Source organism: Silurus aristotelis (assembly GCF_946808225.1).
Source record: "Silurus aristotelis genome assembly, chromosome: 4".
Lineage (NCBI taxonomy): Eukaryota > Metazoa > Chordata > Actinopteri > Siluriformes > Siluridae > Silurus > Silurus aristotelis.
In genome coordinates this window covers 3,646,266-3,790,444 of record NC_139577.1, presented here as the reverse complement: position 1 = coordinate 3,790,444, position 144,179 = coordinate 3,646,266, and the positions used below count along the sequence as shown (strand labels likewise).

General features: G+C 38.5%; 4 protein-coding genes, 2 long non-coding RNA genes and 1 pseudogene across 31 annotated transcripts; 5 read left to right on the top strand and 2 right to left on the bottom strand.

Moving 5' to 3' along the window:
• The first annotated feature begins 597 nt into the window (after nucleotides 1-597).
• dact2 (dishevelled-binding antagonist of beta-catenin 2) lies at nucleotides 598-5,892 on the top strand. The gene is made up of 4 exons (XM_083539360.1): nucleotides 598-1,005; nucleotides 2,829-2,961; nucleotides 3,090-3,386; nucleotides 3,569-5,892. Exons 1-4 carry the CDS (start codon nucleotides 724-726, stop codon nucleotides 5,422-5,424), a joined length of 2,568 nt encoding a protein of 855 aa, XP_083395486.1. The 5' UTR covers nucleotides 598-723; the 3' UTR covers nucleotides 5,425-5,892.
• Nucleotides 5,893-33,196: 27,304 nt separating this feature from the next.
• On the bottom strand, nucleotides 33,197-66,080 carry ablim1a (actin binding LIM protein 1a). 24 transcript variants are annotated; one of them, XM_083540435.1, is made up of 24 exons: nucleotides 65,693-66,061; nucleotides 55,271-55,405; nucleotides 49,306-49,489; nucleotides 49,027-49,139; nucleotides 48,056-48,182; nucleotides 47,641-47,734; nucleotides 46,237-46,324; nucleotides 45,997-46,055; nucleotides 43,506-43,583; nucleotides 43,149-43,304; nucleotides 42,737-42,781; nucleotides 42,233-42,268; nucleotides 42,001-42,130; nucleotides 40,807-40,893; nucleotides 40,486-40,533; nucleotides 40,098-40,244; nucleotides 38,079-38,167; nucleotides 37,328-37,436; nucleotides 36,807-36,868; nucleotides 36,641-36,701; nucleotides 36,519-36,526; nucleotides 35,767-35,841; nucleotides 35,126-35,206; nucleotides 33,197-34,313 (listed from the first exon to the last, which is right to left on the bottom strand). In XM_083540435.1, exons 1-24 carry the CDS (start codon nucleotides 65,778-65,780, stop codon nucleotides 34,200-34,202), a joined length of 2,214 nt encoding a protein of 737 aa, XP_083396561.1. In that variant the 5' UTR covers nucleotides 65,781-66,061; the 3' UTR covers nucleotides 33,197-34,199. The 24 variants fall into 24 exon arrangements, 22 of the variants coding, with proteins under 22 accessions (XP_083396561.1, XP_083396547.1, XP_083396557.1 ...); XR_014533368.1 differs by lacking the exon at nucleotides 36,519-36,526; XM_083540421.1 differs by lacking the exon at nucleotides 36,519-36,526 and having other exon boundaries at nucleotides 36,637-36,701; nucleotides 65,693-66,080.
• A 1,806-nt stretch (nucleotides 66,081-67,886) lies between these two features.
• LOC310725557 lies at nucleotides 67,887-72,844 on the top strand. Its single transcript, XR_014533420.1, has 2 exons — nucleotides 67,887-68,835; nucleotides 69,294-72,844. It is a non-coding gene; the product is annotated as an uncharacterized lncRNA (long non-coding RNA).
• On the bottom strand, nucleotides 69,916-79,391 carry fhip2a (FHF complex subunit HOOK interacting protein 2). Its single transcript, XM_083540417.1, has 17 exons — nucleotides 79,022-79,391; nucleotides 78,123-78,201; nucleotides 77,803-77,972; nucleotides 77,178-77,282; nucleotides 76,871-76,993; nucleotides 76,148-76,351; nucleotides 75,865-76,061; nucleotides 75,656-75,770; nucleotides 75,487-75,563; nucleotides 74,808-75,000; nucleotides 74,468-74,640; nucleotides 74,017-74,160; nucleotides 73,830-73,920; nucleotides 73,536-73,679; nucleotides 73,172-73,312; nucleotides 72,957-73,060; nucleotides 69,916-72,830 (listed from the first exon to the last, which is right to left on the bottom strand). Exons 1-17 carry the CDS (start codon nucleotides 79,064-79,066, stop codon nucleotides 72,719-72,721), a joined length of 2,217 nt encoding a protein of 738 aa, XP_083396543.1. The 5' UTR covers nucleotides 79,067-79,391; the 3' UTR covers nucleotides 69,916-72,718.
• Nucleotides 79,392-81,250: 1,859 nt separating this feature from the next.
• On the top strand, nucleotides 81,251-91,163 carry zfyve21 (zinc finger, FYVE domain containing 21). 2 transcript variants are annotated; one of them, XM_083540533.1, is made up of 8 exons: nucleotides 81,251-81,441; nucleotides 83,400-83,450; nucleotides 84,050-84,218; nucleotides 85,033-85,108; nucleotides 85,219-85,316; nucleotides 87,203-87,256; nucleotides 89,047-89,177; nucleotides 90,306-91,163. In XM_083540533.1, the coding sequence occupies exons 1-8, from the start codon at nucleotides 81,316-81,318 to the stop codon at nucleotides 90,339-90,341; spliced, it is 741 nt and encodes a 246-aa protein (XP_083396659.1). In that variant the 5' UTR covers nucleotides 81,251-81,315; the 3' UTR covers nucleotides 90,342-91,163. The 2 variants fall into 2 exon arrangements, with proteins under 2 accessions (XP_083396659.1, XP_083396660.1); XM_083540534.1 differs by lacking the exon at nucleotides 87,203-87,256 and having other exon boundaries at nucleotides 81,252-81,441.
• A 49-nt stretch (nucleotides 91,164-91,212) lies between these two features.
• On the top strand, nucleotides 91,213-93,428 carry LOC310724757 (immunoglobulin lambda-1 light chain-like; annotated as a pseudogene). The gene is made up of 5 exons (XR_014538296.1): nucleotides 91,213-91,370; nucleotides 91,605-91,767; nucleotides 91,883-92,227; nucleotides 92,438-92,491; nucleotides 92,927-93,428. The product of XR_014538296.1 is annotated as an immunoglobulin lambda-1 light chain-like (transcript).
• A 7,132-nt stretch (nucleotides 93,429-100,560) lies between these two features.
• LOC310725571 lies at nucleotides 100,561-103,532 on the top strand. The gene is made up of 2 exons (XR_014533434.1): nucleotides 100,561-101,316; nucleotides 101,511-103,532. It is a non-coding gene; the product is annotated as an uncharacterized lncRNA (long non-coding RNA).
• Nucleotides 103,533-144,179: the final 40,647 nt, after the last annotated feature.

Below are 144,179 nucleotides of genomic sequence, written 5' to 3'. Positions count from 1 at the left end.
CTTAAATCAACAGCAATATGGATCTTCAACATATACAGCACTTTTAACAATCATTATTGTCAGAAAGCAGCTTTAAGGAAATCTACATACAGATTTGGGTCAGTTTTGGCTTGTGTTTTCAATTTTGTGGCAATGGTTTCAGGAAGAACCTTGTATGGAAAGAGAGGGACGTGCATTTTTGGCTATAGAATGGATGTAATGGAAAAAAAAAAAAATATATATATATATATATATAAGTTAATGTGGATTATAATAATACATAAAACATAATAATAATAATAATAACAACAATTATTATTATTATTGTTATTATTATTATTATTATAACAATGATAACAATTATCATCATTATTATTATAATTATTATTATTAGTAGTAGTAGTAGTAGTGGTATAATAATGATAACAATTATCATTATTATTATCATTATTAAGAAGAAAAAGAAAAAGATGAAAAATGTTGTCTTGATGTTACGTATATATACATATTAATTTATAATGCAGATGTTTAGCCATATCGAGGTAAAAAAAAAAAAAAAGGCCACGCCCCTTATCGTGGGCGTGGTTTCGAGGCACACGTTGTATCCAGTCCCCTGCCCTGACCTGCAGTACAGACTAGAGCGCTTGGACCTGTGGCAGTTTCACGCGCAAGGAGCATCAGGTTATCGCGCCTCCGGATATGCCTTAACGACCTCTGGGTGGAGAACAAGAAAAACAAGAAGCAATGTTGAGCAGAAAGTCGGAAATGTCTGGAAATGCGCTGGTGTCTGCTGCCGGGGACCGCGGCAGGGTGGCGGAGAGGCTGCGGGCGGCGTTTGCGGGGCTGCAGGAGCTGCAGCATCTGCGGGAGAAGCAGGGCGACATGGTGCAGCGCGCGCTCCGTATGGACACGGAGAGCGAGCACGCGCGCAGTGATGAGTGTCCACACGAACGTGACGAGGACACGAACAGAGCCGAGGAGCAGGAGCGACTGGAGACAACGCTTATAGCCCTCAAACAACAACTGGTAACAATAAATAAATACATACACACATTTTTTTTTTAATGGAGCATAAATTAGAATTTGGATAAATGTAGAAAGTTCACTAGTATAGACTGATAACCGAATTAATGCATGACATATTTATACTAACTAAAAAAAACAAGTTCCAGAATAGAAATAACCTATATTGTACACATCTTATTATAGACCCTTACCCATAGTGCTTGTTGGTGTGCCTGCTCAGCTGGGGGTGGTCATAAATCAAGGTTCATTCCAAGGGACAGGGCTTGAGGGTGAGGGGTTGGCCGGGCAGGTGGGGGGTGGATGGGTGGAGGGGTGTTGTTTCCGCCTCTGATCATTAACCCGCTTTAATTAGAACAGCCACAGAGGACCAAATGACCTCAGTTCGGTGACACGGGTTTGACCCCTGTGCTGTAATCTTACTGCGGATTATCAGATCCAGCTCCTCACACCTAGCCAGGTGCGTGTATGGGCCAGTGGGAAGCGAAATATATAATCCCCATCGAACATGCACATAACCATAAAAGAGAGAGATAAAAATAGAGACGGAGTAGAGGAGCTTGTCTCTGGAGAACCGTTTGCACTTTAGGTGAACTCATGACTGGAAGAAGAACAGTAGCTCCCCAAGGTGGAATTCCTCTGGAGAATGTGGTTCTGCTCAGTGAACGGTGAACTTTTTTTTAAACGCAACAGTGGCCCCAATTAAAGGGATTGAACCACATGGAAAAAACAGTCAAGTGGAAAAAAAAACAGAAAGATGGTTGGTCATGCATGTGGTGGGTTGACAAACAGGCGGTTCTTGATAGACAATAGAAGTAGTATAGTACTCAACAGATTTTTGGCAGAGCATAGTGGTGCAAAAACATCACAATGCGTTGCTTAAATTTGTTAATAAGTAGTAGTGTTTCATTTATTTTTTTAAAGCCTCATGCCTATTCAGACAAAAATAGACGGTTAAAGAATTTCTTAAGTCGGTATTTGGCATACAGTTATGTGGTTCAGTCCTTGTCTCAGTCTTGTATGGCTTTGTGTTTAAATGTACACAATGGGCTGTGTTTCTCCACAGGAGAGATGATTGAACCTTCAGCATCACACCCCCAGGCCATTACTTGTCCTTGCATGGTTAATGGTCAACTACAGTCCTTCATTCTTCCTTTTACCCCCTCCTTTCTTACCCCCAAATGTCTTATAACCGCAGGAGGTCTGTGTCATTCATTAAAGATCTTTATGAATCAGCCTCCATTGTTTTCTCTTTATTTTCCCTTCCATAGTCAACAGAGCAGTTAAATGTACAGGACTTTGTATAGTCACATGCATGATTGAACATTACTGTCTTACGCAGACCTGGCTAACTTTGATCTCTGTATATGTATATGGCAAATTTTTGCTTGGGGATTAAAAAAGTATCTGCTAATGACTCCATAGAAAGCATGTGTAATTATATTTTGACCATCACTTGTTACACCAGCAGCATTTGAAACTAATATATGAACTAAATGCATTAATAAAAATGTTTGCAAAATAATGTTGGAGCCACAATGTTCCCATGAACATTGAATCCTAAATTTGCGGTACTGCTTGCACAGTTTTTTGATGTCCTTGTGTGTCCTGGGTTTTGCCCGAGATTGCTAGTTTCCCCGTACCTTTCAAAAGCATGCTGTAAATAGTGTGTATGTGGTGAATTTGCAAAATTAGCAAAATTTATTTTGCACCCAACTCTGTGTTCCAGCTTAGAATAAGCATGACACAGTCTAAAATGATAGTGTTCACCATGAATTTGAGTACAAATTTGTCAATATTCTGACTAGCATACACTTTGTTTGTAGACCCGGTTGCGCAGGCAAGACGTTGGACTGAAAACACACTTGCAGCAGCTGGACCAGCAGATCAGTGAGCTTAAACTGGATGCTTGTAAAACTTCTGCTGAACACCTGGAGAGTGACAGTCGTCCCAGTTCAGGTGAGCAGACAGACTGGTTCATGACCTTTCAAATGAATGGGTTCAAATAGTCATTGCAACACCTAACGAGTAAAACGTAAGGAAATCATTTATCCAGCATATCTAATAACGGACATTTCTTCATTTAGGATTCTTCGATCTCAGTGATGGTGGTTTGGGCTCTCTTTCGAACTCCTGCACGTCTGTCTACAGTGAATGCCTTTCAACTTCATCTCAAGCGAGCCTCCTTCCACTGTCCTCGGGCTTCTCGGCTGCCCACAGCCATAATGCCCAATTGCAGACTGATGTGTGCCGTAGACGCTCTGCGGATGAGACTACAGCTCAGCCAGACATCCCGCGAGGCCTGGGTGTACGTCTGGGTAGTAGCGGAATACGCACAGGTTCAATCAGTTTAGAGAGAGCAAGAAAAAGACCGGTCTCAACAGGTGGGCAGAAACATTAATCATTACAGATTTATAAAATCGTTCTTTTTTTCTGACATTTTTCTAAAATTTCTTTAAGGTTTCATCAGAAATATAAACTAGAATCATTAGTTTGCTAAATTGCTTTTAGTTTTTCTTGGCTGTTTTTTATTTATTGTAATTCTGCCTTTTTTTTTTTTTTACAGGTGATCTTGATACAGTGATCCACCCTGGTTTTGGCTACTATAAACCTGCCGACATGAAAAACTCCACCCTATCCAGCAAGTTCTACGACCACACCATGGATCTCAAATTTCATTGCAACCTTGTATCCCGCAGTGGTACTGAAGTGTACTGCTACCCAAGCCCCCTGCATGCCGTAGCCCTGCAAAGCCCCATTTTCTCTCTTAGTGGAGATAAGGGAGGGCATTTGGCCACAGATGCTTCTGAGAAACACACCAACATCGGACTTTCTAAGGACTTACTTCCCAAGCAAGAGCCAAATGGACCCAAATCTGAAGGTTATATTGTCAAACTGCTTCAGCGCAGCTCAAGTAAGATGAGCCTCCAGAGTGAGTTGGGTGTGGAAAAAGGCTCGAGTACGAGTAACATTGTTCAGGATCATGGGCTTTTTGGATTCCGAATGAAGCAAGTGAATGATGACAAAGTGCAGGGATCACTTGAACGGAAAGTAGAGTCCCCCAGAATTCTAGTGAAGGATGGAAAGAATTCACCACCAAGACCTGCTGACAAACAGCAATTGTCTATAAATCCCATTAGTGCAGAAGAATACAGGCAAATGTGTCTTATCCAGCATTCAGCAAGTACAAGAAATCAAAAACCAACTGCACTGATGTGTCAAGACAAAGTCAATGAAAATGAGCCTAGGGATCAGTTTGAACAGGGGAATGGCTTTGAGGATGCAGCAACAGCATCAAAGGCTCATGAGAGGAGACCTAGCTTTACCTTCCCTAATGAGGAGAATAAACTCCGAGATGGAGGTTGTACTCATACCGTGAGATCTGAATTTGTTTGTGCCCAATTTGTTCCAGCAGGGTCTCAGAGAGTGAGAGTGCGTCAGGCAGACAAGAAGACAAAGGCCATGAAACTGCGGAAGAGGGCTCTTGAGAAACCAACAGGCAAGAAGCACCACCTGAAGCACTCATCTCGAGATTATGAAAAGGATAAAGGATATAGCACTAAAACACGTGGAGACAGAAATCCAAAGCAATACATTGCAGAGAGGGAGTGCATCGAAGCTCCCCTTATGGAGCCCAGACTACGTTCTTGCTCAGAGTCCAGTCTTTTGGGGCCTGGAAATTCATGTGTTACTCACCTCCAGTCATATCGGCAGCAGAAACATCCCTCTAAATCCAACAAACTCCCTAAGGTTCAGTCACCAAATTTCGAGAACCATTCCAGAAAGAAGCAGAGCTCTCAAAAATTGCCACATGCTTCAGAGATACAGCTACCACTTGCTCCCCCAACTCACTACCAGAGGCCCAGGGAGGTGCCGTTTCACAGAGTCTCACTGAAGCCCGGAATGCCGCGAAGTTTGAGCATGAGGCCTCGCTCGGGTCAGTGTAGTGGTCTTTCTCGTCCACTCCAACCTTCGTTGTCCTCTTCGTCTTACTTTAGCAATATGAATTTGAAATATCCCCCTGCACCTTTATGCACTCGCTACCCACCAAGGTGTGAATCAGAATACTCGGCCGAGTGTGCCTCTCTTTTCCACTCAACTATCGTCGAGAGCAGCGAGGGAGAGCTGAGTGACTATACCACCAACCGCTTCGGAGACAGCGAATCCAGCCAGGAATCTCAAACCGGTTCTGACTCAGACAGCAGCCTGTCAATGGATGAAGATTACCTGTATGAGGAAGATGAGGATGAAGGAGGTCTAGTGTGGGCAGAGGCTACTGTTGGGCCCACAGCCAACGGGCTCTCCACCCAACAGCACCTTCGCACTGAACCAGCTTCATGTCGCATAAAAGCATCCAGAGCACTGAAGAAGAAGATTCGCCGCTTTGAACCAGCCTCACTTAAAGTCATGACTCTGGTATAGTCTTTTATATTTCGTCCACTTGTCAAAGGTTTACAGACTTTTCACTATTTTCTTGTATAATGTATATCGTCTGTGCCAGATTTTAGGACTGATAAAATCTATTTTTATGCAAGGCACTCTATTATTAAGACAAATTCCCATTTACCTTTTATTTAGTCAGTGTGGAAATGTTGCTTATGCCTGACCTGATATAACCACTCCAAAACTACTCTTATTGCCCACTGAAGACAGAAAAATTAAGCACCAAACACATTTTCTTGTTAAACTTATCACAGTCTGGATATTGTAAATATGTTGTTGAAGAATACGCTTGTTTTTACATATTCAAAAACCAAAAAAAAAGGTAACCTAGAAAGAAGATGCCTTGTATTCTGTTTCTTGAAAGCCATTATGTGTAATTATTTTTCACATTTGATTTTTGCTATGCATCTTAATCTTCTTGCAAATAAACACTATTTAATGTTCAAACGATTCTTGACTATAGGCCTTCTTGTTTATTTGGAGGGATATCTAGACTAAGGTATTAAGAAACACTATTTCTATACTTTCATCCATTGCTTTTTGTACCTTTACATAGTAAATGCAAGTATTTATAAAAATGTTTACACTTTTTTTTTACATTGACCTAAATTTTCACCCTAGGACAAAAGCAACCAATTAACCTAAATAGGACGTGCCCCTGATGATCTTTATCTGTAGTATATGAGAAGGCTAATGAAGCACCTGTGTAAGAAACAAGGTGCATCTATACCAAAGTACATCTCAAAAATTTACCTTGGCAAAATGACAGAAGATTATTTGCAGGGTGGACATATTGATTCACTAGCTAGCACACCGAGCAAGTGGAAGCTCTAATGAACTACCCAGTTTAGTACATTGCTATCGAATGCTATGTAACATAAACCCAGCTAGTGTGCTGGTGGTGTTAAAGGAAAAGAACACATGCCCGTTCTTAGATTTATGGCATTCAGCAGATGCCCCTATCCAGAAGGACTTATACATTTATATCTGAGGCTACAATTTTATTAAAAATTACATAATTTATGTTGTCAAATATCAACAGTAAGTCGCCATTCACTGGCAAACATTTCAGCTACAAGATAGATTTGAATCTGACCAGTGGAGACTGTAGAGACTGGTCAGATTCAAATCCATCTTGTAGCTGAAATGTTTGCCAGTGAATGGCGACTTACTGTTGATATTTGACAACATAAATTATACCAAATTGTATATTGTAACCAGAGGTGGGAAGTAACGAAGTACAAATACTTCCTTACTGTACTTAAGTAGATTTTTCTGGTATCAGTACTTTACTCCACTATTTATTTTTCAGACAACTTTTTACTTTTACTCATTACATTTTTACACCAATATCTGTACTTTTTACTTCTTACATTTTCAAAACAGACTCGTTACTTTAGTTTTAATCCATTGATTTGGTGAAATATTATTTTTTTATTTTCACTGCACGCCGATTTCAGCCGAACAACCGATTTCCTGTCATTGTGCGTTCAATCCACTGGTGTATAAAGTACGGACTCTCACTCACCACAGAAGGCAGTAAGAAGTTTGGGGTTAATGTGGATGAGACAGAGGGAGTCAGTGATTTAAACATGACTGAGAACAGACACATTCCTGATCATCATCATCATTTCTCTGCTTGTGTTCTATATGTGGATCTTCAGCCTGGACACATTCATTAGGTAACAACATTTTTAATTAGTTTTGTATTAATATATACAGTGGGTACGGAAAGTATTCAGACCCCCTTAAATGTTTCACTCTTTGTTATATTGCAGCCATTTGCTAAAATCATTTAGGTTCATTCTTCTTCCTCATTAATGTATACATAGCACCCCATACTGACAGAAAAACACAGAATTGTTGACATTGTTGCAGATTTATTAAAAAAGAAAAACTGAAATATCACATGGTCCTAAGTATTCAGACCCTTTGCTCAGTATTTAGTAGAAGCCCCCTTTTGATCTGATACAGCCAGGAGTCTTTTTGGGAAAGATGCAACAAGTCTTGCACACCTGGATTTGGGGATCCTCTGCCATTCCTCCTTGCAGGTCCTCTCCAGTTCTGTCAGGTTGGATGGTAAACGTTGGTGGACAGCCATTTTTAGGTCTCTCCAGAGATGCTCAATTGGGTTTAAGTCAGGGCTCTGGCTGGGCCATTCAAGAACAGTCACGGAGTTGTTGTGAAGCCACTCCTTCGTTATTTTAGCTGTGTGCTTAGGGTCATTGTCTTGTTGGAAGGTAAACCTTCGGCCCAGTCTGAGGTCCAGAGCACTCTGGAGAAGGTTTTTGTCCAGGATATCCCTGTACTTGGCCACGTTCATCTTTCCCTCGATTGCAACCAGTCGTCCTGTCCCTGCAGCTGAAAAACACCCCCACAGCATGATGCTGCCACCACCATGCTTCACTGTTGGGACTGTATTGGACAGGTGATGAGCAGTGCCTGGTTTTCTCCACACATACCGCTTAGAATTAATTCCAAAAAGTTCTATTTTGGTCTCATCAGACCAGAGAATCTTATTTCTCACCATCTTGGAGTCCTTCAGGTGTTTTTTAGCAAACTCCATGCGGGCTTTCATGTGTCTTACACTGAGGAGAGGCTTCCGTCGGGCCACTCTGCCATAGAGCCCCGACTGGTGGAGGGCTGCAGTGATGGTTGACTTTCTACAACTTTCTCCCATCTCCTGACTGCATCTCTGGAGCTTAGCCACAGTGATCTTTGGGTTCTTCTTTACCTCTCTCACCAAGGCTCTTCTCCCCCGATAGCTCAGTTTGGCCGGACGGCCAGCTCTAGGAAGGGTTCTGGTCGTCCCAAACGTTTTCCATTTGAGGATTATGGAGGCCACTGTGCTCTGTGCCTTGCCACAATTCTGTCTCTGAGCTCTTCGGCAGTTCCTTTGACCTCATGATTCTCATTTGCTCTGACATGCATTGTGATCTGGAAGGTCTTATATAGACAGGTGTGTGGCTTTCCTAATCAAGTCCAATCAGTATAATCAAACACAGCTGGACTCAAATGAAGGTGTAGAACCATCTCAAGGATGATCAGAAGAAATGGAAAGCACCTAAGTTAAATATATGAGTGTCACAGCAAAGGGTCTGAATACTTAGGACCATGTGATATTTCAGTTTTTTTTTTTTTAATAAATCTGCAACAATGTCAACAATTCTGTGTTTTTCTGTCAATATGGGGAGCTGTGTGTCTATTCATGAGGAAGAAGAATGAACTTAAATGATTTTAGCAAATGGCTGCAATATAACAAAGAGTGAAAAATTTAAGGGGGTCTGAATACTTTCCGTACCCACTGTATATATATATATATATATATATATATATATATATATATATATATATATATATATATATATATATTTGGCTGTCAAAATTTTAATTATTTTAAACGGCACAAATTTTTTTCTTTCTTTATTCGATATAAAATAAAGAAATTAACTCCAGATGAAAGTATTTTTAATCAGTAAACTTTTGTTTTATTTTTGAGTCTGAAATCAAACACCAAATATTGATTGTACACATAAAAAACAATACATCATTTAAATCTGTAAAATGTCTATAATTTTATATATATAAAAGCTTCCTGACATGACTTGAAGAGGTGCATTTTCTCCGGTGTCACCTCATTAACTGTCCGTGTGGAAACATAGCAAAGGCTCTAAATGATGTCCACACGTCTCTGCACTGATATAGCCTTTATATTTAATCACTGTACATATGCATACATATATATCACATGCTGTACATATGATACATGTTTAACACCTTCAAGCTGGCAGTTTTGGGCACCTGAGCAAGCCCTTAACTCACTACTGCTCATTTAGTAAAGGAGATCATTAAGAGTCGCTCGGGATAAATACAGGAAGTGGCTATATCTCGCTATCTTTGTCTCTCTATTTTCTCTATCTAATAGTCTCTGTGTCTCTTTTAGTAAATGTCTCTGTCTCACTGTTTATGTCTCTCTATTGCTGTCTCTCTATTTGTTTCTCACTCTTTCTAAAGCTGTGTCTGTGTCTTTTTGTCTTTGTCTCTGTCTTTCCTGCTTATTTACATGTCTAACAAAGTTTTGAGTTTTGAAGTAATGCCATTAGTGATCTATGATGAAAGACTTCCCTGGTTCGATCTTACCTCTAGTTTCATATGGAACATTATAAGAAGTTTTTAAAAACAGAACAATGAAAGATCATTAAAATTGGTTGCTGGCAAATCATGGTATATGCATGCAGGTGTTGGAGATGTGGTTCTTGTACCTGAGTCACTTCTCATAGACTTCGAGTTACTGAGAGAATGTACAGGAAGGAGAAGTTTTGACCCTCTACCATCATGATCTAAGGGAAAACACTGGTCCCCTAACTATAGAAAAGCCAAGAGTCTAATAAGCAAACACTTGTTTGCCACTCCTGTGTTGGTGTAATGGTCAGTGAAGTGGTCGCTGCTATCTGACTCACCCGGTTCGATTCCTACCCCTTAGCTTGTCTTTAAATTGTTTAAAAAGGTTTTAAAAAGAACCAGAAAAGGTCCTAAAAATCAGGTTCTTGCAGGAAATCCTGTGGCTCAATTGGAAGAGCTTTGCCTCTGGGTTGAGAGGTTGCTGGTTCAAACCCCGGCCAGGGCTCAGAGTTAAGAGTGTGGAAGGTTCCGGTGGCCGTAGTAAAGAAGGTGTCAGAAATGGCTGCGGGGAAGGTTGGATGTGGTTTCGGAGGGCGTATCCTGAAGCAGGGGGCAATATCCGGGCATCTGCCCCCCCGGTGTCTGAGAAGCTGAAAAGAGGGGGTTATGAAGCAAAAACGTTCAAAAAAGTATCGACTTAGTTTTGCATATATAGGGAAAAATTCTGCCAAAAACCTATCACCCTCACTTTTTCTGAGGCTGTGAAGCAGCAGGTCTTCACAGCCTTTGTTTACAGTCAACTACCTCATTGCTCACCAGACACTACTTTCCACACAGCTTATCCAGTGTGGGTACAAGCTAGATTTGAACCAGCAACCTCTAAACTCAGAGGCAAGGCTTTTATCACAAAGCCATCAAGTCCCACAACACACCTTATTTTTGGGGGGGGTTTATCGTTTGTTTCATGCTTTAAAGCAAGAAATTCAGACCAGACAGAAACACAGAAAGCAGGATTCAAACCCTGAACCCCACCAACAGCGAAATACCAGTCTTAACCAACTGAACCTTTGGGAAGGACCGGCTGCAACGATTGTTTAGAGCAGGTCTATCTTTTCTTTCAAACCATCAACGCAAGAATATAATGCTAAAGACAGACATAGGAAGCAAACCCATAATGTGACTAGCAGGGACAAAGCAGGATTCGAACACTGATTCACACCATTAGCAGGGTACCAGCATTAACCTACTGAACTGTCAGGAAGGACAAGCTCGGAAGCTTGTTTAGAGCAGGTCTAGCTTTCTTTTTAACCCATCAAAACAAGAATATGAAGATGTAGGAATCAGGAATTTAACCTACCTCATGACTAGCAGACAGAAAGCCAGGTTTGAACCCTGACCACCAACATTAGCAAAGTACCAGCCTTAACCCATCAGAAAAAAACAGGATGGGAAGCTTGATTAGAGCACGTCTATCATTCTTTTCAAACCATCAACACAAGAATTTAACGGTAAAGAAAGATGTTGAACCCACATTGTAAATAGCAGGAAGAAAGCAGGATTCAAACCATGATCCCCTCCACCAGTGAGATACCAACCTTAACCCATTGAACAATTGCTGAGGACAAGCTAGGAAGCTTATTTAGAGCAGGTCTATCTTTCTTTTCAACCCATTAAAAACAAAAATATATCGTTAAAGAAAGATGTAGGAAGTGAATCCTGATTGTGACTGGCAGACAGAAAGCAGGATTCGAACCCTAAACCCCACCAAAAGAAAGAAACCTGATTTTAACCCACTGAACCATCAGGGAAGACAGGCCAGAAGGTTGTTTAGAGCAGGTCTATCTACCTTTAAACCATCAACACAAGAATATAAAGCTAAAGAAAAATTTAGGAAGCAGGAACATAACCTACATTGCAACTAGCAGGCAGAAAGCAGGATTCAAACCCTGATCCTCACCATCAGCGAGGCACCAGCCTTAACCCACTGAACCATGGAAGAGATCAGACTGGGAAGCATGTTTAGATGAGGCACAAGCCTTAAACCACTGAGCGACCACTGCTGAAAAGCATGTGTGCTTTTTGGAGGGTTCATACTTTGTTTCATGCCAGCGCAGTAAGAAAGAAGGCATGTAGGACTGGCTTTGAAACCTTATCACCAGCATGGACTATATTAAGGACCATGTTCAGGCGCAAGCCTTAACCCACTGAGCTACCAAAGGAGTTATCTTTCATTAAAGACCAATCAAGAAATTAATCCAAAACAGAAAGGACAGAATTGAAATGTTTTCAGAGGGGACAAGGTCCAGAAGTTTTATTGACCAACCAGCTATCAAACTCTCAAACTCATCCTCATGGGGATACTGACATTAACCCACTAGGCTTTCACATCTATCTATCTATCTATCTATCTATCTATCTATCTATCTATCTATCTATCTATCTATCTATCTATCTATCTATCTATCTATCTATCTATCTATCTATCTATCTATCTATCTATCTATCTATCTATCTATCTATCTATCTATCTATCTATCTATCTATCTATCTATCTATCTATCTATCTATCTATCTATCTATCTATCTATGTGGGGTCCAGTTAACAGCTAAAACAGGAAGCAGTAATAACTACTTTTTACTTAAGTACATGTCAGAGCCAAAACTTCTTTACTTTCACTTAAGTAAAAAAGTTTAATCAGTACTTTATCTTTTACCCGAGTATTTTAAAACATGAGTATCTGTGCTTCTACTTAAGTAAAGGATGTGTGTACTTTTGCCACCTCTGATTGTAACGAGTTACAATATGAGCTAAACTTTAAAGGCTAGTCATCTGTGCATGCTAATTTGTCTATACTGTAAGAAACAATCTACTCTCACTCAGACCACAGCCCCAGACAATATCAAGTGTGTAGTACAGCAGGTGGTAGGATATGTTAGCGCACTATGTAGAGCTTGCAATTCTACCAAATAACAAAAGCAAACCTTTAGGGTTTTTGTGAATATAAGTAAGAAGTCAGGTTTATTTTTCTTTCTCTTGAATAGCCACCCAGCCACAAAATCTGTTTAACCTGCATGCACAGGCTAGTGATTTTTTCCAGGTAGACCGCATTTGCCTGCAAGATGTGCGAGATTTATGTTTCAACAACGCTGAAACAGCATTGCAATTGCTAAGACATCTGTGTTCATCAGTGCTATAAGTGCTTCACGCACTATCACAGTAATACTCAAATTCAAATTCATGCAGCTGCAGTCATTACTTTCTGGAAGGTGGGACTTAGAGTTCAACATACAACGGACTTGAACCAGCAACTGGATACAGATTACAACTTGTTGTACACTATTACGCTAAGATGTTGACTAGATGGTGTGTGCTTACCTAAGGTGAAGAGGAAAAAAGCATAAGAAGGATTGGGATCATTAATATGTACACAATTACAGCGTGTTTACTAAGCGCAGGAGGATTTAAGTACTGTACTTGAATCAGCCCTTTCAATAAACATGTGCACACAGATGGAGCCCACATGATCTCCTGGGCCCCTTTTCATCTCCGTCAGACAGGGTTTTAAGAGGATTAAGAAGTCTGTGACACACTGTCTCACAATTTCATCAACTTTTACTTACCATCTACAGGTCTGCATGATCTGATCCTCTCTTCGTGGCTACAGGCAGTGCAATAAATCCACTCTCTACCCATAAAGGATCATTGTAAATGCTAACATTACTAAAATTATATTATTAAATAATAGCCATAGGAAGGCGCATGATATAAAAAACTCGGTATGCTTATTTTAGAATTATAAATCAGGCCGCAGGTGGAAGGAAATATTTTTTCGCCAAAATAATTAGCTGGAGAAACAGGAACGATTTATTATATACAACTAATGAGGCCTCATAATTTCACAAAACCAGATGCTGGGAAAGACATGAGTCAAATTCCTTTTAAGTGAAATTTTGGCCAATTCAATTCTCCTAATCTGTCTGGTACAATAAAAAAAGAACAATTCAGCCACTTTTAGAGCAGAAGCAAATACAAACTCAAGACTTCAAACACATTTTTTATTCACCACGCAGTCACATGCTTGTTTTTATTGTCATATGAAGTGACCCAGCCTGTCTAGCTACACCGACCCTTGACCCTGTTGAGAAAAAGGTATTCGAAATGGGCTAAATCTGAGGAACAACAACAAATGGGCTAGAAGGGGAAAGAGGGGAAATAAGGCACAGAGGAAAGAAGGATCCAGCTGTTTTTCTTTGAAGCTTTTAAGGCCAGTAGATTTGACCTTGCCTATTGCTGGATCATCTCACATACCTCACCATAACATGTGTCTTGTTTTATCACAGTGCTGCTGAATACTGTTCTAATGTTGATCCCAAAAAAGGTTGATACGAAAAATTGTAAACGGACAAGCATTCGGGAGACATTTAGCATATATGGAAGGAGTCTTCAGTGCTTGTGATTTGTAACAGTCACAAAGATTTCCAGCTGCTAGAGTGTAAGTGATAACAGGGAATAACTTGATTCAAATGACATTACACAGCACGAATAATATACAGTATCATCGCAGACCACTTTATTTTCCATGCATGCCATTTTAATATTCACGTTTACATTTCCACTGCACTCTAAATGCCCATTCAGTTTTCCACTATACTTTGGGAGAAATGTACAACTGCAAGAGGAGAATTGCAATGTATATAAATGTGTTGAGGCACTTTTGATCTCAATAAACCTAAAACGGATCTAACAATGGACACACATTTTGAAGTCATGCTATTGTAAATAAAGCATTGCAATTTTTTGCATGATGTTAACAAGCCAAATTAATATAGTTGCTAATAATTAAATAATATTATTAATTGAAAATAATAAAAAAAAATAATTCAAGTAACTGTTAAACTGCTTCACGTAAACCTATGGTTTAATATAATTCTTGAATTTGTTTTTTCTTCTTTTTTTTATTAAGCATTTATTAAGCATGGGTTTGAGGGAATTCCTCGCATGAGTAATTCAATTTGACAATTCCATCATTCCTTGAGATGATCTAATTGAGTGCTGAGATGAAAATATGGGTTTAAAATAAATCCCATCAAGCAATTTAGCTCTATAGAAATAAACCAGAACACCAAGGTTTAATGAATAGAAAGATACAGTAGGAATGTGCTGGATTATTTTCCCATGAATTATTACAACCCATCACTACGTTGACAGACTCGATCTGCACTAATGGCACATGAATGGACTTTAAAACTCATTCTAATAAGCAAATACATGCCACACACAATGTCAATCTGATTTCAAAATATCTTGGAGCATTCATACACACGAGCTACTAAATACAGGTTTAGCGCTGCCTTTTAATGCTGTCAAGTTGTCAGAAAAACACAAAACAGTTGCAACACCCATATTAATACTTGAGATACTTTAGGCAGTGAATACGTTGAATAGTGAATGCACTGAAATGGGCTTGAGAGGACATGTGGGAATGTCAACTGACAGTGGACTCCTACTGGTACACGCACCGACATGCAAACAACAAACCAGAAATGTCTTTCTGAGCCATACAGGTGTCAAGCCCAAATGAGTGAAAGTAGAAAGCTAAAAAATAATAATAAAGTGTACACATCTGTTTATTGATACATCATACCATTAAATAAAAGGTATTGTTAATAATAGAAGAATAATATAAAAATGTGGATATCAAGTAGTCACGGTTAAAAACAGCAAAGATCAATGTACCAAAATGGAGGAGAACAGATGAGAAGAGAAGAGAAGAGAAGAGAAGAGAAAAGAAGAGAAGAGAAGAGAAGAGAAGAGAAGAGTCTCCAGTATCAGTTCATTCGGCACAATTTGCACATTTTCCATCGAGGAAAATTTTTATTTTACAATAACAAAACAACCAGCATTTTTGTCTTATTAACCTTAAATTAGAGGAAAAAACTAAAGCCAGGTGAAACAAAAAGACAGATTATATCTGTTATATTGTGAACTATAATGTAGGCAGTGGTGGTCCAGTGGTTAAGGCTCTGAGTTATTGACAGTAGGGTCGAGAACTAAAGCCCCAGCATTTCAAAGGTGTCAGTGTTGGGCCCTTAAGCTAACAATTCAACCCTATCTGCTCCAGGGGTGCCGTACCATGGCTGACCCTGTGCTGTGACCCCAGCTTCCTGACAAGCTGGGATATGCAAAAATGTAAATTTTCCTATTGGGTTTAAAAAAGTACTCTAAAAATAAGAAGAAACTTATATCATGCATATTTTCACAACATAAAATGCATAAAGTTTAAGAAGTTTTATAAAACATACAACCTTTCTATATAACAAATCTCTTTTAAGGGGAATAAAACCTTTCAAAATGCGTCGTCCTGATGGTGACATTATGCTGTAGGTGCTAAACCAATTATCTGCATTGTGTACGCAAATAGTCCATGCAGACAATATGGTGGATCAATCCCACAATGCAGCATTGATTTCCAAGACCCATGGCTTAGCTCTGGTCCTGAGGAGCGGCTTTCACAAATTGTATGCACGTTCATTATGCATAATTACATCATGCTTTAGGGTTAAACGGCTCTTGGAGGACGAAGGTCAACAAAATGAAAGGTCAGGAGTGCATGCGCAACACGTCTTTCCTATAAGTCAAATTCGTGTTAGATAGGATATAGTCTGAGAGGAGAAAAGGAAAGAGAAATTTCCACAGTGGCAGCTACCCAGCAGTTGTGCTAATCGAAGCACAGTCGGTTTTAGGTGTAAAAGAAGAGAGGGATCGGGGGAGGTCTGGAAAGCTCTAGGGTTTCCATTTAAGATAAGGTAATCCCCAGCCAAATGGCAACCTTTTAGGGTGTGTCACAAATCACTGAGTTATTGCACAGACAGGGATGTCCCCTAAACCAACACTTTCTGTTACATTCAGTATGGCATTTCCTTATAGCTTGTTTATTTCTATGATTTATTTATGTTTTGTGACAATGCAAGCGGTGTGTTTGTGTATGTGTGAAGAGCGAGGGGCACATTTTTATACCTCAATGGGAACCAAATTCCCCCATAAGAACAGAAATGATGTGAGTGCCTAGGAACGAGAGTTTTGACATTGTGGCGACATTCGTTAATATATTTCTGTTAACCAAAACTAAAAAATCTTAAGAGAGCCAAAAGGCCACGAAAGACAAATGTGGAGTGTGCAGGGGAAAGAGGAAGAGTAAAGGCTGAGGAACGTCCTTGTCACCCTGATGAGAAAAGCTTTTGACACAGACCTGCTATAAAAAAACAGGACTTCCTCAACACTGATGAACCAACACAAACACACATGCACTGATCTTTAGGAAGTTCAGATGTAACCAGGGGTGAAGTGCTCAAGTGTTTTTGTTAATATGAAATATGGCTATTTTAAGCCTGCATTTAGGTTTTTATTTAAAATGTCCGAAAAGGGGTGGAAACATGCGCCATTATCCAGCTGTCAGAGATAGTACAATAAAACCGGATTACAGGACAGGTGTGAAAGATTTCGGGGCCTCTTCTTTGATTAACTCAGCTCGGTGTGCACTTGTGTTAGAGAATGAACTGCCATTGTTAATGGAGGTGTTGCAGACCTCCGGTGTCTGTCACTTCAGTGAAAGGCTTTGTGTTCTGTTCTGTTGTTTTTTATTACTTTTTGTGTTGTTGCAGAGAGCACATTGTGCAACAGCCTTTTGTGATGTGGAATGAGGTGCATCGTTGTGTACATCTGAGAATGAACGAGTTAAGACGAGCCACTCCAGGTGGACGTGACACGTTTCCTCGTTAGCTGTTTTCATATTTTTGGATAAATTGCATTTGTCATGTGTTTTCTCTAAAACTGTAGAAAAGGTTTTTGGTTTTTTTTTTTTTTTTTGGAAGGAGGGGGAAATGCAATTAGGGAGTGGATGATAGCTGCATCAAATGATGATTAAAAAGGTGAATACCACAAATGCCCAGATGTGTTGAGCATTGTTCTTATGCAAAGAAGGTAAATGCATTTACCTTTTCCAGTTCATGGCTAGTTTTTGTGCTAGTTTCATGTCTTTTTTTAGAAGTTCTGGAGACTGGCCAATACTACAGAGCACTAAAGTGAGATTTTCTGTCTGTGCTTCTACAAGGATTAGACAGCTTGTGAATGGGAGGGAAGCAACTCTTCCTCCTGTACATATGAAAAGAAACAGGAAAACCCCTATGTTCATGAATATGAATAAAGCTTGGTCCCTTGAGTAATCTTTACTAGATTTAAGAAGAAAAGAAAAACAAGACCCAAAAGGAAATTTATGATATATTTGGTTCTATGTGAACTCTTGATCTCTTGAAAGTATGTGTGCAGGACAGTCACGGCTGAAGCCCTAAGGCCCATCACCCGTCTCAGTACACATACAGCTTACTGGTGCTTAATCCTCTCTTTCACCCTTTATTTACACCACATTGTCCACAGAACCACTCCATGCTGGGGTCGGCTTGTCTAAATATGCAGACAGCTCACACACACAGACGCCCTTGCATACGCAAACACATTAACCGAAGCCTTGCGTGTCACGTAGACCGCGATGTGAGCAAAACAAGACAGCTATGAAATCAGATGCATGAAAAACATTGGATGAATTCACATCACATCACATCCATTTATTTATAATTATATTCATGAATATAAAAATATTGGTTCCTATTTTTCTTTATGTTAGAATAGCTATAAATGTTTTATTTTACCAGCCATTTTGTTCTCTCTGTCTTGAAGTTAATATCCCGTCCTTGTTGCTTTGTTATTGCTATACCTCTGGTTCATAAAGCGTTGACTCTGTTGACTCCTCCTAATAGTGCGAATTCACAACATCTACAGTTGCACATGCATTATATTAACATCATATTATAGTTATAGATGTTTATGTCACACTTATATAATGTTAATATCTTGGGCAATTTATGTGCAACAATTTTAGTGCAATAACTGTTACATGTGCAACAGCTGGTATGCACTCTCAAACCTCATCTCTATCAGAAGCATCAATATTAACTTCAATATTAACATTAACAATATTAACTGAGTTTTCTGTGCATTTTTGAGGGTTTTTCTAGTGCATTACTGTTTTCTGGGAATTTGAAATAAATTGTTTTTAATTGCTAATATTATTAGAATCCGTTACATCCTAACTACATATTCTACTTATGTTCTCTGTAAGCTGGGATATGGAAATTAATGCACTAACAATGTAAAATGGCTTTTTCTGCTAAACCCACACATACCCATTCACTTTGCTGTATGTCCATAAAGAACTTATGTTTCCTTAAAGTCAACATCTGGTATGTTGGGCTCTAGCCAGGTCTGAAGTTCAGGAAGTGTTTCCTAAATCTCTTCGAGCTGGACAGGAAGCAGCAAATAGCCAGCAGATGTTCAAGCTGCTTTCATTCCTATTACGAACCCCACAGGAAATGGCTTAAGCAACCTGCCCAATTCTTATGCCAATGATAATCTCGAAGGATTAAAGATTAGGACCCAGGATAATCTTTTAAATCTGTGGCTTGCCTGCGAGATCCTGTCCTATAATAGTTAGTGATATGACCCGTACTTTCTTGGTAGAAATGTGTTCGATTTTAGTAACGCTAAAAAAAAGATTATCACGATCATGTGACAAAAAATATGAAAAGTATGAACAATTAAACAATATCTCAGTAATATGGTTTAAAGGATATAAAAGCTCAGGGATCTCTGAGCACACATTGGTTTGGTGGTTGAATAAAAAGAAGAGGAAAATGTCAACAACGGATTTATCGACAAAACAACAGGAGGGAAAATCAACAGTTTTCCAGACTTGACTTGTAAAAGCTTTTTAGAGCTATAATCTAAAAATACAATTTGCACGCAGTCCCTAAAAGCTACTCCCTTCCTTATTGCATTATAAAGCAAATGTCTACTGTCTTTAGCTATATATGTGTCAAAATCATCAGCCTCATCATCATAATCAGCCTCATCACATAAGGTTTATAGAGCGCTCCCAATAAAACTTCACCCCTCATTGGAAGTAAAAGATAAGTACCAGTTCTACTGTCTGAAAAGATTGAAGAGGGGCTCTAAGGTTTGTCAGATGAAAGGCTGAGTTGAGAAACAGATGGTCCTTCCTCTTCATCAAAAACCAAGAAAAGGTTGCAAGATAACAGCTGAGCAGACGACCAGAACGCCGCAATCCGTCAGAGCTGCTGGGGAGCAGAAAGTTCACGAGATGTTCCTTGGGCTTGAGAAGAATCATCAGGATATCCTGGGGATTTATACCAGGATATCCATCCAGGACAAATGTTAATGGCTGACGATTAAGGTTTCTGGAAAACATGGGAGAGGGGAGCTTGATGATTAATTTAACCAGGAGATCACCTGCAAATGTTTGAGCAGGATATCCAATTGGTGGATTTTGAAGTCTCAAAGCTGTAATTCACATGCCACCATTATGCATTCCAGAATAATGACTGAAACCATCTTCTTTAGAAATGGCTGCATTTCTGTACACACTGTTCTGCTTAGACAAACACCCCCCACCCCCACCACCACCACCACCACCACACACATATGGGCTCACAGATGCTGATACACTGCTTCTCGATCTCTTCTAGCTGAAGCTTTTAAAACTTTGAAGTCAGTCACTTCCTAGAGCAACCGTGGTTTTATTGACGTTTCAGCACTTTAAGGCTGCACAAACAACATGGCCTTGTGTCTCAGCAGGAGATACCTTTTTATCTTTCCCAAACAGCGACTCCAATCAGACACCTCATTCTTCTGCCTTTCTTCATCACACAGTTTACATGTCAGCACATTTGCTCTAACTATGAGGTCATAAAGGGAACCGAATTGCAGTTAGAGTGCCATAAATAGGTCTGCAATTGGCCTGAAATGGAGCTTGAAGCCAGTGAGTTGTGAAAATGGTCAATTAAGTCATGGTGACTCAAAATACAGTACCAGAACTGGTGTCCAGTCTCAAACAATCTGGTGTCACCCAGAAATGGATGTATTTCATTTTGAGTCAAGGTTTTTTTCTGACATTGCTGCCCCTGGCTTGCTCTTCAGGGATCTAAATGTACATCTAGAAGTCTGTGAAGTCGCTTTGTGACAATATATTTATTGCTAAAAGTGCTACAACCACTTTGCAAACATTAACATGAGGTTGCTCAAGGTTCAAAACAAATACCGTATTTTCAGGACTATAAGCAGCTACTTTTTTCCCCACTCTTTGAACCCCGCGGCTTAAACAAAGAAGCGGCTAATTTATGGATTTTTCCTGGGTTTTTCCCGGTTTCACAAACTTCAAGCCAAAAAACTGACCATTTAAATTGCCGAACGGGTTCAGGTGAACCAATGAAACTCTTTATATTAAATTGCGTGCGCTCCCACTGAATCGGGCCGCACCACATCATAAATATGGATGATGTTCCTCTGACGTTTGACCTGCCGCTCACTCGGACCGTCTACAGGAAATGCGAATCATTCGTCACGCTGAAAACAACCGGGCATGAAAAAACGCACTTCACCTGTGTTCTGAGCTGCACGGCATCGGGAGAAAAGTCACAGATGGTGATTTTTAAACGCACGATGATGCCAAAAGGAAAACTGCTGAGAGAAATTGTTGTGAAAGGAAGGAGGAAGACAGTGAACAATGACTTTCTTGGTAGGCTACTGTTTAGATACAAGCCGTGTCACAGACACTGTCTTTCGTTAAAGCCTGTGTAAAGTTCATTAGTTTCAGCCTGCGGCTTATAGACAGGTGCAGCTTATTTATGTTCAAAATAAAAATCTTTGTCAAATTCAGTGGGTGCGGCTTATATTTGGGTGCGCTTTATAGTCCGGAAATTACTTTAACAAGCTACGCAAGCTACACAAACATTAGTGTTTTATTTTAAGAAAAGAAAATGTAAAATTACATTATAGCTGAGATAAACAGTCAATTTCTCACCATTCATACCCAGTTTTCTCAAGTCAGTCAGTAAAAATTAATGCATTTATCCATGTAATCAGGAAAATGGAAAGAGCGAAGTTCTTTGTCTTGAAGACTTTCGTATGGCGGAAAACTTACTGAGCATAACGAAACACTGACACCAGAGATTCCTTTATTTTAAGGAATTTAAGCTTAATTTGTCTTCACGCAATCAACCAAATTTACCAAAACAATATGTTCGAAAATAACGACACACTTTTAACCGTCATTTTTATTAACATTTTTAACTTACTGTTATTACATCAACTATAACATACTACAAGCACAATAACAAACTTATTACATGTCTGAGTTGCTGTAAATCAGTATCATCCAGCAATTAGACCAATTAGATTCGAGAATTCGACAACACTGAGGTGTAACTGGAAATATTCAATACATAAAAATTCTAATCGAAATGTTCGCACAAAATTCCCTGGAACCCTTTGAAAAAAGAGAGAACCACCAGGATATGTCATTGAAAACGGGGTCTCTTTAGAGATTTTACAAAAGCGATGAGCAAACAGCTAATCACATTTCATCCAATTAAACCAAGAACAGATCGTAATCCTTGGGGTCATAAGTCTAGCAGTGATGAGTCTCAGAGGAAGCTCTAACACCTAATTCTTGCCCTCTCTACAAATCTCGGGCAGGTCCTGACTCGCATATGTGCTGGCAAGGTATCTCCTACAAAATAATACAACCGATGGACGGAGAAAAAGAGTAAGGCAGAGACAGTATATGATTAATAGTGGCTAATTTGGGGGGCTCTAGGAAAATATAGATATTAAGGAGTAAATCTAGTTAAAATAAAACTGCATCATTTAAAAAAAACAAGGGTAAATATGTGGGCAATCCCCAGCTGACTCTTCAGTCACATGGATCCTCTGAGAACCCTCCATGCAACTCAATACAGAAGTGAAAGTGGTGAAGGATCATGCCAGCAGGTGATGAGTGACATGGACATGGTCTGAAGGACACTTTGCTCTTTCCGAGTGTTTATTTTGGGCCGGTGGACTGAGTGTTTCCATCTGGCAAGACGAAAAGCAAGGGAATGGATCCGAGACTACAAAAACAAACATGGCAACTGCCTTCACGTGTGTTTCAAACAAAAAAACGCATTCCAACATGTCTTTTTTTCGCTCTCTCTCCTTTTTAATAAACTTCTATTCACCTAAAAATTGTATGTAAAGCCTTTATTTTATCTTGAACCTGAAATCTGATCTGCCATAATTAATGTATTAAAACCGATCTGTATATCTTTACTCGATGCTCCTCATTATTATACTATTGTGTAACTTGTGTTTTTTGGCACAATGAACTCCTCAAAAAAACATACAAATAGAAAGCTGTTCAGATGAGTGTGTGTATATAAGGTCAGAAAAGCACTCCTTAAACAGCGGTAGCCGGTATTAAAACAAATATAAATCACATCAGCATAAGGTTTGAGATATGAGTACGATTGTTACAATCTAATTTCTGCATCTTACACGTTGACGAGGTCTAGACAGCGTCTGAATTTATGGCCGTGCTGATAAAAGGGCACAGGTCAAAGGAAACAGACAAAAAAAGAAAGAGGAAGCATTAAGAGCGATGCTTTTTAAAGATTAGGCCACATTCTGCTTCAAGCATGGCACAAATCCACCGTCTCTATTTACAACATTCTGCTTGGACAGAAATTTCTGGTTTTCTCTGTATGGGGTGTGTTTTTTGTATTAATTTTTGTAAATTTTTATGACTTTAAAACGTCAAGAAAGAAAACGAAAGAAGCTAGTGAGGGAATGTATAAAGGGATGAGCACTATAGAATGTGTAATAGGGGAATAATAAATATCACTTGTATAGATTGTTGAAAGGACTGTTTAAGGAAATGTGTATTTTGTTTGAAATGATATAATCATTTAATTTTATTAGCATAAATAAATAACTACATTGACAAGTAGTTTCTATTTTTTTTCTTTTGGAAAAACTATTCTTTCTACTCTAGACTTTTATTTTATTTATTAATTTTTTAATGCTTTATTCACTCCCAACAGAGCATACAGCATGATCACCACTATAAATCTATGCTTGCGCTTGAATAGACATATTTAGTTATAATATTCTCAATGCACCCCTTTCATTACTGAGCCATAAATTCTTAAAAAAAAAAAAAAAAACATTTTCTGAATACTTTACTCTCGTCATAAATCTCATAAGGCATTGCAATTAGTGTAGTGCTGACATGAAGCATGTGACACTGATGGATGAGGCTTTAAGAGTGTAGCATAAAGCAGCAGTTGGGCTGAGAGCAGAGAAAGTGAAATGAGAAAAGGGAGAGAGAGAGAGCGAGAGAGAGAGAGAGAGAGAGAGAGAGAGAGAGAGAGAGAGAGAGAGAGAGAGATTCACACACTCCTCATGGCAGATAAAGACCGGGCATCATCATTGTCCCTTGATGTTGCTGATGCATATAAAAAGACTCATCCCTAAAATTCCTTACTAGGCTGTAAAAAAACCCACACAGGCCAATCTCCCACCATCTCCTCTGACCTACCCCCCACATTACCATGATATAATCTCTGCTCTTATATGCTAAAGTGGTCCACAATTTATGGCCTTGCTGATAAAAGGGCACAGGTCAAAGGAAACAGGCTACATTGTGAAGAAAAGGAAGCTTTAACAACAACTGTAAGTGCAACGTCACAGTTTATGGAAAAGATACACCATCTGTCTGCTATAAAACGACCTCATTAGCAACATTCTGCATATTTTTTTTTAATAAATGATCAAACTCTAATTTGCATTGTACAGTTTTTTTTTTTATGCTGAAGCTGGGTCTGAAATGTTAAAAGCGATACTATGCATTGTGTATGTTTTTCCAGTTATTACAATCTATGTAAAATCATTTAGATAAATATCTTTAGTTTCATGACAAATCATGTGAAAGACAAAATATAATATTCTAAATTCCTCAAATATGTATTTATTTATACTCGTATGCAAACTAAAAAAAGGAAAGAATGGCCTTTTTATTTTTATTTTTACTTTTTTCTCTTTTTTTTACAATCTTATTTTATTTGATTCAGTAAAAAATATTCTCCTAAAAACCTACTGAACTAATATTATTATCAATGGAAGGTATGCCTAATACTGTATACGATATACTGTAACTATACATTTTGTATATTACTGAAAAATATAACTATTATTAGCAGTTCATGGCTAAAGTTTCAGTGTGTATAAAGCGAGTGAGGGCATGAGCGAGAAGCTTGGCCTTGTTAAAGCCCAACCTGTTCGAACTGTACTTCATACTTCTTTAAAATCCCGGGGCTGTGTTGGCTAGATTTATTTGTTTTGTATTTTCACATCAAGGCCCCAGAGGAAGAGAACCAAAAAGAAATAAGAGCTGATTAGTTATTACAGGAATCACTAATGTTCCAGATGGATCCATATCTAGGGATGTTACTTCGACTGAAGATCATACAGTCCAAATCGATTCATTACGAGTCGTTATAAGGAAAGTCTAAGGAAAAATCTAACACTGTTTGGAGCTGGTGCATTCAGAACATTCACTGAAACATAATATTCCTTGACATCTAAAAATAGTCCCCAGGAATCAAATGAGAAGGTTTGTATTTAATCTTTTAACAAAGACAAGACACATATAATTTTTTTCTAAGACATACATACTAATACACCAGTGCTTATCATATACACATACACACACACCCTGCCAACACACACGACTATAAGTACAGTTTATAACAAGTCCCCTATGTTGCCAGAATGTACACCAAAGATTAACTAGCAGTGTTACAAAGTACTCAAGTATCATATATTTACCTACCTAGTGCTAGTTATACCAGGCTTAAATGACCATTACAGTCTTTTTTAGGATTCTGCAACAAGCCATTACTAGTGAAAAGAAAAGCAATGATTAGTTCGAGTGGTGGGATTAGTACAAAAAAACAACATTGCCCCTTTTATACTACCTACACACTTTTTGCTGCATGAGAGTTGGTTGTTGTGACATTGCTGGTGCAATGTTATTAACATTTCCAATGCAATTCTGCTTAAACTGTAAGCGTATGTTGTCATGTTGAGAAAATATATTTTCAATCTATTATGTTATATTAACTTAAATCTCCCAGCGCAGTAGAATGTAAAGCAGTAACCATAACACTGCGTCAACTGAACTTCTCCATGTATCATTTACAAAGGCTAATGCTGGAAGGATTACAGACGCTACATGTGACCTAGCATTTGCCCACACACACACATCCACGCCCAGAGCAGGCTTGGTTTTCCCACGAATGCTCAGAGTAAACAGTAATTCCTTACACAGACGGCGTCAGGCCGTCTCCTCTAAGTAAATTTTTGGCTTCAGCTGGCATCATGTCAATGTTCTCACCTTTTGCGAACACGCCAAAGCTAATGGTGATAAGAACTGACGTCAATTCAACAATTAGTGCTTTTTTTTGTTCCTGTCCATTTCCACTGGTATGGGCATAAGCGGACAAACAAGGCCAATTTACTGCTCAACAATTCTAAGCTAACTGTAATTTAACAAAGCAGATAAATGATTTCAATTATTTGTCTTATATATGTGTTTCAAATAAGTATCTTTAGCTGCAACTCTTAAGCCAGTCATTCTTCAAAGCTTCACGCATTGTAGGCTGTAAATTTAGCTAAGAACGATCAACTTCCACTTTCCATTTACTGAACTGCAGGAAACAGCATTGATTAAAGTTATGAGGATTTACATCCTCTGTATCACATGCTATCTTCTGGAACAAATGACAACTGTCTACAACAAGGCATACATACAATTATTGAAATCTGTCTATCCAGTGTTCAGTGAGTCAGAGCAGCTAGGAAAACATAATCCCTGTGTGATCTGCTGCATTTTTAATCCTGGTAAGATTGCAGAAATCCTGGGAGGGAAGAGGATGGTAATAATGCTGCAATCTCACTTTCACTGGGTCTTACGTAAGCTTTACAGGGATTCAATGGCTTTCCACATTTCTACATTTTTCTGACTTCAACGGCAATTTAAAAATAACAAATGTGATAGAAATGACCGTTATAAACCTGATAAAAAATAGGCTACATATGCGTTTATCTCATACACTGTCCAGGAATGTGTAAAGGATTTCATCAAGAGGAGAAATTGTTATGGCAATTTAATGTTAGCTAACAAACCAACTCCTTCTGGTGTTTTTAAAAATATATATATAAGATAGCTAGCTAACCAACATAGCTACGAGACAGCACAATGAGGAGGCCATTGCTGCTTGTTGCAGACTAATGTAGCAAATTGTATTAGAAGAAATGATTAAACATATAAATACTGTAACAATGCAAATTTTCTTACTGAAGCATACACGCAACCACATCGATACAATTTCATAGTTGGTCTTCAAAATGATGCCAGTTTTATGTCGACAGTGAAACCTGTTTAACTGCAGAAAGCAATGTGTTGGGTTTGAACCTTCTTTGTCCCAATGCCTGCACAGTAGGCAACATTGGGCAGCACTAAAAATGGTCTCACCTCCTACAACTGTTCTACAGAGAACCATGGTAACCTACAATAGGTCCTCCAGCCTGGAGTGTTTACAGAGAATGTACAGAGTGGTGAACATGATTTATTTCAAATGTCAGATCATCGTAAAAAAATTCTCAAGAACTAACCAACAAGCAAGAACACACTATGATTTGATTCTCAAGTCAAGCAAGAGATTCGATCATGCAGAAAGTAGCTGTATTTATTGAATTGCATATGACATGCCATACAGACTCCATTAATCCTGGTGCGCTTGGGCCTGCCTGTTCTGACAGGATGGTAAAGAAGTTAGTGTGCCGTTTAGCTCATTTAACACTTCATGTGTTCATCTTTCAACATTAAATCCCTTCAGGAACTGTCTTAACCCACATCTGACATCACTCTGTTTTTATAGGCTTTTCTTTTTTAATTGCTACAATACTGCATTTCGCTTTAGCAACAGGAGTAAATGAGCTGCACAAATTGGCAGAATCATTGAAAATAGAGAATGAAAGAAGTTACTTTTCATCTTGCTCCATCTTGGTGATCTTCAGGAAACTGCAGCTGATGCTACTTATGGGATATTCCGACTATTTCTTATGTGTTAAGCCAGAATTGTTAAGTAAATGTCATGTGATAGTGGTAAAGTGTGATGGCTAGTCAGCCTTGATGTGTTATTTTTTTATGTATATGCAAGGTTAATAAGATCCAGTCTTCTAGTCAGCATGAGGTCCAAAGAACATATAACTGGTTAATGAAGTTGCTGCTTGTCTAAATTAGCAGGATGTCACACGTAAACACCCAGCTAATTAAGTGCCTCTGTTTCTTGCTAAGTGACCTGCATGATGCTAAACACCACACATTACAATCTACATTGTACAGCTTGATTATTTTCCCCGGAAAGACCAGGGTTGTACAGAATATAAAATGAAAATAATGGATATAATGGCCAGATTGGCTTGAGATCTTAAATAACCACTCAACACAACCATGGCAAGCAGAAAAGCATTTCAAAATGCAACATAATGCAGAACTTCTCCTGTATGACCAGTTAAAGTATGAAAGCACACATCCTGGAGTTTTTTTTCTTCCTGTCTCTCTGCCTGGATTTAATTTATACCTATGCTAGCAAAACTGTTCCAAACAAGGAAAAACAGGAGCTGGGAAAATTGCTGCGTTTGCACCAGACATTCTCACACAGTCCATGAGTCATGCACTTTTCACTGTTATTAAGGCCTGGTGCTTAAAGACACCCCTCGAGTCTCTCATACGTAGCCTGGACTCATTTAAAAACATTACCCTGGAAGTGTTTTTACATCTTCTCACTAGAATCGGCTAACTCAGCTGCCTAGGGGGAACAGCACGGTGTACTCAACACTTATTTACATTGTTGAACTGGAAGGCTAAGCATAGCCAGCAGTGGCTGGGTCACTTCTATTAGACCTGTAATATAAGATCATTAACTCTATAATGAGCAAGTTTTAAAAAGAACTGTTATAATTTTCTTTTTTGTTGGTTTAATTCCATTTTCTTTCATTCCTGTTTCTGCATAATTTGTACTTTTGTTCTACATAGAAAATATATTTAATATAAATTTTTTTTTTTATTTTAATAAATTTTTTTTTTAGCTTAGTTTTACATTCAAGATTCTTTAACTTGGCAAAATGGCTATAAGCTGAGTGCTTTATGGTTCTGTGTGTGTGTGTGTGTGTGTGTGTGTGTGTTATCAGTCAGGCCCCATGCTGAGGTGCAAAGAGCAAACACTGGCATTTTTTTCCTGAAAAACTTCTCCACACCCCCAGCAGCCTGCCCAGGAGGTCTAAGAGTTAACGCATTACTGGAAGCAGTAAAAGAAGAGTAAACATTCACTTACCCCTACCAACACACACGTGTGTGTCACAAGCACACATATGGTCTTAAGGTGTGAAATGTTAGCACGACTGACACACACGCACTTATTTGCATCTAAACTGCATTTTAGAATGTTTGCATCACAATAACTTATCTACACTTTGTATACATAAATACACACACACACACGCACACACACAAATGAGATATTAACCTTAGTGTTCACAGAAGTAAAGTGTAAAGTCAGTAAGTCGTAGTGAAAAGTACACAAAGGCATAACTCTACTTGCAAATAAGTTTATTTTCACAACAGGCATGTTTAGGATTGTTTGCACACTCATATGGCCACCTTTTATGCATCTGGAGGATCCACTAGGGGGCATGGTAGGTTTGAAACACTGGTTTCAATGTACCAATAAATCGCTTTAACAAACCTGGGTGTTTGATTAATAGTAAGCATAAACCTCCTGCACATTTACTCCAGCATTGTCTGTCCATATCAGTTTCTGACTATTGATGTCACATGTACTGACATGATGTTGTCTGGTATTACAACCTCAAGGACAAATAGAAATAGTGTCTGAGGAAGTACACTAGCAATGCTTCAAGCAAACTCAGGAAAAGTGTAGCGCCCATCTTACGCAGGCGTTTCAGTGGGCATAAAATAAAACAGCTGGACTGGACTGGCCTGTGACATGTGCGCCACCTATCAGTAATAGGTCACACTAGCCACTTACTACTGCGTGTAGTACCACCAGGCTAGCATCCATTTTTATACCTGTACAATTAAAAGTCCTGGTTTGCCTTGAACACTCCCTGTATATTTATTAACTTCCTGCGTTATCTTAATCAGTAGGCAGGACTTAATGAATACTCAAGCATTAAAGATATTGTAAACATTTCAAGCAAGAATTCCAGCCATGGATTGCTGTTTAGGTGTTAAATTTAATAGGAGTTCTGTATTACGTAAATATAACTGTTTTCAGATATAGAGGACGAATTTGTGGGTTTGAATTGTGCAGACGAGGATTTAAAGCCAAAGCAGAACCACATGGTTAGCAATAACTATAAACAGAAAGAAATTCACTAGCAATTACGATGTTTGCTAATAAATAAAGCAACCTCTCAACACTTCAAGGTCAAAGTAAACACATTCGTGACTAAATTTTCACTGGATGGTACACTAATACTACAAAAACTTAGGGAGTTAACTGGTTTTGGACCTTTTAAGACTTTTTTGAGAGAGGGTTACTTAATATAACTTGAACATAATATATACGTGAACAGAGTTATGCATTGTCATATTTTCAAGCTTACAACAGCTAAATTTATAAAACTAGAATGTTAAATTCACAATTTTGTTCATCCCATACATGCGCTAGCTTCTCAGAACATCCTTTAATAATTAGCTCATCTGATATAATATGATCCTAACTGTGGGAGACTCGTGCATGACCTACATGAAAGAAATGTGACTTCTTCAAGTCCTGTGGTAACATATTTGAACCCAAACACCAATCTATATAATCAGAATCATGGGAGTTCATCTTTTCTTTCAAAACATGCCCATGGTTCAGGAACAGGTCAAAGGATTCGCTGTAGTGATCCTACTTAAGCTCCTGTTACACTGGTTCCAGTTCCTTTCATTCCCAGTGAGATTTCTGATCTGCTTCCTATAAAGAGGTCAAGGTGGGTGACCTCTTGGTAGGAGCGTCTAGCGACTCCGAGCCCCTCTGGGTATTCTAAATCATTGGAGGGAGGAAAGAAAGATGTCTTTGCCATTTCCTGCTGTGGATGTCCTTCGTCTACTGGCTAAGTAGAAGAGCACTAAAAGCGAGCTTCAGCTGTGACTCATGCGGGCTGATTGAGAGGAAATGCCCATGGGAGTGTTTTTGGCCAGACACGCAAAGAGAGAATGTTGTTTTCAAGACTCTTAAAACCTCGAAGCAGCGGGAGTTTAATTAAAGACAGGATTGTTAACAAGTGCACTCTTAACCCAGTATGAGAGGAGTCACCATATTGATTACTGTCTGGTGCTTTCATACATGTGCACACACACACACACACACACACACACAGACATACACACCCATGCAATCATTGCAAGACTTCATTAATAAGAATCGTTGGCTGCATTTGCTTTAGAAATCTATTTGTTTCAAAGACACAAATTTGCTGCATGACTGTTCTCACACACACATTCACTAAAATGAAACAAAAAAAAATCCTCAACCCTCATTTTAAACACTGCCATCCCACAGGGCTGTGTTCTTAGCCCGCTACTCTACTTCCTGGTCACCCATGACTGTGCTCCTCTGCATAACTCCAACATGTTTTTGGTGTATTTATATATACCTTACTGTACATCCAACCATTGTCAGTCCTGATGATCCGCAATTGTTGAAGAATTTTTTACAACATAAATAATAACAACTAACGTTATTAAACTGTATTGGTATTTTAGTATAAGAGGAATAACACCCCACAAAAAAACTGTAGAAAATCACAATTTTTCCCAATCCTATATTTCAAATTCTCATTTTAAATTGGTTACAGTGTCATTATGGAGGAAACGTGTGCTGTTAGTCATTTTAACAGATAAAGCAACAGTAGATGAAGATACAGATAAACTAAGGCAATATAAAACACAAATGCATGATGATGGCATGTTAAAAAAATAGATGGTCTTATCTGTGTACACTGTAGCCCCATCTCAGTAAAACAAACCGGGTTTGTTGGTCTATGTCTCTGTTTGAGTTCTTTATGGGCCATGAAGCTGTAAAGCAGCTGAGCTACTTAACCCTCAATGCATCTTTATGGTTTTAGTTCTTTGTCCAAAATCAGACAGCCATGACATGAAGTGCTTTGCTATCTATCACTGGCAGATCTAGTGATTCAGGGTAGAAACACTTGATACAATTGTTTTCTAAATTCGTAATAATAACAGTAAAATGGAATTCATTATTTCAGTCCATGAAATTTTACTTTTAGAGCGTTCGATCTTATATGAACATCACAATATCACAATACTACATCTATATTTAGATCATAAAATTAGATTATCACCGTACTATTGTAAAGGCTGTGTTGTTACCGCTGCTTGTTCTCTGAAGAACATGAATTAATAAATGATGAAGGACCGTGTGTCCAAGGACCTGGCCACGAATCAACAGTTATTGCAGTTCTGTTGCGAAAATAATTTGGACTATATATGATGCAATGAACTCCAGTGCAGTCTTGCTAAAGACCACAGGGTATTTTGTTTTCACCAGAGACAAGTGGCTCAGATAAACCTCAGTGGAAACCATGTGGTGCCCTCTGGTGTTCTGATAATGCATTTCTTTGTGTACAATCTTTCTATTTATCAGATAGAAGTAAATTCATATTGTGTTAGAAGGGTATCTGTGAGAGTGAAAGGGAAAGTTTATAGGACTGTGGTAGGACCTGAGATATTTTATGGTTTAGAGACAGTGGCATTGAGTAAAAGACAGGAGGTGGAGCTGGAGGTAGCAGAGCTGAAGATGTTGAGGTTTTCGTTGGGAGTGACAACGATGGACAGGATTAGAAATCAGTTTATTAGAGGGACAACACATGTAGGATGTTTTGGAGACAAAGTGAGAGAGGCGAGATTTGGACATGTGCAGAGGAGGGACATGGGGTATTTCAGTAGGAGACTGCTGAGGATGGAGCCACCAGGAAGGAGGAAAAGAGGAAGACCAAGGAGGAGGTTTATGGATGTGGTGAGGGAAGACATGAAGGTAGTTGGTTTGAAAGAGGCAGATGTAGAGGACAGAGTAATATCGAGACGGATGATTCTCTGTGGCGACCCATAATAAGAGCAGCCAAAAGAAGAAGAAGAAGAAGATAGATGTAAAGTCATAAATAGTGCATTGCACAAATAGTGTTTCTGAATAAAAAACTGTTTTTACTAAATTTTATCTGAAAACATGCAACAACGGGCCATTGTTGTTTATTTTTCTGTAAGAGCACACCCTATAATATGTATGACTTAAGTTTAAATTTGCCAATTGCGTTCTTTTGCATTTTCAGTGAAAAATGGCAATGGAAAAATATATTTAACAGGAAATCACTTACATAATTTCAAGTAAACAGAGTAAAATGCGAATATATTTGTATTATTTAGTTTAATATTACTTTAATGTGGATGTAGTCCCTAAAGGGGTACACATATAACTACTAAATGGCTGTTTAAAACCAGAATAAATTCACTGTAATCCAAAAGTGACCTAAAAGGAGTTTGTAATCATGTGATGTTGCAAACTGAAACAAACAAAACCATTCGGTTTGCGGCATTTTATTAACGAGAATGATTTTTTACATCAATAAAATATTTCATTCATGAAGAGTTCACGTTCGTCGCTTGCCAAATCCTCGTGTTTTGCAAGCAGTTTGGTTACCAGAGAAAATTTGATTCGACCAACAAACAGCTGAGAGAAAGCACTTGTTACTGTGCGTATGGTTTCGAGTGTAAAGACAGGAGGAGAGAGCGAGGAAGAAGCCATGCCATTCCTTCACCCACCACCCAGACAAAACTACAACAAAAGCTGCTCTGACGTCATTGCCTGATACTGTATTTTACACCAGCAATAAATGTTTGGTCCTATTAAGCCTTCAGTGGAAAGGATCCTGAGAAATACCCACTGCTGTGTTTTGCTCCCTTGGGCATGGCCATACCTTTGGTGTTGCTGTCTATCGCACAGTTTATCAATCGATTTGCTTGTAACATCACTCATACGTACAACAAATGGCAGTGCGGGTTTACGTTCCAGTGAAACGAACTCGTTTTTTTTTCGGATGCGAAGTGTTTTTTGACTAACATCCAGCATTGCGAATATGGGTAGATGAGAAATATTTGAGGGACAGACTTTCAAAAAGAAATATCTGAGAACTTAGAAGTGCTTATAACATCTGACACAAAAACATATAACATCAGCATACCTGAAAGCCCACTACAAAGACATTCACTCACAGTGAACTGAACAAAAAGTCTTATTGCATGAATACCTAAGAAGAAGTGAGCAGTCAAAAAAAAAAAAAAAAAAAAAACATTAGGCAAGAGAAGATAAGGAGATATGAGTTTCTAAACATCTGATGCTTGTGTGCTAATGCAAGGATTTGTCACTGTTTGTTTCATATGATGATACCATGGTGCTATGTTGTGCTAAACAATTAACATGAACCCTTCTTACATTCCTTTCCCATAAGCACATCCAAGGGCCACGAGAGAAAGAAAGACAGATTACAAGCAAATACATGGCTACATTACAGAAGAGGTTAAACAGAAGGTTTAAAAGAGTCTGGCTTTCTTCTTCATGTCGTTGCGCTTCCATAGAGGTAACTTGTCAAACTCCTGATTCTCCATTCCAAAGATGTCAAAGAACACTTCTGGAGCCAGGTGTCGCTGGAAAGAGAGCAGAATTTATGTTCAAAACATAAATTCTGACTGAAATTCGGTCATGTTGTGTAAAGTTTGCTATTTAGCTTTTGGAATGTAGCATAAAGATCCTATCAGAAAATCCTGTCAGGTTGGAGAACACCGTCTGTTTAGAAAAAACTTCATTCTCGGTGTAGGCTTAAGAGTAGGCTTCCAGTCCCAGTAGGCTTCCAGTCCCAACTAGGTAACCCAGAGTTTTAGCATTACACTCACCAAGGCCAAATTTAAACCAGAAACCTCAAAAGATGTAAGATTTCCAACAAAGCCTCACATAGGCCTGCCTGCCTGCTTTTCAAAAGATAATCCTGAATAGTGAAAGACTGATACCCCAAACCTCCTTTCATCCAATTCTTGTTAACGATTTGACCTCGCCTGCTCTGTGTTTGTACTGGTGGCTCAGTGTGAAGGTTATGCTTCAAGGCTGGGCTTAAGGTTTTCAGCAATTATTTGTAAAAGTATAAATGGCCCAGTAGTCTGGAGTTGAGGGCTTATCTGGTGCTAAAGGACAAATGTGACCGCACGTGACTACTCAATTAAAGCACCCATCTTAAATACCCCCCTATAAAAAAAATGGTGTTACCAGAGAAAACCTGACTCTTTTGAACAAGTCCATTCAAATAATACTGTGAATTTAAACTTCATTTAATAAAGGTATGCTGATACAGGAAAATAATCCATGCAAGTGTGATGTTGCCCAAAGTGAAACAGGATTACTGTTTTGAAAGCCCTAATTCTACAGTTACATAAAACTTCTATAAGGACAATCAGAGGACCAGTACCTCCAGCCGGGTTCTGTCAACATCTCTGGGCAGCTTGGATCGGCCACGGCCAGTGACCATGAGCATTTCATACGGATATACCTTTAAAAAAAAAAAAGACACCCATCAGAAAAAAGGCTTTAACTTGCACTATGTACATTACAGCAGAATTCTTTCAGCCATGAAACAGCACTCATAGAGCAGAAAGGGTTAAGATCCTTACCTAAAGGCCCAACAGTGGCAGCTTGGTGGTACTGAAACTAAAACCCCTGACCCTCTTGACCCTAATAGATTGAGCTACCACATTACCACTCCCAATCAGTCAGGCAGCATTATTTTAGATATGCATGTCATTATTTCCTCATGCTATTATAATGATCCCATTGGGGTTAATTAACCATTATGAGTGCCAGCACATAAATGCAACACAGACATTATAGCAAAATGTAATGAATTGCGATTCTTGTACTGAAAAATACTGAGGAAAATGCAATAGAGATAATGTTTTTATTGGTATGATTAATAGTAATATAGTCAGACATGCAAGTTTGCTTATGACAATAAGGTTTGGAATACATTTTGAAATTTTCCCCCATGTTACCGTACTATCAAATAGTTGTACATGGAGGAAAGCAGTAAGCAATGATAAGTCTGATACTTGCTTTTGGTTCCAGCATATTAGGCATCGAAACCCCCCTGTCCATTCTACTGACAGGCCGATGGCCCTCCTGCAATGGCTATAAACACACAAATGGACTGAATGTCAATAACAACATAAAACAGTATTTCAGGTAAGAATAGTTTGTATTCTTTTAAATGTGTTCAGATCAAATTAAATAAGACTAAATTGGAAAAATGAAAACCTAAGTTTTTCTTCACCAGCTGACACATTCTCTACCCACTCAACCAAATATATTTGCTTGGGTTAAATGTTAATTCCCAAGTGATTTTGATCAAACTAACCTGGCATGGTGGATCACAATATTCCAAAGATTGTCTTATCACTTATGGCTGATTAATGGAAAGACTATTGAGACTACCAGATTATAATAAAATGTATATTCATCATAGTAAAGTCCAAGTGTCACTAAACAAAAAAAAGGTTTAACAATCTTGTAAAAGTTGTGTTAATGAGAGTATAATCAGCTACAAGGTTCAAGTCAAACCAATTAAATGATGACATCAAGGAAAAAAACCAAACAGAACCTTATCTTTAACAAACCATGATAAAAGATCAGTCCAGGTTTAAAGCAAAGTAATTACTGGCCAAAAAACTGCGTTGCCAGTGTGACAAACACGTTGCAAGAGAAAGTCTCAACGCAACAGATGCATTAAAGTCATTTCAGCTTTCAACTGAAATATGGAAAATATGTATGTAGCTGATAAAAGTGACATTTGATGCTGTGGCACTTACCTGGAACTCTGCAAAAGAAAAAAAAAGCAAATACATAAATTAAATGTTCAGCAAAATGTTTATTTTCTTTTAAATAATAACATTGCTATATTTATATGCAGGAGGTGCGTTTGTTAACTAACCTCGTCCTCCAGCAGAGATGTCTCCGTAACTGTTAAACTGTGTAAAGTCAGTTGACTGAGGCTGCAGAAATGATAAAAAAGAAGGACATTTAATCGCATTAGATTGCTAAACCAGGTATAGTTGAAATTAAAAAAAAAGAATCATAATAACAATAATGAGTTATACCCGATGCAACCCGCTCCGTCCATAGCCAGGGAGTGAGCCTGTTTTGGCAGGAGAATTTGGATCTGCAATTTAAGAATACAATGGACAAATATTAGGAAAACTTCATTAGACATCATTAAAAAGGAGGCTTCGTATCTATTATCTACCAATAGCATGGAAGTTGCACTATAACTGTAATTAGTAATGCAAAATTACTGCCTCTTTAACAAAGGAACCAAGAGAACCTAGTAATTAAGAGATTAGGAGATTAGATGCTGTGTACATTCTGTTCATCAGGGCACCTGGTTTTGAGACAACTAGCCATTAAGTTTAATCAGATGTTACAGTCATGTTGGTGAACAACAGCGTTATGCTTTGTACAGTAGCTCAGCACAAATACGATGCTAGTGCAGAATTCTGTGATGGATATTAAAGCTATATCTTGTGAATATGTTTAGATTTGTCAGGCATTTAGATTTTTTTTTGACAAGGTGTCTGATGCTAAAAAGAGCTTTGTATGATTAAAGTGAACTTGTACACACCAGCGTGGCCATTTGTTTGTCTTTGTGCAGAAAGACTTCGTGCTCGTTCTTGAAAAAGCTGCTTCTCCTTCTCCTCCTTCAGGATAAGCTTCCCAAGACCAGACTGCATCTGTTCTCACAAACAGTCCGGTTTACACTGATGCAATTATCAAATAAAGAGTAGAATTATGACTTATAGTTTATAGTGAGTGAACTAGGTGAACACAGGATTGACTATTAAGTCCTAAAGCCCATAACTCATTTCAGTTAATGATGCATGACCTAATTCATTCCTGTTCCTGAGTTTATAGAACACTTTAGTCAGTAGTAGCTTATAGTGTGAGAAGTATAAAAATATAAAAAAAAATTGATGAATTAGTCCCCTGCATAGCTTCCACAGAGTTATTACTGCACCTAGTGGTCAATTTGAAACCGCAGGAATCACTAAAAGGGGTCCAGTGTTGAAGTGACACCCCCTGAGCAGTACACTTTCATTTCAGTAGAGATGAACAACTTGTTCAATGACAGGGTTGCCAGATTGGGCTCAAAAAACATCTGCCACCATGGCAGATCTTGTGTCAGGGCAAATAATCGGATTTGAGACTAAAACATTTTTCCAAGGAAAATCAAAATGTACATAATAATTGCTATTGGAATTTTGCAAAGATAAGTTTGGAAGATTGCTAGGGAAGATAATAGATAAAGTCCATACCATAGCAATATGCTGAAAACAATTTAGAAAAAAAGATGCTGAAAATAACCCTAGTCTTACCCTAGTGAGATGTTCTTCTTGGAGTTGTCTGCGTTTCTGAAGTTCCTCCTCATCCTCTTCTCGCGATCTCCGTCTCCCCGCATCACAGCCTGGAATATTAACAGGAAATGTCACATATCCAGGGTTCAATATGACTTTCAACACACCCTTGCCTTTTGCAAAATTAAAATAAATTGAACATGTTAAAGGCTTTAGATTTGCAGTATTTCATTGCATCTACATTTGAAAAAAGAATCGCCATCAGATAGCAATTCCCTTTTGGTACTAAAGTCCAAGCTCATTGGTGCATGAATCCCTCTATAGGGAAAAATGTAGAGGATTAGTCTGCAAGGGCATGTTAAAAAAAAATTCAGTATTATTTCACCTCACTGTTTGTCATGATTCACATTAAAATCTACATGTACAAACTTTTCCCTACAGCATTATGACAACCAATACATGAATAATGATAACAGGAAAATAACAATGAAATAAAGACAAGCAGACTGGTGGTGTCAGGTGACTGAATAACTGTTGCAGCCACTTTGTAGAAATTTGTGTATATATATATATATATATATATATATATATATATATATATATATATATATATATATATATATATATATATTATACACATATAGATAGATAGATAGATAGATAGATAGATAGATAGATAGATAGATAGATAGATAGATAGATAGATAGATAGATAATCTGCATAGCAGCCACAACAAAAAGAATACACTCTTAGAAAAAGAATTTGGTTTTAAAGGTTCCTTGTAAGATGAACCTTTAATCAGGACAAAATGTTCTACTTATTCATTTTTTTTTTCTAAGAGTGTGGGAGTTTCCTCATCTCCGTCCTTGCACTTTTTTTTTTTTTTTTTTTTTTTTTTTATTATTATTATAATTTTTTTTTTTACCAACTGTTATTGTCATAGATATTAAAATCCACAAGTGCAGAGATGACGCAAACAGGTATACGTTTACACATGCAGTGATCAGTTTTCACCTTTGGATAAAATCGTTTTATTTCCGACTCTCATGTAAATACAATGACATGTCAAAAAAACTGCAGTGTATTCACCAGGCAGATTTTAAGAACGTGCCATGACAGTGTCTTGCACAAATATTCACCCTGTGTCTGAAACAGCCAGTCACTGAAACAAGATTCAGATTGTACATCACGGCGCTACATTAAATTGCCTATAATATTTAAGTAATAATTTTTAAAAGGTAAGGAATAAATAGGAATTTTATTAATTAAATGCAAAAATTGGTGTGAAGCCTCCAAAGTAGCTTTGAAGCATTGTAATGGCAGCGTTGTGTTAATTATTACTGTTGTTTTCTTGGTTAGATCTCTGACTCGTCCCAACCAAGGAAACTAAAGTAATAAATAACACAACGCTGCCATCACGATGCTTCACAGGATGGCTCTTAAGTTATTCCTGGCACGTTCCAAGAGCAACCAAGAGGCCAAGAGAACCATTAAACATGATGCTATCGTCTACATACTTCACATTATAAATAATTATGCCAACTATGATGGTTTTCTGCCACAATTTCCCACTAATGGCTATTTCGGAACATAAATGACATCATCCTAAAGTCTATTTCAGTTCAGTAACTCTACTGATGGTGATGAATAGATATGCAAGACACAGTATATAACATATACCACATGTAATTCATGGGTCTATTTTCAAAGATGTTCAAATGAATATATGAACGTTTAGGTGAAAATGACAAAACTGCACAGCTGCAAAGGTTAATCAGGATCAATAACAGTTTCCGAAAGTCAGCGTGCTTTAATAATTATATATATAAAATACGAGCGTGCGCTTTTCCGGGGCATTTAAAGAAAATGAAAGAACACTAAAGGAAAAGCCATCACTCTTCATCCACTTCGTATTTAAAAGCCTCAGTGGACTAATCTATTCAATCCATTAAAAGGGGGGGGGGGGGGGGGGACAAAGGCAGGAGCAAGCCAGGGGCAATGGCCCCGGAAAACAGGCGTACAGCGCTGACATACAGTACCTAGAGTACCACTGGTTGACAGACAAAGCCAGCACTCAGTCTCTAGCTTAGGTACGTCTTCAGGAGCGGGAGCAAGTGCCGAGGGAAATTTGGCCGATTTGATGATGTCGTCCGCAGAACTGCTTTCGGCTGTCAAGGCAGCCGGATCTAGATTGTAAAGCAGGGGGGGGAACTAGGATATAAGAACGAGGCTGGCCTAAAGATCATTTAATGAATACTTGTCTCAGAGATGTATACAGCAGCAGGATGGGTGTGATCATTATTTTAATAACCATTACCTGATTTGAGCTGGGATTTTACCAGGAATGCTGTTGCTAACCCATGAAAACAAGCATCTAAACATGTTTACCCTTGCATAAGTTTAGAAGAGAAAGCGTTCGGTTCCTACCAAGTAGTTTGTAGATAGGTGGCTTCCTGTACATGTTGACGCTCTGATCTGGAAGATAAAGATTTGTTTTAAAGCCGGACCTCCATTACTAAAGAGATGTACTAGCAATAGAGCTGCCATGCATCATCATGAGACACAGTAGAGAAGAAATGAAATGGTGTCCCTTAACAGTAAAATATAAATGCAAAGATTCCTTAGTTAACACGACACACAAATCGATCACATAGACACAAAATAGAGCGTGTGACACACGCAGTGAAGTAAAGCATTATGATTGGACACACAGGACAGGAGGAGTCGCATCACATCCTCAATACTCACTACCTGGCAGATGGAAATGTTTCGGGGTCAGGGAGAGAGGGGGCGTGCTGGCCCCAGGGGAGCTCCGCCCACTGGATGGCTCAGGGCCTTGAATCAAAAAGGTCATAGGTCAACGAGGACGGACGTTTAAAGGCCAGAGAGATGTTTTACGATTCTTAACAACCCAAAAAGGTGAACGACTACTTGGAGGCACTCTCAGGCCCAAAAAGCAATAAGGAAAATTCAGGAGATGAAGGAGGATTGTGTGTGAATACAGAACAAAATGCTACAAGCAGATTGTTCACATTGATTAGATATAAGATGCTGCAAACTTTAACATATTTATTGACATTGATTGATGTTTAAATTCAATAATAATTTACAAATCTATTTTTGAATTATAATACACAGATCAGGCATATCATTATAACATTATGACCAGTGAAGTAAATAACACTGATTATCTCTTCATCATGGCACCTGTTTGTGGGTATATTAGGCAGCACAAAAAATTCTGTCCTTAAGGTGGATGTGTTAAAAGCAGGAAAAAAGGGCAAGTGTAAGGATTTAAGGGAGTTTGACAAATTGTGACATCTAGACGACTGGGTCAGAGCATCTTTAAAACAGCAGCTCTTGTGGAAGGTTCTTGGTCTGCAATGGTCAGTATCTATCAAAAGTGCTCTAAGAAAGGTACAGTGGTGAACCGGTGACAGGGTCATGGGCGGCCGAGGTTCATCGATGAAAGTGGGCAGCGAAGACCTGTGTGGTCTGAATAAATGGACGAGCTCCTGTAGCTAAAACTGCTAAAGAAGTTCATGCTCTTAATGCTCAATGGGTCAGGACTATCTTGGTAGGAAAAAGGGACCGACACAATATTAGGCAGGTGGTCATAATGTTATGTCTGATCGGTGTACATTATATATTCACAATAAGCTGTAAAGAATAACACTAAGAAACCTGAGGGAAAAGATACAGCTACAGGATGGGGTGCTGAAAGACATATTTATAGATTTTTAAAACACATTTACCTGTAGTGTATATAGTACAGGATTTTGTAGGTCATATTTTCTAATAGACATCAATATATATGTTTTTTACTTAGTCTCAGTTACTTTGTGGATCATAAAAATACATACTTGCTTATTATACTGATTAGCTAAAATCTTGCTTATACCCATAATGCAACTGTCCAGCAGAAGGCAGAAGGTGTCTCACCTGGCCGGTGAAAGTGCTGGGGCGAGCGACACATGGTCGGTGTGTAACAGTGGCGGTTGTAGATGGGTGAGCCGATAGAGCCCTGACTTGTCGACCGCTGCAGGCTGTGACCTCGCATGTCATAAAAACTCTAAACACACACACAAATCGTGGAGAATCACAAACAAATGTCTGTAAACATATTAGTGCATGTAAAATATTAGTGCGTGGTGCTACATAGACAGGTACGTACATCTGCAGATGGAATAGGAGACATGGTTCTTGGCGTCTGAAAGATTACAAATAAAAAAAAATTAAGACACTTGAATAGAACAGCATATGACAGTACAAATTGTGTTTTTGTGTTGTCTAAAATAGTAATTCTGTGCAGTGTTGGCAACTCAATGATGCTTTAGAGCTCTTCAAGAGCAATATCACAGATCTTTTTTTTAAAAACAGGGTGGCTTTAATCTAATCAGCTGGAGGAGTTTGAGTTTCCAGCACTGAACTGAGGATGGAGATGAAAGCATGAGAAGTAAACGGAACCCATTTAGGACACAGATGGATCAAAACATGCTGAAACATACAAACTATACTAACTACAAACACTCTTGTGGCATGGAGGTGACACAAGCACACACACGAACACGCATGCAAATGATTTCATTGGTGCTGCAATGAAAGCAACTGTGGCTTATAGGCAGTGTGACAGAGTAAAGGTCACATGTCTAAGCCGTCTAGCCGGAGCACGACTTACTCGGTCGTCTGGCATGGGGGAGCGCTCGCGCCTCAAGGTCTGAAGCTGTTAACAAAGTGTAGGGCCCAAAAGTCTGAGTCCACTATCAAGAACTGCTTTTATTTCATCGGGTTATGAAAAATTCACGGGTTTTATTTCGACAATTAAAGAACAAACAAAAAAAGAAACAGATGCGCACTAAACGACTAATTTGTCAAGAAATAACATAAGAATATCAGATAACAAATATACATATAATTGGTGATAATTAATGAAATAAGAGCAGTTCTTGTTATTGGACTCAGACTTTTGCACCCTACTGTTAAAATAAGGGAATATAGTTTATATATAGTGCAATTGTGAAGTGCTGTTCACACAAACACACACACATCCTCATCCAGACAAATACACAATGTGTTCTTGGTGGTGTTACCTCGGCCACGCTCTCTCTCTCCTCCATCTCGTCGAGGGACGTGGTGTAAAGTGGCTCGTAGTTGATCAGGTCAGGACGTTCAATGTCATAAATGGCTTTGACTTTGGGAATGGCGGCGAGATCTCTATAATCGAGGATCTCATTGTCTACTTTTGCCTGGAGGTGAAACACATTGTAAAAACACATCAAGAACAGACAGAGCGTGATCATGAGATGACTAGTATATTACGTATTACAACACGATTCTGCTGCAAGGACAAAGATGTGTGATTAAATCATCTCACAAAAAAAAGGACATTTTGCCAATTTACACAAGTGTGCGTGTGTGGGTGTGTGTTTATGATCGGCACCACTTACATATATGGTGTGACCCGGTGAGCCAGGTATGCTTGAACCAGGTCTGGAACACACACTCTCAGATGAGGAGCGTGTCGGCTGTGGAGTGAACACAGGATTAGAACCAGCAGCCACACACACACACACACACACACACTCAATGTCAAGGCGTGTTCACCTTTTACACTACGATTTGTTAATGGAATACACACCGACAATGAGCGATGTGATGTCTAGTAATAATCTGAGTCACTAGCAGATGGGAAAGATACCATATAAACCATTTATCAGTAAAGAAATCGAATGTTTAACTGCTTTACTGGTTCACAAGCATCTCTATATCTCTGAATTCACCAAAACGTTTCATGTAGTTGCTAATTCTGTGCTACTCAAATAAAACGAGATCATTCATTATTGAATTCAAATGTTTATTAATGCATTTTTTTTATTATTTCTATGAAATGCTCTTAAATGAGAAAAAGTTGAAAGATGAATAAAGAAAAAAATGGCAGCACAATCAAGGAATCGCCTGGAGTCATGAGGAGTCACAGAGGGTGTGGTTACAGTAACACAGGAACCCACCCAAAAAAGATGTTCAGTTGTGGGAGAAATAATGAATGTAATTATGAGAGAGGTTGAACATGATTTGATAGATTGATGGCCTACAGTGGAGCTATCATTTTAGGTAAATACGTATCTTGTCCAAACCTGATTCCGAACCACAACTAACGTGAAGCGATGACTGTATATTAACCTTAAATACCAGTCCAGAGGTCTAACAGGTCTCACAGGCCTGAGGTCAGAGTCTACTATGAAAACATTTAAAAAATAAATCAAAATAGCACTTCTCAGTGCTTTAAAGTACAAGATAGAACCATTAGATAATGAAAAAAGAACCCTTGATTAAAAAAATAGTTCAAATTTGTAATTCAACAACGAAAGTGCCATTAAAACCTTTTTTACTCTTGTAATGCAAAAACATCATTTCTGGATATGGAATCTGAAAAAATAAAAACATAAAAAAATGCTTTCAATATTCCAGGAATCAATTCTGCTCTTACACGAGTTAAGTCCTAGCATAGAATTAGCATATACATAAAACTGATTAGCATCCATATTAATCTTATAATGACATAAAGGCCATCCAAATGATTTCCATTCTTAAATTAGTCATATAATTTCAATCTATATTTTGAATGATTATAGAGAAATAGAGAACGTCCCATGATTCTTGTGAAATGTGGGCAATTTAACTTCAGGTAGTAGGTTGGGGTGCATTTTCTTCCTCTGTGACTTCTCCTATAATTTGAAGCGATTATTGGATCTCCACATTTTCTTAGCAAAATATTATGATAATAAAATATTAAATAAATATAATCAATATAAATATTACTGATTATATCATAAAAAGGAATGTGTACTTTACCGTATAACCGTTTAGGTTTTTCGTACAGTTGAAAATTTCAATATACTCAAGTTACCAGTTTGTAAATGTAACATCAGCAGGACATTGATGGCACCCCAATGGTGAAATCACCATCATTAAAAAAAAAAATAAAACCCTCAGACTTTTGAACCATGCTGTATAAATCGAGACGGAAATTCTGTTGCGCAAGCAGGTGCTTCTAGATGTGACAGAATTTTTTCACGCATGCTGGCAAGTGACTGTCGGCGTGTACACTCCATAGGGTGAACCACCCCAAAAACTCTGATAGATAACATTAAAGGTGTAGTTTGTAATATTTCAAAAGCTTTCTATTGCAACTGTTGAATGTCTGAAGAAACCGTGGTTCAGAATACAGACAGAATTATGATCTACTGGAGCCTTTTTCATTCACTTTGTATTCATTTGGATTTTTCCGGCCCACAAATAGGCTCCATCCCTTTGCTGAAAGAAACCTGGGACACACCGTTATACATCATTTCAGCTGAGGGGGTGGGAAACGGAAGGATTTAGTGGATATAAAAAGCTTGTCTTTTTTAGAATTACACTTACACATGCAGGTGGTAGAGAGCTGTAGAAATGTCAAACTGCTTCTTTAAGCACAAACTAAACATTTACACAGTTAAATGGTTAATGAGAATCGGGAATGTATGAAGAGCTACTTTAAAAGGAAATTGCGATTTTGATCACGGCATCGATGACTGTGTAACATGGCAAGGACAAAATGACAGACCATGGTTTTGTATGTATGAGCATTCTGACTAGCGATGATGCTCTGAACCCGGGGGCATGGCGTCAGTGTGGCGCAGCCGAAAGAAAATACAGTACCTGCCTTTCGGATTTGGTGAGGAGAGCTAGCGACGCGGGCAACAGCTGTGGAGGAAGGCAAAGTGGAAGTTGGACAACATGTTTGGGGGTCTAGATTTCAGGAAAACCTACATATGGAACCTTTCCTACCCTTATGCACGGAGAAACCTTACTGTCTTAGTGTATTGAAATACAAAACACAGAGACATGAGGACAGTATGAAGCGTGTCGGAACAGGTAAAGACAAGATAAGAGTCTCACCCTTTGTCTGTCCTCTGTTCTTGTAGAGCTCTTGCAGGCCGGATGCCAAACGGTCGATCCTAAAAAAAATTATCATGTACGCAAGTAAACAGGGTAAGCAAAGTCTCATTAAAGACTTAAAGGACACAATAGCTGGGAATCTCAGTAAACCGGTAAACCTCATGAACTGGTTTGTTTAAGACAGATGAGAAAAAAAGCAACAGTCAAATGTTTTTGGGATTCATGTGAAAGTTATAGAACCTTGCAGGTACATCTCTTCTCCTTCAGTGAACATCTGATTGCATCTGCTACAGCGAGCACAGCTGGGATGATAGTGTCTGTCACCTGCCTAGAAATTGCGCACAAATCCAAAAAACGCACACCAGGTCAGATACATATATTTAGTTCCATTCATAATTTATAGTTTTTATAAAGCAAATGAAAACAAAAAAACCCAAAGCAATACATGGCTATAATCTGATCTGTTACATTACACATATCATACAACCGATATAAGGCCAAAAGTAAACAAACCCTTGACCTATATACGAGTCGTCCCTAAATTGTTGCCTCCATTGTTGGAATTGCAAATGTATAGGATGTCGTTACATTTTCTCTTTCCTCAGCCCACATCATTACCTGACTTTACTAACACTCTTGTAGCTGAATGAGCTACAATTCCCCATAGCTATGCTCCGAAATCTGAGACTGAATATGAAATACGATGCTAAGCAAGGATATATGGGTGTGATGGGCAGGTGTTCATGTGTATGACATACTGTCTATGATATGATATGAATCTAATAATACGATGCTTATACATATGGTAGTAAAGTCTACAATAGGTTCCCTTGGTTTGAATATTAATGAAGATTAATCCTCACCAGAAATTCATATCAAGCCCACATTTCTGCCTCTGCAAAAAAATCTGTGCTGCACTTTATAGAAGGTTCTAGATTTATTCACGTGCAATGTGCATGCACACTAACTATTCAAATGCTGTTGTTTCTTTATATTAACATCTCAAGTAATCACATTTCTGCACAATTACAGCATGCATCTCCTTCCAGATCTTTGCATTCAACGGTGGAATATGTATGATGGTTTTTCCCTCTTGTTTGGGTACTCACCTGCCTGAAGCTCCTAATGGTTAATATGCACTGCGGTGATTCCTAAACTCCTAAGTGCACTTTACGTGTCCTTTCATGTCCTACTCTCAGAAGCGCAAGACCTCGAAGACGTGTTCACTTTCAAGACACTCTTAGATGATAAAATGCCTCGAGTGCGAGAACCCTCCTTTAAAAGATGCCACTAAGTAATTACTTATATAATTACAGTTAAAGTAAGTGCTACACGAACAAGAAAACATATTCTCGACTCTTCACGCACTTATGATCACAAACACACCCATCTTTTTTTGCTTTTGAATAATCACAATCATGTTTGAAAGAAAGTGCTATTGCATGGCTGCAGTCCAAATTAACCTTGAACGAATCCCTGTCAAACATCATGTGAAGTGTAGGGCATAAGTACTAAGGGGCGGAGTAAGTTCATCCTGATAACCAATCAGAGAGAAGGTTTTTTTGGCAATAGTTTTTATTTTCCTGAAATACTTTTTTTTGTTTTTAATGAACAGAAAGGAGAAGGATGAGGAAATCGTTTTACCTCCAGCACTTTGCCAGTGATGAACTGGTGGCAGGCTTCGCACCGCACTCCAAAATGGATCTGGTAGTCTTTCTCACAGTACGGCGCTCCATCCCTGGAAAGCAAACATAACAATATCAGGATGATTATCAGAATGATAATCACACTGTTTTGACACATCAGAGTGTATCTCCTGTTTCTCCCATTGGTTTGCTTTGCACTTGAGCAAGTTTTAACCTACGGAGGTCTTAAACCTATCAAAGTCCTAAGATCTCATGATCATAGCTTTATTTTCTGATGATCTCAACTTAATGAAAAGACACGATCATGATAAGACAACTCGATATGTTGTGATCACAAGAAAACAAGAAAGAAAAAACATTATTACGTGCATGCAAGAGGTTAGAAAGTGTGTCCATTTGTATGTGTATCTTACTTGCTGATGTACTCTCCTGTCAGAACTTTGCAGCAGGCTTTACATTTGAAGCAGCCCAAATGCCACTGTTTGTCCAATGCCAGCAAAGCCTGTCCATTCTTAATGTCTCTGCCACAACCTGCACAGGCTGCAACATACACAAACACTCAACTCATAAACTTACTGGACATCTACAGATCTTTAGTTTTAAGATCCACACATAAGAACACTAGGTGGCACCGGAGTGCCACTTATCTGAGCTCTAACACACACTAAACCTAATCTACACGGCAAAACAAAATACTGACACTATTTGGACAAAAGTGTTGGGACACCTGGCTTTTCCAGCATTGTGCTTCTTCTTCTCACAAGTTGTAGGCACACAATTGTATAAGATGTCTTTGGGTGCATGAAAGCTTGACTTTACTTGAAGCCCCCATGCACAAAGCCAGCTCCATGAAGATATGCTTTACATAGGTTGAGAGGAAGATCTCCTACTATAGAGTGCTGACCTCAACCCTAGTGAACACCTTTAGAATAAACTGGAACGCTGACTGAACCGCAGGACTCCTCACATCACCTAAATCAGTAACATCACCTGACTTCAATAACATCCTTGTGGTTGAAGAGGTACAATTCGCCATTAAAATCTTCCCAGAAGAGTGGAGGTCATAATAAGGGCAAATAAGAACTAAATGTGGACTGGGATATTCAGAAAGAACATACATCATATTAACACATACATAACATCATAATGTTATACATTATCGGTGGCCATAACGTTATGGCTGGTCGGTGTATCTTTAAATAATGGATTTATTCTATATTTGATCCTACAACATTACAACAACTCCTAGATTTGACATTTTAAATAGTAGCAAGTATGTTTTGATGTTCTTTATAGTTAGTAAGCGATCAAACTGTGATGAAAAAGTAACTATTATTGTGTGTGTGTGTTTGCAGTATGTGGAGTGTGTTTAGTGACGACTCACTGCCAGGTCCAATGATGTCCTTGGAAGGTACAGGAGACATGGGTTCAGCACAGTATTGACACAAGCAGTCTTTTCCATTGAACGTCACTCTGTCTCCGGCAGGAAACGGCCTTCTGTGGGTCATAACAGGAAGGAAGTTGTTTTATGGGTCTTCCCCAAACGCTTCATATAAACAATAGGACGTTCTCTTAAACAGTCTTGGAGCTATATTGTATTTGACTTGACTATGAAAACGAAGTCAATTATGTTTGAGTCTCAAAATTATTTTTCATCTCTTACTTGCAGATGGTGCAGACGAAGCAGGCAGGGTGGTAGGTTTTCCCCAGAGCAGTGACCACCTCGCCCTCCACAAACTCGCCGCACGTGTTACAGCGAGTGCCATGGATCTGCTGATAGTCCAGGGTGCACAGATAATCTCCATTTTTCATGAAGAATCCGCCCTGTGCCAGGTCGCAACCACACACTAACACAAAACATAACATTAAGGTATAAATCAAGGTTACACTATTTTTTTTTTTAATATAGGTTATGCATGAATTCTGAAAAATCACAATCGTTTTATTTATGACCGTATGTTTTTGTGGGGATTTTTTTTGCTTGTTATCTATTTGAGAAATGAATACATCATGAGTAAAATGTGACTAGTTATACGCAATGTATGGACATGAAATGAGAAAAATCGAATGTCAAAAAGAAACAGGAAAAAATAATCAGAAGTGAAAAATAAACATGAGAAAATACATAAACTAATCATGTGTAGGGAAAATTTTTTTACTAAAAAAGTGACACTTTAAAATATAAGAATCATGGGGGGGGGGGGGGGGGTGATAAAGTTTGTGGAAATTCTTTTGGAAAAAAACTAAAAATTCATGTGAACAGACTAAAGATCCATTAAGATACTGAGCAACTCATGAACTATGAGGGCAGTTTTGGACTGTAATTAATATCAACAGTCTGTTATAATGGCTGAGATCCGAAATCTTCATGGACAGTTTTGCATTTAAGGACTCATAACTGACCAGAAGACCTCAACAATAATGGAACCATAATGAATGGACATTCAGCATCACCCAAATGAGGATGTGTTTCCTTTTGAGTCCGGTTCCTCTCAAGGTTTCTTCCCCATACCATCTTAGTGAGATTTTTCCTTGCCATTGTCGCTCATTAGAGATAAACTTACATGCACTATACTTATCAAAAAGGACTTGCATGGACAAGAAAATTGTAATAATAATAATGAGTTTATTGGGCGATTAATTTTAGGAACCCCCAAATCCCTTTTGGATCAAAAAAGACCGAAAGCAAGCACCTCAAAACATTCTTGAGTGTGATCTCCACCTTATCTAACCAAAAAAAAAGAAAAGAAAAAATACAATGTGCTACCGTACCTACCTAGCCAAAAACTGAGAGAGAAAAAAAAAGGTATTCAAAAAAAATTAAATCAGACTCCCTCCTAACCCAATTTCAGTATTTACAAGATTTACATGGCTAACAATAAGATGTTGAGGTTTTTGAAGATGCTGAGGTTTTCATTGGGAGTAACAAGGATGGACAGGTTTAGAAATGAGTTTATTAGAGGGACAACGCACAAAGGAAGTTTTGGAGACAAGGTGAGGGAGGTAAGATTGAGATGATTTGGACATCTGCAGAGGAGAGACATGGGGTATATTGGTAGGAGAATGCTGAGGATGGAGCCACCAGGAAGGAGGAGGTTTATGGATGTGGTGAGGGAAGACATGGAAGTAGATGGTGTGAAAGAGGCAAATGTAGAGGACAGGGGGGTATGGAGACAGATGATTCACTGTGGCGACCCCTAATGGGAGAAGCTGAAAGAAGAAGAAGAAGACATGGCTATTTACATGCTTGTCTACAGAGCCAGACAAAGGGTTCAAAAAGGTGGAAACACCCCTTTTCGACCAACAAAAATAAACAAACAAACATTCTCATAATCTCCAAACTTCCCAACCCCATAATCTAACAGACGTTCTGAACTTGTCAAACAAACAGCTCAAAATCATAGCTCTCTAACAGAGTGGCTCTCCTGGAAATTATGTCATGGCTTTTAAAGTGGGGAGCACCAATCAGAGGGCAACAGCAATCAGCTTGAAGGAGCCAATCAGATGACATTTTCTATGCTTGACAGACAACTCGAACAAAGAGGAAAAAAGAAAAAATCAACCATAGGGTTATAACACATATTTATCTCTGTAAAGCTGCTTTGGGACAAGTCACAGTTAGAATGTGCTACAGTATATAAATGAAACTGAATTATATTAAATTGAATTGAAAGAACCATTTGTGTAAAGAATACATGAATCATTAAAAAAAATTACAAAAAAAATTTGTGGAAAAAATAAACAAATAAATAAAAATTGTGTGGTGGAAAAACGAATGAATCAAAAAAATCCCACAAAATTAGGATTACAAAAAGAATAATACATCTAAATAAACTCATTTGTAAAAATATAGGACTTATTAACTAATATAAAATGTTGAAATAAATCCCATAAAAAGATCATTATAAGGCATAATAATAATCCATAATCAAGCTTTCTATTACATTTTTTTTTACACTATAAAATCAGTAAATGTTGTTTTTCCCCCATAAACAGGTCCGTTATTCTTTTTTTTCCCTACTTGCGACAGAACAAGTACGAAAATAAATCTGTATCATAGAAGTCCTTGAAGGAGAATCCTTGATCTTTTTTTTGCGTCTCTATTATCGAGAGGTTACAACTTACTTAGCATCTACTGTGCTTGCTTAAAAAAAGAGGCCATTGTTCTTAAAATAGGGTCGAGGAATATTCTTCAGCCGTCCCAAAATTCAGGAGCCAGCTTCATAGCTAAAGTTGGACGAGAGCTCGATGTCTGCCGCAATGTGCTTTATATAGTACAGATAGTGAGTCATGCATGTGAAGTGTGTGTGACTGTGTCAACAGCTACACTATACGAACATCTGGCTTTAAGATTCGAATGTGCTTTCTGAACATCTTATCCACATCTGGTTCCTATTTGCTGGGGGCTAAAGGGCAGCTTGCCATCCATCACTAAAGTCAGGTGAGGAGGTGTCAGTCAGTGTTCACACTCATCCCAAAGATGTTCAATATGGTTAAGGTTCTTCAGGAGATCTTCCACTTCAGCCCATGGAAACCATCTCTTCATGGAGCTCATGGTTTATAAAAGAAACATACAGTTATGTGCAAAAACAGCAGGGAAACGGCAAACCAAAATTTTCCTCATCTTGCCTTGACTCATCATTCGGCTAGACGAAATCATCAGCGGCCAGGGACCAAAAGAGAAAAATAGGTCGATTAGAAAGGATCTCGCTCTCATCAATCTCAAACATTAGATCATTTTCAGCATCTGTGAGCTTGTGTATGTAAAAGAGAGTGTACAGCACTGCCCTGTAATGCAGCATAAACACAATTTTATGAATATTTGCAATACTTTGTGGAAGCCTTCACCCTCTTCTGATTGAAGTGGTGGACAACCATTACATGGTGAAAACGTAGAGGAGAATGATCAATTCTTTAATTTCACACTACGTTTCTTACAATATAACTATAGGAAGCAGGTTACATACAGTGCTGTAGCAAGCAGGTGTAGGTGGATATTGATTTCTAGTCGGGTATGTTGAATGTAGGCAGTGGGATCAAGCCTAAAAACACCAAAGATACATGAAAAAATATCATGCCTGTATCAGCACCAGAAGAGCTTCAGGATTATCCAGGCTTACTGTCAGAAACTGACCAGTTGTGTTACATATTACTAAACCATTTAAACCTGCTACTGTCAATACTTGTAGTAAGACAGTCCTTCTCAAATAGTGGGGCGCGCCCCCCCCTGGAGGGCTCGGGGCGATGCCAGGGTGGGCGTGTGTGACCCTGGGGAACATGCTTCTTTTTTTGCTGCAGGAAGTAGGGTTTTTTTGCACCGAACAAGAGCACACAGCACAGAGCAGGAGGTATGAAGTGCAGATAACAAACCCTTAAGAGACACCATGGAAAAATATTTAACAGGGATAAAAAGAAAGGCGGAGAGAGACAGAGATAATGAGACAAACGTAAGTTTCCTGAAAGCTAAGATGAAGAAATATGAGGAAGCGTATGTAGCTCTTGGATTCACTGTGACTACGGTGTCACTTAAAGACATTACACCCCAATCACGCTGATAGGCCGCTTGAGTTTTTTCATCGAAAAACGTGCCGAATATTTCCAACAATCGTCCCGCTTTGTGAAAGCTACTTCAGAAAAACCAGCGAATACTGTTAGCATCATATAATGTGGCGTACCAAATTGCTCAGTGTTTACTTCTTCCTAGGAGAGGTGTAACAGAAATAATTGAGAAGCACTGTAGTAAGACAACATACGACATCTTCTGGAAAAGGAAGACGCCAGAGCAGGAGCAGCTGTCTTTTTTTCTCCAGGAAACAAGCATGAGTCACTGTTTAGGAGTGAGACCATGAATCAAACTCTGTGAGAAATGTATAGCTACTCAAAGTATGTATGTATGTATGTATGTATGCTTGCACAATGTCCATCGTTGTATGCCCACTAATGTGTATTATCAGCTCAAGGCTCCACCCAGACCCCTGACAAGGATGAACCGTTTACAGAAGATGAATAAAGCAGTGCACTGCAAAAAATATCTGTCTAAATATAAAAAAGAAATGCTTGATTTAAGAAGATGCAGACAAGAAACAAGTCAAATTATCGTCAAGTGCAGTAAGAATAATTATACTGTAAAACATTTCTTGAAATAAGAATGTCTTAAAATGTCTTAAAATAAATATTAAAACACTTTCAAGCAGTTGCTTTAGTCTAATGAACTTAAAACTAGCTTGCTAATACATTTTTTTTGAACCATTTGCTTTTCTAAATTTGTGTGAAAAAGCTCTTAAAACCAGAGCTACTAAACTAGAGAATTGCTCTTAACTGAAGAATAGGTATCATTATATATTCTGTCTTAAAATGAAATAAAGTATTTAAACTAAAACCAAGATCACGCATAGGTGCGTATTGTTGACTTTTAATTCATTTTAATTAAGTAATTACTTATTCAAATGAAGACTGTCTTGTAACACACAGTAGTTACGATGCAAAAACAAAGCAAAATCTTAACTGGCTGCAACATAAAACATTATTAAATTTGTTTTGTCATTACATGAACACTGAAAGATATTCAGTATTAAAAATTAAATTACAGAACAACTTACTAAAAAGTAATTAAAGTATTTAACCAAAAAATAATAACCATAATGGATAATGTTTGGAAAGAGTGTGCTGATTAATACAACTGAATACAAACTCAACTCAATAATTTGCTATTAGGCTGTAAATAAATATGTTGACATAAAACAAGCATTTGGAATAAATAATACTAGTGAACGAGTCCTAAGTGTGGGTATTGAGCATTTCTTTTACTGGGCAACCTTAGAACCAGTTATTACAGCTAAAATAAGGTTTTAAAAGATACAAGGCCTCAATTGATGAAAGCGCAGGTAAAATGATTAACTTTAAACCTGACAAAGTATGAAAAAAAAGGATAAATATTCTTAAAACAATTATAATATTCTTACCGTCTGCTCTTGCATAGTATTTTATTCTTAAAATAAGATCAATACGATTTTTATGGCTAGAAAAAAGATTGTAAGTCTTGATAATGATTTTTTGCAGTGTGAATAAACTTACTACATCCATATCCATGATGTGCAGACTGAGATACCATTAAGGTGAAAGAAATACACACAAAAAAAGGATAGATATCACTTAAAATCAGTACTGAGCAAAAAGAGAAAGAAAGGTATAGTCTTCTAAGGAAAGAATGAACTACGTTTCTAAAAAAACAGCCATTTCTGCAGACGAATACAGATTGCTATCACAAGAGTATCAGGACTCCGACATCCAAATGCAGGGATTTGAGCTTTATCGTTGCTGCATGTATGAATAATTTTGGCAAAGTTTGCACTTTGACAATCCTCTCAGGATGAGCCGGCTTTCATCTCAGGAAGCCCCAGACACAAAGGAATACATTAACTTTGTATTTCCAAAAATTGCAAGCGCTACACGCTCTCTACAAAGGCATCACTATTCATAAAATAGAACATTCAGTTCCAGGGTTGAAACCTGTTCTGTTTTGAGCGGCTTGCAAAACTTGAGTCACGAGAGCAAGTCAGCACGTTTGAAGGGGAAGCAAAGTGGTCTGGAAAGGGGTGGCTGGCACAATGTATTGCGTAATCACTCACCTTTGCACGTGAAGCATTTGATATGGAAGTGCTTGTTCTGCACCCGTAGCACCTCGCCCTTACATGGCTCGCCACACTTGTAGCACTGGATAGAAGGCTTCTCCTGGTGGTGATGAGAGTCATGCGAGTGGGTCGCTGAGGAAACCACAGAAAAAAGGCATGTTAGCATGGATTTCGTCTTGTCTTAACAAGCATTAAATGGATGTCTGCATCCTCAAGGTTTGCCAAACCTTTTATTCACAAATAAAACACAAGGCCTTGATTTCAAGTGTACATCAAGAACAAATCGACCCATTTAAAACACAGCCTTAGTATAGCATGTTTTTAACAAAGCAAAACTGAAAGACCTTGACCCACAGCTCTCTACCGGAACACAGCAACCAGCAAAGAAATGTCAGATCTGCAACAGGAACCAGTGCCAAGCTTTTCCAATCCCCTGGGGATTCAGTGGAACACAGGCAGGCTCCAAATCACAATACATTTTAAACACGTATATATACTCGTAAGCATTTGGCATTGACACCATGCACATGTACACGTCAATTGACTCCCAGGTGCATGACCTTCATGTACGTCTTCGAGGATTTTTATCAGCACAAGATCACTTCATGGCCTTTGAAGCTTCTGTTCATAAATATTCATGAGCACATGAATTTCCCCACCCGTCGTGCGCCACACCCCCCAGCTCTGTCCTGTCCCATGCTGTCTGAGCCAAAACAAAGCCTCAGTATGGAGCATAACAAGAAGACATGACCTTATCTCGATCTACCAGACACAGGGCTCTTCCAAATCTATTAGCATGCAGCAAAATGTTAAAAAAATGACTACACTTATGTACTGAAAGATAACACAACCATAAATCATTTCAGGGCCTCACTGACTCAATATCTCACTAATAATTGTCCCAAGTATTGGTCATTGGAGCTTTAGCTAAAGAAGTTATTACATGGACAAAAGTTTGTGGACACCTGACCGTAATATTAGTGATTTTTGAACATCCCTATTTACAAGACTCCCCATTTGCTCTTATGTACAATGCATCTTCATGGTACAGGGGCATTGTAATGCTGAAGCAGATTTGGGTCTCCTACTTCAAGTGAAGGGAAAATTCAATGTAACTGCATCCAAAGACGTCCTATATAATTATGTGCCTTCAAGTTTGTGCCAACAGTTCAGGGAAGAAACTCATATGGCTGGAAAAATCGGCTGTCCCTACACTTTTGTCCATATAGTGTCACTGTCCATAAAACATTTATATAAAACCTATGTTAAATTCTCTAATCTGATTGGTCAGGAGTGTCAAATAATAGGGGTGTGTGTGTGTGTGTGTGTGTGTGTGTGTGTATATATATATATATATATATATATATATATATATATATATATATATATATATATATATATATATATAAGTATATATATATATATATATATATATATATATATATATATATATATATATATATATATATATATATATATATATATATATGCACAATGATTTCTAAAGTATCAATTCTTAGAGTAACTATGTTATGTATCAAAGACAACACGTATTATACTTCAAATGATTGATTCAAATGAATGGTTTCCAGTGTCTTCAATCTCCAGTGTCAGGGTCAGGATTCAGTATCCAGTATTCCAGAATAAGTGATTTATCTTCAAGGGAGAAAAACAAGAGAAGCTCTCCAGGAACAACTCAATGTAGCTGCTATGATATTGTTTGGTCACATTTTATTCGTTAATTTCATGCACAACAATTGCAGAAAATGAAGGAATGGATGTTGCTTTTAGTGTCCAGGAACATAAGTATAGTTATAGTGTTTATTTAGTGGAATGCTAAAAGAGAATAAGAGAGATACTTGAGAGACATTCAAAAAAAAGTCAGACAGAAAATGTCTTGACGCCTCTTGTGACACACCCAGAGATAAAACGTATTAAATTACAAATACTTTGTTACTGTACTTAAGTAGATTTTTCTGGTATTGGTATTTTACTTCACTATTTATTTTTGACAACGTTTTACTTTTACCCATTACATTTTTACACAAATTTCTGTACTTTCTACTTCTTACATTTTCAATCCAGACTCGTTTCTTTACTTTGAAGATATTTGGTGACATGATCAATATTTTTCTTTTTTTTTTTTACTGCGCACATTTTTAACCTATGAACTTATTTCTTGTCATTGTCAATCTACCACTGGTGTATCATTTCCTGGCTATCACGCACCACAGATGTAGGCTAGAATGCAGAGCTGACAATGAGCAAGCAGAAGGCAACAAGAAGTCTGGGGTTAATGTGGATGAGACAGAGGGAGTCAGCGAGAGAGAACAGAGACGTTCCTGATCACCTGATCATCATCTTTTCTCTGATTGTGTTCTATATGGGGGATGTTCAGCCTGGATACATTCATTAGATACCAAAATTTGGAATTGTTTCATATCAATATATTCATAAGTCCAGTTACCATAGTGACACTTAAACATGTAGTAGCAATGGCTACTTCAGTACATGTCAGAGCCCAAACTTTTTTACTTTAGCTTGAGTGAAAAGAGTCTTTTAAAACAAGTATCTGTACTTCTCCTTGAGTGCAGGATGTGTGTACTTCTGCCATCTCTGGACACACCTCTTTCCACCAGCATTCACCCCTCCTCCATCGAACATGTAATCTGGACCAAAAAACATGACATACAAAAAAACTTTGCTACTGCAATACCCTACTATTCCCATCCATTACAGCACATTTCCACTAAGTCATCCTTAAAGATTCAGACTTGTTCAACTCAAAGGCATGTTTTCTAACCAGAACACTCGTACAGGCTGTGGGTGTTATGGGCCGTGCATCCGTGAGGCGTTCAAAGAGCAGTTTTGGTTAAAAACAAGCCGTCTCAGGACAGCCGACAATGGACTGCACCTATAAGGAGGGTGTGTTTCCATGGTTACGGCTGCGGGCCACCCCACTAGTATGTGTGTGCGTCCCATATAAAACCGCAGAGCTGCAACGCAGCAACGGCAGACGGGCAGGATTTATAGGGGTATCTGTAAAATTGCTTTAATCAGCCATTCTGTCATGAGTGCTTATTAACATAACGTTTTAAGTCTAAAAGACTTTACCTGACTGGAGCAAAAAAACGAGTTCATCCAAGACAATTTGTTTAAACTTCAAACGATTTGGAATCCAATGGCATAAATAACTGGTGAATACTGTACTATAATTTTTGATATATTTATTTTAGGGGGAAAACCATTTTACCAACAAAAAAAGAGCACTGCAGTATCTCCGACCATCGCATCAACGCACTCAAGAAGTACTCCTCTTTTTTGCCATCACTCAAAAGAACCATCAGAGACACGCCATCATTTGAATGAAGTTGCGAGAAATAAAACAGCTGTATAAAGACTTCATGATACATACACACACTCCATACTCCACACCCACACACACACATCACCTTTCTTCTTGACCATGACCATCAGCAGTGGGATGAAGCCTGAATGTTAATCCGTCCCGATGCTTCAATAGAAATGGAGGAAATTGAAGATGTGAACCAGCTATGCATGAACAAGGCAGTGGGCATCAATGCAATGTGCTTCTTTCTCTCTACCTTTCTCTCTTTCTTCCCCCTCTCCCTCCCTCCCTAATTTCCTCCCTCCATCCACTGGTCCATCCCCTCCCCTCCCCCTCCCTACCTCTCTCTTTCTCTCCCCCCCCCCCCCCTCCCTCTGTGGGCTCACCCATCGCTCGCTGCAGTATCGGGGTTGCAGGGGCTGCCATGTGACAAAACCAGAATATGCTCCACAAACACACACCTCTTAAAGGGCACACTTTTGGAGCTTAGAAGCAGGGAAGGATATTTATGCAAGACACTGAAATAGCCATATTCTATTGTTACCTCACATGCAAAATTTTATAACACACAGAACATTAAGAAAAACAGGAGGTGCTGTACAATTTGACATATTTTAATGTATATTTCATTAATATGCAAACTAAATATGTGTGTCTATATACAATGGAAGACTGGAGGAGTGGAGTTGATGGTAATAGATTTATTTTGCACCTCCAATGTGGTTCAATCTGCTAAACCTTCAAGCCACTTCAAGATCAGTGGTTGGATATGCATATTAATACAACCATAGGTAGATATTATATTTGCAGATTATTAATAAGGTTATAAGGCTCTTAATAGGAATATTACAATTTACAAAAGATGTGCATCTGAGTCATCTATACATAGAAGTAAGTGTTAGTATGTATAGTTTGCTTAAAGTATCACTCTCATAACCTATAAAGGGTTGTGTTTGTGATTTTTTTTTACCATTAACTTCAATCCTGTAAGTTTGATTTTAGCTGGCTTATTGAATACGAAAGACCAATCTAGTCACCATTGCTTTTATATACTGTAGATGTGGCCGAAAAGAATTGACCTGTTTTTTCGAAGGTCATGCTCTGTGCTACATCCTTTTTGCTCATCAATAACTTTTTTTGCCTCGAACAACTACACAGCAATAAACAATCAACGGATTATGATTCATCATATTTATATAATGTGGATGCACTTTTGAACTGAGCTGAACTTCAAAAACTATTCCATTAGCTGAACTATTCTCTACCTCAACTCTCACTCTCTGTGTCTTAGAGAACTAAATGAATACTTCTGTACTCCGAATAAAAAGAAAGGGTCAAATTAAAATTGTATTTGCATAGCACTATTAGCAGTGGACACTGACCGAAAGCAGCTTTATAAATAAAATATAACTATATAATTTGGCATATATAAATGAATCGCTCTAAATTGATGTATGTAATGAGCTAGGCTAGCAAAACCTTCCTGAGATGCTATAAAGAAGAAATTTTAAGAGGAACCAGAAAAAAAAATCAAATCTTAGCAAATCTCATTGCAGCTATGGGATTAAGGGCCTTGCTCAGGGGACAAGTAACATCATGGAGCGGTCATATGTCAACGTGCTGTCATAAAAATAATCAAGCACAGTGATCTTATTTCAGTTTGCCATCCATCCAAACACAGAAGTAGAGCTATGGTATACAGTGGTCCCCCAGAACTTGGAACTCTAAGACCCCTGAGTTCCGAAAAAAAATTTGGATGCACCCCCACAGCTCCTATGGTACCTTAGTGAATTCGTCTAGACATTATGTCATTTTAATAAAATAATGTGTTTTAAATTTTTTTTTAGGAAATTTGTTAGTGAAACCAGTTTTAAATGTTATTCCCAACGTTCCTAAACATTCGGTCCCACTGTAGATTCCCGTGAATCTTAAGATAAGCCGCAATTTGCTGTTAGTTAGTTTTCAAATGAGAACCCGCGGACTTTCCGAGCCGCAAGTTCCGAGCCGCGAGTTCCGAATCGCAAAATATAGGAGCTATAGGAGTTTTGTGTGGCATTATGTCAAATTAGCTTTTTTCCCCTCCCTTTTTTTGTTTTGTTCCAATACACACAAAGGGAATAAATATGTGTATAGCAAAACATGTGTTAATGCAATACTTTTCTGTGAGAAAAAATCAGCTGATCCTGTTAATAACAGCTAATCTCTGGTTGGTGCCTGTGAAATTGACTTTCCAAATCTCTTTGCGCCCACTGCAGTAACAGTAAACAGTAATAATGCAGGAATTTGGATCGTTAATAATGTGTATGCGGGTGTGCAAATCGATGGTCCAAACACAACCACTAATATCTGGAACAATGTATACTAATGCTAAAATTACTCTAAAATTGGAATAAACAAAGTGTTCCAGCATGGGCTTGCATGCTTCTGGGTTGTCTTGAACTCTAGTCCTCAATGGGGTAATGGATTGAAGGATGTAGGGTCATCATGGATCACCATGTTTACATGCAATGCAGCAAGGTTTGCATGAATTAGAAAGTTTAATTTAAACCAAATAGCACAATTTTAGAGTCCCCTGGTTGTCAGGGTCCGTATGGGTTTAGTCTGTGCTCATTCTTTTCCTCCGACTTCCAAAAACCAAGCGAGGTTGACATGCAGGGAAGTAAAAGGATAAGGTGTATAAATGAGATCATGGTAAGTTGCTTTGAATACGGGTGTCTGCCAAATGTAAATACTTAAATAATCGGCTATTCTAAATATGTGTTAAAAGATTAACACGTTTTGTTTCTGCAATAAATGATGATTGATTCACAGTCACTGTTTACCATTTTAGCCACAAAATTCACTCTGGTTACTAGTAATAGTTCTCCCTGTGCCTATTTGGCATCCCAGCAGGTTCTCGCTTGGACCGAATAGGTAAACCGTTATTATCATTTTATTATTAAAAATGGCAAAACTAATTTGCCAAAAACTAATTGGCCAGAGGAGCCTGTTCTTACTTGTTTCTCGACAACGTGACAAATTTTTATTTTATTAATTTCAGATGAGAGGAAAAAAAAGCTTATTCAGTTGAGGGAACTAACAGTACCTCCACCAATTCCATTTCAAAGGTTTAGCTTCTGATTATTTTTCCATTACCACAGACTACAACAATAAATCGCTAAATCATACAGAAACGTATTTGCCTCCGTTGGTTAACTTCTGTTCTGATTATGTGTACATATTTATATTTATTATTTATTAAGCTATTAACCGGATCAGTAACAATAAAAAAGGCTGCATGTAAATGTACCCTGTGTAAACAAGATAGAGCAAACATATAACACACAGCTCCATCAGCAAGAAAGGAGGAAATAATGCAACCTACAGCAATACCAACTCGAGTAAAGTGCATAAGAGAACCATTAATAAAAAAACGTTGGACGGAAGAGATGAAGATGGAGCCAGAGATGGAAAACCCAGCCAAAGAACATTAGCGTCTATGCTGTACTCAGCATAAAAATTAGGGCACCACACTGAAAGCTAACTGTGGGTAAAGGACGGGTGGATGAAGTGTCTGGATTGGTAGATCATGCATGAACAAAGAGTTGTGGTTTTAGGTTGAACTGGGATAGTGCATGGCCTTTAGGTTCTTGCTTTAAAGCAACTAAATGGAATGAAATCAAACAATACCTGCAGGCATAAGCTTTGGCAAACAAAGGGAAAGTGAAAGCTCAGACAGAGTAAAAAAGATGTACAGAACTATTTACTGGCTTAAAATATAATTGTAAAAAGGATCCTTTTGCCAGGTGGTAAAAAAAAACGTATTGCAAATACGGCTAATCAGAAATGCATGCACACCACAGTGCAAAGAAAAAAATCACTAATCATTACTTTTCCAGTAGCCAAACGTTTTGGACTGTTTTCAAGCCATATTGTGTGTTTTTTTGAAAAGTAGTTGAGACTTGGCAATGCTGAAGAAATAACACTTTAAAAATTAAGTCAAGTGCTTCAAAGAGTTTCTCACCGTACCTGTAGCCAGATAAGCTCCATGAGTGTGATGCTGGAATACACCTTGGGTGGCATGCAAAGGCATAATCAACAAACACATTTTTTATCCCAAACAAACTGATTGCTTACTGTAATTAATCCATCCACCAGGATGTTTTTTTATTATGAGAAAACTCAGAGAGCCTAGATGCAACACAGAGAACCCAGTGAATCCTAAATACCAATTCTAAGATAGACTATCTATCAGATGTCACTGTTAGAGCGCTGTCAGAAAGGACAAACGCCTAAACCCCAATTGAGACCCATAAACTTCCTCTACAGCTGATGGCCAGACAGAATGCATTGTTTAAGTGCCCCTTGAGGCTGCATCATAAGCTCTTTGCCCTCCCTTAAGAGAATCACAGCGCAGATCTTTATGATTATCTCTAAGGATGCGATCAGATAATGCTGACATGGCATACATTTCTAAGACTTTATGACTGGGATACTGTGAAAGGAAAAAACAAACCCTTTTTTATGGTCAGACCCGGGAAGAGTAAATCTAAAGCATTAAGTAAACCAATCATCCACACCCAATTACTGGAGTATGTGCCAGCACTTTTAGAACTTATAGTAAAGTTGGATCAGGATATAATGTAGGAGACAATTTCTGCCCGATATCCTTTTTTTTTTGTGCACCACCAGAGCCAGAGCGAGAAAACATGCGACACGTTCAGGATACAGACAAACAAAAGTCTATTATTGATGGTATATTGCATAAAATAACCAAAATAGCATCTAGATTTTATTTCAGCCACGAGTTGCTCATGGAGAAAATTCTGCTCATGGTGAAAATTCAGCTCTCTAAACACCATGATGGACAGAAGAACAGAGCCCAGGAGCTGCATAATATTGCATTGCTAACATGTGAGTAAATGCTGAGCAAGATCCAAAGCACTATATACCTAAAATAGATTTTTTTAAATCTATAATCCACATATTCTCAATTACATCCTGCCACTTTACTCAAGATCGAACAAACCGAGCAGCTAAATGACCAAATCAGGAGCGTCCCAAATAGTTGACCTTGATCGGCCATTATTACATTATTTCTTATTGTGTTGCTGAAAATGTATATAATACTAATGAATTCTAGGTTTTATGATTAGCAGTACATTTAACTGCTAAGCAAGCATTGTAAATTGCTTTTACTCCTATGTTTCCATACGCTTTCAAAGAATTTCAAAGCAACATGCTTTTTGTGTGTTTGAGATCGATATCGGTTTAGTGCAATGTAACTACTTTCCACATCTCATTCAGAAACACGATTCCATGTGCAAGGAGGAACACATTAAGCAGCCATCCACCACTAAAGATATAAAGCGTAACGTTTTGCTTTTCACCATTATATGTGGTTGTGCAGCAGATGTCTGCTCCAGTTCTGCATCCATTATCTCGTTATCAACTCCCTAATTTTTTTGGACAATGGCATTCTGGAACACTTCCATCTCATTACCTCTTTTCCCAAGAAGCGCTGCCCCTCCTCATTCACAAAAGTCACATGACCCTCGTTGCCCGTGTGTGAACGCTGAAATGACGCAGGGTTACCACCCATAGTAGACCATTGTCCAATGACAGCTTAGTTTTTTGTCCCTTGCATGCGACTGCAACTTGCTTATGATGCCAATTTTTTTAATTATTCCTAAATGCTTTTACTTCATCCATTTCTAGTTACATTTAAAGCTGTGGAATGTTTATGACACAAGTAAATCCTTTATCACTTATGCTAAAGCAGCTATACACCACTGTTAGCTCTCGTTCAAAGTAAAATATTAAAATAAATCAAAGCTTGTTATGGAAACAAGAAATTGGAAAGCCGATCATAAAGCCATCACCCAAATGACACTGAAACTGGAGACTCTTTCTGCATTTATGAACGGGATTCTTTTACATTTGTTGCTCAAACCATTTAAGTTCATTAAAATTGTTAACATTGAAATGATAATATATTAGAATAAAGCCATTTTTTTTTAAGTGCATTTGAATATCAAAACCAGCAGTGATCTAATCACTTTTTGGTTATTTACTCATTGCATTTACTATTAAGTGGTAGGGGGAGTGATAGCCTAGTGGTGAAACCTGAGGGTTACTGATCGGAAGGTCAAGGGTTCAAGCCCGGTATCAACCAAGCTGCAACTCTTGGGCCCTTGATTAAGGCCCTTCACCCTTTGTGCTCCAGGTAAGCTAAATTGCCTCTGACCCCAGGTTCTGAACAAGCTGGGATATGAAAAGAATTTAACTGTGCTGTAACGTATGTGACAAATAAAGGCTATTCTATGGTATAAGTTTTTAATTTATTTATTTCTGGGGGTCCCCACGAAAAAACTCCATATAAGGCAAAAGGAAAAGTGGCTACTCAATGGTGCCAGAGCATTCGGTAAAACATCCAATAATACAGCTCAGCCATTGCAGTGTGTAGCGATACCAAAGGCTACCAGACATTCCTTCTACACATTTGTATGATGATTGAACGTATTTCAGATTTCAGACGACCCAAAAACAATGCAATGAATGTATTTATTCAGATATATAAGGCACAAACGTTGTATTCCAGTAGCCAGTCGTTGTAATGCGAATGAAAATAGTAGAAATGGAGTTGTTTCTCGTGCTGTTCCACTACATGAACAGTCCTCAGGGAGCATCGAGGAGAGGAAACAAGGTTCACTGGAGATGCTGTGTTGAGTCGTCTTTTCGAATTTTCCATCACATGGCAGACTCGTAAATGATGAAGCATTTCCATGCAATAAAAGCACTAATTTAGGTACCTAAAAATAAATAACACTTGAACCAAGAAAGGGTAAGATGGAGATGAGGACAAATGCGCCGGTGAGTGCTCTTATTTCGTCTCCGCTCACTCGAGACTTCCATTTAATCAGCTAGCATCAATTCTACTGCAGAGATTTAGGGACAGCTCCCAAACAACAGGGAATACATACACAAACACCAAAAAATTTAGATGTACGCACGCACGCACACACACACACATGCTTGTCAAGTTCAGGCTCTCATTTACACGTTTGCAGCTTTTTCCCCAGATGCCTTACCATCAAGTCCGAAGCACGAGGTGATTTTTTGGGCGTAGTTGCACAAGCCGTCGTACGCAGGCTGCTGAACTGCACTCCTTTCCCCCATCTCTGCTGAGATGTAAACACAGAGCGTGCTCACTCACACACTCCCAGGACGGCCTTGGCAGGGCATTCTGAGCATCCGTGCGCATCAATAATTCAGCCACGCACGCACACACACACACGAATGCACGCGCAGAGCTACAAACACCACTCAGGAAAGTGCTAAGATGCTGCGTCCTTGCTGTGCGCGTTCTAGTGGCAGTAAGGTACAGGTAGTGAAGAGCAGGCTGGCGCAGAGGAAGGGTGGGGTTTTTACAGGAACAGCACTGCTAATGCTAGGCTATCGACCCACCTCCATACACGCGCGCACACACACACACACACACACACACACACACACACACACACACACACAAAGCATGCTCAGGAAGAAGTAGGGCAATTGCTAGTCTAAATCTGAATCAGTATTCCAAGTCTTACATCGCAGACCTACGTGGACAAAGGAACCGAATGTAATTGAGCAAATGTCATTATTATAGTTGGTTGTAAATCCATGGCAGTCAATTACAGTGTAAAGTCTGGAACCCTTAGACATACATCATTAGATGCTGCTTTTTGGGGGGTCTTGGGTTACTTCCGAAGTATGATTTTCAGTCGTTGCCAATTTGTATTATAATCTATAAATACAACGAAAGTTTATTTGCCGCCATTTGTTACAGAATTGTATTGTATTTTAGGTCTTCTTTTGATGATTGGCTTTTTACACAGACAGACCAACCACCTCGACTGTGTTCTTGATCTTCACAGGTATCGTCAGCGACGTTTTTAGGCAAAGGCAAACCAAGCGGTCGCTTAGGGCGCAACCAGATGGGGGCGCACCAGTAAGCATCCCCTGCCTGTTTAAAGAAATAAAAAAGATGACAAATATTTTCATTATAAATATCATTATAAGAAATGATCTTAAATTGTACATTGCTAGACAGCAAGCTGGAGTCCAAGTATTTACAGACTTGACTATGTAATCTAGCTAGTTTTTAATACAGTTTGAGTGTTTTTTTTATTAAGTATTAATTATTTGTTTCATCATAATAGAAACCCAACCAACCTCCATGCTCTTCTCAGCTCTCCAATAGAAACCGATCCACCAATAGATTTGCCTCCGGAAATATCACATTGCCATATTTTCTGGCTCAATCTAACTGGTTTACAAGACTGAATTATTAATATTACACCTTCCGTTTTTTTTTTTTAGACAGCATATAAAAAATTATAGATATACATAAACATACACATATGTGCATGTATGATATACACACACACACACACACACACACACACACACACACACACACACACACACACACACACACACACACACACACACACACAGTATATTAAGGCTTGATAAATATCTGAAAATTATCCAAACTTACATTTAAAAATATATTTTTTTTTTTCGAAAGCTACACTTTCTCACAAATGATACCATGCTGCACAAGATGAATTACTGATAAAATACATTATTTGGTACTTATTTCCTGAACACAGTTTAATGAATAGGACATTGAACATTTTGTTCTCATTCACCCTCACCTTCATTTTTTTGCTAGTCACTATTTCCCTCCACGACCACAAATCCAATGGTCACTCGGACAAGATGGACACTTTGCACTGGCGGCAGATTCATTAGAAATGGTTGATCTACTACCTGAAGTTCCTACTTTAAGTCATTGTTGTTTACTAACCTGCTTGCATGAAAAAACACCAGTGTCTACATTATTGCTTAACATCTGACTTGAGCAAGTGAACCTGAATACTTCTTTAAAACGGTGATCAAAGAAGTAATCTTCTGCACCTTTGTCATGATTTACTAAAAAGCAAAACTGTAGTAAGGACATCTAGTGGCCTCCATGTGGAAAACATAACCTGCTCACCAGTCTTACCTTAAAGGTTCTTTTACACTATTGAACCCCTTTAAAGTAGGGGTCACCAACATATTGCCCACGGGCACCAGGTCACCCGCAAGACCACACGAGTCGCCCTTGGGCCTTTTTTAAAAATAGCTCACCATAGCACCACTTACCAGTGAGCTGCATCTAATTTTTTTTTTGCTATTTTTTTTTTTTTAATCTGTCACGGATAGACCAAGAAACTGGATTATGGTTAAACACCTTGTCTTTATTTAGCCTGAACATATACAAGGAAGAGGCTTGAGGAGAAGTACATACCGGAGAGCGGGTAGAATCCATAATGCGGCTAGTCCAGGGATGAGAACCGTTAAAGGCAAACCTATCTTGAGCGCTTCCTCCAAAGGCATTGAAGTATGGTGAATATTAGTGGTAGAAAGTCCAGTAGATCTATCATAGCAACAAGTAGATCCGACTGTGAGTGAGGTGGCACCGGGACCTTATAAAGGGGAGAGGTAATGGGGAACAGGTGTAGGTGATTAGAGCAGGGAGAGGCTGAGTGAGAGTTAGAGCCTTGGAGGAATGCCTGGCTGTTGGTTCCCTGACAAAATCACACTTGCATTGGTGTGAATTTAAAAATGACAATATTAAAATATAGATGACTAGATATAGATAAATATCAATAATTATTAATAATAACATATAATTAAAGGTAAATTGAGCAAATTTGTCATTTCAGAAGTGTGTATCAAACTGGTAGCCCTTCACAATAATCCATACCCAAGAAGTAGCTCTCAGTTTCAAAAAGGTTGGTGGCCCCTGCTTTAAAGAATATTTATCTTGCTGTATATAAGTGTATAGTAGCAAAGAAAACAGTAACTATGCAAGGCGATAGTGTTCTTAAGGCCAGGGTTGGAAAGCTGTGGTCAAACACAGGGGTGTTCACATATAGTAGATTTGTCCAGTGAACCTAAACTAGCTTCTGAAGACCCTACCGTTGTCTACAAGTCCATATGCTAGAAGTGAGATATGTTCAAGTGGTGTAGCCAGAAGGCTGGTTTTTATGGATATCTCAGGGCACCGTTTACCTTACAACCAATCAAGCAATTTAAAATCTTAACCTCTGGTCCATGACTGCCACTGGGATCAAGATACAGTCATATCTGGATAACCTGCTTCTGCAAGTCCTCAGCAAGGACCAAGGCGGTCAGAGTCAAAGTTACAAGGTACATACCATTGACGGATTTTCCTTCGATTCTCACAGGCATCAAGATGCTGTATCTGGATGAACTGTCCACCTATAGTTGGATCACTAGAGACAGATGTTATGGAAAGTGTCCCAGAAAAGTGCTCCCCAACACCAAGAATTAGGGGTGTAACGGTACACAAAATTCAGAAATTCGGTTCAATCAAGAAATGCAAAACATAAAATTACTTATTTTATTATTACTTGTTTATTGTTATTACATTTGTGAACATCAGTTTAAATTTTTTAAAATAAAAATGCCTGCTTGGTATAAATAATTCAAAATATAAAAATCTAATTTATTAAATCAAATTAATGCTTAAATAAATCAAAATTGATTAAATTGAGTGTGTGTGTATATTCAATTTAATCAATATTATTAAGTGGATCGCATTAATTTGATCTATTCAATTTTATTTTTTAGATATTTTATTTTTGCGAGGGCATGGTGGCGACTAAACACACTTGCGGTCCACCACTCAATATGTACATTAGGAAACCTAAATTTTAACTTTGTTCCGCACATAAAACAAGAACTGCATTCGGTACACGTGCACCAATTCCGAACAAGTGCACCGTTACACCCTTATCAAGCAGCTGACTAACTCATGTGGCATGAGGAGGATATGCATGTGGTGCCAAAGACATCAGAAAAACCCCTCAGCTAGCTTGAATTAATGGGTTTTACTCATTCACCTGGAGATGAACTCGCTTGGTCAACAGGCATTTCAAGGTATTTCTAATGCAAGAAGTTGGGTTGGGGTTGGGTCTGGTACCACAGAGGTAATGGGGTCTCAACCATCAGGATGCCACAAGGGCAAATGTCTATTCACCTTGTGCAGAATCTCCTCCGATAGCCCTACTCACAGCTAGTCTTACTGCCCCTGTTGTGTGTGCCTTGTTGAGGACATTTGCAGTTCTTAAAGGGTTATTTATACAGTGTGCTTGTGTTTTTCCAGATTATTCCCCATGTTAGAAAAAAAGGAAAAGGCAATTTGAAAAGACTAAATCTAAAACAGTTTTAAATAATACAAAATTCAGACTTCTTGGAGAAAATGATATTTTAATTGGGACGGAAAGTTTAAGAAACCTTTTTTTTTTTCCCTTAAAGATATAAAATTGATGAAAGGTGCAACAAGATGTGTTTGATGCTGAATCACAATGTCCAGCGTACAGTAAGTCAGTGGGGGATGGGGCATAAGAGTGCAACCGATACGAGATCATCCCTACTTTAAAGGAACAAGATGGTGAGCAAGCAACACAATGATCTACACAACAGCTCGATGCTGCATTATGGCAGTGACTTTTTGACATCGTGTGTCGGAGTGATGCAACGTCGTGAGAAAGTACGTCAAGCAGAACAGTGTCTGGTCTGAATGTATAAAAAAATAAAAACGCTAATGGAATTGCATTCGGTGGCTTTCTACTCATAACTACTCACAAAACATCACCATAAGAAGTTAAATGTAAGACTCGGACTTACAAAGAGCACAAATCGCATCCTCCACTGCACTCTAATAAGGCATATGTCACATCTAGGCATGTTAATGGTTTTTGAGGAACATTTCTGGGTCGCATTTCGTGCAGCAAATAAAAATTTGGCAGGCAGCACCAATTTTTTTTCCACTTACAGCTTTACTATACGCATAGTTTAAACGACAGTAGTGTTTCGTATGCTGATATAACAAGGTCTTAAAGCAGCAAGTTATTTGGAAATTGTTTTAATTGCATCCGAAATGAAAACGATCACGAGGAGTCTAACGATCTCCAATGTTCCAAGTCTGGAGAACATCTTTTCTTTTGTTTTCATATCTAGCCCCTGCCTTATAAGAGCCTTAATACCTGGCAACCGAAAGGTTAAAAAGTATTTAAAAAAAAAAAAAAAAGATGGAAACTAAATGGGGATACATTTCTTTCCTCCTAGAAAAGGCGTCCGCATGCATTTTACATCATGTACACATATATACAGTATTGAAGAAAACCTCTTGGGAACGTTTATGGTATAAAATGTGCAAGATGATGAAATAAGGATCTTTACAATAAACAAGACACGAACACAACAGGACACAACTGGTACTCAAGGAAAGAAAATAGGGAAAAACAACAAGTCTTTGCATGTGATTAACCAAAAGAACAATGGTGTCTAGTGTAAATGTGAAATCGTACATCAGTTTGCAGGAAAGATGTTCTAAAGGTCCAAAGGAAATAATAAAAAAAAAAAGTATAAAATAGGCATGTGTTGGTAATCAAAACCGAATAGTATCTCAGCATGTTTATTAGTACTCACATTTGGGCAAGCTTTTACTATATGTTATGTTTAATGTATGGCAAATTTCAGTGTGACTCCAAAATCCTCGCCTTTAACTTTAGGAGCACAAACGCCGCTGTGGTCAACATCCTATCGATGATGATTTTGTCTATAAAAGCACACCCAGTTATGCTGTAATCTTTACATATTACAGAACTGATCATCAAACACATGCCTAGATCAAAAGTTAGGGGGGAAAACTTTAACTGTTCCCTTAAAAACAGGACTTAATCAATACACAAAACCAGCTTCACAGGAAACTTCAGTATTGTAAAAGTTTTTTTTCCCCTGTGAAATGCATAAGGAAAAAAAAGAAAAGTCCACTGGACAACACTATTGCTGGTGTATGTTTCGTTAAAAGCTGATGAGGAGGGGAAAAAAAATCCGCCCGATGTTTTGTAATAATACTGAAACTATAAGACATCAAATAGCAAATCTTTACCTCGAATAAATTACTGTGAAACACGTAAAAGTGACATGAACAGCTAAATCCTAGCTAAGTACAAGGCACACACAAATACGCATGGCATAAATTAACATACACACGTGTAAGGCAATGCAGCTGAAAAAGGAAAGGTTTTCCGAACACTGTCGGGGACGTGACGCACGGTCTTCCGAGGACGCTCCAGTGAAATCTCATGTGCAAAACGTGCGCGGTCCGAATTAAACATTCCATGTTACGCCTTTTTTTTTCTATTTAACCAATGAAACAGGGATCAGAACTGAGGAAAAATGTTTTTAAGCAGGGCTGGATTTTTTCTTTTCTTTTTTAAGCACAGTTCGATTTCTGATCCTGAGTTATCAAAATATCAACATTACAGATAATGGTTTCGGTTGCATACACAATTATCATTTGGTATCATTTCTCCACCCCAACAAAAAGAAATTATAGAAGCACATGATCTGTTATTAAAATTAAACTTTTGCATTAAAATTTATCACTTTAGGTAAAGAGCAGATTTTTTTTTTTTTGGTTAGCATCTTGTACATCAATCATTTTAATTCTGACATTGGGTATAATTTATGCTCTTTCAAAACTTCTTGGACAAGAATAAATTATAAGTGTGTTTCTATCCAAAGTGAAACACGCTGTGGATTAAAAAAAAAAAAAAAAAGAAAAAGAAAAAAAAAAGCTGAAAGTCTGCAGGTTTGTGTGCAAACCCAGAGGAAAACTAAAAAAGAAATATATTATAAAATAAGCCAGAGGAACAATTAAAGGCAAATTTGTAAAATGTAACATAAAATAGCAAAATAAACAAAAAGTTTAAAAAAAAGAAACAAAAAGAAAAAGGTGATTTGAATGAGGGATAAAACACAAGCATATGAGTGCTACTACAAATCACCTTTCACCTTCACACCTGTCCAAGTTTTGACCTGTGGGCTTTTTCCTCCATCCTGATCTCTCCTGCATGTTCTCAGATAGGTGAGTGTAGACCCTCTGGATCTTCACAGGTGGTGGTGAATCTGTGCTGGTTGCCCACTTTGGGTCATGTCTGAACTGTGCCATTGATGCGTGTATCCAGGTCAAAGTGAGCAAAAGTTCATGGGGATGAAGAGGCAGAAGTGTGGAACTTGACAAATGCGATGGCAGCCAGCTCTTTACAGAACTCCTCCAGGACAATGACACCCTCCAGCAAGGTCACATGATCGACACTGTGGTTTAAAAACACACACACCCCAGAGATACCATGATCTACTGTCGACTAAAATATCATGCCAAAAAATAAAACCTTTAGGACATACTAAATTGGTTCAGCCCTTGCTGGAAATCTGTACTACCTTGATCCTTCAGGCTCCATCCCGAGCAGCCTCTTCCTCACCAGCAGCAGTTTAGGGTTGAAATCTGAAATACGGTGGATTCTCAACATCAGATCTCCCACCACCTGACAAGCATCAAGAGAAACCATTTGTTTATTAAATACTACAAAGCTCACACAAGCACCACTTAGATTTCAATGTTGTTCGGAGCATAAACGTTGGATCAACAACGATACCCTGACGATGACGGAGAACAGGGATCTACAGCCAGGTGCGAGATTGATGTAAGGGTCCAGCAGATACTCGTGCAGGTGAGGATGGGGCAACAAAGACAGCTTCGATAGCACTGATGTCACCTGCAAATTGACATCGTACGGCTAGAAAAGGGGAGAAAGGAAGTCAAGAGAAATCAGTTTAAACAGCTGCACTGCTCGCTGTTGTCAAATAAAGAACTCGACCGTACGTTGCATAAATCAGTATAATAAGAATGAACATTCAACTGCTCATCATTAATTATTATACAATATTCAAGATGAAATGATGCAAGTTAATAAACACTGACATTAATAAGATTCATGTAAAAATCACATTAACGCTTACTTGGTCTAGGATACGTCCCATTCTGTCAAACAGCACTTTAAGGAAGTGTCCCTCGAAGAAGGGGATGTCCAGGTTACACTTCTCAATAGGCTTTGGGCTGCTGCGCCATTCCCACTTCAGGCAGATGACGCAGAAGTCTCGGAACTGGGGGCACACAAATTAAAATATAGCTCTTCATCCAGTTACATTTGATTTGTCTTGTGCTGTTTGATTGTCTTGAAAAACCCACGCTGGAAAAAGCACTATATTAAAACACTAGACGAACAACGACCTGAGCAGAGGTTTCACGCTGACCTGTCGGTGTGCGTCTCTCAGGTACGTGTCGTATCCGGTGCCTTCGACTTGATAAGACGATTTAGCTTCATCCGGAACCAAGCATAAGAAACTGAGCAAAGGACAAAAGGTAGAGAAATTCCATTAAAAGTCTCAAAATATTCCATGTTCATCAAATCACAATACAGCTTCATTTCCACATACGCACCTGTTCACAATTTTGTGAACCTCCGTTTTCCCATCAGGCTTTGTGTGCTCTGTGCTAGGTGGAGGCGAGCAGCTCAGCCAATCAGGGCTCGACAGCTTGGTATCTGGAGACAGGTCTGAGAACAGCGGGTCCTCTTCCAAATCACTAAAGGCACAGACAAGCAACGGCACTCATAAGAACACTGCAATTTACAATAGTTTGTGCACACGCTCCACAAAAATAAGAACAGTTGTGCAAAACTGCTTATGTATATAAAATCTGGGGTAATCAGGATGCCATGTGAAAGAAAAAAAAAAAAAAACTACTTTGTGTGTGAATAGAAATGACCATCATCAGCCTGGAAAATGAACTAAATAAAGATTAACTGCATGCAGTTAAAAAGTCTGTTCCGACAGATTCAGCTGAAACACTAGCCGAACACTTTAACTGCTGATGCGCTCAGATCTCTTACATGGCGTCGTGCGGCTGCCCGTTCTCCAAGTGCTCGCGGTCCTCGCGCTCGTCTTGCGCCTTGTTCTCGATGTAGTTGCGCTCGTCGATGTTGCGCAGCACCAAGTTGTGCAGGACATGCTGGCAGGGTTTCTGCAGCAACTGCTCGAACAGCCGCAGGGTCATGATGCTGATCTGCACACAGAAAATCATTCAGTTAGCCTCAAACACTAGGACAGAATTGTAATTGCTTCCGAAACAACAGAAAGGCTTCAGTAACACGGCGGTTTTAGAAGAAATAAGAAAGGGAAAATAAATCTCTCATTGCAGCCGCAAATCTAGAGCTATGACTGCATGTGTACCTCGTCTGATAGGTGGTCACAGTGCCCTATGAGCCTGTGCCTCAACGGATTCTGAGTAATGCTGGCCAGAGTCTCAGGACCGACTTCTGCTCCCAACAGGAAGCACACTGTCTCCTGCAGCAAGGCCTCTGATGTCACCTGCCTGATGATCCTGTTCAATAGTGCTGTGGAGGTCAGGATGCCCACCTCTGACCTACACACACACACACACACACACACGTATTATATTTGTTCATTTATAAACAGTAATATTTGTACTTTCCCATCTCCTATGCCACCCTTAACTGCTCAGATATTTGTAATAATTGCTTGTCAAATGACATACATTTTAATTGCAAACCTATTTTTGTCCAGGTTTCTGTTCAATTAGTACGGTGGCCGAGAAGCGCAAAGCAAATAAACAAATCAGAAAACAAAATAAATCCAAAAACAATATAACAAATTACAAAATACAACGACAATTCAGACAAACAGCCTGTTGTACTTCCTGTATATTTTGAATAACGTGTCTCGTCCAATGAGCAGCAAGTATTCCATTCGCAAACTATACCTACCCTTTTCTGGTTTGTCCGTATTGTCGTTTTTTTCTGATTTGTTTATTCGTGTTCTGATTTGTTAATTAGTTTTCTGATTTGTTTTACACGTACGTATATCTCATATTATTGCTTAAGTCACTTACGTTTGCATGAGCTGGGGCTCCATCACAGGTACAAAGAAGCGTTCTCTCACCGATTGAGCCAAAGCTGTTGCCGCTGTCTGAAGATCAACATAAAAAAAAAAATGTATATACATGCTTTAAGTCCTATGGTAACATTTTCCAGGTTGTTTCCCCCCTGAATCATAATTACCTTCTGTGCCTCTTTGATGAGCTGATCGCAGTAGTCTAGCCAGGAGAGGAATGAAATGAGCGCTCGCTTCCCTGTGAAAGCAGCGGCGTCTTCCTTCAAGTTGTACACGTCCAGGCTGCAAGGGGGAAAACATTTTTTTTTAAAGAGTACATATAGGCGGTAATACAAAACAAATCTGAATCAGAAATGCGTTTGGGAGAATAACCCACCCCCAGTTGACGGACTCGACAGTTTCGATATCGAGCGGGTCCATAGACTGAGGGAGCGCCTGGTAGAACGAGGCGAGGCGAGCCGTGAGCAGCTCACACAGCTCCGTGCTTTCTGTAAGTGTCTTAGCGGCTGCAGGCTCGGGCAAGCTGACCAGCAGCATCAGGCCCTCGCACGCCTTCACCACCACACGAGAGTCCTGTGTGGAGGCGGAACATGCAGTGTTATCGAAAGAGAGATTTTAAAATGATGGTGTGTTTTTGAATGAATGAGAGGCCGACTCACTGGGCTCTTGGTCAGGTTGAGCAGAGAGCTGACCAGGTTGTAATTGCTGCTGTTGTTCGCGCTGTTGGCGTGTATCTCAGCTCCGGCTCCCCCCACTGCGCCCCCTGCCCCAGCGCTCTGCTGCTGACCTGTATCCGGAGACGACGGATCGTCTTTTGGCCTGTCAGCGTCTGACTCTTTGTCCTCGCATCGTTTTACTTTATTCTGCACACAGCACAGAGTTGCAACGAGATGCATTACTAATGTCTTAATAGAGCATTGAAATTATCGCATAGATACAGACGGACCTTTTGTAGTTGCCAGACTACACACAAACAAAACACTAGACTACAAGACTACACAAGGAGCAATAGAGCGCTCCTTGCTGTATCTCCGCAAGAGAGACAAAACAGAGACCTTTGAGCTGGAATTTGAAAGGGGGCGAAGTCTGCAGGAGCCAAATCTGGCGAGTAGGGTGGATGTGGAAGTGAGATCGCGTTTTCAGCGAGAAGCTCACGTGCGAGCAGAGTTCGGTGACAGTGCGCGCACGTGGTCAAATAAAGCAGACGTGGTAATGCACATGGTCAGAATGTACACAGGATGATGTCTTTTGGTACACTGACTTATAAAGGTCGGTGTTCCCTGTGACTGTGTGTGCAGCCTTGTGCTGCCATCTGTTGGCATGTTACAAAACTAGTCTCGACTTTCTGAAACCACCTCGTATCTAGAAGACAAGACGCTTACCTCCAAAAAGAAGTTAACCAGGTAGGGGTCTTGTTTGAGCTTGGAACAGACTATGCAGAGAAACTGGATCTCTTCGTTCTCGGTAGGACCAGCCAGAACCTCGCCACACAGACGGATCAGTTTCTGTGGAATGCAAACGCTTTAGAAACTTCAGTGAGATCAGGTGACATTTTCCTGTATTAATGTGATTTCCCTGATTACACTGTCTCTGCTTTCCTTCGGACAAATTAGTTACCTTGTGCGTTCACTTACACACTACATGAGAAATAACTTGTGCGTGAACCCAACAGTAACCCCGTCGGCTCACCTGTACAGGTCTGTGCACGTTGATGTGAGGCAGGAGCGGCTGGCGAATCCGACCCAGGAGTTTGGTGTAGAAGGTCAGGACCATCTGCTTCATACCAGGTGGACACTATGGACAAAATGTAAGTAATAAAATACTCAGTCAAGGGGGGGGGGAGGGGGGGAAAAAGAAATTTGATGCTTCTATAGAAGAAGCTACTGATTCAACTACTAATCTTACAGTCGAATCTTCACAGAGGTGTTACGAAACAAGGACCATACCATTTTGGTTAAACGGGGGTGCTCGATATCTAATTTCACATAGAACGACCGTCCCAATAAGATTACATACAGGCTATTGTGATTATGCTGTAAATAAAAATGTACAAAAAAAATAGAGGCTTTTAATAAATAAAAAAATTTTAACGTCCGTGAATAAACGTGACACCAGCAGGGAGGGGTGGTGTCACTTTTATTCACGGACGCTACAATTTTTTTTTGTAAATACTTAGTTGATCACCCTCAGGGAGCATTTTACAATCTAACCAGAGCTCCAGGTCAATTGAGAGTGAGATGTTTCCAGAATAAGTATCCAGATAATTCCACTTTCCACTCTGTGTAGTGAGACGTACCACCACCACCGTACTTACATCCGCCTTGCCCAGAGTGTAGAGAGTCTCCAGGATCTTGTGATGCAGCAGGTACTCCATGCAGGGACCCGTCTCACCCGACTCCCTCTCTCCTTCCTCCTGAATCACGATGTCCAGCATCTGCTCCAGGTGGGAAGGGATGTTAGTGTCCGTTACCGGGGCTTTATCATCTGCGAAAACAGGACCCAATACGGTATAATGTGTTGCGGTTTGATTAGTAACATCAGTAACGCAGATTATATTGCGTCAGCTTGCACGGCGTGGCACGTAAATACATGAACACGTCAGCTCGTGCATTACTACAGGAAAACAAATATTACCTGAAGTCTCTATGTAGTAATGAGTGATGGCTTTCCAGTGGTACACAAAGTCTTCCTGCAAGGGCAGTGATGGAGCAAGCTGCAAAATATATTGGGTATACATAAATATATAACCCAATCTTTTGGATATTTTTTGTTTGTTTTCAAGTCAAACCTTGTATACATTCATAGTAAGGTTGGTTCACTCTCAAATACACTCAATCCGCCTTCCTTCGGAGACTACACAGAGCATTATCAAACACCTCAACCACACTATGTAGTGCACTACACGCAGCAGATGAGACGTTATTTGGGATTCGTCCCGCGGCCGTCTATTAGCGTTATTTACCTGCTAACTACGTTTTGAATAATAATCTGTCACCTAGTAAACCAGTCATATTTAATAACTAACATTATTAAGGTAATAAATAGACAAGTAAATAAATAAATAACCAGGTTAGTTAGTTTAGTGGACGCATCTACGGTGAAAAGCGTAGCCTGGAAATGGGCACTGGTTTAATCCCAAATTGCTCCCTTTTTAATCAAAGGGGGCAAAAGACCGCTAGATGTTCATATCCTCGTACAGCTTACGTAGTGCACTATGGAGCCAATAAGGCGCGATTTGGGATTCGCCCCATTTCCGAACAGCTAGCTTAGGAAGTATATGTGGAAATCGATCAAGATGTCACCTAGTTGTGAGTGTAGCTGCGTGCTAGAAATAAATATTTATATAGTTAATTTATATATAAAGTAATTAAACAGACAGAGAAAAATTTCGTGTATTCATATAAAGCTTTGTGAAGGAATCGTGAAGGTAAGCTAGGCAGGTAGCCTGTGGCTAGTTTCGGTTAGCTAGATAGGAAGGCCCTTCTGCTCTGGGCTTTGTCCGCACAATAGAGGGGGGAAAAAAACATGCTCACCGCTTCCACTGCATGTTGCAGGATCGAGGTGAATTTAGAGAACATCTTGTTCTTGGACTGGACGAGTTTTTCCCGAGAAGACCGAGAGAACTCCTCTATCTTCTTCTTTCGGTTTCCGCCGCCGCGATCCAGATTGCAGCTTTCATAAAGCAAGCTCTTACGCAAGAAATAAAAAAACGAACAGAACCCGAAAATACTGGGAAAACTTAACGTCTGAATTCCAAACACGTGTTTATTTTAGTAAACATCCCCAATAAACACAACTTCACCAGCTAAAGCCACCGTGGCGTTTTCATGGCCAAAACCAAGAATCAATCCCATTTGAAGACACCAGAGCGCGCCAGTGAGCTCACAAAGCACTGTTGTCAGCGTCAGGAGCGAACATAATGGCTCGATTCCAAATACCTCTACACTATCTATATTCGTGCACTATATAGGGTGGTGAATGATAACTTGTACATAGTAACGCACTTCATATAATAAACAGTTATTTGGGATTCGGCCAATGAATATGTATACATATAGGAGTGTAAAATAATGCTTGATTCATGTTTCATTGTTTTTCCCTGATTATACATCAATATATTTTTATTTCAAAACTTTATACATTATATTTTAATGTATGTATATTTATGTTTTCTATGCTTTACTGATCTTTCTGCCAGTAATCATGCAGTTCAGCTTCAACCTGTAGATTATATAAAATGAATTTATTTTTAGCGAATAAAAAAAAAAAAATAATAATATAATCATCAAAACAGCATCAATTTGCACCCAGATTTTGAGGGAACTCTGTAAATAGTTTCAAATATCTTGGAGAACTAACTCTGGATTTTCTGTGGATGTACTCAAATCCTCAAAAAAATCTCTCCAAAAATCTCTTGTTCAAACTTGTTAGAAACCACCACCATATTTCACTGTTGCCTGCAGACCCTCATGTTGTACTGTAAAAATCTGTACATATTTTAGATTTTGACTTATCAGTCCAGAGCACCTGCTGCCATTTTTCTTCAGCACAGTTCCTATGTATTCTTGCATAGTTTAGTTGCTTCATTTCCATGTTAGAGATATGGCTTTCGGGCAGCAATTCTTCAATGAAGACCACTTCTGTTCAGACTTCTGCAGACAGTACACTTGTTTCATCCAGTTCTTTACTGATGGCACTGGTGGACATGTTCCAGTGTTTGAAGGAAGGAAGCATGACGTGTCTTTTATCCATTTCCTTGGCTGACCACTGCATCTACATCAACATTCCTCAACATTGTTTAAATGTTTGTGCTTCTTCAAAATAGCTTGAACAGCACATCTTGAAACCTAAGTCTGCTTTGCAAACCTGCTGATGCAGCAGAACTGTCCTGTGTCTTGTTGCTGTGACTTAACATTGTCTTCCACAATCTCAACTTAGAAGCAGTTCTGCTGTTCCTCATCCAGTTTGAAGCTCCTACACTGTTTCTGTTTCAGTTAATGACTGTTTCAACCTAAATATGACATTTATGATCATTATAATTATGTTTGAGCGTAAAATAATGCAGAAGTTTTTTAATTTTTTTAATTTATTTAATAAACTGGGTTGCTTTGTAGCTACAGGTCATTACCACAGCATTGGCACATCACTGCTAATTATATTTATAACTTTTTTACACACACACACACACACACACACACACATATATATATATATATATATATATATATATATATATATATATATATATATATATATATATATATATATATAAATTACATTATTTTTTTAATGTACATATCACCATAAAATCTCCATTTTTTTAACACGTAAAAATGTTATTTATAGGATCAAATAATTGATTTTTTTTCTATTATTTGTGCACATTTAATTGGATAAAGCAAGAAATACTTTGGTGAAATAGTAAATTTTTGTTGTAATTAATTGTTGTTTAGATAGATTGCACGTGTCAACAAGCTTCCTGTTGTTTATATAGTGCCCTAGGTAGGGCGCACTAGGTCATGTCACCTTACATAGGTGGCAGCTACATAAAATACGGTGTTATTTGGGACACGTTCATTGCGAGTTGTCGTTTGGGTGGTTTGGGGACATGGGCGGTGTTTAAATTCTAACTGCGTGTCATTCTAGTGAACTAGGGCGCTACGTACAGTAAAGTAATGGGATGGGATGGGATGGGATTTAGATTAACTCTATGTAGGGAGGAGGCATAGTTTGAGGATTGAACCCGACGCCCCCTGCCGGCCGGCTCGCGCTGGTACAGCTTGCTTGCAGACGCAGGTAGCGAGTAGAAGAGGGGGAGAAGGAAAAGATGTCCGCCGTTCCTGACGGCAAGAAGCTGGTGCGAAGCCCGAGTGGACTGCGCATGGTCCCGGAGAACGGAGCGCTCAGCAGCCCGTTCTCGCTAGCCGAGCCTCAGTGGGTTCCGGATAAAGAGGTATGAGGCGAATTAGCGTCGCACTCGGTGCTAAACTTACCTGGGCGTTGTTGTTTTGCTAACTCTAGTTAGCAGCCTCGGTTCAATCTCGCTTTTCCACTCGGAAACTTCTTCTATATTATTATTACATTTCGCTGAGGTGATTTTTGTTGACAGGTTTTATTTTATAGCGCTGTCATTTTAAACAAAAATGTAATTAAATACGGAAACATTTAATAAGTAAGTTCGGGCAGCTAACTCTTCTCCCAAACGATTATTACGGTTTAAGTTGGTGTGGAAATGACTAAATAATTCGACAAAATCACACGGAAATTTGTTTGTGATTTTATAAGTCAGATTTTATCACTGAAGTGAATAAACTGTTGCAGTGTAACGCAGGCATTTAAACAGCGTGTATTCAAGCGAGGGCTTCTGCGCATATCGACACGGCAATGAACTCATGTCAGTTCATTCACATATCAGGATCCATTCAGGAACATTATGGATTGTTTGGGATGAAACTGGAGAACCCAGAGGAAGAACACGTATAATTTTGGACAGTTCTTTCGAATCATCACACAGGCTGGAACTCTTATCCAGTGACCCTGAAACTTGGAATAGAACAGTATTGGAGCATGATTGTGGTTGTGTATTTATTACTATGCAAAAAGTTTTGGGCAGGTGAGAAATCTAAATCAATATTTGGTGTGACCACGTTTTAATTTCTTCCTTTTTCACATTCAGTGTATTTGCACAAAGTCAGGTATTTTGTTGGATCAGATTCAGGCTTGGTTTTTCATATGTAGCTTGAAACAGTCAAAAACATAAACAGCTGTTTAGGAGGCTTCAAACTGGATGAAGAACAGCCAAACTAAGTTGATATTGTGGAAGACAATTTCACGTCACAGGTTATACACCATTACAAGACTGCACGCAACAAAAAGACACAAGGTAGTTTTATTGCATCAACAGGGTCTCGCCCAGGCATTGATTTCAAAGCAGACTCGGATTTCAAGATGTGCTTTTTAAGCAATGTCGAATCAGATGAAAGACGCATCATACTTACTTCCCTTCAACGTTGGAAGTCAGTGCCATCAGCAAAGAACCGGCAGAAACCTTGTGACCAAGAAACACCCATGTAAAGTCTGGAGAGGTCTGGCCAGACGTGGTCTTCATTAAAGGACCGTGGCCAAAAAGCCATATCTTTGATAAGTCAAAATGTGAGATGTGGCTGTAGCCGGGGCGAGGTGTTTGCCAAAAGGGCTGGAGAGCAGTACAATATTGATGGTTGGCAGGCAACAGTGAAATAACGAGAAGGTTCCTTACAAGTTTGGGGCTGCAATTCGGGCAAATGGAGATTCTGTTAGGATTAATGGTGTCCTCAACGATGAGAAATACTTTTTATTTGATTGGCACCAAATTTATTTTGCAGCAGGAGCACAATCCCAAACATACAGCTAATATTACTTTAATGAAAGCTTATGTCATGAAGAAGTATCTAGAACAAGGAGTCCTGGAAATAATAGTTTTGGTCCCCACAGATCCCTGATCTCAAAGTCATCAAGTGTGTCTGGAAATACATGAAGAGACCAAAGGATTTGAGGCAGCCTACATTCACAGAAGATCTGTGGTTAGTTCTCCAAGATGTTTGGAACAACATACCCATTCCTTGAAAAACTGTATTTCGAAGAATGGATGCTGTTTTGCATGCAAAGGGTGGTCACTCCAAATATTGATTTAGATTTGGGTTTCTAATTTTTTGATTTTGTTAATTGATTAAAATAAATTAACACTTCTATTTTCTGCAAACGTTCTTACTTTACAGCACCTAAAACATTTGCACAGTAGTGTGTGTGTGTGTGTGTGTGTGTGTGTGTATAAAAAAGTGGCACTTCGTGAGTTTAAGGGTCACTGGTCTTGATGGCATTTATCTTTTTTTTAATAGTATAATTTACATACTTTTTATTTCCACTCTTCAGTGTCCAAGATGCATGCAGTGTGACACCAAATTCGATTTCATTACCAGAAAGGTATGTCATAAGAGTTTTAGTTTTTGCCAAGTGCACTCTTTTGTCTGCTGCTTCCTGTTGTGTAACTTTTTGCCATTTTGTAATCCCGTGACCGTTTACATATTATTTTTAAGAAACCCTCCCCTCCCCCACACAGTGTTGATTTCGTTGTCCTGGTTTTGTTCTGTCTGCGTATGTGTGTGTGTGTTTCTAACATCGGGCTTGTTTAGTGTTATAATATTGTGCATGTATGTTCACTTCTATACATTGTGTTTTGTGTGTGTGTGTGCATGCACAGGAATGCACAACCAGTCATGGTTTATTTTATTTTTCAATCTATTATAGCGGGAGATCAAAGTCTCCGGTTAATATTTAAATAAATTCCGGATCCTTTATAGAACTGCTTATAAACTACAATAGAAAAATTCTGTTGTGTGTTATACACCCACACAAGGTCTCATGACAAGGTCCAATGGATTCTCGCAGCCTCTGGTATTTATCCAGGATTTATCAAACTACAGATGTTGCTAATTTGTGCGCATTTGTATTTGTTTGCCGAGCGTAGACCGTGTGAGTTCTCATGCACTGCTGTTACACACACTCCATTTGTGCGTCCACAGCACCACTGTCGGCGATGCGGCCGCTGTTTCTGCGATAAATGTTGCAGTAAGAAGGTGGCTTTGCCCAGGATGTGCTTTGTAGATCCGGTGAGGCAGTGCGGGGAATGCGGCATCGTCTCACAGAAAGAACTGGACTTTTACGACAAACAGCTCAAAGTGCTCACTGCAGGTGAGAAAACTCAAAGCACATCAGTTTGATCCCAATTTTAATACTACATATAACATTTTAAAAGTTGTGCATTTTTCAGTAATGCAGTGTGTATGTTCTTTATTAATTTAATATTTTTTATAAAACATGTAGTTAAGTTGTACTTAGTTGAGTCGAAATTCTCTTAAATATTTCGTAAAGAAAACATAGCTACACTGGCATTTAGGAGACTCAGCAAACCAGATTATAACATTGAGATCTTTTTTGCCTTTGGCTTAAAGCACTACATTTGGTGGCATTTACAGGATGAAGCGTGGTGGTGGTGGTGGTCATGTTAGGAGGGGGTAAACATTTCCCCCTCACCATATTTCGAGAACAGTAAAGAGTGTTTGCGTTTATATTAAATTGAAAAAAGTCACACCTTAGATTCTGTATTTAATTTATTTTCTGCAGCTTAAAAATAAAACAATAAATATTAGGTTACACTGGAAATAAAGATCTGTGTCATTGATGTTTTTGAATTTTTTTTTCTTTTTTTTTTCTTCTCATATGACACGGTGAGCCAAATCAAAGGTCAGCACAGGGGCCCTAGTCTGAGCATCTTTGAGCTAAACTTACGTGTGGGTCAGATTCACAATCGTATTCATGCCCACATAGTTTGAAAATCAGTAAGGCTTGTAAAAGTCTGAGATGGCATTTGAGCCATGAAAGTGTGGAGACACCTTGTTAAAACTGTATCTTATAGCAGAGATAAAGTGTCCTGATGACTGACAAAAAAGGTGAAGTGAACCAAGGATTATGAAAAATACCCTAATTCCCGTTGTTCTAATGTTAGGAGGCACGTTTCTGGTCACACTCGGCTTCTCGGAGAAATCGGAGACCATGGTGTGCCGGCTGTCAAATAATCACAGGTAGAGAGCACACTCGCTCTCTCTCGCACACCTTCACTTTTCACGCCCATCTACATAAACAAGTACACGCAAAACAAATTGCTCCAACTAAATATGTTTTCTTTAATCAGATATTTGTTCCTGGATGGAGAAAGCCATTTTGAAGTGGAGTTGACTCGGATCTCCACCATGCAAGTGTTGACCGAGACAGAGGGCTCAATCCCCGGAGGTAACACCCAGACCAAGGCTTTAGTCAGCTTGTTGTATTATTTCCTTATTTTTTGTCAATGTTCTATAAATGATTAAAAGAGTTTATGAATCTTAGGAATCGATTTATAGTCGAAAATGTATAAAGTGCATTTAGAGAACTTGAATCAGTTTTATTAGCAAACCCACACACAACCTGGGCGTTTGCTCCGATGTGGTGTGCTCTTCCTGTTGTTTTTAATCATATATTCACACTGCTCTTTAGGGGTGTAACGCTACACAAAAGTCGATTCGGAACATACCCTGGGATTGAAGTCAAAGTTCGGTTGAATTTCGGTTTGTTTAGTTTTTATCAACTTTTGTGAACATCTGCAGTTACAATTTTTAACACAATTTTAAATAAAATGCCTGTTCGGTTAAATAATATATAAAATAATTTTATGAAAAAGAAAATAGAATTAATCAAATGAATGCAATTCTCTTTTTATTATATTGATAAAATTGAGTCATCAAATAATTTAAAATGATTAAATAAAATGTAATAAATGGAAAAATTGCATTAAATAGTTTACATATCTGTGTTTTACATTTAATGTGTAATTTCCTATGATCTACTTAACTGTGCTAATTATTGCAGCACACTTTAAAAAAAAAAAATTCTTTATTCACTCACTCGTTATGCGGAATTGTCAGGATTTTCTCATTGTAAGAGAAATAATTAAAGCCGGACATGAAACGCTAAAGAATCCGTAGCGCTAGCTAGATTATAACAATGTTCCGCACGTAAAAAGGATTACATGACAGAAAGCCCTGTACCGTTACACCCCTCCTGCCCTCGTTTCTTCGTTATTTTGGGTTGTTTGACATTTTACATCTAACAGCTGTTAAACCGAGTTTACTGGGACACATAAAGGTTAATGGCGATAGTATAATAAAATAAAATAAAAAGTGAAAGCTGAATGGAATGTAAATACCGTACACTTTATATTTGCATCTTTTTAATTATTCTTTTGCACAATATAAAAAATAGTTTGTTGAAGTTTGATGCAATTTCAATGAGTTCTCTTGCGCCCTCATGTGGTATGTGAATGAAGTGCAAGCTAAAAAGATGATTGCAATACAGATATGATTTGGAGTGTTTACGTTTAAAAAAAGTCTATAACCCACATGATTACACAGTCATAAATGCACTGATGGCTGTGTCAAAGTTTTGCGAATTGAGATTAAGTACTGTAAGGATGTAAATTATTTTAACCGTCCAGTAAAAGCCTAGAAACATTTCCTGTAACATTTTGTACTTGCTTATTCTGCCCAATCTCACGTTTGGCTGGTTTGCCAAAGCGAGAGTCCACAGTCTTGGTTTCTGCATTGATAGTTTAAAAGTGAACTGGGCTTTCATGCAGTTATTTATCTCAAAAAGTCATGTTTCTGTTTCAAGTGAATACGAATCAGTACAATCTGCCTGGTTTTACTGAAATGCTGTGCACTCACTGCATCACGATCAGACAATCTGTAATGGGTTGGGTGATAAAGTAGCAAAATACTAGTGTTGCATAATGTTATTGAACCAATTAATAATGTTTTGTTTTTTATTTCGTTATTATTGAACAGTCTAACGTCAGTTGCTTGCAGTTTGTCTGTGATTTATTGAAAAAGGCAAGAGTTTAGAGCAGCGTACTGCAACATAGTTGCTCACATTATTAGTATGACTTGGGTACTATGACCCTGCCCTAATCTGCGTCATTAACTTTTTCAGGATTCACATGATGCTGAATTTACACTAATGCTGTGTGCACTTCTTCACAGGAACAAAGAGCTTGTATAATGTATTAACATTTCTTGCGCTTTTTTTTTTCTGTTTTGTTTTTCTCTGGGCTGCTTGATGCCTTGTTTCTTTTCTGGGCCCAGAGAATGATATTCATACTTACACCACTCTGCTGGACAGTCATTATATATCTGAAGGTTAGCATCTATCTATCCCTCTCTCTCTCTCTCTCTCTCTCTCTCTCTTTCTTTCTCTGCCCTTTACGTCCCAATTCTTACTTGTGTTTACTGCTCATAAAGACAGCCATGTTAAGAGTGTGCTGTGGATATCTCAGCATGACTTGCATGGTATAAATAATGATTCATCAGTGTTTGAGCACGAGTTCTTTTCAAACCCATTATCACGGCAAAATGTTCAGTGATTCAGTAATAGGTCTGGTCTCCTAGACCATTTCCTCCCTCATCAATAATGCACTTGAATAAATCTTTACCACATGTGTAGGAATAGAGGGACAGAAATACTGTAAGTTTAGCCGACTGAAAAAAAAAGTGTACATTACTTTTAGAGGAGTGTGTGAATGAAGCACCTCCCTGTTCCTGATTTGCTTATTGGGATGTGATTTGGCTTTTTTGTGTTTTTATGCAATAACACCTTTTTGTGCTGTATCCAGTACAATCCTATAATAAGAGATTCACTGATGACAATATAGTCTAGAGTAGAGTAGACAATATATACTCTAACATTTGATTAGATTTTTTAAATGTATCTCACATGCACATTCATGCAGAGTATGAAATGCATTACAACATTTGTTGTGTTCAAATAATAATATTAACCACATTTGGTTATATAATAACATACAAGTAACTACCAATGTTTGCTTTTATAGTTCTCTATAATATTTTGTGTAAGACCTTTTTTTTTTAAATGACTTGGTAAAAGCTCTCAACAATTTTCAACATCTACAGTGCAGGTTTGAAAAGACTTATGGTTTTTGAGACACATGCATGCTCCTTTTGTTTCTATGCAACAAACTAGGCAAAACAAAACAAGAATTGGACTGGGAATGATTGGAAGATAGTTCTGTGGACAGATGAGTTCATATGTGACTATGTAAGAGGAGAACTTGTGTAAGACTGGAGAGAATATGAGATTAGACTGACTGGAGGTGAAGGTCAGAAGCTTAACTGTTTGTGTTGGAGCCTGGAACGTTGGAGACGTATTCCGGGTAAAAGGAATAACCAATGGTTACTATCCCATACTACAACACCATGCAATTTGATCTGGACTGAGGCTCCTCTGAACCGACTTCATCATACAACAAGAGACTTAACCGAAGTGTATGTCCAAGCTGTGTCAGTTATTTAGAGAGCAAATAGTCGACTGGAGTGTTTCTCTATCATGGAGTGGCCTGCTCAGTCACCACACCCAAATCCTACTGAACTGCCCTGGGGTGAACTGGATCACAAGGTCAGAAGAAATCTCCCATTAGTGAACAGCACCAGTGCCAAGTTTAACAAGAGGCAAAGTATTTCAGCTGCATGTTTGGAGAAACAAAATGTCTGGATCCTGAGTGTGTTAAGCTTTTATTCATGCCAAGGGAGGATTTTTATAAAAAAATTTTTTATGAAAATAAAACTTGTACATTTATGTATTGGTCAAAGTAAGTCTTTATACTGTACTATTATTTAGCTTGTTGCATATAATCAAAAGGAGGTCTCTCAAAAACCAGAAAAGACACGTGTGTTTAAACCTTTGACAGGCTCTGTACTCCAAAAGGTTGATTTGCCGTTTTTGTAAATGCAAATTAAACCGCAAACCTTGATATTGGGTTGTACTTGTCATCCAGTAAACGTTATATCAGACATTTTAGACCGATCTTGCTTAATTTATTTATTTGTACCCCCTTTTTTTTATTTACTTGTTTTTAATATTCACATAAAATAAAAATTCAGGACAAATGGCTCAGCTCTGAACTCTCGCACAGGCGGCGTGTCCCGTGCCACAGGCATGATGCTGCACTATAAGCCTCCTGGCTCACAGGACTCTCAGCAGCTCCGCATGGAGACGGCCGACGACAAGAAGAGCGCCGCCTCCTGGCTCGCCGCCATGCACAAGGTAGGTGTATTCATCTGTATCATGAAGTGTTCATCTAAAATTAAATGTTTGTTGAATAATAATATGTTGTAAAAAAACAAAAATAAATTATTGAAATGAAATTTGCTGTGTCCTTATGACCTTTGAGGGCAACTCCAGAATTAATGGCACCTTTAATGGCAAAGACACTTACCAGTCCTTAGCTCTGTGTTTTCTGTTATGTAGATTTATGTTGTTTAATGTAGCACGTTGTCTCATTTTGCTGTGTACTGCGTCAGCTATATACGGTTGAAATGGCAATAAAAGCTTCTTGACTTGAACGAACAGAAAACATACAAGGAGTCCTTTTTAGTGCTTACACATGGGGGCGCTGCTGCTGCTGCTATAATTATTATTAATATTATTGGTGGTAGTAGTAGTGATGGTGCCAGCAGTGGTGGACAGTAATTGTAATTTGTTACTGTACTTAAGTAGCTTTTTCCTGTATCTATAATTTACTGAAGTATTTCCATTTGGGGAAACTTTTACTTCACTACATTTCAAAGTAAAATATCTTACTTTTTGGGCTTGACACAAACTTGTCAAGCCCACAGCAAGCCACCATTCAGGATAGAGTGTGCTCTGTTTTAAACTTGTTTTGATTGGTGGTATTTACTTTGCACAAACATTCAAGTCAGCATTATTTCAACAGCAAGCAGAACATATTGGACAAAACGTCTAACGTCAAAATGATCTTGTTTTAAGTACGAGAACGAGTCCTTCATTTTCAAGTGCCTTCTCCGCCCTGCCCTGGTACCGATTTCTTCTAACAAGAATTCTCCTTCCAATCTAAGGAATATAGCCACAATAATTCATAGTACTTTTACTACATTTTAAATGGGTTACTTTTACTGGAGTAATATTTTACCACGTGCATCTCTAACTCAAGTACATGGTTTGGCAGTAAATATTAATATTTGTTTCAAGATTTTTTTGACCAGATCTATTGGGACATTTATAGTCATTAATATAAAAACGTTTTAAATAGGAAATAAATAAGAAATATTTCTGAAGTATCTCAAATAGTTCTAAGTATTAAAAAGGATTTTAAAATAAAAATAATTTCAATACCATACCGTCCTTTTGATTATTATCTCTGTTCATCAACAGGCTGCCAAACTGCTGTACGAGTCCAGGGACCAGTGAAATACCCAAAGACACAGAGCTTAAGTGGAACCGGAGGAGTGTCAAGACCAAGAGAGAAGGAAGCGTATTTCTTAGAAACTCACGTATACTCCGCAATGCCTACCTGCTTTCTATCGGACCTCTGCTTTCCGCTTCCCATTTGGATGAACTGGATTGATCACATGACTCGCCTGTCACTACAACAGGATGGACTAAGTTAACCACTGCTTTTCGTGCAATGTGTTTATATACGTGTACGTGTGTATATATAATATATAAATATACACATACACACAATATATATGCACATGTTCTACAGTGAATACGTTCCAGTCTAATACGATTTTTTTTTCTTAAGCCTTACAAGTCAAATAGTCACATTTTAACACAATTGTGTGCGTGTGTGTATATATACATATATATCTTTATTACCAATATATTTACTTGTAACACTTTGTAACCGTACCTCCAAATCACCAATACACACTACAACAAGCTGTTAAATTGATGCAAGTTTTGAGTATTTTTGCTTTTTTTTTTTTTTTTTTACCAAGTATGCATAGCTGGTATTTTTCATTGCGTTCAGTCCGGAGTTTGTTGTTAAGTTCAAACCCCTGTTAAAATGAAACGACTTTCCAGGAAAATAATTGTGCTTTCGTGAAATCCGCAAAAGCACGAATTCACGGTCAGTATTTGAAGTGTTTTCTCCCCTAAAATTCTTTTTCTTTTTTTGTTATGTAATGCAAATGTGTTGCAATACAAAATCTGTTTACAGATGTGTGCATGATTTTTATATCTACATTTATTTCCTATTTACTGATTAAATCAATTATTTGTAACCTATATATTTGTCGGTATTTTTTTTCCCTTCTTTTTTTAATTCCGTCCGATTATTCTCACGATAAAGCAATTTTTGTGCTTTCAATTCAAATAACGAATGAAGTAATGATTAATTTTGTATTTTTGTCAGAGAAACAGAATGCAGGTAGAAAAGCATTAACGGAGCAGGATTTAATATGATTTGGAGGACGGTTAAATACGACTAAGGAGGTAAGGTATGTTTTCTTTCTTATATTCGAATTAGAAAACTGTCTGGCTTTTAGTAGTGTAGTGAAAATGTAGTAGAAAATAGAGCCACATCTGTGTCGAAATTTCGACCAGAAAGCAGAGTGCTATAGATGGGAGTCCCCAGAGATAAGATTTACATACTTTCCATTCGTGTAGATCATTTCCCGTAATGGTTCATCTCCTTTCCTGTGTGTGTGTGCGTGTAAGTATGTGCAGGGGGAGGAGAACTCCTATGCGAGTGTGCCATGTCTCTTTATAAGGAGCAGCGTTTGACCAGAAGTGTGTGTCTCGCTCTGCAAATTGACCTCTCACCCTTTTTGTCCATCCATCAAGAACATCATGATCCTCAGCCCTTTGATTCTGCTCTTCACTCTTCATGGTGAGGCTGTTTTAAAGTCCTGGTGATATAGAAACATGAGCTCAAGTGCATAGAGTTTTCTGTGGAGAAAATGATGTTTCAGTTTTTTAATATACGAGTGTGTTTCTTTCAACAGGTGTGGAAACTCTTGTGCTTACTCAGGAGAAAGCGATGTCTGTAAAACCAGGAGAAAATGTTAAGATTTCCTGCAGATCTGATGCTTCCAGAGATTATGTTTTAACATGGTACCAGCAAAAGTGGGGAAAATCTCCAACATTCTTGCTTGCTGATAGCACCAGAGCGAGTGGCCTGCCAGGTCGGTTCACTTTCAGTGGCTCGGGAACACAATAATATCTGCATATTAACGGTGTTCAGGCTGAAGATGAAGCCGTGTATTACTGTGCATGTCATGGCTGTGGAGGGGATGCCACAGTGCTGCAGTGTGTTGATCCTCTCGTACAAAAACCCCAACACGCCCTAAACTGGACATAAATCGGTCAAAAACACTCGCTTTTACCCAGACACACACTGTAGTGTTCAGTATGAGCACAGTCATGAGTCCAGCCCCACATCTTGCATGTATTCTGCACATTATGTCCTGTTTAGTGTGTTTTTATTCTGTACACACAATCACTGAAGTGTTCAGTGTGAGCAGGAACAGTGGCTCGGGCCCTGAGGTTTTTGTACTGAGCTTTAACACTGTGCTACGAGGCAACTTTCGGTGGAGGCACTGAACTGACTTTTGGTAAGTAAAATCTTTTGTGTTCATTTTTAACTGCACAGATTCTGGAACAAGTTCATATAGCACTATAAATATAAGCAAATAAAGTATTGTATATGGTTATTATTGATTATTTTCTTCACATTATATTAAGTACTTTATGCTACTGTATTAGCAATTTAATTACAAAGACACAGTTATTGCTCTACAGTTGATATTTCGAAAATGGAACATTCTCAAAGGGTGTTAGTTGAGTCAGAAATAATATATACAAAATAAGTTCCAGTTATTGTGAACTTTATAGAAGCTGTAAGCAGATGCATTTTTCCCCTATCAGAGTCAACAATGCAAATTACATCCCTATTCTCTTATTTCTTTATATAATTATTATTGTTACTGAAGAAATAACAGTAAATAATAATAACTTCTTTTTTTTTTTCCCCCACTCTTGTTCCCCAGATACTTCATCTCCTCCGTCCCTCGTTCTGCTGGCCCCCCCTCAGTCTCTCTCCTCAGCTGATGGAGTCAGGGTGGTGTGTCTGGCGCAGGGTTTCCGTCCTGACGGTGCCACTCTATCCTGGTCTGATAACGGCAACGCTGTAACGGGTGCCGAGGTACAGACGGGTTCGTCTCAGCGCCAGTCTGACGGCACCTTCAGTCAAAACAGCGTGCTGCAACTCAGCCCAGAGCGCTGGAGCTCCGGAAAAACCTACACGTGCCACCTGAACCACCCGGCTCTGACAGCACCACTGAGCCAGAGCGCCAGTGCTGAAAAGTGCAGCTAATGTGTAGGCATGCACTCATCAGCATTAAGAGAGGAGACCTGAAATATATCTATAAAAAAACCTAATGCTTTAGTTCATGTCTCTGTGTGCTTCAGAGGTGCTATGGATCGTTTGTCTGAAATGATGCTCTGTAGTTTCTATCAGCTCTCTTCAATAAAATGATTTTCAAATACAAAGTAGTGACTGGACTTTTTCCATGCCCTGTTGTTTTACTTTTAATAATAATAATGAGACAAAGGTCCTAAAGAAAATCTGATACAAATATTGAAATGGATTTTGGTGTCATTCAGTCACTATAATGATCATTACTAATGGGGAAAATCTGTTTAACAGGTAATCCCAAAAACCTTAAACAATATAAAACCTGAACGTTTTATTTATGAAAGTAAGCTTAAATATAGGCCTGTATATGTAACTGCTTTTTTCGTGACTGAAAGTGGTAATAATTAATTTCTCATCATTAATTGCTGGCATTTTGCTTTGATAAAAGTTAAGTTTAACGTTGTGTACTCATTGTCCACTTTATTATGTCAGTGTATTAATGTAATATTTTTCAGAAGCTGCTGTTCTAAACAAATATTGTATTGAAATTATAATATTAAACAAATATACACGCTGCCAATAACTAAAGGATAAGAAAGGCATTAACATCCACTGAACAGCATGTTGAGAGTTTAGAAAATAACCATCAAAATTGGAGTAAGCAGAGAGGAAGGCCTTGGTGGCATCACAAGCATTACTGAACACACTGTCAAACCCCCAGGCAGATGGGCTTCTAGCAGTTAAAGGTAAACTTCAACTGTCCAGTTTGGTAAAACATGTAAAAACTGTCAGGTTCCCAGAATTACATCCATATAATCTCAAACATACCCAATTAGTTTGCAGTTAAACTGGAATTAACCAAAGACACAATTTGTTTAATTTGCTCTTAAATCCTTATCTTTGTGTCTAGAAAACTATCAGATTAATACTTCTTTCTGAATTCTCTTCAGATTCTCAGATTATAATGATTTTTTTTTAATCAGAGCCCATGAGAATTCTATTTTTGCATGCCGTTTCAGTTTCCCCCCTAAACTTACACCCTGCTCTTCATGCTTCACCTCCTCTTTCGTATCTGCTTGCAGATGTCCGGAAGCCAAATTTTCGGCGCCCAAACTTAAATTAGATCTTAACTGAAATTAGTCAAAAGCTCTTCTATTTTCCCATTTGTTGCATGTTCTGTTTCCTTTGCAGGTTTTTACCTAAAGCTATGTAATAGTGCTAACCTGGTGAATGAGCTGATTATAGATTGTAAAAGCAGAGATCTGCAGAAATGTGTTTATTAACAATAGAACAGGTGGGATACTGGGGCACTCTAATGGTCTAATGGGGTATTTACTTTTCTTAAAAAAAGAAATGTCTTCCCATTAAGAGAACAATGACAGCAGATCCAATTACACTGTAGCAGCAGGAGCCTCTGGCAGCGCTTCTGATATCACCCTTTTTACTGTTACTGTCATATATATATATAGTACAGACCAAAAGTTTGGACACACCTTCTCATTCAAAGAGTTTTCTTTCTTTTCATGACTATGAAAATTGTAGAGTCACACTGTAGGCATCAAGGGCTATTTGACCAGAGATGGTTTAGGGGTGAGCTGGACCGCAGAGTGAAGGCAAAAGGGCCAACAAGTGCCAAGCATCTCTCGGGGAACTCCTTCAAGACTGTTGGAAGACCATTTCAGGTGACTACCTCTTGAAGCTCATCAAGAGAATGCCAAGAGTGTGCAAAGCAGTAATCAAAGCAAAAGGTGGCTACTTTGAAGAACCTAGAATATGACATTTTTCAGTTGTTTCACACTTTTTTGTTATGTATATAATTCCATATATAATTCCACGTGTTCATTCATAGTTTTGATGCCTTCAGTGTGAATCTACAATTTTCATAGTCATGAAAATAAAGAAAACTCTTTGAATGAGAAGGTGTGTCCAAACTTTTGGTCTGTACTATATATATATATATATATATATATATATATATATATATATATATATATATATATACACACACACACACACCCATGGAGTATTCCAAATGTGGGAAAGAATTCATGGAAAAAAGACTTTTGACAGTTTATAAATAACAAATAATCCTCTATGCACATGATCTTGTCAGTGAGAAAGATATGTAATTTTATATTCACACTGATGTAATTCTAAAGCAAGCCTATGAACATTGTCATGTGGCCTTTGTACAAATAAGCAGCAGAGGAGCCTCAATCTCTGCAGAATTGGTACTGGGTGAAATGAAAGCAAATATGACAGTAGGCTTTCTAAGATCACAGATCTGGATAAAAATAAATCTATAAGACATGGCAAACATTGTTCAGTTACACTGCTTTATGCTAGGAGTGTATGAAGTGGTGGAACCACTGGGTTGTGCTATTTAACTGCATATGATGCACATGTTGTATCAGAGCTGGAATGCTGTTATCCAAGTAGACGCCTAGCAGAGGTTACCAAGGTTCTCAAACCTTTTTCTGGCTTTTGTTGGACCCTTTGAAGGTTTTTTTTTTTTTTTTACATATACACCGGTGTAGACAATCAAACATTAACCACTTGCTGTCCATGTCTACTTGTCCCTTTAGCAGCCAGAATTAGACACCCCTCCTGTGCCCTCCGGAGCAACAGGGCTTCAAATAGAAGTACCTATGCTTACAATTAGCTAGTGTTGTCTTGAATATATGGCAGTTAAAAAAATGTACACCAACCCTTTTAGAAAGCATGGCCAATTTTTCTCTTGTGGCTCCCTTAGGATAAATATGGCATCACCAGGATCAGCATTGATAGTATTGTTTCAGATTGTCTGTTGATATATTGCTATTTACTTTGGTATGCAATACATTATGGTTCTGTCTTTAAGTGCCTTTGTCACTTTGCCAAAATGTGCCTTAGATCACCATTTGTAATCACATCTGACACAATTAAGATGTATTCGCTACCAAAAAGAGGTCACACTACCTGTAACCTAATCATCCTTCTAGTGCTGTGCTGGCAGGTGCACTCTGGAAATGTCATCCAGAAAGTCTCCTATTTTCTGCCACTGGCTGAGACCTGGACCAATCCTGAGGGCTTAATTGCCCTGGCTGCTCTGTCCTCTGCCTTCGCTTTGGTTGGTTGGTTTCCCAGTTTTGTCTTTGAAATGCAGTGTCTGTCTCTATCAGACTAAGCAAAGATTTTATTCTTTGACTTCCGTGCTTTTACTGTCACCTCGACAGGCAATCTTCACTTCATTGTTACCCTCCTGGCCCACCTGGAAACTTCACTGAACACCTTGACGTGCCCCTTAGTATCTTTCATACTGATAGCACCCCTGTCACAATCTTTAAAGACCCACTGACAAGTCCTCTCACTGTTTGGCACACTTTTGCCTTATCATTCAACAGCAGCCCTCTGACACACATGGCAGGAAATATTCTGGACTAGGTTTCAGACCTCCTGGCTGTGGACATCGATGTTGCCCTACTCCAGCTTTCCGGTCACTGCTTTATATACTTCACTCCAACCCTCCCTGTCCTGCCTAATCCTCATACTTTTACCTTTTCGCAACAAACCCCTACTTTTCCTCACATCCTCTTAAAACTGCAGCTGTCTACAGACAACCCTCTGCTCGCTAGCTTCAAAGCCTTCAAAAGATTTCATGGACATGGTTCAGAGAGGTTCCGTGCAGAGACTCTATTGGTATCCCACAAGGTTCAGTGCTGGGCTTTCTTCTTTGTCTTTATATGTATAGCATTTATACATTCTCTCTTAGTAAGGTCATGTTCTTATATGAACTTGATATCATGCTATACTGATAACATTTATTGTAGCAGACAATTTGGCAGAGTAATGCATAGCAGCTCACGAGCGAATATTTCACTATATATCACTATATTTCATCAAGACTCAAGATCTTTCTGGACACCATCTGGTAAACCATGCGGCCTGGGAAGGCTTTTTCTGTCCATAGTGGTTCTCAGGTGCTTGCTCATTCCCTGATAGATCTAGAGCATTTTTTACAAGCATTAGTGAAATGTGTGGTCAATTTAAGATGTTAGACTATCGCAGAAAAACACAAGGTGCATTACTGACACTTTCTTCAATTGTTTTCCCTTTTGAAGTGTTCTTATATCTGTCTTAGCATTTTTTCTTCACACCTATGGTTTGAATCTTGCTTATGCCCGGTGCATGTTCTCCCGGTACTTCGGGTGTTTTGTTTTGGGCATTCTGGTTTCCTCCACCAAAGACATTGTGGGCTGATTGGTGTATCCAGATTTAATAAAGTGTGTAAATGGGTCTGTGCCCTGTGCTCGATTGGCACCCTCTCTACTGGGTTTCTTTTCTTGTGCCCAGAGTTCCTTTGTTTTGGTTGGATGTTTCTATTGGCTTTTCACTTTAGGTAGTTGCTAGGCCACATTAAAAGTAGAAAAAAATATGAGTGATTATAATAATTATAATAATAATGTTTGTCACAAGTGTCCTGAATTGCATGAAGGGGAAATGCATTCTAGCACTCGAGTCAAAATTTGTTCAATATCCTAAGGTATTTGTATGTTTTTGTTTATTCGACTTGGTTTACACCTCGACGCAGACTCCGATTAAACATATCTAGAACCTTTATAGAACGGAAGTGAGGTTGCTGAACGCAAGCACTTTGTCATTATGCTAATCCATGCAGCATTACTCTGCACCCTAAATGAGTTTGTGCAGATTAATGCCTCCCCCACCACCACCACCCATATATTACTGTGATTGAATAAGATATTCACTATTCCATTTATTCATCACATTAGCATAGCTCCTATTGTCTGTGACTTTTCAACATTTAAAGGTCTTGGGTGAAGTCATGCAATCAAATGTCTCCTGTCTATGGTATCATTTAGGTGAAACAGTTTTCTCCTGGAGCACTTATTTAAAAAGAAAAAGGAAATTCAGGTGAATCGGTAAAGTCCAATTTCAAGTTCTTATTTTCGAACTTCAATCATTATGATTTGATTTAATTCTGATTGCTCTTTTAGTTTATGCTGAAGCAGACAGACTTCACTTTTTTGTAATGATGAATGAATGATGAATTCTGTAACTGTAATTATGAATGGGTAAAAAGTATGAGCCGTTGTACTTCATATACTCGTTCCATATTATTTCTTACCTACATCTGAAAATCTAAGTTACATTCAATGGATTTATTGTGGAACTTAGCCAACAGAAAACTGTGTTGGTTTCATAACTTGGAACTCTACTTGACCTTGATGTGTGTTCAAGCATAGTGTTAAATAAACTATGTGGACAAATGTTCTGGAACACATGACTTTTCCAGCCATATGTAGATACCACTTAGCTGGAATCACACAATTCTATAGGATGGCTATGGATGCAGGAGCGTAAAATTTTCCAAACCTGTCCCCATGAAAATATGATCTGCATGGGTTGGAGTGGAACAGATTTTGTTTTAATGCAGGTGCAATGCATGGTTGCTTTCTTTTTTTATTTAAAGCTCATGCCTTAATAGACAATATAAACTATGTGAACATTTACATGTGGAACTTCTTTGTATACAGAGTCTGTGTGGGCAGGTGTTTAAGTAGATTTTTCAGACTTTCATCAAAAACACTGGAGTGTAGTTCACACCTCTAGAACAGTTTCTTCATTTGAGGTATATATAAAGTTGTTCATTAGCAGCTGCTGTTACACACATGCACTTGAATTTCACAAAAAAAAAAAAAAATAATAATAATAATCAGGACGTGAAGAAAACAATTGCAGATTGCATGTCAAAAGAAATAATAAAAGAAAATTAAACGATAAAATAAATAAATGGCTAAAATAAAATGCTGATGTCAAGCATTCCAATTAAATTAATCTAATATAGCAGGACCTTCTTCCACGACTTCTACCATCATTATTAAGTGATTGACAGCTTAAAATAGCACTTGATCCAGCACAGACAATTCCTGAACTTCCCCATTGAATCTAGACACAACCAGACCATGTACACTAGGGATGTGCATCTCCAAATCTGAGGCCGAAGTGATTCCTATCTTGATGCATAGCTTGATGCAGTGCAGTCCAAATTCAAATTCAACCAGCACAATGACATTCAATGCAATACGATGCCATGGAACAAATATGATGCTCTGCAATTCAATATGGTACAGTTAGTTCACTTTTATTTCTTTTTTTTAAAGCATCATTTTATTTCTTCTTTTATGAAGTGACGAGTGCATGCTGACTTCTAACACGTTGTTGTTTAAGTTAAAAAAAAAGAAGACAAAAGATTAAATAAAACCAGTTCTGTCTCCAGGAAGATGCAGCTCTACCTCTGCCATGTTAATATTCTATGTGACGTCATATTAACGTTGCAGCATAGTGCTGAGCTTTAGAAACAAATTATGGAGAAATCTAGGGTTAGGGTTATACATCGTTAACTTTTACACCAATGCAAATTGATGAATCTTAAGATTCTTAGTATACACATATATAACATATTATATATCAAGTCCACTTACAGTTATGGACTGAAAACATAATGACAAGAAAATGTTTCTACTCAGAATATATGTATTTAAGAATTTTCTAAAAAATGCAAGAAAATAAATTATATTTCTTTTCAGAATGTTGAGAAAAGATGTCTAATTGAAAGGGATCCTCTCCTCTTGTCTCCCCATCACTTCTCAAAAACAAGTATTCAGCTCATTTTTATGTATACGGCTTTAAACAAGCATCTCAAAGAAGGCGCCAATAATATGAGCAGCAAGACACAATGAAACTTTCAGCAACGTTTCAAACAAATAATGCTTGTTTTCTCCAGTCTATTGGCCCCTTCTCACATTCTGCTTTGGTTCTCTTTAATAAACCGAATGCAATTAAGCGACAAGGCACCATACAGATTTTAATTACAGTTGGAAATGTCTACGCTGTGTACGATCAAAACAAATCCTTCGACTTATTTAGAAGCTATTTGGTTGTTTTACGATCAACACATAATAATCCTTTATAAAAATCCTTAATCACATACACAGATATCCAATTTTATAAGGCAGTATTTACAAAGAAATATCTCACTGCGAAGAAAGTATTGCCTGAATATTATTACTACTTACGCATTAGCTGTTCACTCTTTTCCCCATTTTTTGGGCCTTGAACGCACTCTCGCTGCGCTGTATAGGTTACACTGGGAGTTTGCCAATTTGGCTGCCATTCAAATTTTAGTTTTAATATACAGTACTTTTCAAAAGTCTTAGGCCACCTTTAGACTTCTTGTTTCAGTAATGGTTTCATGAACATACATAATTATTTTCTTGTTTTTTGTTTTTGTAAAATACGGCCTGTAAATCCTGGAAATTTGTATGCGGTATGAACAAAAAAGATCTTCTATAGGCAAAAATTGTATTTCATGTGACCTCACCTTACACTTCTATCGGGAACTTGTCACTTGTGAACTAAAATGGAAAGGAAACATGATTATTGTCCTTGTTTACACCTTGTTTACACCTGTATTTGTCCTACTATTTCATGCCGAGACGGCTGCTCTGAAAAGGTGTATCACACCAAGGTTGACAAGACATGCTTGAGAATTACAGGAACATGTTGGATGAGTTTAAATTAATTGCAAAAAAACAAAAAAACAAAAAAAAAAACCCTTTCAATCCTTCAATTAAAAATTCCACAGAATCCGATAGGCTGAAATCATACTTTTACATCAGCGAGGCCTCTCAACAAAAAAGCTAATGAAGACTTTTGCACAGTACTGTTGCCATCATCAGACATTTTTTATTAGACGTTGTGCTGTCTATGAATAGATATTCAACTATTCCTTATAGTCTATTTGATGAAATTTTTTTCCATATTTTAGCTTCTTTCGTGCTGTTGCACAATCGAATGTAAGTTTAGTTTAGAGTTTCTATCCAATCGGATTTCAGGTGTTACATCATGTGTTGCAGGAGTCGAAGGTATCTTCCGTAATCCCTTCAGCTTCAGCACTGTGGGTTCCTATAACGTAATATCCATGTTGATTGAAGCTGATGTTCATCAATTTGCATTGGTGTAAAAGTTGCAATCAGACTGCTTTTGTTTCTTGTAGAACTCATTCATTCATTTATTCATTCATTTTCTCCCGCTTATCCGTAATTCAGGTCACGGGGGCAGCAGTCTAAGCAGGCCCCCGCCTTCGACTGCTGCCCAATCCTCACAGCACCGTCCCTTACGGTCCCTCCTGCAGGTGGTGAGCCCACAGGAAGTCTTGTAGAACTTGAAATAAAAATTTGCTCAAATCCCCAGGAAGAAAGTAATCCATAAAAAAAAATGCACAGAAAACCCGGGGCTATTTCAAGAGATTAATATTGATCCACTTGCTAGAGATGATGTATGCAGGCAGTGCAGTTGTGGCTACAGTGAAAGGAGACTTGTTTAATTAGGTTTCTTGCTTTAGTAATAGCATTCACTCTCATTTGCTGTGATGCAGTGCTCTCTTATATGGTATGAAATGTCTATGTAATGTTGATGGCTTCTATAGCCATGGCATCATGATGGTGGATTTAAGAGGTGGACTGACTCAGAATGGACACCACTGAAGGCCTAGGTGTAAAACAGAGCGAGAACGTTGGAGCTACTCCAGCCTTCTTTATAAATCTAGCACCTGTAGTCCATGTAGCAGAGAAGCACAACATTTGTAATTGCAGACATCAAAGTGCATCCCTGTGCTGTGAAAGTGCTCAGGACGTTTCTGGTGTAATCACTGCTGCCACAATAAAGCATTTTGAAATGAAGGCTTCGCAATTGAGAGACGTAGCCAAATGCCTTTTGGGAATTTTGCCCCATATTGGGCAGGAGTCAAATGGCTTCATTTCTTTCACTAACTGATTTGCCTCTGCGTGCTTGCCTTCGGAAATGTTCGCGATGCGACAAACGATCAAATCACCACCCTTGAAAGCATTTTCACAACACGCGCTAATTAGGTCTTGCTTAACGTATTATACGGCGCTCCGCTGGTCGTTTCTTTCGCTCTGGTAGACGTCTGATGGTATTTGTTGACTCATAAGTGCTTGGTTTAATCACATGTAATTATGTCTCTTATTCTTCTCTCCACTTCCCTCAAACACATAAACAAACACAGATTATGGCAGTAACTTAAATTGTGCCTTTAGAAAGATATTAAAAAAACCAAACGCCCCCTTATAATCATTTCTCAGAAGAATAGAAAAGACTGAACGATCCTCTCTCCCTTTGTCTTCCCTCTCCTTTTCCTGTGTCTGAGGTGTTCCCCATCATTTTAATTATGAAGTAATTGTGCTGCCTTTGCCTTGGTAGAAAAGAATACATAAGCAAAGGTGGGTGGACGATGGCATGATGTACCGTAGGTGCTGCTTCTTCTTCTTCTTCCCTTCACTTTCTTCTGATTGGATGCCACAAGCTCTCATCCCTGCACATGCTTCCCTTCCCACACACATACGTCTGCTCATCTCAAACACACAAAGTTCAACACCAGTCTTCTTACACTTAATACGTAGGTCGTGAGATGCTCTTCAAAAACCCACTGCTCTGAGTAACGCCGCTGACACGTTTTGCAACGTATAGCATCGCGGTCATTTCTAATAATTTTTTAAAAGTGAGAAGATATTCGCGGTTACTGTCACTACGAAATATTGTTCACAAGGCACTTGTTGCGAAGTGCTTGGCCCCCTAAATTGCACTAGTGAAGCTGGTTTATATTGTTAGTATTCAACCCAATCTTTTTATTATTTAACTCATTTGTTTCTTTTATCAAGTCACCAGTTCTCTCTGAAATGCTCAAATATTACTTACCAGTCGGGTAAATATGTTTATTGCCCACATACGCTGATTATAATTGCCGTAGAAGCAGTGATTAGTGTTTATTTCCCTGCTTTGTATGTGCACCCCGCCCCCCCGTTGTTTCTAGCTTCCAGTGTTCATTGCAAATTCCTCACGGCGCTCATCCGGGCTGCAAATCATATCCTCCGCGTCCATATCCTGTGGAGCTTCCAGTTCTTAGGAATCGTATTGTGATAAACTGGTCAGTAATTACTTATCCAGTTAGAATAATAAATGTCATCTTGTTGCCTGGTGAAATATTGTAGCCCTTTAGGCAAGGTTTCCATCTATGGGATTTGATGAGAAACCTTTTTTTTTTAAAAGTGCTTTATTTGTAATGGGAACTCTATGAGTACATCATTATACCAAGAAATCCATGCTGAATATATTTAACCGGGATTTTTATACACACACATACTTTACAGCAAAAATAATTACATTTGTATAAAAAAAAATTCATAATTTTGAATTGTGCTATGAATACTGTATGTTTAAAGAACCCAGTTCTGATGTGATTATGGCCTCGGATTTCTGTTTTTGGCCGTCAGATGTTTAAGCCAATGTGATATTTTGCTCTTGAAGCCCATCTGCTTTTGCATTCCCAGATGCTTTTCTGCTCAACATGGTTGACAAAAGTGGTTCAATGAGTTACTGTAGCCTTCTTATTATCTCAAATCTGTTTAATGGTTGGTTTTTTTTCCCACTTTCATGTTTGATGTAAACAATAACCCTTAAATTTTTATTCTTGTACGATGCCTTAACATGATCTAACATTTTTCAGACAATCCTCATCCATCTTTATGACCTGTTAAATCTATACTGCAAATAACATAAGAAGAATAAATGGGTTTAGTCTAGAATAAGATTTGTAGTTTAAACAGAATAATACTGCATACATTTTACTTGCTTTATTATTAACAACAGCTTCTGGAGAACTTTTGGTTCAGGGTTATATCCAGTCCAAGTACAAAGACTCCCAGGGCTGTCTTCTGGGAGACCACTTAATCATTGTCATCCTTCTATATTTCACAAACACTGACCACACACACACACACACATGCAAGCATTCGCACAAAAATGCACTCTCACTCATTTTTCTCCAATATGCTTTGTCCACTTGGCCACTGTGGTGGAACAGATGTCCCTCAAACACCCCATCCATCATGGGCGGTATGGCGGTGATGTCATAATACCAGTGTTCATCCAGAACATTGCTGGGGCTTTTCTTCTACTTTTGCACCAACGGTCGTTTTTTATTTATTCATTTATATTTATTGCAAATACAATCTTGATCCACAAATGATATGCAACTGGATAAAGTGTGTGGATGAAAAAATGCTCTGTAACTTGGGGACAGACAGTGTGGTACAGTGTGGTGCAGTGTAAGATTCGAGGGGCACAAGGTGGCTTGGGAACTGTGTGGTGGCTTGATGGGGCAGTGTGGTGGCTTGAGCGGAGGCAGGTTGCCGTCTTAGAGATGATTGTGGTGGTTTGTGGGGTGGCAGCAGAAGTGGCAAAAGTACACACATCCTTCACTTAGGTAGACGTACAGATACTGTACTACCTGTTTAGTGTCACGCTGGTAACCGGACCTCACATCATATTAATATTAGTAATGTCAATCGATTAAAATAATTATCATGAGTTAACAACATTAAACGAAACTTAATCGTACATTTTTATCTTTTCTAAATGTACAGTAAATTAATAAAGTTTTGAATATGCTAATCAACATGCGAATAGACAAACATGGATGATTTATGTAAATGCATGTTTAAAATCATGTAAATCATCAGGAAAACAAACGGAACCTTTGCTATGTTTCCAGACGGACGGTTAATGAGGGGATACCGGAGAGAAACTGTACCTATTCTAACTTTTATACGGATTACATAATCAGAGAATATTTGTAGACATTTTGAGCTTTCTATTAAATTTTTTTTTTTTTTTATGTCTGTCAGGCAAATATTCACTGAGATTCAGGCTGTTTTATTTACTGTGAAGTGAGCTGACAGAGGCAGAGATGGCAAAGAGCGCCCCCTGTCTGTCCTTTTTATTTTACAAAAGCATAGCGTTTTGTTATTATGAGTGTATATACAGTACAAATAAAAGTAGACCCTTTACAGATTCGAATGATGTATTGCTCTTATCTGTACGATTTGTTCTGAGAAAAAAATGGCACATAACCCGAGAGGTTTAATTGTGTGCATCATGGTGGATTTTGGTGCTGATTTAAGACTTGGCACATCAGTAAAACAAATGTTTATGATTGGGAAAAAAAATTTCGGTGGACTTTTTTTCCTTTGACTAAAGAAAGGATGTCTTGAATAAAAGTGTGTCGCATTAAAGATTTAAATTTCGCACCTTTTATGTGTTTTGAATATAATTTTTTCAAATAAAAATGGTCAAACAGAAACGTGTGCACTAATAAAATTATTGCTGTAAAAAAAAAATGTGTTCGTTAGTTCTGATAACATTTACTTAAACCAAATATATGTTTGACTGTTCGCCTGCACGAAAGTAGAGAAATAACAAACCATCCCCAATAGCCACACCGATTCAATAACTGCATTTGATTCTGTTAAGAAAACAAACTACTTGCATAATAATTGGACGATATATTTGTAGTTGGTTACATTCCTAAAGTCTTGATTGCCCATTGTCATCTTCTGGCTAGTAAAATTCCAGTTTGTGGTTATTCTTGGACGAGCCTAGGCAGGGTGGTTGAAGGCTCTAGACGTGCCTCAGTGGGCCTAGACATGGACGGAATGTGCGAAATTGGCTTAAAACTGCTGGAAGCTGAGCAATTTGTGCAGTGTGGTCCCAAGCCAATCTCAGAAATTGTGTGGGTTTCACACCTCGTCCTTGCCCCCCTCTCCCGACTGTTTCTTCAAAACACAGCTAATACACTTGTTTACTGTTGCACAGGCCCTTAAAGACACACGAGTGTGAATTTATGCGAGAGCGCGAAGGGTAGATGGGAATTACAGGACAATTTACTGCTCGGTCCCACAATCATTTCCAGCCACCCTGAGACTTTGGATTCGGTAGTTAAAGCACTCAGCGTTGTTCTTTGAGCTCATTATATACAACCCCTGCTGATTTTTGTATTCTACATCTCTCGGTAATAAAGTCAAATTGTAAGTTATGGCAAAAAAGATTTGCCCTTAGGTCCAGGCTGATAATCTCCTTAAATAACGACGAGCAAATGGGTTTAAAGTACATTTCCTCATTTAAGATCTCTGATAGAGGTTCATGTCATTTGTCAATTCTTCTACCCCAATAATTGTTTTCAATCCAAATTTTGCCAATGCCAAAATGCTGGAGCTTTAAAACCAGTAGGATGAAAAAGAGAAACGTCAAGTGCTGAAGTAAACCACAACGAGCAGGAAGAAGCTAAACGAACGAGTGCTGTCAGAGGATGAGAAGGAAAAAAAAAGAGAAGTGTAATCTCTGTTGTTTAGTGTTCCCTTAGGCTCTTCCAAAACACCAGCCTCTTTTAGCTGCGAAAGATTGAAAGAAGAGAACGAGGAACGGCTCAGGGGTGAGCTTTAAGAAACAAGGCAGAATCAAAGGAAACATGAATTTCTCATGTTTGTATGTGCATACAGGCATAAAAATAGACTAAAGGGTGTCCTTGTCTTTACGCATACTGACAAAAACACCTATATATAATCTTTATATACAGTGGTGTGAAAAAGTGTTTTCCTGATTTCTTATTTTTTATGTTTGTCACAATTTTTCAGATCATGAAACTAATTTAAATATTAGTAAAAGATAACACAAGTGAACACAACATGCAGTTTTTAAATGAAGGTTTTTATTATTGAGGGAAAACAAAATCCTAAACTACAAGGCCCCATGTGAAAAAGTGTTTGCCCCCTTAACCTAATAACTGGTTGGGCCGCCCTTAGCAGCAGCAGCTGCAATCAAGCGTTTGTGACAACTTGCATTGAGTCTGTTACAATGCTGTGGAGGAATTTTTTTGGTCACTCTTCTATGCAAAATTGTTGTAATTCAGCCACATTGGAGGGTATTCAAGGTCACGCCTCAGCACTTATAATCACTCCTGGGTATAGTTTTTACAGTTCTCCTCGCACAGTATTGTACAATCAAATTATACAGTAGGTTTACTGGTCGGTGCTATATTGGGTTTTGTGTCTTGTCTTGTCTTGTGTTGTCTTGTGTGTCTGTCTGCACTGTTTTTCGTCTGCACTGTTTGCACTCGGTTGCACTCGATGCACTTTATGTAGCTTTATGTAGCTTTATGTAACTAAACTCTATGTTGTTGTTTAGTGTAACACTAGGGATCCGGAGGAACGTTGTCTAGTTTTTTACTGTGTACCACGGTGTATAGTAGAAATGACAATAGAAGCCTCTTGACTTCACTTGACTTGACTTGACTTCAATATGATTCAGTTCAGGATTTTGACTAGGCCACTCCAAAGTCTTCATTTTGTTTTTCTTCAGCCATTCAGAGGTGGACTTGCTGGTGTGTTTTGGATCAGAACCCAAGTTCCCTTCAGCTTGAGGTCACAAACAGATGGCCGAACATTTTCCTTCAGGATTTTTTGGTAAACAGCAGAATTCATGGTTCCATTTAATTACAGCAAGTCTTCCAGGTCCTGAAGCAGCAAGTATCCAGACCTGGGTATGGCTAGAGAAATTGAACTCAGGTGTGATAAATCACAGTTTTAACATGTGGCAAACATTTTTTCACACAAAGTCATATAGTTTTGGATTTAAAAACTGCATGTTGTGTTCACTTTTGTTATCTTTTACTAATATTTAAATTAGTTTTGATGATCTGTAGCAAACATGCAAAAAAATACACATTAAGATTAACCCAAATCAACATGCCCTACAGACATAAGCACAATTTATGAATCATAATTGATCGTTTATTAATAACAGGTATCCAGATCGATTCTCCAAACTGGTGGCCCACCAGTACTGGTTTTTGGATATCCTACATCCATGATGTCATCTGTTCAGTGCCATAAATATACTTCATCCGAGGTGAATTACTTCAGGAACCGCTCACTTTTTTTAAGGGTAATCCAGTGTTTATCAAACCTTTACTATCATTACACACTTTAGAGGGGGATGTATTTTCAAGCACCACCTATCCTTTTTTGTAAGTTTAAAAATGTGTAATTTTTTGAAATATCAATTTCTAAATAAATAACATCAAATACTCAGTCAGTTCAATGCTTCTGATAGTGAGCACAGCGAAGGCTTTGCAGGCTCTGCCCCCCACCACTGTCCAATAGTAATGAAACATTATGTTTTGCTACTTAATAACATACATATTTTCAATATTTTTGCTTGATCTTTTTTCTCAAATCTAGATTTTTGGAAGGACCATGATTTATTTAGCATATTTAGCTTTTACGTTCCTCTTACACATACTTAGCAGATTCACTTAAGTGTAAATCTTCTTGCACCTACATTTTAATCCCCTTTTTGAGTTCTTTAGTTCATTCTTTAGTAAAATGCTTCAACAGTAAGCCTGGATAAATCAATGCACCGCCAGAAATCATCATTCAGCCTTTTCTCCTATACGGATTCACTGTGGCGTCGTTACATAATATCATAATGCGTCTTAATCTACCTGAATGGGGGGAAAAGCCGAACCATGACACGTATTCATTCCCTTTATAAATCTCTACAGGTGTGAGATGAATTCATTTTCCATTCGAGCGTCTTCTGTAGCAGGATGAATAAAAGGAGGAACAGGAGTAGCTGATGAATTCTTCTTTTGAAGAGGGCGTATAAATGGTGTAAGTCTCATAATCAGTCATGGCATAATGAATTCTGCTCCAAACAGAAAACTTGGCCCTTTGGAGCCTTTCTGTGTAAGCCGAGGTGATTTAAACAATGATGTGTAGAGGGGATAGCATCTCCCTTTTTATTGGGCAACTCAAATGCCAAAAAAAAAAGAAAAAGACACTTGGAAAAGTGATAAAGCAGGTATGCCCCATCGGAGAGACGTCGAAAAACATGGGCTGTGAACTGCTGAAAGAGTGAAGGCGATTAGAGAGATGGTCAGAGATCAACGCTTTCTCATGGGAAGTGCTCTTTGGAGCTCACAGAAAGGCTTTGCTATTTGTCAGGGATCAGAATTGTGTTTTGTCCACTAGAGGCCCCCATTGTTCCTTTTCTCAATTGCCTGTCTGCTAATTGCCATGACTGTCACCTGTATCCCATCTTCCTACTTGAACTTTTGGCTTCTTGATCTTGATTTGTTCTGTTCCTGTGGTTTTGAATCCTGTCTTTTCCTGTCTCCTGTGGCTTACCAATGGAGTATAAGTTTTTGGCTCCCTGCTCTGAGAGCTATTGGCCAAATGTTCCAAACAATGGCAATTTTTTTTTAAACGTTTATGGCACTTGGCAGACACCCTTATCCAGCGGGATTAACAACAGCAGATGAGGGTTAAGTGCCTTGCTCAAGAGCCAAGCAGCGGTATCTTTATGGCACGGAGATTTGAACTTGTGACCTTCCAATGTTTTAACCAATGAGCTACCACTTCCCAAATTTCACATTTTGGGGCCAAGAAGGATCTACTGCTCACCAAAGTTGTGCCAGACACATGTATGTTTACAGTATATCAATGCATCTGACATTCGCAGTTCCTTGTGCATGGAGCCTTCATCTAATTGCGTTTTTTTCCTTGTCAGGATTCAGAAGCATGTTTTAACAAGAGCCACAGACCAGGGCCTGGTATTAACATGTCCTCCACGGAGCACAAAAAGGGCACGGCCATCGCTGCAAATGCCACGCTAGATGTCTAGGAACTTGTTTGTCAGTTCATTAAAAAGGTCTGAACATTACACACTTCACTGCAGGCAGCTAAGGAGGGGAGGGTGGTTTAGGACATTGTCGGAGGCAGTGAAGATTTTTCGATGAGATTAAAGACAGCAAAATGACAAAACCTTCACAGTCTTGACCTTGTTCTTTGCTTTAAAACCAGCACCACTTCAAAGTCTGCTGATATCTAACAGCCGTTTTTGTCCGTACTTTGAAAGCCTGCGATGAAATTAAATATTGCTTTGAAAATGGTTAATGGCTCATCTAAAAGAATCTTGCCATTCTTCAGTTAGGGCCTCGTTATGCCGAACTGTCAAACTCACCCTTGAAAATTTTTCACTACATCAGTTCATGGTAACCACTTGTAGTTACCATGGATGGTTTTCACGTGAGAGATTCTAGTATAAGCACCATATTGGTTCAGGTTTGATATCTATTCCTCATTCCTATATAGATATTTAGAACATTCCAGATTTTGTCTCTTCTTTGCTGTTGGCTTTCTGTCACATTTTGGAGCGTGTCTATAGGAATGTGTGTTTATTCATCTACAAATGCATTAGCGAGATCAAGCACTGGTGTTAGATGAGGAGATGCAGTTGGAGTTTCCAGTGCAGTTTAGTGGGTTGAGGTCAGTTTTCTGTGCAAGATGCAGGAGTTAATTTAGCGCAACCTTGTCAAACTGTGTCTCTGTGGACCTTGTGCTCTGTGCACAATGGCGTTGTGATGCTGGAACTTCAGTGAATTATAATGCTACAGCATGCATCAAGTCAATTATGTGCTTCCCAGTGGTGGACAGTAGCAAAGTAAATGTAATTTGTTACTGTACATAAGTAGCTTTTTGTGTGTTTCTATATTTCACTGAAACATTTTCATTTGGGGAGACTTTTATTTTAATTTCACTACATTTCAAAGTCAAATATCTTTCTTTGTGAAAGTCAAAGAAAGTCGTTCCTTTTTGTTTTGTTGAGGATAAAATCGTAACTGGTCAATCACGCAGCAATCCACCAATCAGGGTCGAGCGCACGCTCTGTTTTGAACTGGTTTTAATTGGCGCTTGGTGTATCTGCTGATCACCAACATACAGTTCAGCGTCAGTTCAACATCAGACAGAACATTTCGAGAAGAATAAATGATGGAAAAAACTCGACTCGAACTCGCCACAACACCCGTGACCTTATTTGTGCAATTTTCTTTAAAGTAGTTGAAAAGAAGGTTTTGGGCTCATGATAATTTTAAGAAATGTCACACTCAGTGTTTGACTCATTAATATAATTTTTTTTAATAGATTGGTGTGCTAAGAGTAACATCAGAGTCTTTTCACATAATCTGAGTTGATTAAATCGAAGGCAAATACTTTTGTAATTTTACTCAAGTAAAAGTTTAAAGGGACACTACAGGAGTCATATTTTACCTACTTAAACTCTACTTTAACTCAAGTACTTTGTTTACTTCATCCACCACTGGTGCTTCCAACCTTCTGGCAACACTTTGATAAGGAATTTAGAAGTTGATAATGATGTAATTTCAACAAAGATGGGAAGTAATGAAGTACTGGAATTAAGTCGATTTTTCTGGTATCAGTATTTACTTCACTGTTATCACAAATATCTGTACTTTCTACTTCTTCCATTTTCAAACCAAACTCATTGCTTTAGTTTTAATCTCTTAGGTGACATGATCAATATTTTGTCTTCTCATCACGCACCTTTTTTAGTCCATCAACCTATTTCTTGTCATTGCTTAACTTTTTAAATCTACCACTAGTGTATAATTTCCTGGCTTTCACACACCACAGATGTAGGCTAGTTTACGAAGCTAATAACGAGCGTAGCAGAAGGCAACAAGATTTATGGATAACGTGGATGAGACAGAGGGATTCAGCGATGTAAACATGACTGAGAACAAAAACATTCCTGATCACCTGATCATCATCTTTTCTCTGCTTGTGTTCTATATGATGGATGTTCAGCCTGAATACATTCATTACAAAACACTTGAAATTCTTTTGTATTATTATATTGATATGTTGTGAGGTCCAGTTACCAGCGTGACACTAAAACAGGTAGTAGTAATGGCTACTTTTTACTGAAGTCAGAGCCCAAACTTCTTTACATTAACTTGAGGAAGAAAGTGCAGTCAGTATTTCAACTTTTACCAGAGTCTTTTAAAACATGAGTACCTGAACTTTTACTTGAGTGAAGGATGTGTGTATTTTTGCCATTTCTGCAATGCAAAATATGAAGCTATGCTCTTACTGTTACCACTTGGCTCCGACACTGGAGACTACTTTTATAAATGGAAATAAATGCAATATAAAATTCTTCCTATGAAAAGTACAGCTTCTGTCTGTCCGGTCCGGTCCGGTCCGGTCCGCGGTCCAGTCCGGTCCGGTCCGGTCTATCTATCTATCTATCTATCTATCTATCTATCTATCTATCTATCTATCTATCTATCTATCTATCTATCTATCTATCTATCTATCTATCTAATTTTTTTTTTAAAAGACAGGTCACTGTCTAGACATCCTTGAGCGTGACCCTTTCATTTCATTATAAAAATATGACCAGTTCAATTATATCAGCGCTTAGTTTTGTACAACATGTTCTAATGCCGGAAAGATAACAACAGACGAAAAACAGTATTTTAACCACAGAAGCCCACCTTTTCTTTTAATTCTTTTTTTTTACATTTATTTTAATATAAACACAGTGGTCCTCTGAGTTATGTGAAATAATATCATAAAAACATGTAGTATAAGATCTGATGTGAAGTATAGGGTAAATCTTTATGTTCTGGATACAGTTACACACTCTAGCTGATAATTACAACGAATGCTTACAATCGCTCGTCTGTAATTGAATTTAATGCAACGCCCATGTCTGTGTGGTTTCTTTGGGTTAGTAAACATTTGCAGGGTGAGTGCTTTTTTTCCCATCTTTGTATTAGAGCAGTGTGCTGTTTTTTTCTTCGCCCCTGTTCTCATTAATGTTCACTATTACTTCTGAGCTTTTTCTCTGGAAGTCTGACCTGCTTTGCTTTGAACGGTCTGGCAGATTACATAAATTACATAAACTTGGACTTGTTGTACTTGTTCTCACACACGTACACATTGAAAGCAATGCTAAGAGCATTGCACATAATAAGAGCAAGGCTAATAATTAAAATTGTTGTTTGCAATCACTAAAATCTTTTTATTTTTTTATTTTTTTAAAGCATGCATTGATTCTGCTTAAAAAAAATGACTTATACCTAACTATAACTTAATAATAAATAATAATCCTATCCTATCCAATCCTAATCAATAAGTCAGTGATATATTTTCATTTCAGCGCACTGCAGTCCTTCTCAGTGCTTATACAAAGGTTCTTCGGTTGATTATTATTATTTTTTTAAATAGTAATATTTCCTACAGCATCACCTTCGATTCACACACTCATTACTTAAAAAGCGGCATAATTACTTCCATGTAAGCAGAGAAAAACCCCACCAAAAAGTTCACCTTATTAGTGTTGTGATTACAGAGCAGAGCTCAGGACCAGACCCTGAGCTAATGAAGCACTCAGCAATCAGCTTCTCCCACACAGGCAATAAGCAAAATGACACACCTGAAGCTTTTGGCGCTGAGGTACCTAATGGAATTAGATGTCCCTTGTGTCTTTTCTATGCTGATTTTTCAATCTCGGGTTATAAGAGCGGAAAGGCTGGCTTGGGGAACTAATGATTTCGAAGTTTCCAGTGCTATTTAGTTTTTTTTTTCTTCTTCTAAAATAAAACTTTCTTTCGGCTTCTCCCATTAGCGGTCGCCACAGCGGATCCTCCTAACACAACCCTCCCCAATTTATCCGGGCTTAGGACCGGCACTGAGAGTGGCTGGGGATGGTTCCCTGACCGGGGATCGAACCTGGGTCGCAGCGGTGAGAGCGCTGTATCTTATCCACTAGACCACCAGGGGACCTTTTCTTTTTCTAAAGTAATTTGTGGAAATTTGTTGATTTGTGGTAAATATCCGGGGAGAATTTCCACATAAATCTGAGGTAAATGTGAGTTAGTGAGTTTGGTGAATTTGTTTAGTACAAACTGTCTTTACACTGATATATAAACTGAACAGGCATAACATCATGACGGGTGAAGTGAATAACACTGATTATCTCTTCATCATGGCATTTGTTAGTGGGTGGGATTTATTGTGGGTGGGCAGCAAGTGAACATTTTGTCCTCAAAGGTGATGTGTTAGAAGCAGGAAAAATAGGCAAGCGTAGGGTAGAGTTTGGTCATATTGTGATGGCTAGACGACTGGGTCAGAGCATTTCCAAAACTGCAGATTTAATGGGGTTTTCCTGCTCTGCAGTGTTCAGTATTTATCAAAAGTGAACAAAGGTGAACAGTGGTGAACCGGTGACATTATATATATATATATATATATATATATATATATATATATAATATAAATATAATGTTATATAATGTTTTTATTATACATTTTAGCACCACTTGTAGTATATTAAAGTAAAATGTTGTAATATCTTACTGTTAAGGCTTTTTTAAAAAACGTTTTTTTCGATTATGCCAGGGGTCAGGCGAGAATTCAGAGGGTATTCAACGTTTACGATCAAGCAGCAAAGCAGCTCTCTTGACATTTCTGGTTTCCATGAGGATTTATTCCCCTTTTTAACGTTGCATGACCCCATAAAATACATGCTGTACCGAGGAAAGCTGCAATAAGGAAGCTGGATGATTACGGCCTAACAGGCATTAGTGGTCAGGTGGGTAATGTCGTGCTGGCGTCTGTTTTAAGCAATAATATTGTTCATGCATTCGTCATGCATATGGATTAGAAATTAGCATCAACGTCATTAGTGGTGTGAATAAATTGAATAAAAAAAAAGTGTGAAATTATATTCTTTGTAGTAAAACGGGAGGAACTGATTGGACGAACGGCAGCATGGTGATGTCATTCAGATTGATTTAAAAGTCAGGTGTCCCAATACTTTTGTCCATACAGTGTATATCTTAAATGCCATAAACTGTATGGACAAAAGTATTGGGACACCTGACTTTTCCAGCCATATGTGGTTCTTCCCCAAACTGTTACCACAAATCTGGATTCACACAATTGTATAGAATGTTTTTGGACGTTGTAGAATATCAATAACTTAAACTAGGAGACCCCTATTTTGCCCCCTGTGCACAAAGCCAGCTTTATGAAGGTATGGTTTGGAGTGGAAGATCTTGAGTGACTGCCTTGATCTCTGGACCCTACTGAACACCTTTGGGATAAATTGGAATGCTGACTGAACCCCAGGCCTCCTCACCTCACCTACATCAGCACCTGACTCTGGTTGAATGAGCATGATCTTCACAAGCACACACTAACATCTAGTGGATCATCTTCCAAGAAGAGTGCAGGTTATTATAATTGCAAACGGGGACTAAAGTGGAATGGAGGTATGCAAAAAGCACATATAGTCAGGTGTCCACAAACTTTTGCCCATACAGGGTATTATAGATATCTTCACGATTTGGGTCTGAAAGAACATGTAAGAGAAAGGATTGAGAAAGGATTCGCTCGTCCGCTGAGACGACACCGGGGCTCATTCAGCGTGGAAACTCTTTTCAAGGATGTCATCAAAAGCCTGTTTATCTCAGAACATGCTGGGAGACATTGATGTCATTGTCAAATCGAATACGAGAGATGATGCATCCCAAAACAGGAATGAGGGATGTTTAATAAAGGAAAGTGGACTGTAAAAAAAAAAAAAAAAAAGTGTATTGAAAAATCAATACATTTTGAACGTTGCCCATAACTGGAAATGTTTTTTTTTTTTTTTTTTTTTTTTTATTCCTATCCCTAAAAGTTAAAAACAAATACCAAAGTTTGCTGGATGTTCGTTTCGGTTTTAAATTTTACGGTCACTTGTTAGGGTTTGTCTTTTCTTGCTCTTTCTCTCTCTTTCTTTCTCACACACCAAACACATTCTGTGTAATTACGCCTCAGCCAACGTGAACCTGGCCCTGAGACTTATTGCAATCGCTTCAAATGTCAGCAGCTCATTGCAGCCTGCTCTAATTAGACTCCAGTAAATGCTGCTGGAGTGCCCCCCCCCCCTCTCTTGCCCCCCCCCCCACCCTTTCTCCCTGGCTGCCATCGATCTCTCTACTCACTTCCTCAATTTTGTCATTTCACACAGGCTCTGAGTGACAATCGTTGTCCATCAGAGATGACAGTTTGGTCTTTTTTAGCCGTCCGGCCGTCGTTTTTCGCGTTCAATCTGTCACACGGGGTTCAAAGCCACGACGGATGTGAGCAGAAGCGAAATGTGACAGGATAAAAGAGATCCCCTTTAAAAATCCCAAACTTGCCTATTTATAAGGCGACGCACTGCATCATGGGAGCTCAGGGTTAGCTTTACAAAGAAGCTGTAAATGATTTGCATGTTCCTGGTTTGTGTTTTGCACGAATAGAACAGAAATGCTGATAGAACATAATGAACTGATATTATTAATGATGATGATGATGATGATGATCAGCATTCCTTCGCCTTCCTCCGTGCTCTGAGTTTGTGCTGAATGGCCACCACTGAGGGGCAGGCTTACATTGCATATCAGTCTTTTGAATCATAGCCTCCGCTGTTCAGGGCATGAAAGACAAATGGATGTGTTTTTTTGTTGTTTTTGTTTTTTTATTACACAAGTGGCCCCCAGGTCTTAGGCTGTGATGCTGTTTGACATAGCAAAGCAAGTATAAATGATTGTTGACAGTCTGGTGCAAATGCACTCCAGGACTTTTCTTTATAGGGGTCAGATATGATCAAACAATTCTGTGCTCATTTTTACACTTGTTCCAGGCATTTAGAGGATTTCGGGACACTAGTTTGTGAACTGTAGTACTTTTACAGGAAATAAAAGACAAGCTCAGGGGGCAATTGGATAGAGGTCGATAGAAAGGGAAAAACATTTTTTTTTTGATTAAAGCCTGAGATTGTTGATTTAGCATTCAGAGCGAGTGCGTGCCAATGTCGGATGCCACTTTGAAGAGGTTTTCTTTTGTCTTATAAATTCTTTGGCGTCTAGCTCGGTGTCCTGTAGGGGCTGGAGGATCTCTTTTTAGTATAAATGACAGAAAACATGATTGGACAGAAAACTAAAGGGGGGAAGTGAAGAAAGAACAGCGTAATATTATTCTAATCCAAATAAATGATGATTTTATTTATTTATTTATTTACAACGTATTGCTTTTTCCATTTTAGTTTTCAATTCTGCTTATAATTCAGCTCTGGTTCCTACTTTCCTACTTTATTTCTATATAAAGTGTGAGCTCATGGTTAAGGCTTTAGGTTGCTAATCAGAAAGTCGTGGGTTTAAGATCCTCCTTGAGCAAAGCATTAACCCTAAACCGCTGAAATGTATAAAAAAAATCTATAAATCAAAAAATCTATAGGGGCATTTGCCAAATGCCGTAAATGTAAAAGATAGGAATTACGGAATGCTCGATTCTGATTGGTCCGAAGACATTGACAAATTTGTATTTCGACTACTAGGCTTGTATTAATCCTTTAACTTTTCATACAGGGACTTGCGTGCTTAAAGTTTTCCGCCACAGAAAAGACTTCTTGTGTCTTTCTCCATTCTTGGTTACATAACAAGTTGGATTATTAGTTTAGTTTAGGTTTTCTCGCATAAATGGAGGAACACACGTTGCTTTTTTTTTTTTGGGGAAAAACATCAGTCGTAATGGCACGTTCGCTTTTGTGCTGGGCCACGTCACACAATCCTGTCATTGCTTGGTGTCTCATATTTTACTTTTTTAATATATTCAAGTAAATATTCTTGTACTGTATACCCTGTTTTTTCCCCCCAGGTAAATGGTCTGAAACCATTTTCCTAAAACAGTATTTTCCTTGTTGGAGTATGAAAATTCTCTAATCCAGGCAATGCAATGGCCATGGTCTGCTTCAGGGATGTGCAAGCAAGCTGCCATGCGAGAACAGTGTGGCGTCACTGGGCATCATTCAAAATTCTGCAGTCCTGCCTGAATCTCATTAGAGAGTAATGGTTCAGCCATATTCACGTGCCTCATCCTGTCACGATGTTATTACATCTCTGACATGAAGCAACAGAACAATAAAAATTATGGCACGTACAAATCGCATTGCAGCCGCTTTAATATTGTCGGTATCATTCTGACGCGCTCTATTTATGACGCTGCTTGTAAATGTATTATTGGAAAACTTTTTTTCCGGGGAACGGAGGTCTCTCTAAACAGATGCTCGTTCATTTCGTGTCGCCCGACGTTTCGCGCCGCCGCCGTCAGGTACCAGTTAATAAGCATGGGACACTGAAAGAGCCCTGTAATACCGCTATATTAACTTGGTTCAGCCCTGAGAGAGGGGGAAAGAATATACACAAGGCTCACTTCAGCTTGCAGGACGTGACTCTACTGCAGATAGCAAGTTCATGTTCAAAGCACCGCTGACCCTGTATGTCTGTGTTTCCATCAGGCACTGAAGGTGCTCAGTATTACGTATGGTTATTTTTTCTCTACTTAGACCCCAGATTTAGCTACGGATGAGTTGAAAGAAGTTTGTTTGAGGTGGTGGAGTTCATCTGTGCACCCATTGTGACCCTAACCCTGATGCTCCTGGGTGGAGTTTGTAGAACATAACTGCCTGTCATTGTCTGCTCAGGGTAATGAATGGGGATTAAATAGTGTAATTTTATACATATACTGTATATGTGAATTTGAGGTATCGCAACACTCCAAAAACAGAGGTCTGTCCTGAGACTCACTCAGAATACAGATTAACATGTCAGTTTAAACCATTGTTTAATGGATGAAGTATACATGTTTTTTCCCCAAACATGTTTTGGGGAAGACTGCCCAGATGGATTCAAGCTAATATTTCAGCTTCAGGGATTGCAGTGTACCATAGCCATTAGTGAGAAATGCTAAAACACATGCAACATGACCTTACAATGTTTTTTGGGAAATCATCTTTTCCCGTTTGAGTCAACATGAAGGCATTGAGCTTCTTCATTTCGTGAACTCGGACTACTCCATTTTACATTCCAATGAGCACCATGCCTTTAGTTTTGTTTCTGTTCCTGATCATTACTTTGGCCATGTTTTGTAATTGTCCAGTTTTCCTTACTGTGGGCACCTTGTTTCCTCCTGATGTGCTTTGTTTTATTTGTGGATTTAGTTTAATAATTTGTATTTAATATGTATTTTATGTCCTGCATCCACCATTTCTGCCTTGTAGTTAAATGCATCTGCACACCTGAATCCATGAAAGTTAGCCTTTCTTCTTCTTTCTTTTTCTTTTACAATAGCATCATACAACTTAACTATATTTTCCCAAACCATGCAACAGCTTTGAGCTCCCCATGGATAGCCTCATTGTTCGGTATGAAATTTACCCCATCCCGTGCCCAAAGCGAGTGATAGGATTATGTTCATGCCATCTTGCTTGTGCAACAGCTTCTACTGAGCAAAGGGAACTTTCCTGACATGCTCCTGCAAAGCATTTCAGACCCTGCTGGCATCTCGTTGACTTGATACATGCGCCATGGCTTCCAGATCTTCGCTGAACAATGCAAGCCTGATTCTCTTCTGCCTCATTAACCAGTTGCTAGGTTTTACTAAAAACCATTAAGTGCAACGTGTATTCTATCGGAGGACGGTAAGATCCATGTACTAGCATTCATATGTGCACAAATGCCCACATATCTTGATTTAGTATGTGTGCATGTTTTTTTTTTCTTGGGTAAAGTAAGTGACTTTTTCAGACCTGTCTGGCATACTCATATCGGGGACAGCTCTTACGGCAAGACTCCTGCGTTTTCTATTCGACTTCTGGTGCCTGTGCACGTGTATGCATGCATGCATGTATGAGGCAGAAGGAAACAGAAAAGGAAGACGGACAGAAAAACCGTCTGCACACAAAATTCTGTTTCAGAGACACACAGAGTGTCTTGTCTAGTGACAGAACAAAACAAACACGTCTCCTCTTTCATGCCATGTATCTGCCTGTCCTTCTACTTTCTATTCTCTCTACTTTTTTATATAGCAGCCCAAATGGGACTGAAGTTAAAATTCATAGGTACTAACCCAATTCAAATTTGGGTTAGTACCTTTGGTGAAATAGACATAAAAAAATCTGATAATTAATGTGTTAGAGTGTACTGTTTGTCCTATTGTTCCACTGTCATTTGCGGTACCATGTTCCTTTCCTTATAAATGATTCATACACTGTGTAATTACTATTACTAATAACTAGTTGCGAATGCCGACTGCATTTCATTGGCTCTGCACTTGGAATTTGCGCAATGACGCAAGAAAAATCCAATGTGATTTCTGGAATCGTATACTGCAATTTTGATATAAAGCATCCCCAACAATCTATGATTGCGTTTTAGTGCCACGTAAAAAAAACCAAAACAGGGATTCTGGAACCAGACTAATTCGAGAGTGTAAACATTGGTGCCAAATCACAATAGAATAGGTTTCAGGAATGCCTTCAGATTCAGTCTTACTTTAATTGCAGTGTTTCTTTTTGATGTTCCTCGTACTCTGTTAACAGTTCCTTATTTCTTGTTCTTTTCTCTCTGGACCCTGGGGATTTACCATATAATCTATCCCCTCTAGCTCGACAAGTTCTTTCTGGCCTCGGGGGGTATACTCTATCGCACCTGGGCTACGTGCAGACTTTTTTGCCTTCGCAAATTTCCCTTCGCAGAGGTTGTGGGGTTTAATTAACGATTCCATTCCTAGCCGTTGTGTCCCGTGCGCATTCTGTGGTCAGGTTCAATTTAAATTATCCTTTTTTTTTTTTTTATGTTTTTGTTTCTTGGCTGTACATTTAGATTTTTGGACCCTATCGCTTGTACCCTGCGTAGGATTCCCCCCAGTCCTTGATATGTTCTCCTCCACATTTAAAGCTGATATAAAAAACCCTGAGTAGAAGTTAAAGCAGGCTGGAAATGCATTTCAGTAAAGTGAAACAATAGAGGATAGACCTCACCTGCCTCTTCTCATACACTTAATTAATAGCTCAAGGCTACGGAGTGACAGAGCTGTCACCTCGAGCTGTAATACTGAAGTAGCATGCACGTACGTGAATGACAGTTAATATCCGCGTGCTGTTTTGCATAGCTGAGAGAGCCTGACAGCAGCCAAGACGCATTTCAGGATCCGTTCCCAGATCTAGTGTTCGTGTTTCTGTCTATTAGGATGTGGCAGTTCTGTGCAGAGCCAAACACAATGCCTACTGCACATATTCTCTCACATATTCTCATTCTTCTTTTTCTCTTACTCGCTCAGTTCAGTAGAATGACATGAGCACAAGCATATACAAATACAGAGATGCTGAAGAATTACAAAGCAGAGGCTCGTAATTAACAATTCAGATTGGTTTAGATGTACCACAGAATGTCTGGTAATGAAGATTAACAACAGCAACACCCACCTTCTTCTCATAAGGGGAGCCAAAAATTCCTAACTAGGGTTATTATTATTATTCCTTTAGCAACATATTAGTATCAGTGATAGACGGTAAGGAAGTAAATGTAGTGTGTGAGTACTTTTAATGAAATATTTCCATTTGGGGAGATTTTACTTCACTACATTCGATTGTTAAATATCTTTCTTTTTACTTAAATACATTTTGTGAAATCATTCTTTTTTATTTATGAGGATAAAAACGTAACTGGTCAATCACGCATCAAGTACAAGACCCCAATCAGGCTCTGTTTTGAACTTGATTGACGCTTGGTGTATCTACTTATCACCAACATACAGTTCAGCATCGGTTCAACAGCAAGCAGAACATTTGGAAAGTAATAAAGGATGGAAGAAACTCCTAACTTGAACTTGTCACAGCACCCATGGCCCTATTTTTTGAAATAGTTGCAAATAAGGTTTGGGGCTCATGATAATTTGAATAGATATTAATCAGTGACTCATTACTATCATCTATAAATAGACTGGTGTGCTAAAAGTAACATTTGAGTCTTTTCCCATAAACTGAATTGATTAAGCAAAGAGTCTTGTGTCTAAATTATAATAGGAACATTATAGCTATAATAAGTCATAGTACTTTGGATACTTATGTACATTTAAAGGCAAATACTTTTGTACTTTTACTTAATTGAAAGTTGAAAGGGACACTTTAACTGGAGTAATATTTTACATGGTTTGTGTACTTTGCCCATCACTGATTGGCATAATATAGGAGTAATTTAATAAAACGTCATAAAAAGTGTTTATATATCACTCAAGTCTCTATGGTGTCCATATTTTCTATCCCTGATTTATTTGACTCTAAAAGTTGAAGTGTACGATCAAACTTGTTGTCACCATAAAATGAAGGACTGTCCTTGTTTTCTCCAATTCAGTGACTACTACAGAATTTTAAGCCTTGATAATAACCTGCACCTTCGTGGGCTAAGCCATGCAATAAAATTGGAATTACGGCAGCGACGGAGCTGCCGGAAAGCTTCTCATGCATCCATTCTGTGGCCTTATTTGTCATTTTAATGAAGGATCAAGGCGATATTAAACCAAAGTTTAACCCTTCATGGGGCGTACAACCCTCCGAGGAGAAATATTAAAATTGGATAAATTTCATCCAGGGTAGTGGTCTACCACTGGTCTGCATTCTATATTAAATTGATTTTCTATGGAATTAAGATTAGATTCAAGATTGGGTCTTTTTTTTTTTTGCATGTGAATGTGTGCTAGCCTTTCAGACAGGAATCATGCCTAAGAACCAGGCTCTGCAATATGCATGTCAAAATAAATCTAACCAGAGCTTGAAGCAATATTGTGCAACATGTTTCCTCATGGGTTCCTCTACTTTTTATTGCTTTAACCCTCATTTCCAAATGTTAAAGGCTGATCTTCAAGATTTGGAGGCTCTGAATGCAATGCATGACCAAATACCCACCTGGTGGCCAAATGTGGAGGAGTATTGAGGGGAGGCTCATTATTTTTGGATATTACATTATATTGCAGCTGCACCAGCTGTCTATTCTGGTGGCTGAACAATTATTCAACTGCCTACAAGTTTGAAGCCGGACTAAAGGGATTCCGTCCCATTAAGCAGATTTTTTATTCCCTCCAAAACCAAATTTTGAACTTGGAAAAAGGCTTGTTAACTGAGTGGTGTAATGCAGAGCTTGCTTGTTATATCAATTATAAATAACCAAGAACAGTTTTTTTAGTTCTTAACAGGAAGTAAATAATTGGGTAGCACTTGCGTTAAGCATCTAGGGAGGGTTTTTGTGAAGCTTTGGAAGCTGATCTGTTTGAGCTGATAAGGAGCTAAGAGAGCTGGATAGACTTAAGGATTAAAGCATTGCTCCATCCCTCACTTTAGTTGGATATGAAGCGTAAAAAAAAACCCTACAGGTGCCACCAGCGGCAGGTTCCCGCGGCATATCGTAAGTCATGTACAAAATCTTTAATCAAATTGGACGAAAAAAATAAGATGAATCTCGGACATGACCGTAATAATGCATATTACTTATTAATGTTCATCTGGAACTAAGGATAAATTCATTTTTCTTCCGTCCTTCTTTCGAGCCTGTAATTGTCCATTACTCCATTTGTGTGTGCTCTTCATCTTTGTCTCATTTTCTCTCTTTATGCTTGACAATGTACCACAGTCAAGGGCCATACAAGGGGAACAGAAGGAAATTCAATTTCATTAGCCAGACATGCAGGTAAGCAGACAAGATTTGGGGAAAAATAAAAAGAACTAAAACAAATCGAGGCTCGGATGGAAAGAAATCCTGCATCATTTTGCTAAGATTTTGCCTGTGATTAATATATTCAGAAAACACATATCGAGACTAATTAGGAGAAAGAGAGGATACAATTATTCTCAGGTGGAAGTGGGCAGGGGGCAGAGCTAGAGCTGGAATAGGAACAAGGAGAAATGCTTGATATGAAGCAAAGTGTTTGCACTGTTCCCAGAATGCACAGCAGCACAGTGTAATGGGGGATGAATGTACTGACGAGACGGGCCAAGAGAAGACAAAGGTGTCTGATCTCACAGGCAATTGTTTCCTTTCATAATGACTTTATTGGCTTTAATCTGACATTCCGAACTTTTGCTACAAATTAAAGCAGAAGCAATGCAGGACAGTGATAGAGTGGAGACTTCTTTGGCGGAAAATGATGCAACGTTTTATAGCATATATTCTAAAAACTCAGACTGACAAATCTATAAGTGATAAACAAATATATAATGCTCATTTGCACGTCTCATAGAAATTGTGGCCTTGTGCTTCAGTCACATTAAAGTCTATCAAAAATGATTGATTCGTTTCATTAAGAAGTTCCAATAATAGCGTGCGCGCAAATGCTTTCTCTAAGTGGGATGTAAAATATTGACGTTTCACACTGGGTTTCTTCGCGTTAACAAGGCGGCGGACAAGTAGAGCGAACGGACTTGTTCACTATGCACAAAAAACCTCACACACTGACACAAGGGGAACAATAAATCATGCTGTTGTAGTGGCTTCATGCTGACAGATGGTCATCAATATTGATTGGAGCTCAAGGGAAACTGTGAGGAGACCCGCCTTTACTCTGCGAGCCCCAGAAACGGGCACAAGTGTTTAATAGGACAGTGGATTTGAAAACATATGTCTCTCTCTCACACACAAACACACACACACACATATACACCAATGTTTCAGTAAATGTAGATATAAAAAAACTAATCAGCTCTGATTAGTGACCTTCAAAGACCAGTACACGAGTATAGAACAGAATGCATATGGAATCCCCAGCTTTCCATTAATAAAGTAGGCCTAAGTGATCATGCTCTGTCGCTAATTTAAGCTCCTTACACTTACAAGTGTCCTTGTGGCCAGTGTGTAAATAATTGTATTTTATACACCTGCTGGTTGGCTCACAGAAAAATAAATGGTTACCTGGAGTGCGACTAGAGTCTCGCTGCCAGACCTTCAAGATCTGTTTTGCTGAGCCAAAATCGGCTGAGACCCGTCCTGGGAATATAGCTGTGGGCTTTGTTGCACTGACAATCACACCATCATTGCTATTCCTTGTTCTAATAGACTGAGGACAGCTGCTGCCATGTTGTAGATGGACCAGTAGGAAGGTAAAAATGATAGGAGGGTAAGAAAGACAAGTAGATATTTGGGATGGTAAGATTCACATCGGTGCGTCGGCATAAATGTTATGTGATTTATTGGCTTGAAAAAGTGTGCATCGGATGCAAGTTGGCATTTGAATCGTGATGCATCATTTTTACCATATTTGCATTGGTAAAATTTTTTATTTATATATAATTATAAGTAGAATTATTAGTGCTATGCTTTTATTTTGAAAGTGACCAATCATTTGTGACCAACATTTTATATGTAGATTGCATAAAAGCGAACCATCTGTACCATATTGAATTGCATAGCAGCATCTTTTTCCCATTGCATTGAATCGGATCACACACTGCATCGTAATATTGCATTGGCAGCTGCTTCATGTGTATCTTTGATGCATCATATCGTTGGATGTGCACCGAGATGCGAATTGCATCGTCCTCAGTTATGGAGATGCACGTCTCAGGTATTTGGTATGGAGATAAGAAAGCTAGATAGGTAGGTGAAATTATGGCTAGATGTACGGCAACACTATAACCTGGTGTCTCACACTCCTCTGCGCCACTGCTTTTCCAGTATTCCTAGTATAGTCTCACAATTCTCCACAGCCCTGACCAAGACAAAGTGGCTACTGATGATTGAAGACTCAAGCATCGAAGTTTTCAGTTCAGGTTTGCAGATGGTGTATGAAGTTCTTTGCTAGGCAGATTCTTTTTTTCTGTGGAAACCTCACTCAGTAAAAGACAAAATAAGATTCAACTACAGTTTATCATGTAAAAAGTATTGGTTGTCAATGCAGTAGCTGTAGTTGTTACATAGGGGGCATGTTTACAATAAGACAGAGAGGACAATTTATGCAAAAGTATGACACATTCTTACCAACTGCTAAATATAGGTGTTGTATACTTCCTATGATGAAAAAGAATATGCAACTGGAATTTTTTTTTTTTTTAATACAATGTACAGTGATGTCCTCACAGGACAAAGTATGTTCCTAGGTCCAGTCCCCCCAGTTAACCTCAGTCTTCCCACTCAACTCCCACTTGAGTTCTCAATTACGTTAGGCTTAATTTTTAGGTAAAATTTTCTGTAAAGAGGTTTTTGTTCTGCTTATATGGAATTAGTCCCCAGTGCTAGCACTTATGTGTTACAGTAAAGTTACAATTAAACATGTGTTAAGACACGTGAGAATAAATCACTGGGTATCTCGAAGTGGCCATATCTTGCCATGGTGTGTGCCATATGTTTGTATAGTTATAAATCATAACTAAATTATATACTTTTATAAGTGATTCAATGGACTGTAAAGCCTATTCACCTTTTAACAAGGACCTTTTTACATAGACATTCTGCACAGAAGTATTTGTGTGGTGGTTTAGATGAGGCAAAACCATTATATTTTTTAGAATAATGAATAACAGCAGAGGTCTCAGACCTAGGCCTTGAGGATCACTGATTAATTTACAATTAAAAAAAGTTGTAAAGCCCTCTGAGCTTCTGCTACAAATATAGTTGTATAAATATTAAGGACCAAGTTGGCACTCTACAGACAGGAAAATAAGGAAGCCCTTTATGCGTTGGTTTATATCACGAGTGAAGTGGCGAACACACAGGCTTCATTAGATAGACACTTTATGCATCTTAGTCAATTACAAAGTCATAATTCACAGCTAAAGTAAGTACGTGTGTGATGATGATCTTGAGAATATTAGGACTGATAATTACCCTTTTAAGGATAGTGTTCTGTGTTATACTAGAGCTCAGATTGCGCAATAAACCCGATAACAGGGAAGCCCAAGTAAGCTGTAACACACCAATTACGCTTTACTGATGCCGCGTTGTGGTTGCAAGTTGCAAGTTTTAACACACACTTATTTCTCTTTCAGAGGTTGGCTAATGGGTATGGAAGGAACAGTTACTACTTGTTCTTTAACTTTTATATGCTTGAAACATGTGCAGCAGTGCAAATGAGACAGATGTGGATGTGGATAGTCTCTTTGCTTAAGATGACACTAGAGGAAGGATCTTTGAATGCCTTACTGTCCATCTGCTTCTTTCTTTCTTTCTTTCTTTCTTTCTTTCTTTCTTTCTTTCTTTCTTTCTTTCTTTCTTTCTTTCTTTCTTTAAAATAAGACAGTCAGGTTTTTTTCTTTTTCTTGGAGAACTCTCTTAAGGACACAGCATTTGTGAGCCATTGCATCACGACAGCTGTATTGTTCATGTGCTGCGATTCAGGCTGCCCACAGCTCATCACGCATTCATCCGCTTGCTAGGAGCTAGCACTTCCTGGCCCTTTAGTTATTTTTAAGAGGCTCAGCAGCCATGTGAATAGGACACTGTCAGTCCTGGATGTTTCCTATTCAAGAGCTTCAGGGCCAGCGATCGGCCCCGGAGAAAACACTGTCCAGATGCTGTTGTTTTTTTTTTTTTTCTACAGCCAAAGTGAACATTATGCTCTCATTTCCAAAGTGTGCTGCTGCTTAACTGTTCACATCAGCAGGACATACATACATACACACATGCCAGCCTTTATGTAACTTCACTCATTAGTTTTTTTTTTTTTTTTTAAAGGCCCTGGCCAGATAATGACATGGGGACAGGGCTAAACTAGGATAGCACATTTGAACTTCAAGTTGAAGTTTGAGATACAAGATGTTTACACCTGGGTGTAAGCATATATTTTAAGCTTTCTGGTCCTTATCTTTTTCCCAGGTGCTCCAAAGTTTTTCAATGTTTTGAAGGAAATATATAATAGCAATGGCTGTAAAACTAGGTGTAAAACAAACAAAAAAAGTAGTTGTGCATGCATCCCATGTTACAAAATGGACGGTTTCTTTGAACACTTTGCCAATTTTAATCTTGTATTACTTAGAAATCTAGCTGTACAAGAAAAAAACAAACACTCATTAGCCAGCATGCATCCCATCTTAAGTTATTCCATCCCATGTTATGTTATTTTCAGAGGACAGATGTTGAGGTTTTCGTTGGGAGTGACGACGATGGACAGGATTAGAAATGAGTTTATTAGAGGGACAGCGCATGTAGGACGTTTTGGAGACAAAGCGAGGGAGGCGAGATTGAGATGGTTTCAGAGGAGGGACATGGGGTATATCGGTAGGAGAATGCTGAGGATGGAGCTGCCAGGAAGGAGGAAAAGAGGAAGCCCAAGGAGGAGGTTTATGGATGTGGTGAGGGAAGACATGCAGGTAGTTGGGTTGAAAGAGGCAGATGTAGAGGACAGGGGGGTATGGAGACGGATGATCCGCAGTGGCGACCCCTAATAGGAGAAACCATTATGTGCATGTGTATGTGTATATTCAGTATGTAACCTTAAATTGATAAAAGTGTTGTGCTGCTAAAATAAAAATAGCCTTTCCGTCAGTTAGATTCAAAAGTACAGCTTTACACACTTGAAGCAGAAAATAGAAAGCCGGAACGGTCATTTTCCTTCAAGGCCTGTCGTTAGAGGATTTTCATTCTATGATCCAAACACATTTACGCACAGTCTGTCATTGAATTCCACCAAGACTTTATTAAGATCGTTTCATACAGCGTGACAGATAATAGTACTAAAACCTGCACTGTGTTTAAAAAAAAAAGAAACAGATTTAATTCAGCAATAATCTACACTATCTCCTTTATTTAATAATTTTTTTTTTTACAGAAGTGATGAGACACCTGTGTCGCGCTTTCTTCTTTCTCTTACTTCTTTTTCATAAATATTCATGCAGGCAGGCTGCATGGGTGGTCACGACATACATTATTAACCCCGCCTCATCCCCTTACACCGCTCGAGCACATCCACGTCGACAACCTCGACCTCCTGCCGCTGGTGTGCTAGCAGGGCCTCTGTGCTAGATTTTTTAAATCTCGCCACTCTGTTCTCTTGCTCCCTAAATGAGTGGGCCAGTGACTGTAACATCCTGGCATGAATGCAGTCCACGCAGTCATTGCTAGTTTGCTGAAAGGGACAGAAAAGAGAGAAATTGAGAGAAAGAGAGAGAGAGGGCTGGGTGGTAAGGCTGCATCCAGAACATAAATCACATGGCATGCTCGAACAGCTGGACGTCGAAAGCAATTCCACTGCTCAGTTCAGTGCCGAAGATGTTCCCCGGACTTGCTAACATCTGAGCGATTTGAGTGGCTTTCTTTTTCTTGCTTCTTTTTTTCCCCCATCTCTCCATCTCTACTTCGCTCTCAGCATCGTTTCTATCTGACTTTGAAAACTGGAATATCATAATGTAGTACAAACTAACAGAAAAGCGTTTGCTTGAAAGTGTTTAATGCCAGATAAAGGGTTTGAAAAATATTTTTTCTTCCCTAATTGAGCAAAATTTTGACCCTGAACAGGTAGAACACGACATAGAAGGTAGATCTGCTCCATGGTATTCACTTACTCACCTTTGCTGTTCAGTATAATGTATTGCTTGAAGTTACATGTGATTGCAGAAAAATGTCAACCTTTTCAGTGTCTAATAAATGCATGTATTTGTGTATTGCTCTGTTTCAGGGGCTTTGTAAATATTACTTTTTACTAGTCTACTAGTCAATATAATTTTATTTTAGTTAACCACAGATGATTTTTTGGTACCATGGTCTGTTTGAATCCTGGTTGGCTGCATTCAAACCGGAATTTCGGGCAATTTATTAATTGTTCTATATTAATAAGCTGCCTTTAAAAAAAATTAAGTATAATAACATACAGTTACAGTCTAATACAGAGTGAGACTGTAATTTTACACATGTCCTAATGACCTGAATGAGACAGATGTTTTCTGTGTGGTATATACCCTATAAGATGTGCACAAGATTTTTCGATAAATAAGTTGAGACACAGGAAGGATTTATGAAATAAGAAAGACAATGTTTAAATGGGAAATATCACACACTCTGCTTTGAATCGGGCGGTTAATCGGCTGCAAACCTACCCATGTGATTTCATTTTAGCTTACATAAACAATGGCGAAGGTCACAGGTAGACCAATTCAAAAATTCTGTTTGATAATCAGAAAATTAAATAAAAAATGGGGTCCCTGGTGGTCTAGTGGTTAGGATGCTGCGCTCTCACCGCTGCGGCCCGGGTCCGATCCCCGGTCAGGTAACCAACCCCAGCCACTCTTAGTGCCGGTCCCCATAAATGCGGAGGGTTGCGTTAGGAAGGGCATCCAGCGTAAAAACATGTGCCAAATGAAACATGCGGAGGATCCGCTGTGGCGCCCCCTAATGGGAGAAGCTGAAAGAAAGTTTAATTACAAAATTAAATTGGAAGTTAGAAATATGGCCCTAGGAAACACAAATTGACCTTATTGCTAGAAATGTACAAAAGATTTGGCTAACAGGAACAGAAACAACAGATACACTAACCAAACTAATCAGGGTGAGACACGGAACAGGTGAACACATTGGAAAAATCAAGTAGCATAAATGACTGAAGTACAGATTTAGCATTTTGACTTAATACTTGCTATGATTGTTAGGTAGGTGGATGTTTTGCAGTAAGCTTTAGCATCTGTATATTTATGAAATGCAACTTGAAAAGGTTCAGCTTTTGATATATTTATATATTTGTTGCGAAGCACTGGAGCTACTTTAAGTCTTTCCACATGAGCATTGCTTTAGGGCATCCATGCCTGACTCTGTGACTCTAGGGACAGACACGTGCAGACTGGAATGCCTGATTGTTGGAGCCTGAGACATTGCTGTGATGCTTTTTCACAAACCGAGAGACTCGGGGAGTAGAAGGGAAGGCGTGAATGAAGGAAAGACCGAGGGAAGAGCTGTAATGAACTCGGGCTCTTGTCGATCTCATTAAAGCCTGAGCCGCACGGCCTCCCCAGAGATGCAGATTATAAAAACTTTAGATCTTTCGATGCTTCAAGCAGCGGTCGGATTCAACAGGCACTGCAGATGAGTTTACAAGGGAATGGCAGATTCGAAGCTGAAGGAGAGTGACAACGAAGACGTTTGAGTCGATGAGATTAAACAGAGTGCGAGACAAACATTAACACACAGGCGACATCAATATTTTAACACCGGGCTCTATTAATTCAACCTGCTACCACACGTACCTATTGAGTGATCAGACCAAGTTGCTCAGCTCAACCTTGGACTTGGACTTAAGTAAAACTTTTTTTTTGGCCCACCATTTAAATGATTGTTTTAATTACATTAAATAAATGCAAAATAAATGTGATCCTATTATTTGTGTACTCTTGATTTAAATATAAGCTGTTGAAGCTATAACACTAAATGAAACTACATCGATATGATCATTCCAACCAAGTATATTTATGCGGGAATATATTAGTTATAGATCAGGCCATGTCCACACTAATATTTTTTTGTTTGAAAACACATATTTACACTTTTTTTTGGCCTTTTATAAAAACATTTTTTATCGTGTCATTTCCAAATGGTGGCTTTTATGTGATCTATGTTATGTGATCTTATTTGGTCTCTTTCTTATTTTCTATCCCCCTGATTTTTTGTCTGTTTTGAATTGGTAGACTGGATTTATTGTTATTTTCTGAAAATTTTATGCAATGAACAAAATGTAGCAAGACAGAAGGCATAGGTATATAAAGGTGAAGTTGTATATGAAAGTAAAGTCACGTTTGTAATACCAACGCTGAATAAATAAGATCTTCTATAAATGTTTAAGTGTCGATGGTTTCAGCTTAACGTTTCTCAACAGAATGATACAAAGCAGTTACTGAATTAATATCCTTTAAGATGAATAATTGCAATTATCCCTAGGAAGAGCACATTTGGAATAATTTTTTTTATTTATTTTTTATGACACGCATTTGCAAATAGTCCCCCCACAATTCCTTTCATGACATTTGTGACATCTAATACCGTCTCTCGTCTGACAGCAATGAATTTTGTATGAGATCATAGAGACGTGATTAGCTCACACACACACACACACACACACACACACACACACACACACACACACACACACACACACACACACACACGAAAATCTTTTCCTGCAGTAAAATCTTCAAAGCAACTGTTCTTTTTCTTTGAATGTGGTTTGCTTTCCTTCCTTCCTATGATTTTCCTTGTAATGGTCTATTATGTAATGTGTGTATTGCCTAAGGTGCCATAACTGTGACTGTCTCTCCCTGAAAAATCTGATCAATACCGAGAGGCTGAACCGAGATTTGATGAGCTCCTGTTATATCAAGCGTGTGATATTTGTCGTAATATCCGTTTCTTTGAAGAATGAAAGAAATGGATAGAGAAAGAAATGAGACCGTTAAGAAGCAGTTAATCGATTCTGGCTCTAAACCTGTGTCAGTTTGCAAGTTTCTAACATCTACATTCTTCTGTCCATCCCCCTTTGGGTGTTAAAAAAAAACCTATCTGGAGTCTTTAATGATGCTTTCGTATATGTGTTTACTCCAGGGCCTCTACATGTGACCTCTTGATCGTGTGACTCCTCTTTAGTCACATAGGGTAGTAATATTTAAGAAATACCAAACTTGAGGTCATGATTGTTTGTATTGTATTGTATAGTCTTGTGTATAAGCTAAATGTATAGTTTTGCTATTAATATCTGTACTTTTGAGAGTCGGCAACAGCTGAAACCTTGTCTGTATCAACACACTTGGCCAATAAACGTGATTATGATGATGATTTTTGAAGAATAATCAACAATGGTTCAGCCCCATGTGAAGCTAAGTCCTCGTTTCTTCTTTCTTATTATTTAGTTTTATATTGAGGAAAAAAATCCAGTAAAATTATGCACAACAATTAAACAGTTAGCAGTCTACCTTGCATGCCTAATTGCACCACTACTGTTAATGTAGAAAAATAAATCAGCCATAGCTGTGTCATCTGCCACCCTCATCCCTGCGTCCTTTTCAATCTAGCAATGAATTGGTTTTAAATGTGATGTTTAATCAGTTTCTTCCCCTCTCAGTTATTAAATTCACACTAAGATAGAATTTGTGCAGTTTGCTAAAGATGTTGTTTGCTGGCTCTGACTATTGCGCTCTCTGACCACCCAATCAAACGACTGGAAAATGCAAAAGGTGACTGGACGCCTTCTAGCGGGCATGGAGTGACCAAATCGCAGTATGATTGGTCAAAGCAGCAGCATGGATCTCATGTGTGTATATATATATATATATATATATATATATATATTTATATATATATATATATATATATATATATATATATATATATATATATATATGTATATATATATATATATATATATATATATATATATATATATATATATATATATATATGTATACAGGCGCTAAAAAATTAAGAGAATAGACGATTATGAATAATTTCAAGAATATTTTATAAAATATAAAAATGTAACTCAGTGATTCTGGTAGAGTTTCGGTCAGCAGAGAACCTCATAGCCCACCACTGTGTTTTAATGATGTGCTTATGTCCTAGAAACTCACAGGAAAAAGATACGAGAAGAGGCCACGGGCTTTGCATTGTAGCACATTTCCTGGTAATGCCTTTCAAGTACAGATTGCATGGGTTTGACCTGTACGCTTCTCACTAGACACCAGAGGAATTAGCTAGCACTCGCCATGAGCCGGATTTAATACATGCTTTATACAGCACTGAAGTGCAGAATTCAATACAAAATACTCTTATTTACAGAACAGCCCAGAATTTCATTTCTCCATAGTTTACTCATTATATCTCATTTACTCTATATCTATATATATATATATTTTTTTTACTAATTCTAGACTTTCTGATTCCAAAAAAGTGTAAAACTGTGTAAAAAGTAAATAACATAATGCAAGGATTTGCAAGTGTGATTTTATTCATAATACAACATAGGAAACATATCAGACATTTAAATTGAGGAAAAATAAGGTCTTTTGTATTAAAATGACATAGTTGGAGAAACATTTAGCAACCAACTAGTTTACTTGCCAACAGATTGCTTCTAACTGAAAATTGCGTCTTAAACATGGAAAGCCCTGCATATTTGAGCAAGACAATGATAATTGCATTCTGCATCTATTAGAATAGCATGACTTCATAGTAGAAGAGACCAGGTGCTGAACTGACCTGCCTGCAGTCTAGACCATTCACTATCCAAAAACATTTGGCGCATCTTAAAACGAAAAACACAACAAAGGACACCAGAACTGTAAAGCAGCTAAAATCCTGTATCAGACACAACATTTCTATCCTAAAACTTCAGCAACTGGTTTCCTAAGTTCCCAAATGTATACAGACAGAAGATGTGATGCTACACATTGGTAAACGTGGCCTTGTCCCAACCTTTTTGAGATGTGTCGCAGCCATCAAATGATTAATTTTTCCCTTAAAATTGTATATATTCTAAGTTTAATTGTATTTTTTGTTCTGTTGTGAATACAGTATGGATTTATTAGATTTGGCATATGAATGAAGACTTGTGAAACAAAGTTACTTGCTTGTTATATCCCTTGTTTTGTTTTCATGACACTAAGGGAAGGAATCTAAAACCATTTCACTGCTTTATGTTGTGTAAGTCAACGTTCTGCCACCGAACCAGCTCTGACCTGTCGAGGCATGGACTCCACCCCAATTGTGCTGTTGTATGTTGGTGTTGGAAGTAGATGTTATTCTTGAAAAAAAACTTGATGCCTTTTGCCCAGCAAGAGCCAAAACTGGGTCATGTGAAATTCAAAGATTCCAAGCACGTCCCCTACTAACAGACACGCGAAAGGCTAAAAAAAAAGAAATGATGGCGTTAGATAAGCCTAGATGAAGTCCAGACCTTATTCCCGTTGAGGTGCCGTGGCGGGATTGTAGGAGAACGATGTGTAAAAATCGACGCCTCTGAACATCGATAATCCGGTGCAATGGTTTAAAGAAAAGTGGGCTTAGATTTCCTCAAAATAAAACTTCTAAACTATTACAGGAAAGGTTTTGTTCTTGTGCCAAATAAGGTTCTGTATTTTACTGAATTAAAGGGTGTTTTCTGAACGGTTCATTTTTGGAAAACTGGAAACAAATTTTTTTTAAATGAGATAAAAAGAAATAACCTTCAGCTTGCTGTGTAAATTAGAACCTGGAAAGTCTTCTTTACTGCATACTCTCATATGATGGAAAAGTGATTGTCCATTACAGACATGATGCTGCAAACGCCAATTGCAATCTAAAAGCTATAAACATCTGCACCATATTAAAGATAACACATTGTCTTGGTTAAATACCAGCAGGTCATTTATTATCTGTTTATTGTTATACATTATTCATATATTTATCGACTGAGTCTTCCAGGGTCCAGTGGAGGTTGTGGAGCAGCCATGTTAGTTTTTAGGATAAATTCTGTAAGCATTGTCTGTGTGTTACTCTGTTTAAAAGGTGCTTCCTGACAACTGATGAGGTTCCTTGTGAGAACAATTTGGATTAATGTCCAAACACATTGTTTCTGTTTTATTTGAAGCACACATTTTGACGGAGTTGTGAGATTAAAGAATTTTCACTATTCTTCGTAGAACCAAAGTATAATGTGATAAGCATTTACTATTTTAACAATCTAGATTACTTCATTGGGGAATACTTGCTTTTATTTATATATTAAATATTTGCTTTTATTGTCTGGATGTTATAGTGACAAGTGTTTTTAATTGTAATTTCATTCACTTGCCCTATTGTATTATATATGTACTATAATATACTATTATACTAAGGTTTCTATGCTTTCTTTTAGAATGTATCTTGGTTCTGACAGTCGTGGTTTTAGTTAAAATTTAGTTTAGTTTTTTGTAACTTGGGCACTTGCACATCGTGTGTATTTGCCTTTGGCTCAGAGGGTAAATGCACAGGCTTCTTGGGCAGACAACCATGGTTCAATCCCCAGGCTACTAGCCTTATATATAGCATTATTTATTGTGTAGGTTAACAGACGAAAGGCACCGGTGGCTTAGCGGTCTGAGATTGAGGTCTGGATTGTCACTCTAGGGAACTCTGGGTTTGAGACTGAACATGCCAGAACCAGGTGGGGCACCAAATCTCCCACGAAGAGAGATAATGACAGAGAGATGAACTGGTGTGTCCCACAGAGTCAATGAGGTGAGATATATGAATATGTAAATAAAACGTATATATAGAAGAAAACAAATAAATGTGTGTCTGTATATATATGAAACTCCTTGCTTGTGATTGTTCCAGCCAGCATAATTGTTCCTTTCACTTCTAAGGCCTTGTTTCCACCACCATCAGCTTGTCTTTGGGTGGTCTCAAACCTTTGTTCTCTTGCAGCGACAGGCCAGGTCTCATTCTCAGACAACTGAGCCATCAGTGCCTACGAATGGCAAGGCCTTTTTTTTTTCCCGGGGTGTTTATTGTTTATTTTATTGAACCTGCGCATAAAAAATGTATAAAACCTAACAGCTTGGGGTTTGAACCACAACCAGCTGCACAACAAACCAGTGCACCAACCCTGTGAGCCAAAGTCAGCTGCACACAGACTGCATCTTTTTCTGAGGAGAAAAGTCTTTTACTTTCTATATACTACACAAAAAAAGTGGCTACACATGTTTGGTTTTTGAATTGGGGTCACCTGCACAAGAAATCTGCATTTTAATCCTTTAAACTAACAGAAACAACACAGCAACCATCCATCTTAGGAGGTTTATCCTTGAGCCAAGCCTTGCGCTACAGCTGCCAGAACCTATAAAACGATAAAAAACATGTGCTATGTTGTAGCACTGTGGTTGTGTTGTTGCCTTAGAATCAGAGGTCTCTGGTTCAAACCACTCAGTAATTAAGGTCAGGTCAGGGTTTGTGTATGCGCACCTCCTCTCTGTGTATTCATGTTGTTCAGGTACTCTGGCTCACCTCACAAATCCATGTGTGTAATGGTGCTCTATAAATATTTGTTAAGCTGTGTGTGATGTGCATTACCTTGTGTAAAATACTCTGCATCCATCCTTATAATAAAGCACTTTTAAATAAATAAGAAAAACTTTCCAGTAAAACATCCCCCACACATTTTTTTTTTTACATTGCACAGTATGTAGAACTGTACTGTGAAGGCATCAAGCCACTGATACTTTAATTATTATAGAAATCCAATAATGTTCGGCTGGGCCAAGAAGTGATGGTGACCAATATATCCAAATTAGGAGCTGATCTCATTCCTGCTTCCAGAGGCAAGTTTTAAAAAAGCCACAAAGCAGAAAGACATGTTTGGATGTGATTCCAGAATCATTCTCTGAAGCAGATTTCGTTCTATCCGTTTTGTGTCCCCCTCTTACCCCATCTGTCCCTCTGGCACCACAGACACACAAGCTCCCCCATTCAGACCATCTGTTGTGTGGTTGCTGTTCCAATGGATGCCAATAATTGTTATTTTCAGAACTCTTGACCTAGTATTGGTTTGAGCAGAGAGTTAGGACAGAGCTGATCTACATTTCATGTGGCTCATTCAAAAATTGACAGTAGAGAAGGTAAACTTTTTTAGATGACAATGTAAGTAGTTCCATCATTTTCTATATAAATCTATCAAGCACAATTTAATTTAGAATGAAACTTTTTTCCTGATCCTAATTATCATTCATTATCTGTATGGTACATGAACACTTCCATTCGGAGAAAATTCCAATGTGCACCGATAGTTTTCATGTGCTCTTTAAATGTTCACTGCCATCATGGTTGAATGGATATTAATGGAAGCCTTTAAAGTGTTTCTGCATAGGAACAACCAAAAAGTCTCAGTGGGATGTGTGAGGTATCCCGAAGTACTGATAGGATGTGGTGTAGTTGAAGTGAGAAATATCACCTCTCCGCTCTAAAAATCTTTAGGGAACCCCATAAAGACTGTACTGTGTAGCCTTGAATTAAAGGACAGCAAGTCACGGCCTCTCTTTTCTCTACATCAGAAGGCATGAGAGAGTAGAGAGGACTGACACACCAAGCTCTTAGCCAGTCGATTTATTTTCCATTCCAATTATGCATTTAGGATCTGGTGTACTAACAAACCAAGAAGGAAGTGTGTATGGGCAGAGAGACTGGACATAAAAATTAAGTATTATATTGTCATTTAGTTGGACTTGATTCAGTGATTTAATATACTGACAGGGCACCATTATAAACACAGAGTTTATCTGCAAAATCAAAGATAGAGTAACCTAGGGAGTGAGGGCAAACATTTTTTTAATCTTCTAGCGGCATTGCGCTTTATTTTTCATAACAAAACACGTTAACTATTAGATAGTTATATGACTACATATAGCTGTATATCAGACGCAGTTGGTACCAACCAGATAAGTTCAGGTTCCTTTTTGAGTCTGGCTTCTCTCAGGGTTCTATCTTCATTCCATCTCAGGGCGTTTCTCCTTCACTCGCTTGGCCCTGGCTCACTCATTAGGCCCGAACCTACAACTTAAAGGAAGAAAAATATGCATTCTTTTATAACCGCTTTATCTCTGTAAAGCTGCTTTGAGACAATGTCCATTGTTTGAAGGGTTATAGAAATAAAAATGAATGAAACTGAATGTTCACACGGCTTTTAAATTCACCAATTAACACATTAGTGCATGAGATGTTCACATGATACAATTGTAGCTTTGGAAATGTTTCCATTTCGCCTCTCTGTAAAATTACTACACCAATGTATGATATTTATCCTGAACTCAAATCCAGTATGTATGAAGTTATCATGACATAAAAAGCAAAAAGAAATGACATTGAATTAGATTATCCCTCTTCTAACAAAATATTTCCATAGTACCAGTTTCTTAACCACCTAAACACACATGTGAACCTGCTCTTACCAGGAAACGTTGATCCCATTTAGATTATGAAAAGATTAACACAGCAGTAACCCGATTTTTTAATTCTCTTCATCGCGTGACGATGTCGCCAGCAGCCATTGCTTTGTTTGACCATCAAGCACAGCATGCATCAGTGCCATCCTGTAGCTTCTGAGTTTGGCTCTGAAGTTGCGTTCCTCACAGCGACAGTGGCATGGTCGGGCACCATCACACCACGACATGCCTGTCACTGTGACAAGAGGAGGCCGGGATAATTGGGCCGGTGTCAACATGGGCTGAAGTTGCACTCGTATTGCCAGCCCCTTTTTTAGATATATGCATCTGTACTCCTAAAAAAATAAAAAAAGAGGTAAGAAGATAAAGATGCTTAAAAATGATTTTCAATGCTATGCATTATAATGTAAATGTACAAATGTTGATTCCACCACATATAATAAAATAATAATGACACACAATAAACAGTTGTGCAAACCTGGTGAAAAACTACAGGAAATGTTTGACCTCTGTATTTGCAAACAAAGGCTCCTGTACCAAATATTAACATTGACTTTCTCAGGTGTTCAAATACTTATTTGCAGCTGTATCATACAAATAAATAGTTAAAAAATCATACATTGTGATTTCTGGATTTTTTTTTTTTAGATTATGTCTCTCACAGTGGACATGCACCTACGATGACAATTTCAGACCCCTCCATGATTTCTAAGTGGGAAAACTTGCAAAATAGCAGGGTGTTCAAATACTTATTTTCCTCACTGTATATATAAACCTGCAATTCAATAGACTCCGGACTAATCAGATTTTGACAAAAGTATTGGGGCAGGAGACATCTCCAGCCCTGAGTGGTTCTTCCCTAAACTCAATGAAAAATAAACATTTCCCTTCACTTGAACTAGAAAAACAAACCGTGAGCACAAAGTGCAGATCTGCATTAGAGCTATAGAGCTCTGACCCTCAAACCTGTTGAAAACCTTCGGGATTAATGTGAGCTCTTACTATATATAATAAAATAATCAAATATATGTATAAAAGTGTTCAAGTATTTGCTAATGAACTTTAGTTTTTCTTAACTACATAGTCCTACCAGACAATAGGCTACAGGGTGGTGCAATGTTAATTCGTCTTCTATATTTTTCCATTCTCTCGCACTACAAAAATTGGTCAAGGCTTACATTTTTCAATCAATTAACACATGGCATCATACTTTATCAACATGTAACGTTGTCCTGCAATAAACAAAAGTAACAACAGGAACTCTGGAAAAGCGTTACCTTAGTGTTTAAGGCTCTGGGTTACCGATCAGAACATCAGGGATTCAACCCCCTCTTAAAAAAGGCTCTTAATGTGCTGCAGGGGCCAATCCTGCGCTCTGACGCCAGCTTCCTAACATTGCTAGAATATGCGAAGAATTTCACTGTGCTGTAATATACATGTAACACTTTTGGCAGTCTTTCCTTCTACTATCCTCACTTCCAGGAGTGTAAACACCTCACGAAAAACTAATGTTCTAATAAACTATTACATCATCAACTATGCAAATGAGGTGTCAGTAGAAACAACATTAGGGGGATGATTACAATATACCAGGTTTTACATGTAGACAAAGGTTCCAAAAGTCATTGATCAGCTGTGTAACACACACACACACACACACACACACACTGTCTCTGGTGTGACTTACACTTGCATACTAATGCATTCCAAGCAATGCTAGGCCTGAGTCATCCAGATAAACACTAATATGAGCTTATGACAGCCACCCAGAGGCCGAGAGACCATCGCTATTTAGTCAGAGATGCATGCATCTGGGAAATTGCGTCGTTGCAAATGCGTCGCGCAGCCATGCGTCTCTAACGGTCGCCTGGAAATGGAGCTGGCTCTTAAGGGCACGACGGAAGATGGGCCATCCATAAAAGTCCCTGGCATTCCAGCATCGAGCTCATTCACATCTCTGCTTATTCCCATTATCTGCAGGCCAACGAGGCGGCGTGCGACCCGATTACAAGGGCCTCAGGTGTTCGCTTCAATGTCAAATCTGTAATATTGTGTCTGGGCAGGTCGGGTGGGGGATTCGTGTTTGCTGGACCCATAACTGAGAATTAACGACCGCTGTCTCTTACTGCTTCGGGAATGTACAATTCAGGATGCACTAGATTTTTTAGGAGAATATTTTCCAAGCAGAAGAACACATTAGGATATGGTTTTTGCATGAACATTACACTGCACATTTGTCTGCCCCCCGGTTTAGATTTACTGATTCCTTTAACAACAGATAATTACTGCTGGTAACGATTTATAATGGCATTTACACAAGAAACACATGAATAAATATTGGTTACAGCGTGTTTGAGTTGATAAGATCGGAAGCTAGCTGTTTTTTTCTGTCTTCGCTGGACTTTCAGAAACCTCATCAAGATGCGATTCCTCAGAGCTGTCACGCTTGCAGTAATGAGAAAACTGGGGATTTACTACAAAACTCTCCGCTCTACAAGGCCTTCAGTGTAATCGGCACAAAGTCCAGTTTAAAAACCTTGGTAAACTGAAATACTTGCACTCAAACAAAAAAAATTGGGCAATTGTAGAAATAGCCAGATTGTAAAATATATTAATACACTGAACAAAATTATAAACGCAACACTTTTCTTTTTGCCCCCTTTTTTCATGAGCTGAACTCAAAGATCTACGACTTTTTCTATGTACACAAAACCTCAAATTTCTCTCAAATATTGTTCACAAATCTGCCTAAATCTGGGTTAGTGGGCACTTCTCCTTTGCAGAGAGAATCCATCCACCTCACAGGTGTGGCAGATCAAGACGCTGATTAGACAGCATGATTATTGCACAGGTGTGCTTTAGGCTGGTCACAATAAAAGGCCACTCTAAAATGTGCAGTTTGATCACACGGCTCAATGCCACAGATGTCTCAAGTTTTGAGGGCGCATGCAGTTGGCATGCTGACTGCAGGAATGTCCACCAGAGCTGGTGCCCGTGAATTGAATGTTCATTTATCTACCATAAGCCGTCTCCAAAGGCGTTTCAGAGAATTTGTCAGTACATCCAAAAGGCCTCACAAACGCAGACCACGTGTAACCACACCAGCCTAGGACCTCCACATCCAGCACCTTCACCTCCAAGATTGTCTGAGACCAGCCACCTGGACAGCTGCTGCAACAATCGGTTTGCATAACCATAGAATTTCTGCTCAAACTGTAATATTTATGTTGATTATATTATATATATAATATATGATACAAAAAATCTAACTGTAAGGATATGACAATGACCACAATTTTAGATTTGCTGGTGAATGAACCAATTAATAAAACTGCAAACTACTTGTACTTCAAGTCTTTTGCATGCAAACAACACTGTGACCCTATTTAAGGAATGCACTCAACCCCAATTTACCCCACCCATTAATTTAACACTCTTTGTGTGGTTATAAAGTATGAGTTTAAACCTGAGCCGAAGCAACAGAATTTTATTTAGTACCAGCGCAGGTAGATTGCTGACATCTAATAGCTAGAAAAGATATTTTTAAAATTTAAAATAAAATTAAATTAAACCAAAAACCAATATAGGCTCGTGTGGGGGGAGTGATTGGTGGTGATTTGTGGAATAATTGGCAGAAGATGAATAGTAAGGATCCTGCACCTGGTTGAAATTTGGGTTAATGATTATTCTGTGTTTCAGGGAGTGTGTGCAGGATCAATTAAATGTATGGAGAGAAGAGAGCTGTGTGTATGTGTTAAAGCATGATGAAATAGTTAAAAAAAACTAAAAAACAAACAGATAAAAGGCACAGTGTAAAAAAAAGATTTGAGTTATCCAAGCCTACCTACAAATATTCTGCTAAAACAGTTTAACACTCTACTTGTAAAATTGCAGTGTCATCTATTTTACAGTAGCATACTGTTACACACATGCACTACTCCCGCAACAATGCAATTCTTAAGTAAAAAAATCCACCAATTAGTGTAGTTATCGATCAGCAAAAGCTCTTTGGCGTCAATTGTTTTTTGAAAATGACACCTGGGCAAAACGTAAAAATGAAACCTATAACTGGTTATGTTGATCTACATCAGGGTTCACCAACGTGGTGCCCGCGGGCACCGGTTAGCCCGCAAGGACCACATGAGTAGCCCGTGGGCCTTTTCTAAAAATAGCTGTTTCCTACTTTGTTAAATCATTGTTGATAATTATTATGAGAAATCATTAACCTGATCAGTGTCTTCACATAGATGAATATCATTAATTATTAATAATAACATATAATAAAAGGTAAATTGAGCAAATTAGTTATTTCAAAACAAACTGAAAACTGTGTGTAATAAACTGGTAGCCCTTCACATTAATTGGTACCCAAGAAGTAGCTCTCAGTTTCAAAAAGTTTGGTGACCCCTGGTCTACATCATCCTTGGTATTGAGCTGAACATTGCTTTCTTGGTAGAGTTTGTGGGCAGTAATTTAAAAAATAAAATTATAATAATTCACCATTTCGGTAACAAGAAAGGTCCTCACTCGCTGAGGAAAATGAAACGAGACCCCGCTTGTCACGTTAGACTGATTAAGGACCTTCTATCTCTCGGGTGCACTTCTTTGACTTTATTATTGTTTTTCTTTACTCTCGAGATATGCTGCTTCAATAAAGGCTGGGGAAATGAAAAAAAAACCAAAACGAAACAAGCCACAACATATCAATTACACACCCAAATTTTAGCACGGGATTTATTCAAGTGTGATGCAATTATCCAAATGAGGCATCTGTGTACAACAGCTAGAGACACTCTCGTCTGAGAGGATGGGGTGGAATTCGAGATATAGTCAAGACAAGGAGAAATTAAGCCAGCGTGGGAGGAGGGACTGAAGAGCCTAATTGGCACTTGGAGAAATCATGTTATTTGTCTTTGCCTGTTAACAAGCTTTTCATGGCAGCCAGCTGGATTACAAGCAGATATTGATAGAAGAGAACCGAGTCTGATCGATAGGACGGCTCTGAAGCGTGGAGTTCCCCCCCTCATGTGCTCGTCCTCCTCTGAGTTTTTCTGGCAACACACAGGAGCCATGAGTGGGGATTTTTTCGAAAGCTTAGCACAATCAATGTGGAGGCTTGTATGAAAGATGAGATGAAGCGACGCTTTTCCATTTGATCGAATCCATTAATGGGGAAACATGCAACCGGGACATGCTGACTCATCCAAATATCCTTACATATTTACAGCTAAAGGAGTCGGAGGTGACGGAGGAAGCGGTCGGTAGACAGTTACACAGGTTGCAAAATTGCCTTTAACACTTCCATCTCTACATCCCTGAGTGCATGACGATATCGTTATGCCAGTATGTGCGCATACTGTATATTATATTGACCTGTA

Bases quoted from the DNA above. Each gene is read 5' to 3' on its own strand.
- dact2 (XM_083539360.1), top strand. From the start codon at position 724: ATGTTGAGCAGAAAGTCGGAAATGTCTGGAAATGCGCTGGTGTCTGCT. The intron at 1,006-2,828 runs GTAACAATAAAT...CTTTGTTTGTAG, and splicing joins TAGCCCTCAAACAACAACTG to ACCCGGTTGCGCAGGCAAGA. The intron at 2,962-3,089 runs GTGAGCAGACAG...TTCTTCATTTAG, and splicing joins TGACAGTCGTCCCAGTTCAG to GATTCTTCGATCTCAGTGAT.
- zfyve21 (XM_083540533.1), top strand. From the start codon at position 81,316: ATGTCCGCCGTTCCTGACGGCAAGAAGCTGGTGCGAAGCCCGAGTGGA. The intron at 81,442-83,399 runs GTATGAGGCGAA...TCCACTCTTCAG, and splicing joins AGTGGGTTCCGGATAAAGAG to TGTCCAAGATGCATGCAGTG. The intron at 89,178-90,305 runs GTAGGTGTATTC...GTTCATCAACAG, and splicing joins GGCTCGCCGCCATGCACAAG to GCTGCCAAACTGCTGTACGA.
- ablim1a (XM_083540435.1), bottom strand. From the start codon at position 65,780: ATGGGGGAAAGGAGTGCAGTTCAGCAGCCTGCGTACGACGGCTTGTGC. The intron at 43,584-45,996 runs GTGAGACTCTTA...TTCACTCCACAG, and splicing joins GAACAGAGGACAGACAAAGG to CCGACACGCTCCTCATCTGA. The intron at 40,245-40,485 runs GTAGGAACCGAA...TTTACAATCTAG, and splicing joins ACCTATCTACAAACTACTTG to ATCCGGCTGCCTTGACAGCC.
- fhip2a (XM_083540417.1), bottom strand. From the start codon at position 79,066: ATGTTCTCTAAATTCACCTCGATCCTGCAACATGCAGTGGAAGCG. The intron at 73,921-74,016 runs GTGCGTATGTGG...TCCTTTGCTCAG, and splicing joins GTTCACAAAATTGTGAACAG to TTTCTTATGCTTGGTTCCGG. The intron at 73,061-73,171 runs GTATCGTTGTTG...GATGCTTGTCAG, and splicing joins TGTTCTCCGTCATCGTCAGG to GTGGTGGGAGATCTGATGTT.